General features: G+C 55.2%; 1 protein-coding gene across 2 annotated transcripts; it reads left to right on the top strand.

The window, feature by feature from the left end:
- Window positions 1-22,008: 22,008 nt before the first annotated feature.
- RXRA (retinoid X receptor alpha) lies at window positions 22,009-119,042 on the top strand. 2 transcript variants are annotated; one of them, XM_039561474.1, is made up of 10 exons: window positions 22,009-22,155; window positions 87,797-88,062; window positions 92,760-92,910; window positions 93,682-93,861; window positions 103,024-103,193; window positions 108,066-108,195; window positions 111,410-111,542; window positions 112,579-112,670; window positions 114,235-114,340; window positions 117,622-119,042. In XM_039561474.1, the coding sequence occupies exons 1-10, from the start codon at window positions 22,128-22,130 to the stop codon at window positions 117,767-117,769; spliced, it is 1,404 nt and encodes a 467-aa protein (XP_039417408.1). In that variant the 5' UTR covers window positions 22,009-22,127; the 3' UTR covers window positions 117,770-119,042. The 2 variants fall into 2 exon arrangements, with proteins under 2 accessions (XP_039417408.1, XP_039417407.1); XM_039561473.1 differs by lacking the exon at window positions 22,009-22,155 and adding an exon at window positions 84,413-84,435.
- Window positions 119,043-139,506: the final 20,464 nt, after the last annotated feature.

Here is a 139,506-nt window from a genome sequence, read left to right as displayed (position 1 = left end):
TGCATCCCTGCTGTGCTGTGCTGCGGAGGAAGGGGGGACACAGGGCAGGCACAGATCCCTGAGCAAGCTCTGACACAGCACAAGCCCCGATCCCTCTGTCAGATGAGGTCTCTGGTTGTTGCCCCAGCTCGCCAGGCTGTCATTCCTGATGCAGTTCCTGATTTGGGGACACAGGACAGAGAGCTGCTCAGGAGTCTGCTTGGTGGCCATCAGAGGTGATGACCTGACGTAGTTCTGAGCATCCATCTCAGCTCGCAGCAAGAATTGAACGGGGATGTGGGTCCTAAAAGCTTCGAGCCCTCTCAGCCAAGGCTGGCAGGAGTGGGGAAGCTGCCCCATTTTGGGGAGGCTGTCGGGAATGCCTCCCTTTGCCTGGCTAAGCGTGCCCAGGTCTGGGCGAGGCTCCTGGCTTGCTGAACACTGCGGGGTCTTTCCTTGAAGAAGAAGAAAATCCAGAGCTGGTGAGCTGTGCCATAGTTTAAAACATGCTTTGCATCACCTGGCACACCCATGGCACCCGGATGGCCTGTCCTGGAGGTGACATCCTGCTCGGAACTGAAACAAAGCCGAGGGGTCCCGGACTCCTCATCCCGCAGCCGAGACGGGGCGCAGGGGGATCTCCGCCTCCCTCCCCATGGAAGCGAACGCTCCCGGGGCTCCCGCTGCTCAAGCTGCGGCTTGCCTGCCATCAATACTGTTCAAACAAGCCCAATCGCAGACGTAGCTCGGGGCCAAGTCGCGGGGCAGGCGGGAAGGAGCAGCCGGGCCCGGCTGCAGCCGCTGCTGCGGGAGGTCCGGGCGGGCGCGTGGGTGCCGCCGGCACCGTGTGCCAGCCGCTCTCTGCCAGCCGGGGCCAGCCCGGGGCCTTTCCTCCGCACCTGCGGGCACTTTGAACTCCGGCCTCAGCCCGGAGATGCCAGAGATGCGGCGGAAAACGTGGGAGAGCCGGCCAGGCGCGCAGCCGCTCCCCAGCCCGTGCTCTTTTTGGAGATGCGCCTCCTGGCAATGGGGGCGTCCTGGGATCCTAACGCAGCTGCAGTTCCAGGCTGGGTGTTCTACTCTCTTCCCCCCTCCTGCTTTTTGTGGAATTCCCCACAAGAAATGTGGGGAGGATGCAGAAAGGGGTGGCCCTGGGTGCTCCCTGCAAGGCACCCATGCAGAGCACCCGATTTTCCTGCTGGGAAGCCACTGTGATTGCGAGGGAGAACGCAGGCGGCTCCGGGAGAGCGTGAAACACGCTCCTCCGGAAAAAAAAAAACTTTAAAAAAAAGGCAGACAGAAAAAAAAAAAAAGAAAAAAGGAAAAGGCTTCTGAAGCTTCGAGCTGGATATTTATACACTTGACATAAAGGATATTTCTGCATTGAAGTAATAAGCGTGACTCAGTAAACCAATGGGGAAAGGGTGTTCCCTTTGCAGCAAAACCTCAAAAGATCAAAGAACTTCTTGAACAGTTTAACATTTCGAATGTTAAAGGAATCGGGTTCCCCTCCCTCTCCCCTTCACCCCTCCTTCAAATTTTGAAAAATAAATGGTTTGATCTTAGCTGGGAAGGGAATGTTTCAGCAGCTCTGGGGATCCGTGGTGCTGGCTGGGCTGGAGCACCAAGGTCATGGCATGTGTGTCCAGGACCTGGCTCCTGCTCGGGAATGTCCAGCCCTGCTTGGGACAGGGACAGGCCTCTGGGCTTCCCATTCCCCAGCTGAGCTCATGCAGGTTTATGGAAACTGCCTTTTCCCAGATTTCACTGTGTTTTTCCCTTGCGGGAAGCAAGTCCTGATATTTTTGTGGGTATGCCCAGCAGTGGGGATATCTTAGGGGCTGGTTTCTGGCCTCTGCCAGCAGCCAGCAGCAGGAAGGGGTGCTCCAGTGGGAATTCCACGGCGGATATCCACCAGGGAGGGATCCAGCCTGGTCGGTAGCTCTCGGACACGTGTGCTTCCCTGGGATCGATAGGCTGGAGTAATATATTGTGCCGAGATAACAAATCACTTAGCTTATTGGGTCTTAATTAAGCCTCTTTTATCTCCCTGACAGCCACACACCTGGGCTATGGCCCCGGCAATCCGTGGCCGTGGGGACGCCGCGCCGGAGCCAGGGGATTGATGAGGCTCTGCTGGGTGGAATTATCTCATTGTGTTCGCAGCCCTCGGGGCCATCGATCTCCCAGCTCGCCCTTTCCCCATCCCACACCCGGAGCACCGGGCATTGCCCTCTTCCCGGAGCCTCACGGGTGGGACACGGGCAGGGGACATCCCCAGAGGTGGAAGAGCTGGGGAACGGCCCTGTTTGGCCTCGTGGCTAATGGATACAGTTGTTGTAGTCGCTGACAGCACGAAATGAAGACCTACATCACCATAATGCATTGTCAGGCTGCGAGCTCGGCGCGGCCCCCGAGATGAATGAATGCAATATCTCCGTGTGCGAGGGGGAAGGAGGAAGGGAAGGGAAGGGAAGGGAAGGGAAGGGAAGGGAAGGGAAGGGGGCTCTGCCGCTGCCTCCGGGCTCCAGGCAGAGCCGCTGCTTTGTGAGGCTGGAGAAGAAAAGGCGTTTTTTATTTGCGAGGCGGAGGTCGAGGGTGTGTGATCCCTGCAGAGCCTGTGACAGACATGCTCCGTGAAGGGGAGCGCCGAGCGAGCGGCTGGAATGCTCCTGTGATGAGTTCATCCGGCTCTGAAGTCATCTTGCCCCCACGTCGCTGCCAGCTGAGGCAGCAGGGCGATTTACTGCACCAGATCAACGCCAATTTCAGCTCACGTAACCCAAGGATGGAAGGGAACATCCAGATCTGAGAGGCCCATGCCACTGGCAGCGTGATCACGGCAACGGGAATCCGAGGCACGGGCTGCATTCAGCGATTGGAAAGTAGGACAGTTTTTACTCCAAAGTCTGACTGCTGCTGCACTGACTTGGAGTGAAATAATGAGGGCTGGGAGTTGCAGGAGACTCACAGCTGAGCAGCCAGGTCCTGCAGGACCCTCTCTTTCTGCAGCATCACCCTTAGGTGGATTCTTAAATCCTCTTCCACCTTGGATTCATCCTGCCTGGCAGGCACAGCGCAGCAGGAGGCATCTCTGCTTTGCACCCTGGCACCTGGGGCAGGCTGGCAGTGGCATTTCCAACACCAAAACCAGCTGGAAATGACACAGATATTCCCAACATTCAGGTCACGGCGTGACCATAGGTTGATTTTGTCACCATGGGAAAAATTGTTTAGGATTTCTCCCTTTCCCAGCATATGATGTGTCACTGGAACAGGGAAGTGGTCACAGCACCAAGCCTGTCAGAGTTCAATGAGCATCCAGATGATGCTCTTGGTCATATGGATCAGTCCTGGAGTTGGACTGGATGATTTTTATGGATCCCTTCCAACCTGAGATGCTCTGTGAAACAGCAGTGGCCATATCCAGCCTCTCCTAATAATTCCTGACACTTCCAGGAGCGGTTGCAAGGTGCTGAGTGAGGACTGCGTGCTGACAGGGCAGACATCACATGTTTGCAAACAGTCACTCAAAGCAAGAAAAGAAAGTTCTGTGCTGGAGGACGAGAAGCCAATAATCCATCTGAGTGCTAAACAAAGTCCAAAGTACTCACATTACACCAAATCCAACCGAAGGGCAACACCCTTCTCCTGTTCCTGAGTTTTCATGGCTATTTACAGGTTTTTGGATGAACATGAGAAAGTTGATCCAGGAATGGCCAAATCCCATAAGCTGTGGGTAAAACCTTCCCCTGCAGACTGGTTCAGTGATGTTATTAAATCCATTCACAATGGGGCTTCCCCATGATAGAAGGTTGCTCCTGATCTCTGGCCCCAGGAAGGACGGAATTCCCCTCCACGCTGTGGGATTTTGGGTTTTGGGCTCTGCTCAGCTTTTGGCTTCCCCTTCCCCATGGCTTTATCCCAGAGGCCAAAGAGCTGCTTTGGGGGGTGGTGGGGTGTGATGGGCAGGGCTCAGGAGGGGATCAGAGCAGCCCCACCAGCTCAAACAACAGGATTAGCCATTGATGCCCAAAGTGCTGCCATTGGGCCCAGGAAAAACCCCTCACACCATGGCCCAGGTGTCTCATCTCTGCACACAAACATTTTCCAGCCTCCTATCATTAGTGACTGAGCAACACCTTCAGTTCTCACATCGGCCACGTGGCCACTGTGTCATTTTTGCCCTCTCCCTCTCCTTCCCACCAAACCCCCCAGCTCTCTCCAAGCACAGGATGCTGCCAGAGAGCCCCAGCTCTGCTTTTTCTCTCGTCTGGGGTTGTTGCTCCGAGGTTTTTCCCCGGAAGGTTAGGCCAGCCCCGCTCAGAGCCCGTCTCCACGGCTGATATACGATGCCCTTGTAATCTCCGGTGACATAAATTTTGCTCCTGTTTGTCTGCCCGTGTCACATCCTTCTTGTGCCGTGTCTGTTATTGTGTCAGGCCTTGCGGTGGTGTTTCAGCATTTTCCCTTGTTTGTCTTCTTCACCTGAGGAACTCCATTATGGGATGTAACAGCTTTAATAGCTTGTAAATGGGAGACTGGAGATTTTATGCTTCAGGGAGTACCACTCGTGGCAGCCACTATCCAGGAGTGGCCTTTGCCAGTATTTTGTACCTAAACTGGCATTTTCATCCAACTTTCTTTTAAGATCAGATTGTGTAAGATTATCAGTCCTTACTAGAGGTCAGGTTTGTCCCTGCTGGGATTTGGGGGCGGAAGCTGGGACAGACTGGTGTGACTGGGAGAGAATGGTGGCTCCTCTCCACTTCCAGCACCAGTGTTGGGTTTGTCCCTGTCACCTGTGCTGATCAGCCTTGAACCAGAACTTGAGATGTCCAGCTTTGCCACTCTCTTCCCAAAATCCTGCCCTGTGCCTGGTGGAGCTGGAGCCAAGGTTTGGCCTCTGGAAGTGGCTGTTTGACTTTCCCTCATCAGCACAGAGCAGCGTGCACTGCAACCAGGATCTAATTAAGCTGGCTAATCTGAAGGAGGTACTACATCTCCATGGAAAACTGCTTCAGTTTGGCTTCTCTGAATAATAAACAAAGCACTTGGGCAGATGATAGGGTATTTAAGTGTTTACTCTTCAGAGCATTAAGTACTAAATTTGTTTTTAGCTCCCCTATGAAAAGCCCTTGCAGAGTAAAAAGCACACAAGGGTCTCAGTCATCCCTCGCAGTTTTCCTTCACTCCTGCTGTGTCCAGGGGAGAGCCTGGCTGGGCAGCAGCCCTGGGGGGACAGCCAGGAGCACCGACCTTTAGGATCACAGGTTTGATCTGCTGGCAAGGAGCAGGGGGTAAACCAGAGCCAAGCCCCAGACCCATCTGTGCGGATGCTGTGTGTAGAGCCGGCCCACGCAGGGGCTGTCTTCAGTTAGTCCAAACTGCGATGGCCATCCTCTTCTTTTTTTAATCCATTCCATCCATCACTTAGTGTAATAAATTCCCTAAATGGAAAAGATAGAGACAAAAACCTCTGAGTGAGCCAGAGCACAGAGCTCATTTCTCCTGCTTCCTCCTCCTTACTGTGACACGGCTCTTTTGGCAGCTGAGGCTTGGGATGCAGGACCTGGGGCAGGATTTGGCCGGGAGACTGTGGAAAGGGAAGGAAAAAGGGCACTGGAGTGGCTCTTTGGAGAGGTTGTCCCAGCCCACGTGGGGCTGTGATGGGCTGTGCTGGTCACATCTGGCCACTGCTGCCCAAAGACCACGGTAGGGAGGCCTTGGGGGCTGAACTCGCTATAGAAACGGAGCACAAAACCAACAAAACAACTTTCCATTTCTAAAGCTTGAAGGGGTTTGCACCCTGCCATGCCAGGACAAAGGGAGAATTAGCAGCCAGCAAAGAGAAAAACAACACAAAGCCACATCACAGTGTCAAGAAGCCAAAAAGCCTTTTTCCTCCTTAATGCCGGGGTCCGGCCTCACCAACTCCTGTTGCGGATGCGGAGCCGATGCGGCTCAGCTCTGCAGCACTTTGCATTCATCTGCCTGTGCTTGAGCTCAGCTCTCCCCACTGCTGCTTCAGCTGTGAATTTTTAAACCAATTTTGACACATCAAAACTGATGCAGGATGACTCAGAAGTTTTCAGACAGAACTTTCTCCCTGCAGCAGGGGAAGGAGGGGGCGCGTGCATATTTAGCAGCAGCCGCCTCCTTTAAATCGACCTTTTTTTTTTTTTCCCCAGAAGAATATTATGGTTCAGGCAAATTTGGGATGTGTCTGAACATGCTTCCCGTCCACATCATGGATTCAATTACAACGCAACACTTTGCAGATTTCTGTTAAATTTTAACTCGTTTCACATGGGTTGGGTGAACTTTGCCTGACATTTGGAAGCAGGCAACTTGTGTCATCAGGTTACACTCACACTTATCTCTGCAAACATATCCTTGTACCCAGCCCAGCACCGGCACAGCCGTGGATGGCATTAATTGGACCTGAAATGTGCTTTCCTGCGGCGTTTGGCTGCTGCCTGCTCAGGGAGGGCGAGTGTCACCCTGTCCCTGCTCCGCCGACCGTGTGCTTGGGCATGTGTGTGGGATGGACAGTGACTGAGCATGGACATAAATTGTGGGAGTGTGGTCTTGCTGGGAGGTTCTGGTGAAGGGCAGAGCTGGTGCCAGGAGAAGGGGAAGGCTTTGAGATGATCCTGTTCCCTGCCAGCCTCCAAATTGCAAGGATGCACCGGTGGCAAAGACAAGGGGGTGCAGCTGGTGACCCCAAAACATGGGCAATCCCATAGATCCATGGCAAAGCATGGAGAAAGGCCTCTCTCCTGTCCCCAAAGCCAGGCAGGGGCAGTGTGGCTGGGTCACCCTTACAGGACCAACCTGGCCATTCCCTGCTCTCCTCCACTGCACTGAGCCATGGAAACCCAGTGCTGAACATCTCCTTTGAGCAGGAGGTCTTTGAGCTGGCTAAAAACCACATCTGATCAAAGCCTGGCTGCTCTCCTGGTGCCAGGCAGGGGGAAGAGGGAAATATTAAAACCCCAAGATCAGTCAGTGGCTGGTTCTGACTTCAGCTGCACCAAGTGACCGGCGCTGCTGATCAAAGGCCTCGCCACTGTTGTTTTAAAGGTGACATTAACATTTAAGGAGCTTTTGAAAGCCCTGGCTTGCAATAAAAGGCCAGACACTCAGTCACAGAGCACCTCAAACGCAAGTTTAATGATAATGAAACAGCCTTTTGTTCCTAAGCTCAAAGAAGAACCACAAACCTATTTATGGTGTTTGTAATAAGGACTGTGGAGCCTTTTACACACAATCCAGCAAAGCGATACCTGCGAGTTACCCGAGGATCCTGAGAGCGTGCAGACAGATTCTGTGCTTCTCCTTGGCTTCCAGGCACAACTGCCACGCTTCCTGCCAGCGATGCCAGGCTTTGGCCAGCGCCAGGAGCGCTGTGAAGGTGCCTCTGCCTGGTTGTGAGCCTCTGCCAAGCCGTGATGCCAGCCTGGGATCCATGAGCATGGGATCCCCAGCCAGGGTGGCGTGGCATGGCACGGCACGGTGCAGTTGGCACAGCATGGCTTGGCATGGCTCCTCATGGCATGGCATGGCACAGCCCTTCTGCTCATCCCTTTCAGGACATGTTCCCACCTGGAGCCCCCTGCACAGCCATATTTTGGTGCCCTGACCAAACCCCTGTTTTACACCAGCTGAAATCACCGCTTCTTCCCTCTCTGCAGCCCCACCCTGCTGTCTGCAGCCACCCAAACTCCCTCTGGATGTTGCCTGCTGCAGAGCAGACCCAGGGCTGCTGATCCCCTTGGCTCTTGGAGCCAGATCTCCGGAGAGCCGGGCACATTTGGCAACGTGGCGCAGGAAAGTGCAGGGTGCTGGGGGCTCAGTGCTCACAGCCACCAGCCTTCTGCTGGCACCTGGGTTATAAATAGCCTGGAAATGGGATCCGAGCAGATAGGAGCCACGGCTGGGTAAGAAAATCCTCCTCTCCCTGCACTGGTTCTGGCTGTTTTGTCTCTCACTGTGAAGCTCTTTGCTTTATGGCTCCCAGCCCTGCGCCGGCTCCTGTGCTTCACCTCAGAGCTCCACCACGGGTGCCTTCCTTACCACATGCCATTGGAAATATCCATCCCATTCCCTCATCCTGCAAAGTCCTGCAGAGCCTCTGCTCTGCTGTACAGACATGTTTTTATGCCAGTGTGTTACATCAAAGATCTTTTTTTACGCCTCCTCACCCTCCTAGATGTGGTAAATAGCGCTGGGTCCTGATCACATGCATTCCCTGAGCAGGGAAGGAGCTGGAGAGCCGAGCAGGAGCAGGGAAAGGAGGTTTGTTCATTTGGTTCCTCAAGGGCTCAGGCCTGGCAGGTCAGAGGCTCCAGCAGAAGGAAGAGTGGAGGATCAATATCCTGCAGTGCTGCCCCAAACCCTTCCTGCCCACAGCACTGTCCGAGGCAGAATTCCCTCTCCTGCCTCCTGCAGGATTATTATTTCTGTTTTCCAGAGGGATGAGCAGGCATCCTGCTCCAAGACCCTGCTCTGTCCTCTGCCTCTTGTGTCTGGCTGAGAGCTTCTGGAGCTGGGATGCTCCCTGAGCCGGGATGCTCTTAGATCTGGGATGCTCTCAGGGCCGGGATGCTCTCAGCATGGTGGCGGTCATTGTCTCAGAGCCCAAGCTGGGAGCCAGGATCTCCCCTTTGATTTCTGAGGGCATGGATAGCCAAATAAATTAGCAATGGGAGGGGGTGGGGAAGGCAGGCAAGGGAGAGCTGGAGAGCTGGAAGTGACCCGGACCCAGGGAACAGATGCAACTCATAACGTTAACGAGGGGTTTTCCCCTCCCCAAAGGCACTGCACTCTTGAGAACGGTTTTTTTTCTATCCCATGGCAACACCAAGCAGGGAAAAAATGGGCCTGGCTTTTATTTCATTTTTTTGTCCTTTACAGGAATCGAAGGCAAACAAAAGCCCTGAACAGATTTATCATTTTTCTTTCTCCCCCACCCCCTCCTTTTCTTTCCTTTTATATTTTTTTAAAATAGGGTTAGAACAAGATGGATGGTTCCCCAGGCCCAGGGAATGAGCAGATCGAGGCAACCCTGTCATCTCTGGCATCCCATTAAGCTGGGCTCTGGGAGGAGGCCACTGTAGGACTTATTAAATTTGCCCCAGCCCAGACCCCAAACCCCATCCCCAGCGTGGGGCTGCCCCAGCTCAGCCACCTGAGTCCCACCTCACCTCCCACCTCCAGCACCTCTCCTGCATCCCCCCAGAGCATCCCCAGCCCCGCTCTCGCCCCCCATCAGCCCCGGGAACAGCTCCATCCGTTCTTGTCAGCCGAGGCCGATTCGTCACCGCTGGGGTGACAAGTGCTTGTATGGCTCTGTCAGCCCCTCGCCAGCGTGGCCTGGGCCCCCTGCAGCAAAGCCAAGGGTCCCCCCAGAGAGGGGGCTGGGGGCAGTGGAGGGGGGCATGGCCAGCCCCGACCTACCCCTGACCCAGGGGCTGCTGTGGCTGGAGAAATGCGGCGATGGAGGGGCAGCACAAAGGGAGAAACGGGGGGAAAAGGACAAATAAAGGGGTCGAGAGATAACCTGAGCCCTCCCAGGTCTGCATGGGGCAGGCTGAGCTGGTGGGCAGGCAGGGAGGATGCTCCTCATCCCCATCCCCATCCCCACCAGCACGGATATTTCCACTTTAATACTTAACAAGGCTTTAAAACCCTTCCGCAGCCGGAGTTTGTTCTCGGCGATAAATTTTGAATAGCTTATAAATTATGGACACCACGCGGTGTCTGTGTCTGGGAGCCAGGCCCCAGATTGCTGCTCCGTGGTGTAAAGCCGTGCTGGCATTCCTGGGAGCCGGATCTGGGATAGAACATTGCTGGGACCATAGGATCAGCTCACATCCCCAAAGCACGGTCACGTCTGCCTCACACCTCCCCACAATCATCCCCCAGCGTGCAGGAATCCCAGGGCAGAGTTACAGGGGAGCAGAGCAGTGCCCAGCACCTCTGTCCCCGTGTATATGGGTATGTATAGCCAGGGATAAATGGATATATGGATGTATATATAGCCAGGGATAAATGGATATATGGATGTATATATAGCCAGGGATACATGGGTATATGGATGTATATATAGCCAGGGATACATGGGTATATGGATATATATAGCCACCAGCACATGCACGGGGTGGAGGGGTCAGGTTGCCCAGCTCCTGTTGGCAGCCATCCCCCAAAAGCCCCAGCTCCCAACCAAACATGTCCTTGCCACGAGGCCCACAAGCTCCAGCTGAAATCCCTGTGAATCAGGAGCCCCAGATGCCACAGAAACCCCTCGGGGATCCACCCTGGAGAAGAAATCCTGGCCAGGGGAGGTGATTTCATTCACAGCCATCCTGAAAGCCAAAGGGGGCTGTGCAATGGGCCTTTCCCACTTTTTCCCTGGCACACTGTGTTGAGGCAGGAATTAGGTTACAGCGTGGCTCCAGCTGTATTCCAAAGCTCTGATGTCCAATGTCCATGTATGTGCCTGCAGCATATAAAGGCTGGAGGAAAAGGGCCCATTTTCACTGCATTAATTCATAAAGCAGGTCAGGCTGGTCTGGCCCTTTACCTCACTTGTTATTTCTATTTATTAGGAATATTGATGTTTCAACCAGGGATCAGGACCCTATCGAGCCAGCTTTAATATCAGAAAAGATTTAGCAGGGAGAGCGCTCTGGAACGAAGCAACAACCCCAAGGCTGAGCTCCTGCATCGTGCAGCTCACAAACACTGTTGTGTTTGTTTATTATTTGTATTAATGTTTTATTTTGCATTTTGCTTCCATGGCAAACCCAGAATCTCTGATTACCATGCCTTGGCTATGTCAAAGTCCGGCTGCCTCCTCATCAGGTTATTAAAAACCCCTGTCAGAACTGAAAACTAAAGAGGTTTAAATGTTGTGGAGCCACAGTGATAACAGGGAAGGTACCCACTGTTGTAATGAGGTGATCTGAGCTCTGTTAATTGTCCCAGGGAGGGTCTGGAAGGGCTGATGGTGTGGGCAGCAGGACAGGGACAGGGACAGGGACAGGGACAGGGACAGGGACATGACAACCCCTTGTCCACACAGGCCTGGACACCTTTCTCCACATTTTTCTCCACAGGCTTTGATGGTTTCTGCCACATCCCTGCTGATGCTGCAGCACTCGATGGAGAAACCTGGGCACCAACAAAATTCTGGATAAAACTGAGCTGCGGGTGCAGAACCAGGGATTATTTGGGAGCAGCAGGACTGTGCTTGCCTGGCATCAAAGACAGCACATCTGGCAGTGCTGGGGGATGGATCCCTGCCCAGAACAGGGCACGCAGCACTCTGGGACTGGCACCCATGGGACTGGTGCCCCTGGGACTGGCACCCTGCTGAGCCTTGCTTTCCACACAGGGAAGGGATTTAAGCTGAGTTAGGGAGTGATCACACACTCTGAAGGCCAAAACTAAGTTTTTAAGCTCAGCCCACTCAAGAGGGATACAAAGCCCAGAACCACATCTAACCCAGCTTCAAACTCAGCGCCTGCTGAGACGCCGAGCGTGAGCCAGTCCTCAGCCTTGAGTGAGCCTTTCAAAGCCAAGATACACTTAACCAGAGTTCATCTGGCAGAAACTCCTGGAATCATTGATCCTTGAGAAAAAGCAGTCACGGGAAATAAAACTGTCCTGCTCCTTGCTTTCGATTTTCTCCCTCGATGCTGAAAAATCTCCGTGGCAGAAGCCAGGACAGGCCAATCGTTCCTGCCTCGAGCCCCTCTCCTGTGGCTGATGCTGAATTGGGGTCTGGAAGTGGGATTCCTGTTCTGCCAGGTAGAAGAACCCTCCGTGCACCTCTGGGATTTATTTTTGGAATTCCTTTAGGATGACCATCCTCCCTAGAGCACGGTGGACCACAAACTGTGTTTTGATGAAGCACCCAACAGCAGGATCAGAAACTGCTTGGAGCAGCAGCAAACCCGGATGTTCCCAAAGAGCCACGGGAATTGTTACCTGCCTTGCTCATCCCCGGCCAGGGCATTTCAGATCCAGGCTGTGCCAAGCACTCTGAGGCTGAGCCTGAGCTTGGATTTATGGTGTTTGTGGAGCAGAGTTGTGCCAGGGGGGACAAACCTCTGGGAGCTGAGCTTGGTGCTGGGGGCTGGGGGAGGAAACCAAGAGATTTCAAGATATTTCAGGAAAAGACTCTCCAACCTTGCTCACTAAGCAAGACCTCAGGGGTCAGATCCAGCTCTCAGTGACACTGCCACAAAATCTGAGTAAAACTGGGGGAATCAGCCAAGGTCACTCCAGGCTGGGAAGTGACGTCCGGCTTCCCATCGTGTAAATGGCAGCAGAATCTGCCCCCTCCCCCCCTCCCCCCCCAAGCTGCTCTCCATCCCCCCTCCTGCCATCTCTTTCGAAATATTTACGTTGGATTGTCCCATGATTTACACTGGAAATCCCTGCGCTGTCTCTCTCTCCCCGAAACATGCGGTGTCAGCAGCTGGCAGTCTGGACTCTGGGATGCATCCTGGCAGGACCCCTAATTCCTGGTGCTGGGAGAGGGAGGCATGAGAGCTGTGGAGAGGAATGATCTAGGCATTGCTTTTCCAAAGCAAATTGTGGCGCTTTTGGAGGTGTTACAGGATTTTGGGCTGTCCAGGCAGGATGAGAGGAGAATGGAGCAGGGATTGTGCCCGCAGAGCCGCCCACAGCATCCTGGGCAAACACAGCCCCCCGTGCCTGCACCTCCTGGTGTGTGACACAGCCAAGAGGGAATTTTTCTGGTGGACTTTCATTTTTGCAGGGAAATTCCAAAGGGCTGAAATAACAGAGTGGAGAAACCCTCCTGGGCTCTGGAGGAGGAGGAAATGGGGGATTGTGCAGTGCAGAGGTCAGGGCTTGGGGCAGTGGGAGAGAGCCAAGTTCAAGACCTCCTACCTTAGGGACTATCCCAGTTTGAGGGTGATTCTGGGGTTTCCCATCTTTTCATGGTAAATCCTGGGGTTTTTTTATCGACTGAGAAGAGGGAAAAAGCCAGCATTGCCCCCAGCCTCTCCCTGCAGCTGAGGTGAGGGGTGGCTGTGCTGCGGGGCTGTCCCTGAGCTCAGACGAGCAGGGCTCCTCACCACCATCGAGGGGTGAGTTACTTACACCTTGTGGCAGTGCCGGTGATTTTCCTGGGATAATGCAGGGAAGATTTTGCAGAGGCAGCTCCTTTGCTTCCTTGTGGGAATACCCCAGTGCACCTTGACAGACTCAGCAGGAACGAAGCAGGGATGGACCAGAGCCACCTCCAGAATGTCCCTCATGTGGGACATACGGGGCGAGTGCCACACCAGCGTGTGGGACAGCACAGGGAGGAGCCCTGGGGTGTCCCCATGGCCATTCCCAGGTCCCCATGCCGAGCCTGGCAGGAGCATGGAGCCCTTTTCCCCCGGCCCTGTGCTATTTACTGCTTGCTCTGCATCCTCGCCGCAGGGCACGGAGACTGAGAGGCCATATGAGACCGTGGCGATGAACATCTCGCCTGACCTACTTACAGCCCGGGCCCTGGGACTTTCTGGAATCCATCCTCTCGGAAACACAACGTGTAATTTTAGGGCAGCAGAAATCCGTGCTGGATGGGAATGTTGTCCCAGCCTCCGCCGTGTCCGTGACGCCGGAATTGCCGCGGCTGCCTCGGAGCAGCTACCAATGCACGGGCTCCATTAACAACTCTGATTGCCACTGATATGCTTCTCATTAGATCTCAGGCCTCACACATCATGATTTCATTTACAAGATGGGTTTTTTTGCCCTTCTCTTAATTCGCATCCCCTGCACTCCCCAAAAAATGAATCTCATTAAAACATTGCAATTGAGAGCAAATCGTGCCTTAATCCAACCTGCCAGGGAAGCCAATCACCCTGGAAAAAATCTCCTTGAAGTCTCCATGCAGGGGCAGGCAGAGGGGGAGAATAATAAAAAGACATCGAATTAGGAGGTGCCGAGGCTTGTTTGAGCGGAGAGGAAGGGACTGTGGCTGCTGACAGGATAGTAATGCAAATCCCCTTTGGAGCACCCAGAGAATCAACCTAAATGGATTAATGTGAGGACAGAGAAGAAATTACTTTAGTTGTTTCCCTAATTCGATTCAATTTATTTTTATATGGCATTTCCATAGCGAGCATCTCGCAGCTGCGTCACCCAGAAGAGGAATAATACAGAAAGACTCTTCTGGCAGGAGTGCTCAGCAGAACAGGCATCGCAGTGGAGGAAGGAATATGAGTGCTGGCCTTGAGGATTTAATGTTCCAAATCATCAGGAAATCACATGCCTTTGTTTTTTTTTTTTCTCTCTTTGTTCGTTCCCAATTTTACTAATTTCCCCAGGCTTTCCTCAAACCATCTCCATAAATACCGAGGCTGATTCTAACCTCACACTGCTTTTATAGCACTGTAACTCTGAGCTCACACTGGTTTTACACTGGTGCAGCTCCACTTATTTCAACTGAGTAAACTCCTGATTTATGTTCGTGGAAACGACAGCAGAAATAGGCCCATGGTTTTCCCTGGAGCAATGCCTGGCTCCCACCGGGGTGGGGAAGAGGAAGATCAGGTCCCTTGCAACGCAAACGATGGAGAAAACTGTCATTAAATTCCACCTGGACTCACTTTCAAACAGACTTCTGTTTTCTTTTATGAAATGCGTTGCCAGAGTTATAAATGTATGGGAAGAGATCATCTGGAAGGGAGGGCTGGACATGTGGTTGATGGTGAGGGTGGGTTGCTGTTCCCCTCTACTTTTTTGGGGAAAATCAGCCCCAGCTTCACCCATTTGTGCACAAACTCTCCCTTGCTCCCAGCTCTGTCCGTGGAGAGATGAGTGCTTTGGATTAAATGGAAATGTGTGCATCCTGTTAGCTTTAAAATATTTAAATGTAATCCTGGGGAATGAAATCCCTTCGGAGAGGGGTGGGAGAGGGCAGCCTGCAGCTCTGTACCCCTCGTCAGTGCCGAGCATCCGCGGGGCCCTCTGCAAAGCCCTGCTAACGGAACTCTAATTAATTTATTTTTTAAGGCTACACACGAGGGAGCTGATCAATGCTTCGCCCTCAGGTCTGCTGTGTTTGGAGCACATATCACTGCCTTGATTTATTCCCTGTGATGTGGAAGGATGGAGCCAGCATCCCAATACCTGCCTCCCAGGCTGCTCCTGCCCCTTGACACGAGCAGGTGCAGCACCCTGAGTTCACTCCTTTGAGCAACACCTGATCCCTCCTAGAGGCTCCCTTTAAAAGCAGCTCCCTGGATGGACACCAGGCATCATTTCTGGATGTGATTTGGGTTCCTGAATCCCCCTCCAAAACCCCACTGGGTGAGACCAGGCTGTGGCATCCAAGGGACCCTGAGCTGAGCTGCCCACCCTGGCAAGTGTCACCCTCACTTGGTTCTGCTGATGGGGAAAATCCAGGGGCTGGTGTAATTTATGGCTGTGGCAGCCACTGGTTTATCATGGATTTAAGGGGTTTTCCCCTCTCATTTGCTCTTGGGACAGAGACTGGGGGGATAAAGGCAGCCTGGCAGCCAGCAGGGAAGGGACCTTTGCTGCTTTGGAAGCAATGGAAGGATGTTGGGGGTGGTTTTGTGGCCGGGGTCCCTCAGCTCACACCAGCCCCTGTGCTGTGCCCTGAGGAGCTTTTTGAGGAGGTGTGTGGTGGCTGAAGAGTGAATCCCTTGGGGTCAGTGGTGTCACCCCCAGTTGTCCCAGCTTTCCTGTGCTCCAGCCCAGTAAATGCTGGTACACATGGAAGGTTCAAGGTGCCTTTATCCACCCTCCTGCTGCTGTTCCAGTCCTCCAGCAGACCCCTGGCTGGGGCAGGCTTTGGGTGTGGAAAGCCAGGAAGGGGAAGGAAGCGGATTCAGATGCTCCACTCCCACTTCTGAGGGCCAGAACCCCCCTCGGGAAGCCCAGTGAGCATAAATCAGTGGGGCTGCATTGTTTTTGCAGGGCTGTGCTGATTTATTCTGGCTGAGGACCCTTTGCTATGGTCCAGACTTCACACCCAGAGTGGCACCACTCCCCTGAGCCCCTCTCCTGCTGCTCCTTGCCCTCCTCCTGCTCCGTGTTCTCAGAGGAAGCACCAGCACACGCAGCCTCGACAACAGCCCCGGGGCTCTGCAGGGACCCTTTGCCCTCCCCAGACAGCCCCAGGGGGATGAGATGCCACAACCTGACATCAGCAGAGTAAAATATGGCCCTGGCAGTAATCTGAGAGAATGTGATGGTAATTTGGGGTGGGGGGAGGAGAGGAGGAGGCATTGAAAAAAGGAGGCATTGAAAGTACACTTCCTTTCAGTGCGTTGCTGGGAAGACCATTAGGAAAACCACTAGATTATTTTTCACATTCTTCAGTGCAAAACTACTGCATTTTATGACCACTATCAATAACAGCTATCATATTACTAATGCTACAGTTGCCACATATATAATATTTAAATCACATTTGTGGCTGACAGAGACCTATGGACATTCTCGATCCCAACAGGCTATTACAGTTCATATCATGTCTGTCATATAAATATTATGAATCATTTCCCACTATCTTTATGGGGGCTACATTGACATCATCAAAAAGGCTCTGGGTACTGCCGGATACTGCATATTTATATACACCTTATGTATATGTATGTGAATGGAGGGAGATTTATACAACAATCATGGGTAATAAATGCCCATGATAAAGCATATTATCTTCACACTTCATTTGCAAAGTGGTTTGTATGCAGGGACCAGGGGAAGGCCAGCAGAGGGGCTCGGAGTGACTGAGTCACATCCTTGAGCCCTGGTGTAAATCAGGTGGGGTCTGAGCAGTGTGGGATGAGCTTCAGCTGCTGCCCAGGCACTGCCCGGCTTCCTGTGCTGCTGCTGGCTCCCATCAGGTGAGGGTTTGGCTCCTGTCCCACTGGCAGGATGGGCAATGCTCCACGTGCTTTCCTCCAAGAGCTGTAAATCTCACGGCTCATGTGCTGCGTTTCATCTTCCATCCCTTAATGCTTTCTTTGCTGGCTTCTTTGGCAGCCGGGCCCTGGTCTGGGTGATGAGCTGGAATAAAGAGATCTCCAGGTGTTAAAAAAGGCAGGAGTAGACTCTCCATTTGTAAAGTCATTTTGCAAAGCAGTTCATTAAACCACTGTCCCTGCAAGCCAGGTGAGACATGCCAAACCCAATCCACCAGGAGAGCACGAGGAGAGGATGAAACCTCCCTTAGGATTATTCAAGACCTTTTCCCCAAACCTGTTTTAAGAGCCTGAATGCTCTATTAACGCTTGTTCTACATGCAGAGACAGACAAGAACAAATGCAGCTTCATGGCTGGGAGTTTGGAGGTCTCTAATAAGCGTTTAATGTCCAGTTCTGAAGCAGCTGAGAGTGCAGCTCTTCCTGTGCAAGAGAGGATTTGATCCGAGCAGTCCCCAAAAGAGGGGAGAGTGCAGCATCCCTGCCTGTCCTCGGCGTGGGAATGAGGCTCTCCAGCAGATCAAATAAATCATGTGCATCTCACTTCATAAACAAACATCATCAGCCTGTTAAATGCTGCTGGGAAACAAAACAAGGCTGTCTGAATCTGCAGCACTGACAGAAATGCCTTGTCCTGGAGCTCGGCTGGTTTGTGTGTGCAGGGTCTCGCTGAGGAGCAGGAACCCTGCTCAGCAGCTGGATGGGTTTGGATGTGTCTGAGGGATGCTGAGAGCCCTGGCAAGGCTCTGTTCAGGGACTAACTCCACTTTCAGGCTCCAGAGTCTCTGACCTGTCCCCAAAAATCTTGTTGTGTCTCCCTCTCCTTCCTAGTGGGAAGAAAAGCAACCTGTGAGCTCCTCTTGCCCCTGAGAACATGAGGTAGGTGCTATCCTGAAGACCTACAGACCCAGGCAGGAAGCTGCACAATGGAGGGACTTTTCTCCTGTAATTATGCTGGGAGACACGGGGAATACAGATCCTGGTGCTGGAACCTGCAGTGACTTCGGGGACAGCAGGTTACTGGTGGTGAGGACAAGCCTGGGAAAGCCCCACAAATTCTGCATGAGTGGAAGGTGTCTTTCCTTGGCTGGATTTGGTTCTCGGATCCCTGGAGTCCCACATTGCCTGCTCAGGGGGGAGTCTGTGGCCACAAGCCCCAGGCCAGTGGCCACAGCCACCCTTGCTCCCACATCATGGCACTTCTGGGAGCATGTCACAGCCTCAATGTGCAGGTGGAGATGGAGCCCGGCCACAGCCCACGAGCTTCTTCTGTTCTTTCTCACTCAGATTTTGCATTTATTCTTTCTTTAATTTGTAACAAAATGCAGCCAGGCAGGAAAAATAGATTTAAGTTTTTTTTCTAACTGTGCAAGAGGGCATTAAACAGTAGGGGAAGCACAGCAGGTTTTGCTTTTGTGTCCCGTCAGATAATTCTGGGTTAGAGACAAGATAAACTGGAATTTCTAATTTTTTTTAGAAAAAAATCGTAGAGGCTTGTGATTTCCAAATCCACTCACTGGGCCCAAGTGCCCAGTTCTGAATGCAGTCTCAGCTCCCAAAACCTCTCCTTGCCTGTCTCCTGCTGAGGCCCACATGCACCTAGATCCCTTTGCCCCAAAGGGATGGCAACGGGGTGCGAGTGTGGAGATGGAAGGAGAAGCCTTTGCCTAATTGACTTTATCTGATGAACATAGCGTCTCTCTCTGCCAAATTCAGCCAGAATTGAGTGCTGGGACTGAGAGCTGCCCAGATGGGGCCAGGCACTCCCAAATTACCCTGTTTTATCAGCCTGCCTTCTTCAGGATCCCAGGCTAGAAGGTGTTTGCATCACCCAAGGGTGCCGAGGACAAGAGCAGCAGTTTCCCAAGGCAGCTCTCCTAGCCAGCACAGGACCTTCAAGCATCCCTGTGCCAACCAGATGTACCAGGCAATGAGCTGCCAAAATCATCTGACTGTGCCCCCCCACGATGATTGAAGTCCTTCCTGGGAAGTGCGAGGCTGAAGGTGAGCACAGCATTAGGCAGCTTATTAAATTAATAGTGCATTAAAGAACTCAGGGGAGGTGGAAGGGAGGGGAAAGAGAAGGTTTGTAACATCACAGAAATATCCTGGCTTACCTTCTGGCATCTTCAAGAGACTGGAAATGTGGGACTGCATCCAGCTGCCTTCTCTGGGGCAAAATTCCTTTGGCTTCTGTGGGAGGTTTTACCCAAATAAGGATTGCAGGATCAGACCTGTTATTGTCACTGCAATTAACATTTAGATCCACATCTAACATGAACTGTTACAGTCTGGTTAGGGAGAAATTTAATTTGCTCTAAACAGCTTGATGGGAGAGGAGCGTGAAATGTCTTGGTTATGGTAATTTCACGTGTTGGAGTCTGCAAAGGTGGATTTGCAGCCCTGGCTCACATAACCCCGGGATCTGCTGCAGCCATGGAGCTGAGTGCTCTTTGGGTTGGGGGTTTGGGGCCACATCCCCACCCTGTGTGTTGGTGATGGACACACTCAAAGCCCTGAAGGCCTTGGGATGTTCGGGAACCCACTGGGGGTGACGGGCAGGTGAGAGCCCAGCTCTGCCCCAAGCTGTGTTTGCCCTCATCAGACAGATGAGCTTTAGTTTGTGTTTCAGGAAACTGATTTCTACCTTTGAGCTGTCAGTCTGTACACAGGTATCCACAAAATCTGTGATTTTTGCACTCTTTGAACACTTTGAACCTGCTTTTTCTGACAACCCCCAACTTTCTTTTATATCCTTGCGTATTTCCTTTTCTCCTCTTCTCTCCCAGGAGCTGATGTAACTCACTCTTAAAAACGGACTTGGAGATGAAACTTGGCATTTAAGGTCCCAGCCCACAAGCAAATGAAGTTACCAGTTATAAACACACACCAAAATCTGTTTGGACATGCTGAAATTACAAGAGCAGAGGATTAAAAGGATCCAAGACGCTTTATTTTGTTTTACCTTCTGCAGCTCCACCTGAGTGTCAGTTTGCAGCCGCTTGCCTGACACAAGATGGGTCCTTTTGGTGTTTTTATTCTTTGGCTGGATTGCAATGGATTTGGATGTTTTATTCTAAAGCAGATGGACTGTGATGCATGTGGTGAAAAGGTCCCAAACTGGTCCACGCTGGGATTGTGGGGTGTTGCCAGTTGTGTACCCCTCATCCAACCATCCCCATGTGGGTCTGCCCCAGAGGAAGGGCAGGGTCCTCTGTTCTCCTACAACAGAAGAGATGTAGGAGAAATCCAGGGGTTGGGGCCTTTCCAGAGCCTCTCTTGTGTGGCTTGAGATCCTACAGTGACAGGCACAAGATGGAGCGATAAGGGCACGCAGGGATACGGCGATGGCAGACAAGAGGCCTCACTTTTATAGGAGGAGCCGCTCGCTCGCTAATATTTATGGCATGAGACACTTTGCCAATTAAAGAATAAATCAGGGCAGATAAGGCCGGGGAGCGTTCCACGGATCTGCCACACAGGGAGGTGATGGCAGAGTGTCTGGGACAACCCTGATCGTCCCAGCTACAATTTCCCCCAACCCCATTCACTGCAGGAGAGCTGGGCTCTGCGCTGGGAGCTACCTGTGCCAGCAGAACCCCCCCAGCAGCTGTCCCTGGTGTCACTCCAGCCTCGCTCAGTGCCCAGCGTTGCTCCCCAGCGTGTGTGAGCAGCTGCAGCGTGGCCCCAGCCTGTTTGTTATGCATGTTACGGCCGTGGAAAGCGAGGGTCGATACGATGTTTAATATGCTTCATGCATAGTGGAGTCGCTCTGGTCCATCAAGCCACTAATACACATTCTTACAGGGCTGAGTATCATTTATTAAACCTGGAGGCCTGCCTGGCAAGGGGGGCCGGGGCTCTGGGAGGCAGCCAGTGGTGCTGCCAGGGTGGTACCGGCGGTGCTGAGGAGGTGAGAGTTTGCAGAGCAGCCGCGCGCACACACACACAAAAATTCACAGAGAGTTGTTTGTTGTGCCTCACGGATGGGAAATGAAATAAATCGTGCTTTGAGCGCTGCCCACCGTGTGACACACCCCGGGGACAGGCAACAGGGCTCAGGGGCTCGCTGGCTGCTCCGGGGCTGGGCACAGCTGACATTGCTCAGCATCACTCGAGGAACCCCCTCTTCTCCCCCTCCCGAGGCTGCCACTGCAGCGCTACGCGCCTCCTTCTCCCCCCCCCCCCCTTCTTTCCTCACCTCTTTCCCCTTCCTGCTCTTACTCCCCTCTTTCCCCATCTTTTTGCCTCTCCTTTTCCGTCTCTTTCCCCTCTCCTCTTTTTCTTCTCTTTCCCCTCTTCTTTCCTTCTCTTTCCCCTCTCCTTTCCTTCTCTCTTTTCCCTCTCCTTTTCCCCTTTCCCTCTTCCCCCTCTCCTTTCCTCATCTTCTCCCCTTCCTCCCCATCTCCAATTTCCCCTCCTCGCCACCTCTTTTCCCCCCCCTCTTTTCTTTCTCCTCTTCTCCTCCTCCCTTTTGCTTTTCCTTTATTTTTTTTTTTTTTCTTTTTCCTCCTCTCTCCCCACTCTATTTTCCTCCCCTTTCCTCATCACTTTAAGAAAAAAAACCACCAAAAAAAAACACACAACAAACCATCAAACACCACCCCACCACCAACCACCAGCGCAGCGCTCTCCGCGGGCCGGCGGGGCGGGCGCGGGGCGGCGCTGCTCGGCTCGGCTCGGCTCGGGCGGGCTCGGTACGGCTCGGGCTGCGCTCGGGCTCCGCTCGGCTCGGCTCGGCTCACTCGGCACGGCTCGGGCGGGCGCTGCGGGGCGGGCGCGGCGCTCCCGCTCCCCCCTGCGCGGGCCCCGGCGCGGAGCCGGGCGCGCCCGGCGGAGCCGAGCGGCGGAGTTACATTGTTGGAGTTTGCCACAACTCCGCGGCCTCGGCTGCGCGGGGCCGCCGCTGCGGGGCCGCTGCGGGGCCGCAGCCTCCCCGCTGCCTCCTCCTCCTTCTCCCTTCCTCCCTCCTCCTCCTCCTCCTCCTCCTCCTCCTCCTCCTCCTCCTCCTCCCCGTGGGTGTTTTTTTTTTTTTTTTTTTTTTTTTTTTTCCCTCCTCCCCTCTCCCCCCGCGCTGATTTCCCTCCCCTCCGCCCGCCCTGCCTGTGTGTTTTCGCCGCCGCTCTCGCCGAGCCCCTTGGCATGAGTTAAGCACCAGCCATGGACACCAAACACTTCCTGCCGCTGGGTGAGTTCTGTTCCGAGAGATTCTCCGTTCCTACCGCGGGGGGTGGGGGGTGCTTCAGGACGATAAAATCAGCGCCTGTCCTGCCGCCCCCCCTCCGGCTCCGCTGCCCCTTCCAGCAGCGCGCACCGGGGGGCGGCGGGCGGGGGATGCGCTCGCTCCTTCCCCGGGGAGCGCCGCGGCGAGCGCGGGGCGGGCGGGCCGGCCCCGGCCCCTGCCCCCGGCCCCTGCCTTTGAGTTGGTATTTTTGTTTTGGTTTGCTGTTGTTTTTTTCGTGGCGCAGCCGGGGGAACGGCGGGCCCCGGGCGGGGAGCCGAGCCGAGCCGGGCTGGGCCGGACCGAGCTCCGCCGGGCCGGTCGGGCAGCGGCCCCAGCGGCGCTTTCGAACGGGGCAGCGGCAGCCGGGAGAGCCCCATCCCCGCCCGGGGCCGGCTCTGCTCGGGGCTCGGCAGCGCGCAGCCTGTGCTTCTCCCTCTTGCCTTTCCCCTCGGTTTATTTTGTTCTTTAATTTTTGACTTTTCTCCTTTTTTTCCTCTCTCCCCGCGGCATCCGGGGCGCGCAGCCGGGCACGGGGAGGCAGCGCCCGCGGGGACCCCGCGCCGGCCTCTCCGCTCGCATCGCCGGCTCCCAGACCCGCCGCGGTTGGGACCCTCCTGCCTTTTTGTTCTTATTTCCCCCCCCCCCCCTCCTTTTAGCTGCGTTTTAAAACCTATTTCCAGCCGGAGTTTGCCATCGTTTCGGTGACTGAGTCAAGTCGTGGCTTGTAAGGGCGAATGCCTCCTGCGTCTCGCTTCCAGGAGAAGTGATATTGCAGAGCTCAGTGCTCGGGGTGGGGGGAAGAAAAGTTTGAGCGAAGTCGCCTGGCGCCAAGTCCGGGCGAGGGGGAAGAGGGGCGAATGCTGCTATCCCTGTCCCCGCTCAGCCCCGTGGCTCCCAGCCTCCGGCCGAGCGAGCCATGGCCAGCGAGACCATCCCTTCTCAGGGCTTTAAATCTCTGCTCAGCCTCTCCAGCCTTCGGTGGTGTGTTTTGTTTCGTTCTTTCTCTCTCTTTTTTTTTAGTATGTTTTTTTGCTTGTTTTGTTTACGGATTGCAGTTTCAGTTGTTCCTTTCAACGAGCAGAATAAATACAACCATCCCAGGATCTCCAGCAAGCCCAGCCTGCTGAGAGGGTTTCCAGGGCTGTGGAGATCTGGGGACTTTGGCAGGGAGACCCTGGCCCTGTGGGCTGGCAGAGCAGTAGGTGGCATCTCTGTGCCCTCAAAAATCACAATTTCACAGTGCCCGCAGTGGCTGGGCTGGGAGGTGGGAGATGCTGCTGGGGCCAAAAGCATCTCACCTGCAGTGTGTCCCAGAGCAGGCCCTGATTCTGAATCAAACCAGCTCCTTTTGGTTGGATGCAGTGCAGCTGTTGGGGCTCATCCCAGTAGAAGGTGCCTCTCTGGCCACACTGGGATGGTTTAACCTTAGGGGCCGCTGTTTGGGGGATTCACATTTCCTTGGATGCTCCTGTGGAAGACAGTCCAAGCCTCTTGATCTGGGCAGGCTCAGGCCTCTGCATATGTTAACTGTATTTTCTGTCAGTCCTGAGCTCTCCTGTTGTGCTGTAAATGCGAAAAAATCCGTTGTGTTATTAGTCAGGTTGGTTTGAGGGGGTAGGAGGGGAAGAGTCTGTGTCACTGCTGGCTCGGGGAAGGGTTTTCATGCTGGTGCAAGTGGAAAACAACTGATCTATCTGCTCATCTAGAAATGTGTGCAGCACGCCAGGAGCATCCCCAGGGAAAACAGGGCAGCCCCCAGGACAGCCACGCTGGGGGAGGTTAAAACTTCTCATCCTCGTCTCAGGAGAAAATCCGTCTGCTTGTGGGAGCTGTTTGGGGTGTGTGGTCTGGGATTGTGCTGCTGCAGGAGAGACTCCTAAACTTTATCCGCTGGTCTTTGGTCATGGATTATTGGGAAAAATCCCTTTGGCTGCAAAGGGTGTTGCAGGTTTTGGAGGGATAGATTGTGGTCCTGCTCTGGGCAGTGCAGGCAGGTTGTGTCTAAAAGCTTGTGAGCAGTTTGTAGGATTGAGGAGAATGTGAACTGAGACCTTCCCAGTGAAACCAGAGCAGAGCTGGAATAGCCACTCTTTAGAGGTGGAATGGTCCAAAGCCCACCAGGTCCTGACTTTGCAGATTCCCAGGGTGTTTCACCAACCCTATTCCATGTCATTTTTGGGAGCTGGTGTTGGCAAACCAAGGGGACAAAAACAGCCCAGCTTGTGGGGTTTGTTTCCCTGCACACCAGTACAGGCCTGAGCTGGGAACAGCAGAAACACAGCCAAAATCCGACTCCATTCCTGCATCCCCATCAAAATCTCAGCTCAGTTTGGCCCAGCAAGGCCAACCTGGTGGTGGTTCCTGGCCAAGTCCTGCCCATGGTTAGACTCAGATAACCCCACTGATGTCATGGCTGGAAGCGTGGCCAGCACTGGGCACTTTTAATAGTAGTATCTCATTTTCCTGCTTCTCTGGAGAGCTGCTGGCAGATGCCAGCCAGAGGCTCCCCGTGAGGACAGCACGTCCCTGGGCATCTCCCAGGCTGGCTGCTGTCACCCGTCTGCCATCCCACTGCCAGGACAACCTGCAGCCTGGCACGGGAGCTGTGGGCACGGGTACCTTCACAGGCCTGCTGAGGCTTAAAACACCTCAGGGTCCAGCAGATGCTGCCTTAGAGCCATCTGGAGTTAGAGTCCTGCCTTTACTAGGCTTAGCTTGCTCAGGGCTGTCCTGCTTTTGCTCCTCTCTGTTATGTTGGGTCTCCAAGAGGAGGAAAAATGTAGAAAAATCTGTGCTGCAAGTGCTTTTGAGGCTGTGGGGATCACCTCTGGTGGGGTGCATGGGCCGAGGTCAGGCTTTCACGGGGCACTGATGTGCAAACCAAGGACTCGGTTCTTCAGGTGGCTGCTTGTTCTCTGACTTTAACAATCCTCTTAGTGCTTTGTTTTCCCTTTGCCCATTCCCTGGGTATCTCTGGGGAGGAAAAGAGGGGTGGTGGGCTCGGGGAGCTCTCCCTCGAGGCTCAGCTTTGTGGGGGAAGAAACAGTTAATGGGTGTCCGAGGCCGGCGCTTCCCTCCGGAGGTCACTCCAGCAGGTTGTAACCTCGGCGAGTCCCTCTTCCCACCCTGCAGCCGTGCCAGGGCCGGCTGCAGCTGCTCAGGATGTGGGGTGAGGACTGTCCGTGCCGTGCTCGGCCCTGCCGGGGCCGGAGTGGGAACGCCTCCGAGGAAAACAGCAAAACAACCCGCCGTGTCCAGCAGGGACAGCCCAGGGCCTTGGGGGCTGCTCCGTGTGGGACTGTGAGCATCCATCAGGCACGTCCATCCTGCATCCCCTGGGCGTGTGGCCGGGATGAGCCTGGATGCTGCACAGAACTCCTCGGTGGGAGCCTCTGTGTGGGTTGAGATGCTCAGTTCTGCTCTTTATCCCCTCAGAAATTCACAGCTGATGTGAAATTCCGCAGGGAGGAGAACTTCTGAGAGATGTAGGAAGCATCGGAGCATGCCAGTGAGGAAGGGGGAATCCTCTGCCCCACATCTGGTTGGCTCCGTGGCGCTGCTGGGCTGGAGCAGGGGCTGGTAGGAGCAGGAGGTAAAGTCTGGTTGTGTCCTGGTGTGTCCTGGTGTCTCTTGCTGGAGCCTCGTGGAGGGCTCGACCTCTCCTCGCTGACATATGCAAAACAAGCCAGGAAGGAATTTTTGCCTTTTCCAGAATTCGGGCTGTGACAGTGAAATAAATCCTCGGAGCGTCCCCGAGTTTATTCCACATCGTCCTGCTGTGTTGGAAGGAGTGTTTGTGTTTCTCAAATTTAGGGCATTTTATTTATTTAAAAGAGAGTGGGGGAGAAAGCCGCAGAATTTGAGTTATTCATTGCAAATATTATTATTGGCGTTTTGCTCCTGTTGAGGGGAAAAAAAAAAAACAACAAGGGGGGAATCAAAACATTTCACTGGAAAATACACCCTGGCTTCGTCCCACCCACATCTTTGAGGCGAAAAGAAATATTTATTAAGAAATGGGTTAAAAACCTTTTTGTTGAGTATTGTTTTCTGGGAGCAGGGGTCGGTTGCCATATGGCACCCGGCTGGATTTTGGATTTTTTAGGGTTTTTTGCAGGATGATTAAGGAAAGAAACAAACAGAGGAGCTGTGGGTGCTCCAGGGCTTTGGGGTGTGCTTTGGTCCTGCCTCATCCACAGGCTGCGTGTTCCTGTGAGCATCCTGGTGCCTTTTCCCGGGGGTTGTGTGTGCTCAGAGTATTCCCTAAGGCTCCCAAGCTGCCTGAAATCCCCGAATCATTCCTGCTATAAATATCCTGGGAGTGAGACAGCAAGAGGTGGTGGCCCTTGGCAAGGGGCTTAACGGGTGACGGTGTGGGGACACGGAGGGATCCCTGTGCCCGAGCTGGGCTCCTCCACTGAGCCAAAACCTGGGATCCCTCAAACCCCTGCTGGCCAAGTGATGCAGGGACCTTTCCTTCGAGCTGGGCAACCTGATTGGGCTCTAATTAATCCTTCTCTGGCTTTGATCCCCGTGCCAGAGCCGTTGTCACCTCTCGCGGTGGGGGAAGGAACTGGGGCTCTCCTCGCTCTGACCTGTGGTGTGGAGGGGTGCTGGGGGTGTGGAAGGATCTGGGCACTGTGGAGGGGTGCTCAGAAGTGTCAGGGATGCCCAGCACCGTGCAGGGATGCCCAGCACCGTGCAGGGATGCTCGGTGGAACACGCACGCAGCAGGCGCGGGATCCATCCCAGCACTTCCCTAATTGCTTCCTAAAAGGCCCAGGTGGGCTCTCCAAGTCAGTCGAGCTACAAAGCAATAGGGGAGGCAGCCTGGGTGGTTTTATTTCAATTGATTTTGTCAGGAGTTGCTGTATTTTATTACATTTAAAGACTAGACTCTGGAATAACTTTGAACGTTTGACACGCACACAAAAAGCAGCTTTCTGACATTTTCCTCTTTGCTTGTCTTTTATTTTATTTCTCCCCTCTCCTCCTCCTCAAAGGGAAGCGTGTGCCTGGAGGGAGGACAGAGGAGGAGGAGGAGGGAGGAGCGGTTGTGTCTCTCCAAAGGCTGCTCGAACATCAAGGCAGCGCAAAGCAGATGAGATAATATTGCAAATAAGGATTTTAAAAACCCTACAGAAGGATCCCCACACATGCCAGCCAGCTCAAACTGCCAGAAGATTTTCAGACAGAAGCAATTTAGCCTGGGAAAATGCTCTATTGTTGAGATGGAAACTGGCTGTGAGAACTTGCCTTTTCTGACAAGGTTTGGCTTCGAAAAAGCAAAGCAAAGTCAAGGAAACAACCTGAGTTTTTATTTAGAGGAGAGGGAGCTTTACAAAATGGAGGGTGTTTTCCGAGATAAACAGGGAACAATTCCCTTGCAAGAAAGGGAAGAAAGGGCTCAAATTAAGCCCAAATGCAGCTCCTCTCCTTTGAAATTTTGTTTAATGTGGAGTTAAAAAATAATCCTGTTCAAACAGACCATTTGTAAGCACAAAACGCTTGGGCTTCTTTTTCCTCCCCCCTCTTGTTTCCCTTTTCTCTTACTGCGATCCACAGTAAAAGTTCCAAGGTTGCACCTTGGGGCTGGAATTCTGGTTGCAGCCGTGCCCGTGCCAGCTCCTGCCTCTGCACATCAGGAGGGGATGGATCTTGCCTTCAAAACTCCTCGTCTGCCCAGATGAGACAGATACAGGGTGGGAAACTGAGGCACGCGGGAGCGTCTGAGCTGGGAACGGGGCCCGGAGCGAGGGCGTGGGGTGGTTGTGAAACCTCGGCTGGGCCGGCGGCTTCCAGCCCCGCAGAGCTGATCTGTCTGGGATCACAGCTCCACTGAGCTCTCCTGGGCTTTGCAGGGTCCAAAACCCCCCTCCCCACAAGCTGCTTTTTGGCCCCAAGAGCAAAGAAAAGCTCCCAGGTGGGGTTTGTGGGCGAGCCAGGTGCTCCCAAAGCACAGGGCAAGGAAGAAACATCCTAAAGATTCGGTTAATTAAGCAGCAGGATGAGGGCTGGCATCCCCTTCTGCTCTATCAGGAGATAATCCCTCGTGCTGTGGTCATTGCTCCTTCTTCCAAAGCCTGGGGGATTTGATTTTTTGGTCGAAGATTTGTTATCTTGGATGGGCCATGAGTGGAGGTTGGTGGTGTAGTTGGGTTTGGGTCTTGTCCGAGCCCTGAGCCTTTCCCTGGATCCCATCAGCTGCAGGATCGCTGCAGAGCCAAGAGATAAAAGGGGCAATAGCGGTATTGGGGACCAATAAAATGTTAATGGGATTCCCAGCTGGTTGTTACTTTTCATGGGCTCCTCTTTTGTGGAGTTTTGGCTTTCTTCAGCTTTACAGACCTGGGAAAGAAAGGAAAAAAATCCAGGGAGGGGGAGCTGAAGGAGCCCCCTGAGATGTACAGCCCCCTCAGCTCCCGGAGCAGATCCTTTGTGCTGCCAGGAGCGGATTAGGGAGGGATGCCCCATCTCATTTCAGCTGGGCGGGAAGGCAGAAACATTAGATTATTGTTTTTCCATTTCTGGCTGACAAGTGAGTGCTGGAGGAGAGTTGTTTTCTTTCTTTCTATTTTTTTTTTCTTTTTCTTTTCTTTTTTTTTTATTTGCTGTGAACTCTGTGGGCTGCTGCGAGACGATTTTGTTGTGGGCAGCGCGTCTCCTACGTGCCCATTCCGGAGTCGCAGTGAGGCAATGGCAGTGGTGAGGCAAGAGCGGAAGGAGAAGTGCAAGAGGGGGTGAGCTTCCAGCCAAAACCCAGCCTGAGGCATGGAGGTGGCAGGAGAGGGGGTGAGCTTCCAGCCAAAATTCACCTTGAGACGCAGAGGTGGCACGGGATGGGATGCAGGAGCTGGGCGGGTGAGTGGTGGCAGAGAAGAATTGGATCAGAGAGGTAGCAGCAGAGCCAGGGGCATCAGATCAAGCTGGAGGAGCTGTTTGGCTGCTCCTGGGGATGTGAGGGATGGATGAGGGTGGTTTGCCAGTGCTGCAGCTTCCCTGCCCTGCTCCCAAAGACCTGTGTGCAGGTGGGAGCTCTGGGAAAAGGGAGATCAAAGAATAAGAAACGCCCTTTCTGCACTGGTCATCCTTACCAGACTAAACTGGACTCCCCTTCTGCCCCCACCTCTTCTTTTTACTGCCCCATTTGTGTGAGATGAGTGATTTTATCAGGCCTGGGGAGCCGTGGCTCTGCCTGGTGTGGAGGAGCCGTGGTGTCTGACAGCATGGAGCAGGTACTGGCTCATGCTGGGGATGCTCGTGCGTGTTGTGGTGGGGAAATCCATGATCCCACGCTGCTTCCCAACACTGCTGGGGCTGCTTCTGGAGACCCCTCACACCCTACAGCAGCCCTGAGGGGGATGTTTAGTGGGGGATCAGGAAATAGGAGTACCAAGGAGGGTACCCAAGGCCTGTGAGGGACCAGGTGACTCGAGCGAGTTGAAAGCTGCTGTCTCGGAGCTCTGCACCTGCATGACCAACCCTCCCTGCTGACCTGCACTTGTTCAAGTGTGACTTTCAATTGATCATAAAAATCCAGTGTGATTCACAGCGTTCCTGCCCTGCAGCCTGCCGGGCTCCGTCTCTCTGCATTCACGTAGCGTGAGAGAGCAGATTGCCCTCCAGTTCGTCCTGCTCAGCCTTAATGGGGAGCCGCTGCTTACTGGGGCTGCTCCCCCCCCACACTCCCAGAATATATTAAAGATAGCAGCTTAGCATTTTAATTTAATTTTTTTCCCCCTCAAATTTATGAAGAAAACTCCTCTCCAGGCGAGCTCCCAAACCTCAGGGTGTGGGGAGAAGGGAGGGAGGTGCAGCTCCCCGCTCCATCCCGGCGCAGCCCCCGCGTGCATGCGTGTGGCTCACAGACAGTGAAATTGCACCCTAGAGTTATAAAGCAATTGTCTAGCTCAGCAGCAGAATGAGCATGAAATGGTGCAGAAAGCAACTAAATAAAATTGGGTAAGGCAGATGCATGAAAATAATGACATCTCTATCCTGTAGTCAGGCGCGCTCGCTCTTCCTCGCTGATAAACTTTTATAACAGACTTTGCATTTATTTTCCTGGGAAACTCTCCTGCCGTGGAGATGTGTGTTGGTGTGGGGTGAGCCCCTGCACCCGCCTCTCCCATTTTTCTGGGGCTGTGCATCGCTGCCCCTCTCCTCCCTTGCTGCTCTCCCTGTCCTCCTCTTCCTTGTTTTTGTTTTCAGAGCGGGATTTTTATGCTCAGTCAAACACCAAAGCGATAACCTTTGCGACTTCATTTCCTTTTTGGTGGCCGTGCCAGGCTGGGGGAGCCCTGCGAGCTGGTGGCTCTCAGGGTGGCCTCTGTCCCATGCAGATGGAGTGAAGAGATGCTTTCCTGGCTTGCTCCCGCTTTGGAGTTTTCCCATTTTTCCTGTAAGGATGCAATTGAGCAGGCTGTTTTGTGGGGTTTAGGACAGCACAGCAGGGATGGAAAACCAGGTTGGTGCACTGGCTCTGTCATCCCTCCTCCCTGGTGATGGCTGGTGACACCAGGGCCACCTGCTCCCACACTCCGTATTTATCCAGCTGAATGGATTAAAATGCCCCCAGTTTGGGCCTGGAGAATTGGCTTCAGCTGAGATTCCTCCCCAGGCTTTCCCCTGGGCTCTGTGCTGCTGTCCCTGCTCCGACAGTGCCTTGGAGTTGTTGGCCTCAGCTTCCCCCTCCACTCCCAGGAAGCCGATGCATTTCCCAACACAGTCCAATGTTTTGCTCATTTTGTGCCAGGATCCCTGTGGAGACTGGGAACAAGCAGCTCCTCTTCCCACCCAAGAGGCCCTTTAGGTGACATTAAGGCTGTGTCCCTGTTGTCCTCATGTCCTCCTGCCTCTGATGGCATCACTGGGCACTGCTCCACGTGCTTGTGGTGCTGCGGATGCCCTTTGTGGATGGGGTGCTGCCTGCTGCGTCCTGCCTGGATGCATTGGAGGGCTCAGGACTGAGCTGGTCATGGATTCTTTTCCTTGTCTGCCAGGAAAAATCAGCCCTGGGCTGTGCTGGAGCCTGGGGCTCACCACCCAACGCCTCTGCAGCAGAATCTTCATCTCTGCTTTGCTGGGATGTGTCCCTGGGGTCCCAGATTAGCTGCTCCAGTGCCTCCCCATCACACGCAGCCCAGCATGGATCCCATGGGCGGGCTGGAGCTGCGTGTTGGCTGCTCAGCCCCGGAGCACAACAACACAGGACACAGCATTTTCCCCTCCTCCTGCAAAAACCCCAGCTCCTCTGGAGTGAGGCAGAGCAGGAGGTTTCCCTGCAGGGGTTATTCTGGCTCTGGGCAGCCGGATGCCAAAGGCCTGCCAGCTTTTTTGCTGGTGTGGAGCCACAGCACCAGAGCGGCGAAGAGGAGGGAAATGCACGTGTGCAAAAATCAGTGTGAAAGCATAAATCAGGCCAAGAGTGAAAGGTTAAAGAAATCCAGAGGAAGCAGAGTGATGTGCGTGATAGAAAGGGGTTTCCTGTACCTACAGAGGCCACCCAGGCTCCCTTCCTGCCGGGGCAATGCAAAACTTTCTGCACCCCTAAGCAAATCGTGGTTGGCTGCTTGGGCACGCTGTGAGCCAGCCGTGCCAGCCTGGGTGCTAATGCCTCGTGCTTTACAGCCTGCTCTCCCCGGCCCCTGCCGTGGTATTTATTTATAGGATACTCTGGCAGATCCCGGGAAGCAGTTGGGAATAGGACTTGAAGGGCAGGATGCAGCGACCTGTGCTGCCCTAAATCCACATCCTCTACCGTTGCTATCCTTGCTGGTTTTCTACGCTGTGCTCCTCATCAGGGCCCAGAACATCAGAGGGGCTCCAGGAAGAGTTAAGGCTCCTGGGACAATTACCTGCAGGCCCCTATTTAAGCACTTAGGAAGGCTTAGCTGATCCCAGCTGGAGATAGCCTGGCCCCAGGCCAGCGGGTACCTGTAGTGTGCAAATGTGGGAGACTTCAAACAGCGGTTCCGAGCTGGGGCTTACTGGGAGCAGGCCCCCAGATGGCAATTTGGGGTGGCTGATGCTGGCACCCTGAATTACACCCTGCCAGCACGCTCCTCTGCTGTTTGTAGGGTTGGGAGACACAGATTTTGTTGGCTAAGAGGTTTTTGGCAGTGTTTGGAGCTGTGTTTTGGTAGCGGTGCTGCCGTGCCTTGGAGCCCCGGTGTAGCTCTACCTTGGGGTGTCACCCTCCTCTCCGAGGGGGAAAACCAGCAATTCCCTTCTGGCAGGTTGCTCCCTTTTTGGGCCTCACCCGTGGGGCAGGTTTGGTCTGTGGAAATCAGAGGCCATGGGGCTTTGCTGGGCTCGGGCGCTCGCTTTTCCCACCGCGTTTTCCCGCCTGGGATGGCTGAGGGGTACTGGGCGCCGCTCCCTGCGGGCACCCAGGCACTCCTCCGGTTGTCCCAGTGTTGAGCCATGGGAGGTGAGGCTGGGCAGGCGAGGAAAACCACGTCTGGCGAGGTTTCACGGCCTCTAGGTGTGTGCAGGAAATGTTGCAGGGCAGGGATTTCTTGCAGCAGGCCCTGGGTGGCAGGTAACAAACAGCAAGGTGCCCATCTGGAGCCCCCACCCACGCACACACGGGGAGGCTCCTCCTCTCCTGGCGCCTTCCCAGAACCTGGGGCAGCACAGGGGATGTGGGGCTGGTCCAGGAATCCTCCAGGTCTCTTTCCTGGAGCAGTTGCATTTGCCCCTGGATGCTGGAAGGTGCAGGAAGGTGCAGCCTGCCCTGGGGACAGCTTGCTGGAGCTCAGCAGCACCCCAGGAATGGTGTTGGGGGAGCCCCAAAGCTCTTCTCAGGGGTGTACAAGCAGGCAAACCTTAGGATACAGCCTGGGAAGCAGTACCATGGGGGGTGAAGCTTATGCTGGCTCATCCCTGAGAGCAGAGGGATGCTCTAGTCCTGCCCAAAATGTGGGGACCCCAAACCAGCCCTGTGGGAGGAGGACAGAACACATTGGGGCGGAAAAGTGCTGGGTAGGAAGGGGTGAGCCTGGAGCTGGGTGTAGGGATGTGCCTGCAGGGTGGGAGCAGCCGGTCCTGCCAGTTCTCCCAGGCTATGGGAAGTCCCCCGAGCTGCTGGATGAGGGTTGATCCCAGGTCCCTCTCTGCCACCGACTCCCAGGGCTCTTCCTTGGCTGCTCAGTTGTGAGTCTTTGGGAGCACAAACTCTGGGAAAACACCCAGAGAGCCTGGCCCTGGCTGGGAGTAAAAGCCAGCTTTGCGTGGGAAGGGAAGGCAGAGCCAGTGCGCTCCTGAATCAAAGCACCTTTACAAATTAGTAAGGTAGAAGTGACTCTGCCAGAGAGGAAAAAAGCCAACCAAAAAGCCAACCCCAGTGCATTGAGCTGCCCTGTAATTGTCAGTGTGGAAATCACGGGCACATGAGGACTTGCAGCGAGGGATTAAATCCGCAGCCTGATTTCCAAAGCGCAGGGAACGAGCTCCCAGCGCTGGTTTTGGGGCTCCCACGGACCCTTGGGCAGAGGAGCTTTTGTCAGGGTGGGTTTTGTGGACCCTGTGGCAGGATCTGGAGCTCGGCATTGATTGCATCGAGCGGGCTCAAGATTGCGTCAGCTTAACCAAGGACTGGGATTGACCTGCAGTGATTTGCTGACTTTATTATTAAGACAATAATGGGGCTGAGCTGGAGGAGAGGGATTTCGGTGTTCTCTGCCTGGTGGGATGGCGTGGAACAGCACTGGCAGCACTTCCCCAATTTTTCAGCCCTTTTTGCTTTGAGGAGGTAAAATCCTGAATGTACCTTGAGGGTTCATTGAGGAGAAGGACTTTCCATCGCAGCTCTTGGCCCAGTCAGTAGCTGCAGAAGAAGAACATTATAAGGAGCTATTCATCATTGCAATTATTTTATTAAGAGAACACTGTGTGCTTGGGAACTGGAAGAGATGGAGCTTTGGGATGTTTTCAGCATTATAAATACGGGTTGGTTACATCATCCAGCTTTTAAAAAATGGTATATGCTGTCCTGGTGAGAGAGGATTGCAGACCTTGGAGAGGAGAGCCAGGTGGCTGTTCCCAGCAGGGACAGCAGTGCCACTTGTCTCTGCCTCTCCCTCAGGAATGGGGGGAGACATCCCTGGGCTCTGCCAGGGGGGAATTTGAGCGTGTTCTGGGCTGGAGATGCTGGAATGGGCTCCTTGGGGGCAGGCACATCATTCCTGCAGGAGGTGTGTGAGCCCTTGTGTCAGGAACACAGAGCCCCGTAGCACAGCACTGCTCCTGGAATGCTCCTCACACTGCCAAACCCTAAAATGCTGCTCTGGTTTGCAGATTTCTGTCCTGTGCAGGGTCCTGAGGGTTTCTCAGGGGTCGCCAGCCTTGGTGCCACCCCGCCCTGCTGTGCCAGGGCTGGTGGCTGGTCCCTCTCAGGCTGGCACCTCCGGGTGCGTTATCGCGGCCGCGCGCCAGGGTAAAGTCCACCATGGGAAAATGCCCGGTGGACTTTTAACTGGAGTCCTCTGGAGAGCCCAGCTTAGAAACCTTTAACTGTTTCGTGGCAATGTCTGCTGGAAGGTAAAGAGAGAATGGGGGAGAGCGTGGGCTGCCCACCTGGGGTCAGCTCCCTGCAGCGAGGGCTCACTGGTGGCCGTGCCAGGGTGGTCATGAGGACCGTGCCAGCTGGTCCTGGGGTCATCACTGCACGTGCCCACCCCTCCACCGGCTTTGGCCCCCCAAAATGCTGCTCTTTGTCCAGCTGTGGCCCCCCAAAATGCTGCTTTGGGCATGTAGGGGCTGTGCTGGGGTCCCTGGACTGTCCTCCTCAGGACACAGCCAGTGTCCCTGCCCTGCTGTCTCTCATGCTGTGTGGCCTCAAAGGATGAACCCCGTGGGTGGGGAGGGATGGGCATCACTCTGCAACATCTTCACCTATGGGAAGCTGCATCTGGAGGTTGAAGGGGGCCTTGGCACTGCTGTTTTTGCTGTCCCACACTCTGATTTTGCTTTAGCCTCCTGAGTGCCTGGTGGGATTTATTTTAGCATCTTCATCCTTCTTCCATTTGCCCTTTCCCTTGCTTTTGTTTTGCAGATTTTTTCCCCCCTCCAAGGCGTGAGTCGTGTTTGCTCTGGGTGGGTCTGTGAGCCCTGAGCAGGTCCCCACTGCCAGCCCAGTGCTGGAGTGGTGTCTGTGCTGGTGACAGCAGCACAACCAAGCAGCCACCTCTCTGTGTCATGGGGTGATCGACCCGTCCTCAGCGGGGACGGGGCCAGGGCGTGCTCCCCTGGAGAGGGATTTACAGAGGGAAATTCATGCAGGGTGGGATTTGTGTCCGTGGAGAGCAGCTCAGCGTGGGATGGCATCGCTGGCTGCCCCTGCAGGCGCAGCTCAGTGGGAGAGTGGGGAAGCTCCCCATGTGCCACCAGCTGCGCCCTAGGTGGAAGTGATTCCCGGGTGAGAAATTCCCACTGTGGAAGCCTTTATTACCGGGCAGAACTAGGTTTGTTTTGTTTGTCATCCATTTACTTGGCTTTGGAGGCATGCCCAGAGTTCTCCAATTCTGTGTGTGTGGATGTGTGATTTATTAGGATTCAGGGCTGGGGTTTCTTTTTTTTTTTTCTGGTTTAATTTCACTTCCTCAAACTGACAGGCCGTTTGAACAAACTTCTTTTGGATAATTTCCTCTATAGTTTTAGAGGGCCTCCTAAAAATAAAAGAGAAAACATTGCAACATGGTCAATAATTAAAAAAACACCCCGTCTGCGACCGGCCCGGGCCCTGATTTTGGTAACGGAGAGAGCTCAGAGGGTGGAAAAAAACACGAGTTCACTTTTTGGGTTCTTGGAGCTTTTGACAGCACTTCAGGGATCGCTGGCTTTACTTGTTTCTGTGTCGAGCTGCTCATGCCGTGATCCCACGCACACTCGGGCATGTTCTCCCCGTCCGCATGCGAGCGCTCCATTAAAAGCGCCGTGCGTGTCTAAAGCCCTGCCAGCTCCCGGCTTTGGTTTCCTCTCCTTGGCTCGATCTGTTCTGCAGCAGTCAGGAAGAGGGAGGAGGGAGGGGGAAAAAAGAAAAAAAATCCATTTAAGAAACGCTGGAAAATGTAATGGGAGCCTCCAGAGAGCTGGGAGCAGGTAGGAGAGGGCAGAGCACCTGTAGCTGCCTTGAGCTGGGTTTGCTGCTGGGTTCTGCCTGGGGTTTTTATGAGGATTTCGCAAGTGTGGGTTTCGAAATGGCTCAGAGAGGGCTTTTGCTGGGCGTTCTCCGGGCCCGTGGTGCCGGGAGCTGCCGGGGATTTTTAACTGGGGGCACACGGAGTCCCGGGGGGCTGCGCTGTGCCCGTGCCTGTCAGCACGGAGATTGAGATGAAGGAAAACTTCCTTTCCCACTGTCCCAGCTATAAAAGCATGAGAGAGAGAAAGAGAGAGAGAGAGAAAGATTTCCCCGAGGGATCAGCAGTGATAAAAAGGCTCTCTTTTGAAAAGCAATGAGAGAAAAGAAGTGTGTCTAATCCTGCTGGAGAAGAAAGGGAGAACATCCCTCTGCTGCGAGCTGGGCGGGGGCTGGAGGGACCCTGGTGTGGAGGCAATGACTCGGGGCTCCAGCCTGGCAAGATCCTGCCTGCTGCAGAGGAATCCTCTGGGCAGGGGCAGGGAGGAGTTTTATTTCCTGGGATCCACTTGGGTGGGCTTGCAGGAGCTGCTGGGGGCTGAGTGCCGTGGTGCAGGGTGAGGGCAGTGAGTGGTGTGAGGGCTGGGGAGATGCTGCTGGCTCATCCCCACGTTGCTCAATCCCTGCAGAGGAGCTCTGCTGGCACCCTGCGTGGGAGAGACTTGCACAGATTTACTCTCCCCTTTTCCCCTCGGCTCTGGGACGGGAGGAGGCTGGAAAGGGGAGATGCAGCCCTGAGCGAGGAGGGATGTGTGTCCCCAGGGCAGGGATCGCAGGGACTGCCGCAATCCTGGATCCCTTTTCCCGGTGATGCGGGGCTGAGCAGTTGGCCTGACTGGCTGCAGCAGCTTCTGCCTTTCCTTTCCTGGTGCAGCCCTGTCACTGTTTCCTCGGTGACAACCTGCTTGGCACAGGAGCTGCTCTGTCACCCTGTCAGTGATGGGACAGTGGTGGCTTGGCTGCTGGTCCTGTGCTCGCCACGTCCGAGCTGAGGCTGCTGGGGTGCTTTTATTGCTGTTGTGGTTGATGATTTATTTCCAGCAGCATCCGCCCCATCTCGTGACTTGATTAAAAATTAAAGCAAACAGAATGGTGTGGTGTGGCTGCTGTGAGCCCAGGGTCCCTTCCCTGAGCCCCGTGGGGTTCCCAGCCCGTGGGCTGGGGACAGGGAAATCTAGGAATGGGAGGGTAAAGGTGGATGGCAGTGGGATGACCTGTCTGGCCAGGAGGGGATGGAGAGGTGTGTGCTGGGGTGGGAGCCATGAGTAGGATCAGGATCCTTTCACAGACTGCAGAGCTTGTGAATGTTTATTTGTATCTCTTTGAGCTGAATAATGATAATCCCCAGCCAATAAAGTCCTCATTAGGCTGAAATTAATGAGTTTATGTTTCAAAATACAACAACAGCAACACTCAAACCCACAACCCTGCAAAGGGAACTCCATCGGGAAGGGATGGGTGGATGGGGCAGTGGTGTGATGGAGCAGCTGGGGAGGAAAACCAAGCTGGCATTGGGGTGTACCTGCTCCCTGCAGAGCCTGGCGGGATGCTGCAGCATTGGGATGTGCTGTTGGAGGAGGATTTTGGAGACATCATCAGCATTTTGCTGTTGGAGGAGCTTGTGCTGGCTGGTGGGCGAGCATGGAGCATCCTTGTGTGCAGGGAGCTCGAGCCACATGGCTTTAGAGATAACACCTGTCATATCTCAGTGTCACTGCTGCCTGTAGACTCTTCTGGGTGGCAGCGGGGAACCAGGGCTGAAATTCTGAAGATCATCCTGGGATGTCCCAGTGGACAGTTTCAGTGCTGGGAGTTTCTGCCTCGGCCCTTGGGGAGGGCTTTGGCAGAGCCCACTGCCCTCTGCTTGTGTGGGGAGGGATCCAGTGTCTCACAAACCCCTCGCAGAGAAAGGGGAGCAGGAAATTAGCTCAAGGCTCTTGTGAAAGACAGAAGCCAAATTGATACCTATAATTAAAACGGGTGTCAAGGAATGAGGTGCAAATTCCTCAGGGGGCATCTCACCGGGAGGGAGAGCAGCGCCTGCTGCTGACCCGAAAGCGGCGGCTCCTCCTGGGTCAGGGGCTGGGGAGAGGCTGGTGCTGAGCCCCTGAGGATGAGGTGTAAGCCCCCAGCTCCTCTCCTTCCCAGCAGTAAGGAACTGATACGGAGGGCAAGGCCTTGTGTGTCCTGTCCCCATCCTGCTGCTGCAGTCAGCACAAAGGAACCCCCCGTGTGGAGCTGCAGGAATGTGCCTTCAGTGGGGTGGTGGATCTGCCCTGGGCAAAAATCCTCCTGGGAAACATGTGGGACCTTATCAGGGGAAGAGCTGGGAAGAGGCAAGGGTAGAGAGTGAGGTGAGGGCGGGTTTGGGGTGCAGTTTGGGAATTGCGAGGGAGCGGGGGCAGAGCAGGTTGTGGAGGCAGTGGTGGGGTAGGATGGTCTCAGGGGGAGACCTGAGTCCTCACTGGGGTTGGAGGAGGTGCCTGGGCACCCGTCCTACTGGGTGCTGGCAGTGTCACCTCGATGGCCTCGTTCCCCTGAAGTGCCTGTGTTGCCCCCCAGCACATCTGTGAGGGCAGGGAAACTGAGGCACGGGGATAACGTTGTGTGTTTGTTCAGTGTGAGTGCCGAGCGCGTGCGCCGTGCTCCCGACTCTTGCACTGGTCCCTTCTTTTCCAGCCAGTCCTACCTGCAGTCCCTGGGCTGGTGCCAGGAGCACGCAGCGTTCCAGAGGGTCCCTCCATCCCCCTCGACACGACACCCCAGCTCCTTCCCTGTGGCTGTGGCGCCTTCCCAGCAAATGCCAAATCTGCTGAGCAGATGGAAAAAACGAAAAAGAGGAAAAAAAAAAAACCACCCAACCCAATAATATGAGGAAGAAATGCTGGTGTGTCCTGGGTGGATTAGTCGAGACTCCTCGCTGGATTCCTCCGAAGGGAGGTGCTCGTGCTGGAAGCCGGCCACCAGCCGGGCCTGCCGCATTTTTCCTGGATTCTCTTACCATTTGGGGACTGAACTTTAGTCTGAAAAATATGTATTTTTAACTTGGTTGTGTCTGAAGCTTGTCTCGGCTTCGGGTTGCTTGGCTTTCTCCTGGCCCGGCCATGCACTGAGATGGATGTGACGGGAGGTGAGGGCTGGACCCTCCATCCCAGACTGGACCAGGAGGAGGAAGCAAGAGAAGGAAAGGTTTGTTGTGACGCAAAGAAAACCATTTCAGAAGCTGCCTCCTGCTTGGCCCAGTCGCCCAGCAGGAGTGTGGGGCAATGGCAACTGTGTGTCAGGACAATGGCAGCAGCGGTGGAAACACGGGCGAGACAATCTGCTGTTGAGATAGTTGTGGAAAATAAGGAAGGGATGAATATCTTGGGAAGGCCTGTAGCCCCAACATGCAGGACTGACCCAGACACCATTGCCTTGGAAACAGCCATTGAACTGTGCAATATTCCTTTCTCTGGGGGCTCGTTTCCCTCCCTCCCAGCTGTGGAGCTGTCGCAGCACTCTGGCACCGCTGGCCTCTGCGTGCCACCTGGGCTGGCCCCTGGCCACAGGCTGGGCTCAGCCTGGCAGGGTGATAAGGTTCTGCTGAGGCTGTGCTCGGCTCAGAGCTCTGCAGGGCAGGGCCGAGGCGCGGTGGGCCCGTTGTTATTGTAGGGTTGCCGGCCACAGCGGCTCTGCGGGGTGTCACTCGCTTCCCCTGCTCGAGGACGGAGCCTGCCCAAGCCAGCAGGACAATCCGGGCTGTGTTTTCATAATTAAAACAAATAAAACAAACCCATGCGTGGCGTTATTTACAGTACGGGCTCGGGAAGAGTCGAGCTGAATATTGTTTCCTCGCCGAGTTTTTCCCTTTGTGGCTCACAAACGAGTTTGTTGTTGTTGGCTGCTCCCGAGGCCGCGGTCTCGCGTGCCGGGGCTGCTGCCGGCCCGCAGCGGGCGGCCTGGAGAGCTGGCGTGGGGTGGCCAGAGCTGGGCTCTGTCCATCATGAGTGTCTTGGGGAGTTGGCGTGGGGTGGCCAGAGCTGGGCTCTGCCCACTGTAGGCGTCTTGGGGAGTTGTTGTGGGGTGGTCAGGCCTGGGCTCTGCACACCTTGCTGCTGTGGGTTTTGCTCCATGGCCAATCTGGGATCGTCCCTGGAAAGCCACTTGGGAAGGGTGGCTGTGCGTGACAGTGAGCGGCGTGTTTTTGTGAAGGGAAGGGTTTTTGCTGCTTGTGGGACTTGCTGCTGGCACAGCAGGGATCTCTTTGGCGTAAAATCAAATGCTGGGGTTTCCTGCAGAGGGTTGGCAGGTGATTTTCCGGCAGGGACCAGCATCACATGCTGGCTGTTGCCTGCAGCATCCCTGAAAGACCTTTGGGGTCTGAGCCCTGGAAGTGCCACAGGATTTGGCAGAATGGACAGGGGCTGTGGGCTCTGGGGGAGCAGCTGTGGCTCCCAACTCCCACGCAGTGCTTTGATCCAATGTCGTCCTGAGGATGGAGAAGGGGACGTGGAAGGGACGCAGCTGCAGCCCTCGGGTGTTGCATCCACCCAGCAGCGTTCGTGCAGCCTCAGGTGATGCTGGGAGGGACATCACTTACTGGGGAGGGGGACATGCCCAGGGGTCTGCACACACAGGGAGGGGACATGGATGTCACCGTGTTGTTTTTTACCCTGCTGCTTTCGGGCAGGTACCAGCACAGCGGGGATGGGCAGGGAGGGCTGGGGTGCAAGGGAAGGTGAGCTCCCCCCTCGTGCCGAGCTGCAGGCAGGCACGTTCCCATGGGAAGCATATGGCAGGTAATCCAGTGCCAGATGGGAATTTGCTTCTGTTGCTCCAGCCCTCGGTGGGCCGGTGCAGCTCCGGCACGCACAGCGCTCAGCGTGGTGGCTGCATCCCTGCAGGGACAGCCCCAAAGCCACCCCTGGGAGGGTGAGCAGGATGGCACAGCTGGATGGCCTCGTGCAGCCGTGCAGGAGCACCCCGAGGGGCACAGGTAGCGCTGCCTGGGCACCGGGGCAGCCACTTGGGCACACACAGAGCTGGCTGAGCGCACCAGCCCCTGCCTAGTGGGGCAGGGCTTAAAGCTGGGCTTAGGAGGTCAAAATCTGGCTAATGAGTTAATGGCAATTAATTAACTCCAGGGCACTTTACAGATATTAACTAATTGTTTTGCTGTGAGCGCGGTCTGTGCGATTACCTCACAGCCTGAGGTGTGGAGGAGCCTCACACCCGCATTTGAGGTGCATCAGTACCAGGGCTGTGACTCGAGCCAGGGCTAATTCTGCTCCTGATGATGTGGTGAACACTCACCAGGGGCTTCAGGCACAGCAGGGTCAGATCCCACTGTACATCCCTCTCTGGTTTTTTTGTGTAAGCTCTCTGCACCCCACAGACTTTGAGCCCTGAGCATCTCTCTGCCTGCTCCATCCCCATGAGCGTTTTAGGGGGAGGCAGCCGTAGCCACGATGTTCCTGGTAACCACCACCCACGCAGGCAGTCTTGTGTCTGCTGGCTCTTCACTGTGCTCCCCAGAAGCTGCAGCAGTGTTTGAGCAGCGTCTGTGGCACCCACAGCACAGTGGAGGGTTTGCAGAGGGAGAGGAGCTCTCTGAGTGCTCCAGCTCCTGGCTGGGTGCAGGAGATGGTTTGGTGCAGGTGCAGCTGCTTTTAAATCCCTCTGGACACAGTGGTTTGGCCCCCATGCACTTTCTGTTTGTTTGTTTTTTTACTTCTTTTGGCAGCTGAGGAGTTTGTAGGAATGACTCAAACCAACTTATTTTGTCAGCTTTTGGGGAAGGGATTAAATCTCAGAGCCCCATTGTGCGAGCAGAGCTAATTTTAGGCCTGTGATCTTAAAATAGAAGAAAGGAAAGGCAAAAAAAAGCAATAATTAGGCGTTTTTCCCTGGGCCAAGGAAAAACAGGCTCTGAGGTGGCCCCAAGGAAGAGATGTGGCTGCCCACAGCCAAGGTCAACACTTTGGGAGGTGGCTGGAGCTGCTCCTGGCTGGCACCTGGAAAGGGCACAGCAGAGTGGCGTGGGGACAAGGTGAGGATTAACCCCCTGGTGTGATGGCACCTGGATATGGTGGTGCTTGGGCAGGCTGGGACCCACAGCGTGGTTGCTCATCCCACCCTGATGGCTCAGGGCTGGTCCAGCTCCTGATGGAGTTCCTGGCCAGGCAAGGTGGGTCTTGTGTCCCCAGCCCCCATGGCCACGTCACCCTGTGCAGGAGGTGGCCTGGCTGCTCTCAGAATCCTTCCCCCTCGACATGGCAAAGGCAGAAGGGAAGTGTTCCTGGGAAGGGGCGACACAGAGGCTGGATCCCATTTCGTGGCGGGACTCGTCATCCTGTGAGCAAATATTCTGGTGATATTAAAATGCTTGGGGTTTTCTAGCGAATCGAAGCTGTCCCAAGCAGTGCCAAGAACAATTCAGCAGCCTCCAAAAACCAGCTTTCCCCGAGGATTACTTGTTCCTCGTGGCAGAATGACTGATGAGAACGGGTAGGTTCAGGTGACTCAGTCCAGCGTGACCTGATGGTCTCATCCCCGCAGCCCAGCAGGGACTGTGCCATGGGATCCCTGCTCTCCGTGCAGCCTCTGGAGGAGGCTCATCAGAGCCTGACAGCTTGCAGGGCATCTCAGAAACATCCCATGAGCTTGTCAGCACTCTGTAATCTCCTTTCTCCCTCCTCTCCAGGAAATTTCTTGCAAAGGTGTTGACAAAGTCAGAGGATGCAGGGGCAGCTTGTGGTCAGCTCAGGCTCCCCGAGCACCCACCAAGCCCCCCTGCCTCTGTCAGAGCCTCTCCTCGCCTCTGGGAGCCTGGCTGGCTCAGAGGGGATGGAAAGCTGCTCCTAATGACAGAGCAGGAATAATTCTGGCTGTTACCTTGATAACAAAACCATCAAACGCCGTGAGCTGCCTTTAAACTGCCAGAAGGAGCAAAAATGCAAGGCATGTGTTTAGGGAAAGCTTCAGTCTCTGGGTGTTTTGGGGAGGAAAAAAACATACACAAGACTGTTTGCTTTTGGTTGAAAGCTCTTTTGTGATCCCCCTCTCTTGGATGGCTCTGTGACTTTCGACAGCTCACGCCGTAGGTGGATGTTTGTGCTTGGAGATGTTTTTCCATATGCTCCTCATAGCGATTTTGCACATGGGCTGCAGGAGAGAGGTAGGCTGCTCTAATATCATATGATAATGTGAAATTAGCTCCACTTTACATAAATTGAGACACCCAGGCGCTTTTAGGCCTGGGTAGGGCGTGCTGGAGGTTCCTGCCCTCCTTCCCCTCTGCTGGGAAAGGAGGCAGAGCCCCGGGGCTGGCTGGCAGCAGGGTCCTGGATCTCTCCGTGCACACAGGGCTCTGTTCTCCCATAATCCACTGCCAGCTGAGGGTGAATTCCAACCCGCGGTGGAAATTTAGGTCAAAGGTGCTTTTAGTTCAGAGGAATATGATCAAATTAGGGCCTTTTGTGTTCGCCTGTGTTGTTTTTTGGGGTTTTTTTTTTCTGAAGGGACTTGCGTAGGCAGGGCTGCAGGAAGAGCTTGGCACATAAGATGGGCAGATCCCGACCATCCGTAAATCAGGACAGTGCTGCCTGTGCCTGTGGCAGGGCTGGAATTTCAGCTGGAAAGGTCAAAATTGGTCCAGAGTTGGTCTTCAGCCAGGGAGAGGTGTGGGTGCGGCTGGCAGAGCCTCTGAGTGTTTCCCCCAAGCCCACCCCGGGGTTGGCTCAGGGACTTCCCTGAGGCCTGGGAGGTGGAGGGATTAAAATTTTATGCCTTGGAAAAAGCAACTTCATCCTGCTGGTTGTGAGCTGGGAGGCTTCCACCTAAGTCCCTGAGGTCCTGGGGAATGGGGGAGCTTTGTTCCTGCCACCCCATTGCCCAGCTCTGCTGGGAAGAGCTGGTGGGGTGCTCCCTCACACAGTGTCACCCAAGCTCCAGGTGGGATCCCATGGAAGCTTCCTTTGGTCCTGCTTGTGCTGTGGCTGCCCTGCTCTGTGCTCCTCTCTGCCTCTTCCAGCAGGTCCTGTTTCGTGTCATCCCCTCGGTTTTCCAGCCTTTGGTGTCATTTCCAGCTCCTGGTCCCCATGGCAGCTGCTCACTGGAGGCAGCACCGCTCTGGCTGCGCTCTGGGCCGGCAGGAACAGCCAGGAGCAGAGAGGAGGCACAGGGAAATCCAGCCTTTCGCTGGCAGCAGGCATGAGGAGCAGGGAGGAGGGTAGGAATTAGGTTTGTGCTTAAGCACCTCATCCACTGGCACCTCTTTGCTGAGAGGAGATCGCTGTGTTTGTGCCAAAAATCGGCTGTTGTGGCTGTTGTGGTATTGGGGTGTTAATCAGCTCTGTGTCTGCAGGACAGGAGCATCCCCACAGCTGTGGGGGATGCTCCATTTCGTGACACCCTTTGGGAAGCACCAGAGCTGAGCTGAGAGTGGAGAGGGAGAGGTCTCTGTGCTGCTCAGCCCTGCCTAGGAAGGATAAAACCTTCCCCAGCCTCTGGAGCACAGCGTTTGTTCTGGGTGTTTGCAGAGTGCTCAGGCTGGGGAGGCAGGTGTGGTGCGGGGGCATTCCCTGCCTGGCATTCCCTGCCCTGGGAGCGTGGCCCATAGGAATGGCACCTGTGGGAGCTGGGCCTAGTGGGGCTGCGGCTGTGGGGCTGAGCTTGCCCTGTTGGGCAGTGTGCTAAATCCCACTGCTTTCCTGCATCCCACTGCCCTCCTTGTCCCACTGCCCTCCTTGTCCCACTGCCATCCTGCATCCCATTGCCATCCTTCATCCCACTGCCATCCTTCATCCCACTGCCCTCCTGCATCCCACTGCCCTCCTGCATCCCATTCCCCTTCAGCATGGCATTGCCATCTATCATCCTCTTGCCCTCCTGCATCCCGTTGTCATTGTTCGTCCCATTGCCATCCTGTGTCCCACTGCCATCCTTCATCCCATTGCCCTCCTGCATCCCTTTTACCTCCTGCATCTCATTGCCATCCTGGCCCCCATTCCTGTCCTGCATCCCATTTCCTTCCTGCATCCCACTGCCATCCTTCATCCCATTGCCAATTGTTCATCTCATTGGCATCGTGCATCTCTTTCCTCTCCTGCATCCCACTGCCCTCCTGGTTCCCATTTCCCTCCTGCATCCACTGCCCTCATGCTCAAACCGTGCAGTTCTCACTTGTGGACAGGAGCAGGGGAAGAAGGGGCAGCTACGTGGCCAGTTCTCACTATAAATACCCTAAACCCCCAACTTTTGTGGTTGGTTTTTTATGGCTGGTTCTTTTCTGAAGAAATCCATGAGTTGGCATTGCTGTCTGAGGCACCGCAGCCTCCTAAAACCTGTTTGTTTTCATTCTGACATTAACACAAGGTCTAAAATAAGCGCTGCAATTTCCAGGCCCGTTTGCGATTAGGCAGGAGTGAACCATTCATCCTTACATTAATTGTGCTGGGGTGGGTTGGTTTTTGTGGGGTTTTTGTTGGTTTTCTTTTTTTATTATTGATGCATAATGTATGATGAGAAAAAGTGAAAAAATAATTAAAGTCTGAAGAGCGCTGCATGGATTCATTCATTATGAAATCTGGGTCAGCAGCCGGAGAAGGAAAACAAGGAAGGGGGGGCTGCTGGAGTGGAAAAACAGGACTTCAGAAGCGCTGCAGGCACGGCAGGAATGCGTGAAAGGCCCTTTGCAGGCAGCCTGGGAAATCCGAAGTTGCATCGTGGCTGCCCCCGAGGAGGAGTGCGCCTGCCGGGAATGGGAGGGGGATGCGGCGGGCTCAGCACGGCGCTGGAGAGGGGATTCCCTCTCCTGTCTCTCTCTGCTCGTGGCTGCTCCCTCAGCCGTGGGGTGGGGGCAGGCACTGCCGTGCTGAGCCAGCAGATCCTGCGGAGGTGACGGAATGGGCATTTGGGGCTCGGCAGCAGCGTGCTCCCAGAGGGCTCTGCTGGCTCGGAGCATCCCTGTGCCACAAGCATCCCTCTGTCGTGAGCATCCCTGTGCCATGAGATCCCTGTGCCGTGAGATCCCTGTGCCGTGACATCCCTGTGGTGTGACATCCCTGTGCCACGAGCATCCCTCTGTCGTGAGCATCTCTGTGCCATGAGATCCCTGTGCCGTGACATCCCTGTGCCGTGACATCCCTGTGCCATGAGATCCATGTGGTGTGACATCCCTGTGGCATGAGATCCATGTGGTGTGACATCCCTGTGGCATGACATCCCTGTGCCATCACATCCCTATGGTGTAACATCCCTGTCCTGCAACATCCCTGTGCCATCACATCCCTGTGTCATGACGTCCCTGTGCCATGAGTATCCCTGAGCACATTTCTCGGATTTTGGGATTTCAGCCCTTGACTGGGATGCAGCTAATTGAATTGCAAAGAGTGTGGTTGAAACTTGGAGTCTTCCCTGCTGGCAGGAAGCGCAGAGATTTCAAGCCGTGCTTTTGTGCTGGTTTGGGAGAAAAAGACAGGATTTTTTGGAATTTAATCACAAGATGGAAATTCACCTCCTTCCTCTTGCTCCTTCTGCAGGAAATATGGCCCAAATTGATCAGACTTTGCAAACAATCAGCATTCATCCTTGGGAAATACTTCCATCGTGGGAGCATTCATCCTTGGGAAATAATTTTCTGATGCAGTCCCCTTAAGTGCTCTTCTGAGCAACCACTCTCCATCCCAGTCCCCAGCAGGACGGAATCGTGATCCCAGTGGGAGCTTTTGGGCTTTCTCTTCAAGCAAATATTAATTCAGGCAGTGTCAGGAGACCCTTCCTCTTGTTTTAGCCCGCTGAGCAGCCACAGCATTCACGTGCTGCTCCGGGGGAAGCCCTTTGGTCTGGCTTGAGCGCACGCTGGGTTTTATCCCTTCTCCGAAGAGCCGTTCCCTGCTCTCCCTCAGATCCGCTTGCATCATGTGGGAACCATAAATAAGTGGCAGTTGAATTTAGCTGCCTGTGTTGCAGGATGATATAATCCTGTGCGCAGCAGACACGGCAGCATGGGGTGGGTTTAAGGAGGGATGGAAATGCGCATTGATCCCCCGGCTGCTGCGGTGCACATGGAGCTGCCTTTCCCTCCCAGGGAACTTCCTGGGGTGGATCCAGCTCCGTGCTGGGGCTGTGGCGGTGGCACGAGTGACACAAACAGAGCTGGTCGAATCCAGGAGGTCTCTCAAGGGTCTGGATCACTGCCTGTGGCACGCATGGGGTGTCCAGCAATGCACCCAGTCCTCCCTCCCTGGGCAGCAGCATTTCCAGCTGTCAGTTTCCCTCGAGGGATCTGGTTTCCCTCCCGCAAAGACCAGCCTGATTTAGTTCCAGGCTATGCAAAAAGGGCTGCTTTGGGATGGGGAGCGCCGGGAAGAAACGGTTGAACCGGAGATGCTGGGATGTTTTCCCACACGGTGAGTGGTGGGGGAACACAGAACCCGTGTTGGATCGAAGTAGTAACGCTCCTAATTTCCCTGTGTGATTTAATAAAAATGTAAATTGACTTGGGGTGGGTGACTCACTCCGGAGGGTGGTGTCGATCAAGATTAATTGGTGGCTGCACAGAACCAGTTGGGGTTTGTTCCCTCCTCAAAGGCAACTGGAGTGGCTCTGTGGTGATGGTGTAGCAGTGGTCTGGCCCCAGGGCTGCTAGATTCCCCTCCCAGATAGCTGCTGAGCGCCTCATCCCATTTGGCCCCAGCGTTTCGGGGCAGGGAATGGTGGGCAAAGCCATGCTGGCTTTATCCAGTGTTGGTGGATGTATCCCATTGGGAACCCAAGCTCTGAAAACTGTCCTGGTGCCAACAGGGAGGCAGATCTCTGCCCAGGACTCATTGTGGGGCAGGATTTGGCCCCATAGCAAGAGGGTCTTCCATCCTTCTGCTCCTGCCAGGACGAGCGAAAGCGTGCCAGGACACTGCACTCTGACCCCAGTCCAGCTCTGGACACTAATGGATTACAAATAACAATAATAAATGACAGGAGATGGGATAATCTACCTACTGTAATGTTGTATTACCGTGGCTGTTAGTTATAGATTAATGTATAATTGCATTACGTTGGCTACATATGCATAAAGCTCGTGCTGCGGGGCCTTGGCCAGCCTTTAACTCTCTGTGGTTCGCAAAGAAACTTCAGGGGTTTGATCCCACACATCCCAGGAGCCCTCTGCCAAAGCATCTCCTGTGTTTTTGCAAGCCAGGAGCATCTCTGCTGCCTCACGGGTGCTGCCCAGCCCTCCTGGAGCGCCATCCCCATCTCCCCGGGGTGCGGGTGGAGAGATGCGCTGCTGGGAGCAGGGATGCAGGGAATGCTGGGCACAAGGGGTTTGTGCAGTTTGCAACAGCAGCTCGGGGAGAAGTGGGAAATAAAGCCCCCTGCATCCCCCTGCTCCCACCACTTTGGCTTCACACCTGAGCAGTGCCAGGCAGGGCTGTGAGGGCTCTCCAGCAGATCCTTGGTGTGACCAAGACCCAGTTCTGTCGCGAGTAATGAAGTGCGAGCCCTTCCCTTCAGTTATTTTTAATGCGGTTCTGCTCAGGCTCGGCTAAATCCGAAGGAGCTGCCTCTTGTTTGCAGAGCCTCCCCCTGTGCCGCCGGATTGCTCGGCTCAGGGTAAATTACTCACTGGTGTGAGGCTGGATGGACTCAGATCTGTTTGGTTTTGGGCTTGCATTGCTCTGGTGAGCGTGGATGTGGATGATTTTCCTGATGTTGTCACTGGAGTCAAGGGTTTGGGGATCCTCATCGCTGCCTGTGCTGGGGCTGAAGCATGGGGCAGGCAGGGAGAAGGGGGTTTCACCCTTCCAGGAGGGTTTTCCAGCTGAGGAGGATGGTCTGAGGGCTCTGTCCTTGCCCTGGCTTTTAGCAGCTCCAGCCCCACTTGCCCTGCTCTTTCTGGGGACATTGATGTGCTCCTCACTTGTCCCATCCTTTGCTGAGCAGGACCTGTGGGATGGGCAGTGTGGCTTTGGGAGGGATGGGAGTTGGGAATTCCTGCCCTGCTCCCCTTCCCACCCCTGTACAGCCCTCCCTGCCATCCTGTCTTTCATTCTTGATCCCTCTCTCCCCTCTCCTCCGGAGAGCGCGAGAAGCAGAGGCAGGAAGCGCGGGCTGCTGCCAGATGGCTCGAAATGTAGCATCTGTAATACTTTATCAGAAGAAATTGCGGCCGAATCGCTCTCCCTGATTAAACAGCCTGGCCAGATCCTCCACGAGCCAGCTGGACAGCCTCACCCTCTCGCGACAGGAGGGGAAGCCACGGGAGCTGGGCACATGGGAAGGACAGTGGCAGTGGGATGCTTGGGTGGGAAAAGGGTTGGGCTGGCCTCCAGCAGCGGGGTGGGTGTGTTGCCACCTTTCTGGGCAACTCCTGTGTGGTGCCAGCTCCTGCTTTTTGCTTCCCCATGGGCATGCCTGGGGTATGGAGGTGAGCAGCCCTCCGAGAATGAAGCACCAAGAAGTTGATGTTTCCCCTCTTGTTGATTTTCCAAATCTTTTCCCCTTTGAAAAACAGCACAGCCATGCCCAAGGCACCCTGTGGGCTGCTGATGTTTTGCTTTTGGAAGTTGTTGTGAACAGGCAGAGTGTGAGGGATGCTCCAAACCCCCGGGGCTGGGTGGAGCATCCCCCCAGTCCCTGCGCCCCTCAGGCCTGGGATGCCGTAAAAGCGCCTGGAAAATGGGAGCGGGCAAGAAGGGAAACTGAGGCAGGGTGGAGGGTGGCTCTAGGGTCTGGAAGGTCATCTGGAATGCTAGTGAGAGTTAGATCCAAAGTTTAAGCCTCTGAGCAACCTGTCCTCTGGCTCACCCTGCCCTCGTGCTTGTTCTGAGCGCGGTGGCCAAAGCGCAGTGCTACCGGTTTCAATGGACTTGGCGTGCGGGCGGCTTTGCGATGAGTTCACTCTGGCTGGCTGGCGAAACGCAGGCGTGGACTAATGCCACTAATTTCCACTAATGCTGGTGGAAAAATCTCCCGCTGGCGTGAGCAGGGGCTGCTTTCCCAGACTGCTGCGTGCGGGGTGGGGAGAGGGGGGCGCACCGCCTCACGAAGGAATTCGTGTCCAGGCGTACGGAGCTGCTTTCTTCCCTGATTTGCTTGAAGTGGTGACCAGATTTTTTCCTAAATGGAAAACAGGAGGAATCTGTGCTCCTAAATGCGTGGAATTAGCTGTTGGCCATAGGAAGTTTGTGTATGAAACACATTAAAAAGGGGGGGAAGGTGTTGAGTGTCTGCGTGGGAGAGGGGGAGATCCGGTGTCTGGACGTGGCCTGACACGGGATGCTTTTGGCCTGAGCTGTCCTGCATCCCCATCCCACACCCCTGTGCCTCCCCACCAAGCCTACAGGGACCCAGCCAGTTCTGGAACCTGCCTCAGGCACAGATGTGCTTGTCCCTGTCATCCCTCTGCCCTTGGTGGGGAAGAAATGCTCGGCCCAAGAAAAGCAGCAAAAAAAGCACATTTTCCACTCGTATCCAGTGGGATTTAGCTGCAAGGATGCAGGTGGAACAGTGACTTGAGCGGGGCTTGGGGTCTCCCAATCTCCTGGGGCTTAGGAAGGGATGCAGCCATGGGATCCTGCATGAGGAGGATGGAGCAGCAGCTTCCCTGGACGCTGGAGCCTTCCTCCCTTGCCTGCCTCGCGGGGGCCTGGGCCGGAGGAGGGGAACTGTACACCTGGAGAAACATTATCCCTTCCCTTGCCCGTAAATATTTTATGAGCAGATTAAAAATTGAAGCCAAAATGAGCTCTGCCATCAGAAGAAACCGGCTCGGGTTCAAGTTCTGTTTAAGTATTTTTCTTTATAATGTAGCTGTGTCAATTAGAAAATGACATTGCTATTTAAAATGCTGTTCCGTAGCCCTCTTTAATTAAGGCAGCGATATAATACCAATCTGCTCTCATTAATGAATTTTTAACAATCAAAATGAGAGCTGAATGACGCACAGTTGGATTTGCAGCGCGGGTGTTTTCTCTGACAGCGCAGTTAAAGGAGCAGCGGCTGGAGAGGGGGAGAGGCTGCTCCTCCTCGGGCTGAGCAGCTGGAGAAACATCTTTGCTGCTGCTTGGTGGGTTTGGAAGGGCTTCATCCTTCTGTTGGCCTTGGAGAATTGTCCTGGAGGGAGAAAATCCTTCTAAGGCTGGTGGGTGGCTTTGTGTGAGCGCTGGGAAAAAGCAAAGACAGTAAAGTCCTGAGCAGAGACACAACTGAAAATAGAGATGGGAACGGGGTTGTGAGCCCAGCGGCCTCCTCAGGGTCACATCCTGCCTGCTGCAGGGTGTCCTCATTGCTCAGACTCACTGGGCATCCTTGGATCCCATCCCTGGCCCAGTTTTCCCCGGGAATTCCACAATGTCTTTTGCTGTGGCAGCTAAGTGCATGATGCAGTGCCGGGGTGTGCAGCCTTCCCACCCCATATAAATCCCTCATTTCAGCCCTCTTCCCCACAAAGTGTTTCTGGTCTTGTTTTGACAAAGCAGGGTAGGTTAAAGATGCTCCTGCACCTTGGCTCGTGCTAATTGTCTCCCACTGTTTGATCAGGAAGCCTTTTTTTCCCAGTGGTTATTATCTGGGATTGCTGAAGGAGCTCTCTCCCCTCTGCTTCTTCCTTCAAGGAGGCAAAACAAAAACAGGAATTTGTTTGAATAATAAAAAAATTAACCAGGCGTGAAAAGCTTAAGCGTAATCATTTCCGTGGCCTGCTTTGATTTGAGCTGATACGATTTGTTTGCTCGCTCATCCTTCCTCCCTGTTTCCTCTTCAACACCCACTCCTTGCTCTGGCCTTTCCCTGAAGAACAAATTGGGTATTTTAGGAGCATTGTGTGCATGGAGCAGCATCCCTGGGATGCTGCTGGAGCAGGGGAGCTGCAGGTTGGATCAGTCCAGTGCTCCAGCCCAGTATCCAAGAGGATCCAGCCCCAGCTGGGCTGGGGTGGAGATGCAACAGGGATTTCTTCAAATCCCATCCTTCTGGTGTCCCCCTGCTCACCTGGGGTCTGGTGACACTCCTGGGCACCTTGCACCCAGATGAGCCACGCCTGTAGCGAGCTTGCTTTGTAATTGTCACCAAAGTTTTGCTTTCCAATGGTTTTGTGTGGAGCTGGAGTGACCAGCCTGGAGGGGCTGGAGCTTCCCCCACCTCCCTCCCCTGCCAGAGAGTTGGGCGAGTGGGTTGAGGTTTCCTGGCTGGGTTTTTGTTGCCATAGGGAAGAGAATTGAAGCCTGGAAACCATCCTGTGGGTGCAGGGAGGAAGTGTCAATGTCTAGGAAAACAAGGAGAAAATAGCAGCGGCAGCACCGCACCGCCGCCCGAGCCCGGCAGGAGTCGGGACAAACGCTCCTGGCAGATGGGAAAGGCCAATGGGGTCGTGTTTGTCCTTCCTGACACTGCTGGCACACCAGGATGCCAGCCAGCAAAGCCATGGCCCAGTAGCCGGGCAGCCACCCCAGGAGCTCCAGCTCCATTCCCTTCCTGCAGGGCTGGGAGAGACAAGAGTGTGTTCACAGCAAAAAATAAGGGACTGTGGAATATATTCTCTGCTGATTTCAGGAGGAGGAGAGAGAAGCAAGGGCGGCTTTGAGCTTTTGCCCAGGAATAGCCAGGGATCTGCTTGCAGGCTTGCATCCCACTGCCGATAATTTTGGAGCTGAATCATCTGCATTTGTGCTGCTCCCGAGACAGCGTCAGGAATACGCATCCCCAGGGTGTCAGAGGCACATTTTTGTGGGTTGACAATGGATCTGATTAAGAAAAAACAACCCAAATGACATCTAAAGCCGACAGCCTTGAAGTCTGGACTCCTGTTGCTCGTTTCCCATTCAGACACTCGTAGGGACGAGCGTGGCCGTGGGTCGTACAGCAGAGCTGGAGGCAGCTCCGGGCTGGGGGATGGTTAAAGCCCATCTGCAAACGCTGAGGGAGAGGAGGTGGAGGGGTGGGAGGTGCACTTTGGAGTGGTTTTGCTTCAGCCTGTGCGTGGGGGTGGCCCCAATAACGCTGGGGTCGGGGAGGGCCCGTGTGGATGCAGGGCAGGGAGCAGGTGGAGCTGCACTGGTGGCGCCCCTGGCCACCAGCTCAGGTGTGGGGTCACTCTGACCCCGAGCCAGCGCAGGGGGGTCAGCTGGCGGTCACAGGGCCTGTCCCCATGTGGACCCCGCTGTCACAGCGAGGGCAGGTGTGCCCAGGCAGGGCATTCCCTGCTGTGGCTGTCCTGAGCGTCCATCAGAGCTGTCCTGAGCGTCCATCAGAGCTGGTTGAGCCGCGAACCAGCCGGCCCAGGCCTCGAGGCACCAGGGGCTGACCGTGGCTGCCCCGATGAGCCCCTGCCTGGGGCCGGGGCAACGCAGGGGCAGCTTAACCCATCCTTCCCCGGCAGCAGGAGGAGAGAGAGGAGAGGGTGGATGGAGCTGATGAAGCGCGGCTGGCTGGCCCTGCAAACAGCAGAGCTCTGGCTGCTCCCCAACAGGCGCGGGGGGACAGATTTCTCCGAGCAGAGAAATGCCTTTTGTCACCCAGCCTGGTGTCAGGCGTTGGCCACGGGGCGTCCTCTGTCACATCGGCTGCTGCCGGAGTGGCTCCGCTGTCTGACATCGCTCCTGACCTGCAGGGCTGGCAGCTTCTGAGCCTTCTGCTCCTGGAGGGGGGAAAGGGAGGGAAGATAAAACCAGAGGACCCGTGAGGGTGCAAATTGCTGCTTGAGGGGACCCTGGGGGGAAGCTCCCGGGGCTCCCCTGCGGGGCCACGGCTCTGCGGCACAGCCCGCTGGCTGGTGTCCCCAAAGTGCCACTGCCAGCCCTCCTGGGTGGGCAGAGAGCTCGTTGTTTGTCACCTGTTTGTGAGCCAGGCTGCCAGGTAATTTCTTGTGCCCAGGACATGCCAGCTCATCGCTGGGATTGTCACCGAGTTTCACCGGGGCGTGGGAACTTCCTAGTGCCAGGCTTTTGGGCGGCTGTAGGGATTGAGCTGGCACATTCATGTGCCCCACACCAATTTGTTTTCTCCTTCTCCCTCCTTATGTGACTTTTCCACGTGGGAAGTCCCTTTATTCCTTCTCCCACTGATTTGCTGTCCCTGCAGCTCTTGTGGCAGAGGCACCTGGGGAGCTGGGACAGAGCTGGCTCAGCCAGAGGATGCTGCAGCTCCCCCTCCATCCTCTCACACCTGCTCTCTCCCAGCCAACGAGTTTCATTAACGTACTAATTAGGGTTAAAGTACTAATTAGAGTGTCTGTGCCGTGTCCTTGGGAAGGCTGCTTGGCTCCTGGGTGCTAATGGAGCTGCTGTCACAACAAACACCAGGCACAAGTGCTGCTCCTCACCCAGCCCAGCCAGGATCCCGGGATTCTGCTGCCCACACCGTGGGACAGGAGCTGGTCCTGGCAGCATTCTCTGTCCCTGTGTGCCTCGTGGGGGACAGAGCAGGGCCAGCACTGCCTCTCTGCACGGCCCCAACTGCACCTCCCCACCAGGACAGACACCAGACTCCTGCCTTCACCCCTTGTCCATGGCTAAGGCTGAGTTTAAGGGGTGGTTTTGAATATATTTTCTATTATTTCATATATTTTAGTAGTAAATTTTCTGCTAAGTGGTGCTTTGGAAGGTCAGACATGGTTTGTGAAGTCTGGCTGAATTCAGTGAAGTTTGATCTCCCCACAGAGGGCTGCAGTATTTTTAATACCTCTTCCTCTTCTGCTCAACCTTCCCCTTCAAAATACCATTTTCCCCTGTAAAAATAGACCAGCGTGGCCAAACAGCCCCCAGATGACACTCAGAGCTCGCTTTGAGCTCGGAAGAAGCGCTGCAGCTGGACAACAAAAGCATTTTTCCCTGCTTCTTTGGACTCTTGAAAAACCTGGAGGTTTGGGGCTTTATTTTAACTCCATCATTGCTTGCCTTTGCTGGTCGTTCTTTTCCAGCGGGAAGCCAGGAGCCGTCTCCGGGAAGCTCCAGGCAGGATTGCTGTTTGCCTGCATGGCACTTTCCGTGTCTGAGCAGCATGTTCCTGTGTTGTCATGAAACAGAAGAACAGGATAATTAAATTGCCCTTTTCCCAGCAAAACGTTCCCGTCTCGGCTCCGCGGCGGGCCGGGGCTGTGGCTCGCTGCCAGCTGCACATGCCTGGCTGCTGATGGGAGGTGTGAAAAGTGCCGGGGAGGAGATGGGGCGGTGATCAGTGGCGGGGTTTGTGGGGATTTGTCATCCCTGGAAGCAGAGGCCCAGCCGGCCCTGGTGGGGGATGCCACCGAGGGGTCCTTGGTGGCCCCGCCGGTAATTCCCAGCCTTTAAGCTGGAGCTGCTCGAGGGCTGTGGGCGCGGATAATCGAGATATTCTTGTCCTTAAGCCTCTCAAGGGCTGCAGGTCTTAAAAAGGGTTCCGGCTGTCGAGTCGGCTCGGCTCGGGCTGGGCTGGCGGGGCATTACGGGCTGGGAGCAGTGGGGCAGCCGGGACAGGCTCAGCAGGTGATGCCTGTGGCTGGGGCTGGATCAGTGCAGCTTTGGTGGCTGCTGCCAGGGAGATGCTCCCAGCGTTGTAAGCAATCTTTCAGGAGCTCTCCTGCCATCCTGGATCCTGGTTCCTCTCTGGGATGCTGATGCTTCATCCCTAAACTGTAACAAGCTCATGTAAAGGCAGAATTTTGCATTTCTGCTGTTAGCCACCCTTCCTCGCCTCCTTTCTTCTCTCCTCTCCTCCTCCTCCACCTTCTGCCACCCCGGATCCTGGGATCCATCAGTGTTACTGCTTTGCCTTCAGCTATGACCCTCCGAGAGCTGACTCTCCCCTGCCGTTGTCACCCCTTCGTGTCCCTCCCCTGGAATATTAACACCACAAATCACAAGCGACAGCCTGGGCTGGAGCCCCCATCGCTCACACACTGGCTGGAGGAGGTGTCAGAGCAGGGATGGGACATGTGGTGGCTTTGTGCTTCTCCTCAGGGCTATGTTTTGTTTCCAGAGACAGGGGAGTGGCTGAACCCACCTTTAAAAGTGGGGAGATGGAAGGCTAGAGCAGCAAGGTGGGGATTTTCATCCCACTTGGATGCAGGCTCCTTCCCAGCTCTGTGTCCGTGGATATGTGGCTTTCCTCTCCTCCATCCAGCCAAGTCCAGCTGTGCCGTTGTGTCTCCTTCTTTGGGTGCTGGGAATCCTGGAGCTGAGCTGGGAAGGAGTTCATGCCATCCCAACCTTTGCTGTGTGAGGAACTGAGGGATTTCCGTGTTCGGTGGATGCCGGGATGGCTCCTGTGTGGGGAAGAGCAGATGTGAGGAGGATTACAGGCGGCTTTTTTGCACGCGTGCGTGCCCACGTGCAGCCAGGCAGGCAGGGATGGGGACTGTGTGGCACTCCTGAGCCTGGCACCCTCTCTGCACTGACAGGAACACAGGGGAGAGCACAGGAGACACTTGGGCACAGCTCTGGGGGTCTGCAGTGGTCGGGGACAGCGCTGGGGACACGACTCGTCTCGCTGGGCTCATGCTGCTGAGGGGGGTGCAGCCGCTCAGGGGTGGGATTGCTGTGGGGGTTTTGGGCAGTGTGGTAACGTGGGTTGTTGTCCAGTTGGTTTTTAGCCCTGGTAGGGTCATTCCGTGCCTCGGTTTCCCTCAGCAGTGAATGGGGGAAGTACGGAATGGGACAGCTGTAGCTGGCTGGGAGGTCACCGCCTGTGCTGGATGCACCAAATCATTGTGAATCACGCCCTGCGGCGGCAAACAGGATCCTGGGTCATCCCATTGCTCCCAGAGCTTGCCAGAGACTCAGACAATCTCTGGAGAGTGGTGGGAGAGCAGCTGCCAACCAACCCGTTTGGCTTTCGCAGTGGCAGTGACAGCAGGGGAGGGAGCGAGGCACCAGCAGTGCTGCTCTGGGTGAGCGCAGCCGGGGCTGCGCTTTCCTATCCCGTTCCCCCACCATGCGTTTCCAAGGGTTTTATTTGAGCTGTGCCCTGCCAGGCCCCCGGGATGGGTCTGGGAAGGGCCACGGCGGTGCGGGCAGGGCAGGGAGCGGGCGCTGCTGCCCGCAGGGCGCTGCTGGAGCTGACCTTCCCTGTCTGCTGACCTTCATGCCCATCAGCATCAGCTCTGCTGCCTGTCCACGTCCAGGGATGCTGGCAGGGCTGGGCTGGGGGCTGTGCAGCCGTTCCCGTGGGGGCTCTGGGGGCTTGGCAGAGCTGCAGGGGGGTGGGGGTGCTCTGGGGTGGATAATTCAAGGACTTTGGCTTGCTAGCAGAGGTTAAAAGGGGAGCCATGGGATCTGTCGGGAAAATCGTTAATGGGAACCTCTGCCATGGTGCTGCTCGTTGGCCTCCCCTCGCCCCTGCCCACTCACATGGCCAAGGGGAGGGTGGGAGGCACAGCTGAGGAGCAGCCGTTCCCCATGGCCTGTCCCTGGAGGAAATAAGGATGTAAGTGGTGGGAAAATCTATATGGAATAGGCATTCCCGGAGAAGCTGGGGAGGTCTGGGCACTGGGTGCTGCTCAGCCTTGGGGTGATGGGGACAGGATCCATGTAGGTGTCGGTGTAAAGATCCCTGGATGCACAGGTGGGGAGGGCAAGGGATGGTCCCTGTTCCCAGACTGCTTCTCAGGGTCTCCCTGTTCGGCTCCAGCTCTCCAGAGGGCTCCTGGGGGTGTTTGGGTGTTACTGACTGAAGCCCCTTCATGGTCATCAAGGGACTGTTTGGGGGAAATTGCCTTCTTTAGCCTATTCTGTCATGACTTCCTGCCACACTGGGAGACAGGCTGGGGGAAGCACTCAGAAATGTTTTCTCAGAGTGCACAGGAGATCCCTGAGCTGTCACCCAAGGTCACAAGAGGAGTTTCGGACCAAGACATCACCAGCTGCCTGTGTGGAGGACCCCGGCGCATCCCTTGAGCTGACCTTGCCCCATCCTCTACATGGTCCTTGAGCCATCCTGTTCCCACTGATGCCCAGGGAATGCCATAAGGAAACGGGTGGCAAAACCACAGTGCCAAGATCTCCCCAGTGCTGCCCCCAAAGTTACCTCAAGCAACATCCCCCCTTTTTTTGGAAACATTTAACAAACCAAGCTGCCAGAACGATGGGCTGAGCTCCCCATCCACTGGATTACAAATGAGAAGAGCCATCACTCCACTTGAGTACCCCAATTTCCACGGGCTGCCAACGTGGAGATGTGTAGGGCTCCTGGTTGAATTCATCAGTGCTTTGCTGCATGGTCCCTGTCCCTGCCCCGTGTCACCCGTGCCTGTGCCAGCCCCGTTTTGGCCCTTCATGCCAGCTAAGCTGAACCTGAGTAATGCTCCAAGAGACTTTCCTGGTTCCCTGTGGTTGTTCTCCTCTGGGGCCTGCTCCAAAGCCCATCCATGTCCCTGGAAGCCTTTTGAGATTGCTCTCTCTGAGAAAAGATTGGTGTGAAAAAAGTGTTGAAATACCACAGGAAATGCTGTTTGTCCAAGATATCTGCCTGGGCCAGAAATGGGAAAAAACCCCTGATTTTGGATGAAAGTTTATTCATCCTGGGCTTCAGCTGTCTGAAGTTTCTTTCAGCCAGGAACTGGGCAGAGTTTGGGCACAAAATGGGTGCTCCTGAAGGAAGTGCTTGCTGGGGCTGTGGGTGCCACTGTGCCAGCATCTCAGTCCCCCAGGAGAAGTCCCCACGTGGTGTGGGCATGTGGAGATGCCCAGCTGCATGACGTTCAGGTCTTTTCCAACCTCAGTGTCTCTAGCACCCTAGAGAGGGAACTACAGTGGGAAAGGAGTGGCTGGGTGCCCATCTGTGCCCGGTGTGTGACAGGGACTGGTCCCTGTAGGTGTCTGGTGGCGGGGTTTGCTCACAGGATTGTGCCACCTCCATCCCTGCTCAGGGAGGAAGAGGTCACAGAGTGAGCCAGGCAGGGCCCAGCTGCACCCACTGCTGTCCTGCCTGCTGCTGGGCCGGCTACCTGGCGAGGGGGCCGAGGCCTCCCTTTTGGAGAAGAGGGAAAAATAATAATCTGCAAGCCAAGAAGCTGGGAGCCTATTTATCACGGGGAAGAAAAAGGCTCTGTTCCCTCTGTGCGCAGCGGCTGTTTATCACACTCACAAGGGGATGGAGAAAATGTTCCATTTGTTGGGTACAGCCGGCAGCCCACACGGCGTATAAATTAAGGGCTTTTACATGCACAGTTCCCGAAATAAAACACACACATACACACACACACAAAGGAGAGAGGAGTTCTGTGCCGGCCCCGGCGCGCTGCCTCTCCCTGGCTGTCCCTGCGCCCCAGCCCCGGCCCGGCGCTGGCTCCCGTTCAGGAATTCCACATTATCTCCGAGCGTTTCCAGCTTCCTCAGCAGGGAACAGCTCTGCTTCTGTCTTCCTGCAGCCACATCTGGAAAGTGTTAGGCCGGGGTGTCAGCCGGCAGGGCCGGCAGGGCTGGCATGCGCTCCCTGCGGCACGGCACGCTGGCCCCAACACCCTGCCCGCCTCCCTGCCCGCTCCGTGCCTTGCCTGCCTGGATATCCCATGCCCTGACACTGCACTCAGCCTTCAAACTGCCTGCCCCAGGGGGCTGAGGGGCTGAGCTTTCTCTGCCTCCCCTTTTTGGAGAGTTTTGAGGGAGTTTTTGTAGCTGCTGTGGGGAGAGAGGGCTCCAGGGACCCTCAGGGATTGACCTCTGCAGGGATGCTGTGTTGTGGTCAGGGATGCTTTCCTGTCATCAGGGATGCTTTCCTGTGGTCAGGGATGTTTTCCTGTGGCCAGGGATGCTCTGCTGTGGCCAGGGATGCTCGTTGCAATCAGGGATGCTCTGCTGTGGTCAGGGATGCTTTCCTGTGGTCCTCAGCTCTGCTGTGGTACTCCTGTGCTCCCTGTGCAAATCATCCTCTTGGCACCCTTTTGGAAAACTCACCACCTGCTCAGGGGAGTTTTGGTGTTCTGGATCTGTTTCTGGACTGGCATCCCTGAGCTGTAGCTCAGCAGGGATGTGCTGCTGCATCTGCCCAATGCTGGAGGCTCGAGGATGGAGTTTGTGGGAGGTGAAACCTCTGTGATTCCCCAGTGCTCTGGGAGGTGTCTGGGGAGGTTCTCGCTGCACTCTGCTTGCTGGTAATGCCTGTGGGCTCATCCCACTGGGATTTCTTCGTTTGTAAGGGAGTACCTGGGGCATAAAGACATTTGCCTGCCAGCATCTCAGCCCCCCAGGAGAAATCCCCACGTGGTGTGGGCACGTGGAGATGCCCAGCTGGATGATCTTCAGGTCTTTTCCAACCTCAGTGTCTCTGACTGCAGCAGGGCAGTTGAAAATGAAAGAGCTCCCTGCAACATCCTGGTGTTTTGGGGTTCCCTCTGTGCTCCTTGGGGCACCCTGGTTCCTTGCTGCAGGTGTGGGTAACACTGGATTGGGAAGGGCAGTGCGGGTGTGATGGGTGACACTGGATTGGGAAGGGCAGTGCAGGTGGGATGGGTGACGCTGGATTGGGAAGGGCAGTGCAGGTGGGATGGGTGACGCTGGATTGGGAAGGGCAGTGCAGGTGGGATGGGTGACACTGGATTGGGAAGGGCAGTGCGGGTGTGATGGGTGACACTGGATTGGGAAGGGCAGTGCGGGTGTGATGGGTGACACTGGATTGGGAAGGGCAGTGCGGGTGTGATGGGTGACACTGGATTGGGAAGGGCAGTGCAGGTGGGATGGGTGACACTGGATTGGGAAGGGCAGTGCGGGTGTGATGGGTGACACTGGAGAGCTTTGGAGCTTTGCAGGTGTGATGGGGGACACTGCACAGAGGGAAGGGCTTTGCAGAACGCAGGTGGTTCAGGGACTGATGTGCCCTCCAGAGCAAAGGACACGGAGAGCTGATGGCTTGTTTTCCAAGTGGGATAATGACAGTGACCTGGAAGCAGTGCTTTAATGACCTAATGACCGGCACGTGCAATCCACAGGAGGGTCTTTGGCAGGGAGGGAGGTGGAAGTGCTTAGATGTGCCCTAACCAGACCGGGCTCCCCTGCTCCCTGGCTTTTTTCCCTTTTTTTTTTCCCTCTCTTGCTTTTAACCTGGCAGCCCTACCATGATGGGATTTTAAATTTAAAGCTAAAAAACAAACCCCAACCAAAACCAGAAAAAGAAAACAGGCCTTGGTTTTATGGACCCTACAGATGCATCCGGCACCAAACTGATCCCAGATGCAGCTCCACTGTCAATAGTGTTACACGAGGGATCAATCCCCTTCATTGTTTTATGTGGCCTCTACAGCATCATCAGCTAATTAAAGCTAATGGGTCCCAGAGCAGCACTGACAGCATCTGATCCTATCAGCCTGCACAGCCTTGCTCTTGCCGGGCCACTCCAGAGCCAGATCCTGCCCTCCAGACCCTGGCAAAAGCCTGTATTGACTCGGAGGATCAGGCTACAGATCAATGGGAACTGTTGTTAAACAAACATCGCCGGATTAATGTCAGCTCCAAAGGGAGAGGAGGTCGATGGCTGCTAATTCGAAAGGGGTGGGAGGGAGCAAGGGGACGCGGTGACAGCGGTGACAGCGGTGACAGGGGATGGAGGGGGAGAGGCCAGACTGTGAAAATGCTCCCCGTGTCTGTGGCAGCGTCTGAGCCTTTCCCAATCTCGGATTTATCATCCCCCTGGGCGGGAGGCTGTGCTGGACAGGAGCCCAGCGGTGTCCCCAAGGGCATTGGAGGTGCCCAAATCCCTTTGCTTTGTGCGTCAAGGGCGGCGTGGTGGCCTTGGGCTGTCCCCAGAGGGGACAGGGACCCCTGTGTCCCTTCTACACGCCGTCCTTGGCATAAGCATCTTCCCCGTTGTGGTGGACCGCTAAATCTCAGGTTCCTGCTTTCCCTTTCTGTCATGGCTCCCGCTGTCCCTTGGCTGGGGATCTGGGGTGCCCAGGGATGTGGTTTGGGAAGGTTTCCATTCCCACAGCAGAACCACCCTGTGCTGCAGGCAGTCTGCTTGGGACTCTCTCCTCTTTTTCCCTCTTTTTCCTCCCATTCCTCTGTTGCTCTGGAAGTCTTTATCCCACATTTGCAGTAGCAGAGCTGGGGAGGGTCAGTCCTGCAGGAGTGACCCTTGCCGTTGGACTTTGTGTCCCTTTGCTCTATCCGTGGCTTTACCAAGAGCAAAAGCCCGAGGAAGCTCCCTCTCGCCACCACCACCTTTTCATCCATCATCCCCTGGATCCACTGGTGCTGCCAGGTATCCAGAGTGTTTTCTGCTGGGCTTAGTGGGAAGATTGGAGCAGCTCTTTGGATCCTGGGCTCGAGCAGGCGGCGGGAACACTCCCAGAGCTGCTCGCAGCTGACATCTGGGAGCTCGGCACAGCTCCGGTGTCAGCGCAGCTGAGAGCAAAGGAGGTGGGAAGCCCCAGACACCTGCAGCTTGGTTAATAAATATTTATTTGGAGGTGACAAGCACTCTCCTGGATGAAGCCAAGTGAGCAGAAGGAGGAATGTGGGGGAGTGACAGGGTGTGCTTTTTTTGGGGGTTTACCGTAGGGATGTCGAAAGGAGCAGCTGATGAACCAAAGGATGTTGAAATCCACATTCATTTCCCTGACGCGGCTGCCTGACGTCGGGGCAGGCAGGAAACATCCCCCTTGGCAAGAGAGAGCTTGGCACAAGGAACCCTCACCCCGTGGGGATGGTGGGAGCATGGCTGGGGGCTGGTGAGGTGTGACGGGAAGGATCAGAAGCCAGGAGAATGCTAGGTCAGAGTCGGGTATAAATAATAAAAGGGCTGAAGTTTAATTGTTCTCTTAAAAAGGAGAAATGGAGGGAAGGGAGCAGCCAGGGCGATGGATGCTGTCACCTCACTGTGTCTCGGGGCTCTGGTGCGTGATTTCATGGTGCTGGGAGCAGCAACTGGGGGGATGCCTGAAGCACTAGCCCTAGGGAAATGGGAAAAGCTGCTTCTGGTTCTCCCCTGGTCCACCTGTGGGTGGTCAGGGGAAGGGAAACTTTCTGTATTGGGACTTTGGATGATTCTCTCTATATAAGACCAATATTTAGCAGTCTGGTGTGATCTCTCTGGGCATGGGGGCTGCCGTGTGCTGTCAGCAGCAGGGACAAGCCCATCTCCCGTGGCTGTGCTACCCACACCTGCCCTGGAGCTGCTGCTGGGCTCTGTGTTGCAGCTGTGCCCCTGCAGCTGCAGAGAGGGCCAGGACGAGTTGTGCAGCTCCGTGCCAGTGACTCACGGTCCTCTGGCGTCGCAGGAAGTGGCTGCTGCCACTCTGATGTGTGTGGGCAGCGGGGCACTGCCCTGTCACATCCTGCAGCTGCTCAGCTCCGTGCCAGGCTGGAGCAGGAGCCCGGGATGCGGCAGGATGTGGGCGTCAAACCCGCTCGGTGCCTTGCAAGGCATGTGCTCCCAGCTCGTGATCTGGTCTGTGGCTCACCGGGGTGCTGCTCTTGGGGTGAACACAACCACCAAGGGGTTTTGGTCTCGGTTTTGCTTGTGCCAGGAGGTTTTTTTGCAGGGATCTTCCCTGCCCTCGCTTAGCAGCCACCAGCCTTGTCGAGGTGAAGGTTTGAGGAGAACTCTCCTGGATGCTCTTGTGGGTCCTTGCACCCTATGCTGCCGTGGAGTGGGGAACCTCCACTGTCCCCACTGCGCCTTGCTCATCTTTGGCACATGGAAACGGGTTCAGCAAAGCCAAACCTCAGAAAACTCCCAGCCCTGGCACTGGAGGAGGCTTTACCTCTCCCAGGAGCTGGGGTGTGAAGCTGCTGGGCCACGTGTGAACAGAGAGGCTGTCGAGCTGCTCCACTGTCCCCTGTCCTGTGGGGAGCTGGGGTGGCCGTGGCAGAGCTGGCAGCGGTGGAGCAGCAGGGACCTGGGAGATTAATAATGGAAGCGCTGGCATCCGTTTTAGATTAGCGAGAGAAAGCTCAGTGCCCATCTCGCCCAGCATGTAACTTTAATGCCGAGATAATGAGCAAAGATATTTATTTGTAAGAGATCTGGAGATATCGCTGCCCAGGGAGCAGTCAGGAGCTGTCAGAGCCCTCTCCAGCCCCACCGTGGCTGCTCCCGGCTGTAACCCAAGCGCTCCCCTCCACCCAGCTCGCTTTTCACGCTCCAGCTCCGCTCACCGAGCGGGACACGTGGGCTCATGGGGAGCCCTGGCTAAGATTTGCTGAAGCTGCTTGTGATTTGGGCTCTTGTGGTGAGGAGATGTTGCTCTTGCAGGGGGGGTTGGGAACAGCACCTGCAGGTCAAGCTGGCAGCTTGACAGGGTTTAAACCCATCTCAGAGCCTGCTCCCACACTGTCCTTTGAAGCATCGGGATGTGCCCCGGAGGGCTGGCAAGGAGAATGTGGGATGATCTCTCATCAGCTGAGCTGGAGAGGGGAGAGTGGGGTGGAGAGCCTGCAAGCAGGTCCTTCCCTCCACCAAGCTACTGAGATTTTGGGGCTGTTTTGGGGAGTTTGGGAGCAGACAGCTTTTCCTTGCCTCCTCCCCTCTAGGTCCACAAGGATGTTTGGGGCAGTGACATGTTGTGCTCTGGGGAAGTGGCGGTGTCATTTGGGAATTTGAGCTCCCTCAGACATCCCCCAGGCTGGGAACAGGGCTGTTCCTGCTTCCCTGTCCCTGCATGGGTTGGTCCAGGAGGGCTGAAGGATGCCCAGCATGCTGTTGTGTAACTGGCCAGCAGGCAAGCTCAGGCTGCCTCTGGCAGGTGGGTGTCCCTTCCTTATTAAGCCATCCCCAGGGTAATTAGTGGGTTAAAGCCTGATGAGATAATTCTCTGTTATTTTTGTGCTATTGGGGGATTAGGAGCAGCGGGATTTCTCAGCGGCTTTATCTCCGCTCGGCTCCTGGGCTGCACCGCACGTTTGCAGGCGGGGTAAGAGCACCCGGGCATTCCCGGCACTAAGGCATTCCCATTCCCAGGGCTGCAGGCATGGGGAGCCCGGCACGGGGGGGCTTCTGGTGCAGGGGCTGTGCCGGGAGGGATCTCCTGCGAGTGCCAGGGCAGCCCCATCCATCACGGCGCTCCCGGCTGCGCGCCAGCGGAGCGAGGAGGTGACGCTTCCAAATAAACAGGGAGGTGGGTGGTGCGCTCTGGGGCAGGAGCAGAGGGCATCCCGGGGGGCTTCTCCCGTGATTTATGGCCTCTGGGAGCTGTTTGCTGACAGTGCTGCCCGCTGGCTGTCACACCGGCGTGGGGGCTGCAAGGACAAACATCACCCGAGCGTCGCTGTGGTGACACGAGCGGCTCCCAGGCTGCCCACACCCTTCCCGGGAGCCCGGCCAGGGACACCCTCAGGATGCTGCTGGGGCTGGCGTTCGGCCCTCCCTGAGTCCCAGGGATGCTCTGGTGAAGGAGTTGGGTGGCTGAAAGCAGGAACGGAGTCAAATGTGCTTAATGAAACAGGGCCTGGCTCGGCGGGGCTCCCCTCCTTCTGCCACCCCGGCGCAGCCAGCCCTGGAGCCGGAGGGATGGAGCTGGCATTGGAGCAGGGAAGCAGGCAGGCTGGATGCGGGCCAGGCCGCGCACTTGATCCAAACACAGCTGGAGCTGATCTGATGAAGTGAGAGGTTAAGAAGAGAGCATCTGTTATCTAAAGGGGACACACAGTGGGAAACTGTAAGCTCTTTATTCCCCCCACCCCACCCCCTCTGTTCAGCGCATCATCTCTGACTTTATTTCTTTGATTTATTAAGGAAGCCTGTGCTTCCGGGGCTGTAATTAAGTGCCACTGTGTGAGCTTTTGATAGCGCGTGAATGATATAATGGCTCGCACGGTTGCCGTCTGCTCAAGTGCTTTAGGACCGAGATAACACGAGCAGGGATTCCTTCTGCCCATCAGGGAGCGGGGCTGAGTCGCTGGGGGGGATCAGCCGAGCACGGCGGTGCCCGACAGAGGAAGCAGGGAAGGATGCGGGAGGCACTTAGCAGCGTGGTGGGAACACAGTTCAGGAGGGCATCCCTGACCCAGGCTGGGCAGGGAGCTCACACCCCGTGCAAAAATCCATCAGAGCATCCTTACGGCCGCTGGAGGCTAAACCGGGTGTTGCCCCTCCTGCATGTCCCTGTTCCCTCGGAGTTGTGCCTTGTGCTGGAGGTGGAGAGGGCACCACAGATCCTCAGCCAGCTCCTGGCTGCACCACGGTGCCATGCCAGGGCTGTTTTTAGGGTAGGACATCCGTAGGCTCGAGGAACAGTTGGTGGCAGCATCCTCAGCGTCCTGCAGGTTTCCCTCTGCTGCTGGAGGAGTTTGCTGGCAGAGCCTTGGTGTGGAGCCAGGGGCTGGGGAGTCCTGGCCGAGAGCAGCTCCTGCTGCCTCCACCAGCCTCTGGAAAAGGGCCAGTGCTCGCAGGCACACGCAGCTGGAGGTGCCACGAAGGATTCGCTGGAGCTGTGTCACCCTGTCACCCTCCCCTCCCTGCAAGGTGTCCCCCTGCACAAGGGAAGGCTCCCAGACAGGGTGGCATTTCCAGGCAGACACGCAGTGTTACTGTAATGCCAAGGGAAGGGGCTGCTCGCTCTCCTGCCTGGCACAATGGGCTCTGATCACAGTGTCCCTGTCCCTGCCGGTGTCCCAGGCCACGCTGGGACCTGGCAGTCGCTGCTGATGTCTCTGGCTTTCCCCCAGGGCTCAGTTCTATTCCCGGGATGGCTGCTGAGCCTCCCTCTGTGCCCGGCAGCACTGCCCCGGCACCCCGCTCACCCACGCCTGGGGTTTAGGCAGATATAAATTTCTTTTTCCTGTAAGGAACATTTTTGATACATAAGCAGGATTATTTCCGTGGCTTGGCCAGCGGCCACAGGAGGAGCAAGCTCAGGGTCTGGAGAAGATTTCGGCTCCTGGCTGAGGGGAAGAGAAGGAGGAGGAGGAGGAAGGGATAAAAAAGCCCAACCCTCCATGTAAATAAACTTAAAAATAAAAGTGACAGAGATTATTTGCTGCTTAATGAACTAAAATGTCCAACCTCCCACCGAGCAGTGACATTGTTTATAAACTACAGAAAGGGCTTTATTTTAATGGGCAGTAAATCCCATTCATCCCCAGCCCTGGCAGCGCGGAGCGTGCGGGATGAATAGGCTGGCGCTGGACACAGCCTCCTCGCTCCTGTGGCTTCTCCAAGGGGTGTTTTTTCCCCCTTTTTGCCCAGATTTGCTGTTTTCCTCCCTTCCTCCTCTCTCCTAATCCCCTCCACCATGCTGCTAGCGGGGTTATCTGGCCAGGAAGAGAGGAGGAATCCGTCCCTGTGCCTCGGCATGTCACATCCGCTCGCGTTTGTTTATTCATTTGAAAAACGCTCCCCCCCCTCCCCGTTCTGTCTCTGGGTGGCAGCTGGAGAGTGGCCTGAGATAATCACAGCCTTATTTTTTATTTATTCCTCTTAAATAAAGCCTCCTGTAGCCTGCAGGCAGATTTTGTCCGGTTTCCCCCCCATCCTGTGCTCTTCACTCTGCAAACAGGGAGTGATGGTCCTCGCAGCAGAACCCCGGTCCTACAGGAGATCCCACTGAGGATCCCTCTCAGGGAAAACGGTGGTTTCAATGTGGGGACAGCCCTACTGAATGTGGCAGTGGGGCAGGAAGGACCTCAGGCAGCAGTTGTAGGCAGGAAATGCAGATCAATATTGTCCTGGGCAGAGGATTGTGGAAAATAAATATATGGCTGAAGCATCCATGGAGATGAGAGCATCTGAGATGAGGGGAGAGGTTTGGGTTAAAAAATGATGGCAGTTGTTTCTCCAGGTTTGGAGCTGGTCAGGCCTTGCAGGACACGTGGCTGTTAGAGGGAAGCAGGCTGATAAATGTGGGCTGGGGGATCTTGAGGCACTGGGTACCCACCATAGGAGAGGGACCACGGTCAGGTCAGGTGGGAATTTCAGACATGCCTGACTTCCCCAGCACCTCAAAAAACTCCTGGCCATAACTCCTAGGGTGATGTACTCCTAAGGCAAGAAGGAAAACAGTAAGTTATCTATTCCTGCTTGAGTTTAATATCCATAATCTGCCATTAATCAAACCAGGGCTGTGAGATCCTTACTTAGGCCTAATCAGTGCATAATGGATTATCTACAGGAACTAATAAAAGGTAATTATCTATGCTTTGCAAGTTCCAATTACTGTACTTATATGATCAATTAATTCTTGTAACAGTTTCCCAGGTGCAATTTGTGTGACAACATTAGGCTGGCTGCAGGCAGAGGCTCAGTGCCTGCCTGGCTGCAGGGATGCCAGCAGGGATGCAGGGAGCAGCGGGTGCTGCCAGCAGGGATGCTGGCAGGGATGGCTCGAAGCTGGAGGAGAGGAGATTTAGAGGAGATATTGGGAAGGAATTCTTTACTCAGAGGATTGGCACAGGGTGCCCAGAGAAGCTGTGGCTGCCCCATCCCTGGTAATGTCCAAGGCCAGGTTGGATGAGGCTTGGAGCAACCTGGGGTAGTAGAAGGTGTTCCTTACCCATGGAGGAGGTGGAACTGGATAAACTTAAGGTTCCCTCCCAACCCAAACCAGATTCTGTGATGTGGAAGGCAGCAGATGCTGGTGGCAGCGATGTCACCCTGCCGGCACAGCCACCCCACACATCCCAGTTCCTGCCCTGGGAAAAGCCAGCTCCGTGTAGGGAGCTCAGGGACAGCGAGGGGCTGCCCTTGGTGGGCTTTCAGCCGTGCAGGGTGGTCCTGCCCCAGCCAAAGCCCCTCTGGCTTGGGCTGTTCCCTCGCCGGAGCAGGAGCCAAGCACGAGTTCAGCGGCCGCTCGGCCCCGTCTGTCCCTGCCCGGCCCAGGGGACATTGCCCCGGGCTCAGCATCACCTCGGGGACCCCCAGTGCTCCCTTCCCATGCCCCCAGCACGGCCAGCTGGCTCCACTCATCTCCTGCTGCCTGTCCTCGGGTCCCTCTCGCTGCTTGCGGAGTCGTTGGAGGGTCTTAAAGGAGGAGGAAATATTCCAGCAATGTCTGGGCAGTTTTAGGGAGAGCTTAAAATTACAATAAATTTGAGACACTTTACGTGTCCACTCGGGGCCCAGCATTGTTGTGAGTAATTTGAAGCAGATTGAGGCAAATGGCAGAGCTGAGGGTTCCTGCAGGACCCGGGATGGAGGAGGAGAGGTGCTGGGGAATGAAGGAAAACACCATTCCTGCGATGCTGGGTGGAGCCCCGGAGCCCAGTCCTTCCAGGCTGACCCTGGGCACCTCCTCACGGTGCTGCAGCCCTGACTCATGGCTCAGCCTCTGCTTCTTCCTTCTCTTTTGGGGGGTGTTTTTAATGTTCTGGAGCTCAGAAATCCAGTGTTACCTTTTGGTGCTTCGGGCTCACTTGGATTTGGGGTCCTAGAGCCGGGTCCTGCCCTGGGGTGGCCTTGCTGGGACACGGGGAAGTGTCACCTCATCCCTGTCCAATTCCTGTCCTATTGAACAAACCCTTCTTGGGAACCCAGGCCTGAGAGTGTTTGGGAAGATGTTGTGTGGGTTTAGTGAAGTTCTCTCAGGATTCGTTCCCAATCTTTCTGTTTGGTTTGATTTCAGCCTTTGCAGAATTTCACATCTCTGCAAAGGAGCAGAAACAAGAAATTGTTTCAATACAAAACTTGGGTTTTTTTTTTTAAAAAAACCAGCTGTCGACATGGGATCTTTTGAGCATCTCCATTGTTACTTCCCCAAACATGAAATTAATTTGTCTGTGTAAGTCCTTTTTCTGGGAACAGTCCTGATTTCATTGACATTTTTGGTTAACATGGAAAAAAAACCAAACCCACAACAAGAAAAAAAAAAAAAAAAAAAAGGAAAAAACAACCCTCCCCAAGCCTTTCTACTTAAAAAAAGAAACTCCCCTCCCAGCTCTCCCAGTGCCCAGGACACAAGCACTGCTTTGTTCCCAGCACGGGTGATGTTCTCAGCTTGCTCCAAGCTGTTCTGCTGGATGGGGCTGGAGGGGAAGGGATGTTTCCTCCTCCCTGCTCTCACAGGGGCTCTGGAACACGATGGTTTTGGGGGAGGATGTCTCCATGGTGGCCAAAATTTCCTGGCTTGCTGTGAGTTGGGGGTTTAGGGCATTCCTGGAGCTTTGCCGAGTCACGGGATGGGGAGGTGGATGCAGGGAGGTGAGGCTTCATGTCTCCATCACCTCGGGAAGCCCACTGGGCACTGAAATACCAGACCTGAGGGCACCAGATGATGCCAAGGACAGAGCCCAGCTCCCAGCGCAGCCCCCTCCTCTCCCTTGGCCGCAGGGCTGTCCCCAGCTCTGTGCTGTCGTTCTGCACTGATCCTTCCCTGCTGCTGGCTCCTGGCACCGTCCGCTGCTTCCTTTGGTTTGGTTTTCCAGCCCTGCCCAGCGGGGAGGGAACGCTCTCCGTGCTGCTGGAGATGCTGCCACACGCAGCCCTCACAGAGCCTGGCCCCAGCCCCTTCCACAGCTGCTTTTCTCTCCTTTTCTTTCTTTTGTTTCATTCCTCTTTTATTTTTTTTCCCTTTCCCCAAGCAAGCTACCACAGGCTCCTTCAGACATTCCCTTGCAAACTGTTCTCCCACTCCCATTGCCCCATCCCAACCTTCTGCTCCTGCTTTCGTGTCTCTGGGTTGTAGGGACCAAGTCTGGGCACGCCAAATCCCGTTCAGTCCCATTTCATACCTTTAATTCCAGCTTTCCAACCTTTCCTGTGCAGACGTGACTCGCTGCCCGTGGATGTGCCCACGTGGTGCTGTGAGGTTTGTGAGTTGGGGTGGGTTTGGAGCTCGACACCCACCCTCTGGCTGATTTACACCTTTCTGGCACAGCTCATCTTGCACTGAATTCCAAAGTGAGCTTGACAGCGAGGCAGCAGAGTCGGGCAGGTGATGCTGGCCAGGGGGCTCGGGCTCATCTGTGGGTTCCTGCCAGCAGGAGGGCAGGAATGCCATGCCCCAGCCTGGAGCTGCAGACTCCCCAAATTCCCTGCTGGGTAGCTGGTCACAGTGAGGGCAGTTGGGTGCATTAATTACATGCTTCAGATTACACTGATCACAGGTCGTGTTTGATAAAATCCCAAGCAACCCCCTTGGACAGAATTTGTGAAGGGTGGTTTCACGGGGTCTGGGGAGAGCTGCTGGCTCTGGGAGGTGTGGAGTGTGCCCAGTGTGGATCACGTTGGGAAATGCCACCCTGTGTGACAGGGAATGGCCGCTGGAGAGCTGCTTGGCAGTGGGAAAGGCCAACAACTGTTCGTCAGGATTAGGAAGCGTGTGGCTTGGCAAAGCCTGGCTTAGCAAGGGCCGATGCAGATGGACACGTGCTCCAGACCAGATTTGTGTTTGTTTGCTCGCTTTGTTTTAATTTGAAACTGAACCCTCTTCCCTGTGGTTAGATCCTCCCAGCTGAGCGAGTTTTAGCACAGGGAAGTTGCTCAAGGAAGGGAAAGGATGCTGGATGAGGCGTGAAGTGAGAGCAACCACTGTTACCACAAACACTTCCCAACCCCTGGGAACAAAACCATCCGGGGATTTTTGCTCCATCCTCTCCATTCATCCCCTTTTCTAGTGCATTATTTCCTAAGCCAACATTGCTGCTTTTATTATTCCTTCTCATTGTTTGAATAGCACCCGAGGTGTACACAGCGTTTTTCACACACCGGGGAAGAAAAGGACCTTTCTCGGGGGTGGGGTTTTGTGCTAATTTAGGTGATTAGGGTAGAAATAATTAAGGCTGAGAGGGGCAGGGAGCACCACAGAGCAGAGGGATGGCCTGGAACAAGGTCCTTGTGCATCTTTCACCTGGGAATAGGAATTCTGAGCTGTAGGAATGTGGGTGATGGGAGAGGCGTCGTCTCCCTCAGACACAGCTCCTGTGCCAAGGGCTTCCAAAAGGAGAGGGAAAAACAATCCCGGACTTGTGGCACCCGCTAATGCACTGACCCAATTGTGCACTGCTGTGTAAGGGGAGAGAAATTCCTTCCTGACCCTTGGACTCATCAGCCCATGCCCTGAAGCATGAGATTTGATTTTCTTTATCTGGCTTTCCATAATTGCAGATGTCGTGGTCGGTGCTCCCCGTATCCCACCCCTTGGAAGCGGCATCTGCTGCGTTTAACTCGATGGACCTTCTCCTCTGGGAGTTCCATCCCGAGGCTTTGCTGGGAAGTGCCTGGAAGGAGGGAAGGCTTGCTGATTCCATCAACCTTCCCAGCGCTGGGGGTTTTCCCAGGCTGGTGGCTCAGCTGGGGAGGGCAGGTGTCCCCACTGCCATGGATGAAGTACTGAACATTTGGGATTTCTGTGGGTGCCCTGCCAGAGCCCATCCCGAAAGAGTTAAAGGCTCTCGCCCCTTGCAGCCTGGGGAAGTGGAATTAGTCACAGCCCTCAGGAGAAGTGCTGGCCAGGTTATAAAAATGACAAACGAGCAGAAATCAATAATGAAGTTAGTGTTTTCTGGGAATGCCGGGCACGAACGGAAAAATACATCAGCATGGGTGGCAGGCGCTTTCCCGTCCCTTGCACTGCCCCTTTCTCCACCCCATCGTGTTTGAGTCTCCCTGGCACCATCCACAGTGGGCAGCCAGGATGGCTCTGCACACCAGCACCTCCCTGGGGTTTTTGGTTCCTCTTGGAGCAGAGCTTGTGGGATTCCCGCTCCCTCTGGGTGCTCCTCCAGCGCGAGGCAGCTCCGGGATATCGGAAATCGGGAATTCCAAAGGGTGCTCCTCGGGGAAGTTGAGTTTCTGGTTAATCTTCAGGATCCAGAGTGGCATTCCCACAGCAGAGAGGGAGAGCATTGGAGGCCACATTTCCTTTTCCAAAGGGACTTGGGCATGTCTGGACAGGAAACGGCCGCCTAATTCGATGGCTTGAAAATCTTTACCGCCGCTCGTTACAAATCCATTCATCATCCCCTATTGAAAGAACCACACTGCAAAAATGACATTATTATGATTATTATTATTTATAGTGGAGACATGAATGAGCTTAATCCCTTCCTAGCCTGGGCTGGGTTCGGAAAGTGACCCAACATCCCAGCGCTGCTTCTTGGCCCTGGTGTCACCTGCGTTCTGTGCAGCCATAGACCTAATTTGGGATGTCTTGGGAATTTGCTTTAAGGTGGGCAGCTTTAAAATGTGTGAGAGAGGGGGAGAAGTGGCCCAGGGGTGTAAATAAGAGGCAGGAGTGAGGGGGGGTGATACTGAGCTGTTCCAGGGGAGCAGGAGGTGTCTGCACAGCGTTTCAGGCTTGGTGGCTTTCCCAGGGTGTTAACACATTTCTCTAATTAATATAAACTTCCTTAATCAGCCCTGGATTCCGGTTGACCTGGCTGGGTGTCCTGTTCTCTCCTTTGGGATGTGGTTTCTCTCGGAGGCAGTGCCCGGTGCCTGGAGCTCTGTCACAGCCTGGCTCTGTGCCTGCCCTGTCCCAGCTCCCTGCTGGCCACAGGGCCATGAAGAGCCTCAGGGATGGGTGGGAAAATGCAGATCCTGATCCAATGTGGTTCTTCCCTGCCTGTGGTGGCCTGGGTGACACCCAGACCTTGAGGAGCTGTTGGAGAGCAAGGGGTTAATGGAGGCTGAGAGTGATGGATACTTGGGAAGAACTCCTGTTCCTCCAAGGAAATCAGTGATCTGGGATACTCACACTGCTCATTTTCAAGGCGTTGTCTCCATCACCGCTTTCCAGCTGGAATTAGTGGGGCCAGCGTGGACAAAGTGGGCTCAAAGCAGAAGATCCAACTCCAAACACCCCAAGAGCTCCTCAAACTTAAAAAACCCCGGAGCAAACCAATCCCACCCCCATCCCCCTCACTGCCTGGATGGAGTGAAGCAACACTGGGGAATGAAGGATTCCCACCCCCTCTTTGCCATCAGCTGGGCTTGCCCTGGGCAAGGAGAAGGTGTGCAGTGCCCTGCTGGGATGAGAGGCCCTCAGGAGCACCGTGGTTGGAATCTCTTGCTCCCACAGGGAGCTGCCAGCACCTGCCTGGGGCACAATTCCACATGCTATGGCACGTCCAGGCTCTTCCATGACCACGGATCCATCAGAGCTTGGGTCCCTGCCAGTGCCAAGAGCTCTGCCCCGTGCTGGTGGTGCTGATCCAGCCCCCAGGCTGATGAGGTGGCTCCCAATCCCGGTTAATCATTTGCCAGGGAACGCTGCTGCCGGGGTGTATCCGAATTCCTCGCTCCTGTGGACACGCTGCCGTGCGCTCGGCTGTCACGCTCTTGCCCGGAGCTGCTGCACCGAATGTTTTGCAACAAAAAACCCCAAACCACATGAAAGCAGCCGAGTTTCATGTTTCATTGTAACCCCAAATTCAGGTTTGCCAGGAGTTTCAGTAGTTTCACGAACCTTTCCCACGAACCTGCAGCGAAGGCTGTCGCTGAGCCTGGTTTAATGCAAACCCAGGCGCGGCTTGGGTCGCTTTTGAGGTTTGTGCAAATGTGAAATCTGAAGGGTTTCGAGAGGAAGGAAGGAAGGAGGGAACCCAAACACACGTCAGGGCGGCGTTTGCAGGGAGCCCTGCACACATCTGGGGCCAAGCCATCGTTCCTTGGGCACGCAGGACCGTGGCACCCACATTCTCTGCTCCGAGGGATGTTCTTGGGAATGCTCTGAACCAACTGGGCAGCATCACCCCAAACCAGCTGCTAGAATTTGGTAAGTGCTGGTGCTCTGAGCTCTGGGGAGTGACCCAAGGACTTTGTGGCAGCTTATCCTGGTGTCTGCCACCTCCGGGGCTGCTTTGGAGTGGCTGTGGGTTTGCTTTAGGAAAAACTCGGTGGAAGCCAGCAGTGTGCAAAGATGCTCCAAAAAATAAACAGCGGGCTGGGGATGGGGCTCCCTCTGAGCCACGCCTGGCGCACAGCCGGCCCTGCCTCTGGATGCTGTGTGTTATTGGATCCACCCGCGGATCGCTTTTTCGGCAGCGCCGGCTTTCCTTTCTCCAGCAATTTCCTGAAATAACGTTAGGGAAATGTGAAAATCTTGAACTTTTGAACCTCCCCGGAGGACGGCGGCGTGCAGGGGGGTGGCGGCAGGAGGAGGGGACGCCCGCCTCCTCCCTGACGTTTATTTTGGCTACAGGGCCTGGGGATGGGGAGGAGGGGGCTCTGCAGGCCGCAGAGGAGCCAGAGCAGTGCTGCCCCTTATTAATTAATGACTTTCTCGTTGGTGGGTCACTGAGGCGAGGAAGGCAGAGGAAGTTTTCTTTTGCTGGCAGATGCCGGGGAGAAGGAGAGTGCCTGGGCTGGGTGGCGAGGGCAGGGGGTGACACTCGGGGTGATGGATGGGGCAGCGGGATTTTCGCCGGGCTCTGGACACGGGCAGCTTGCACCGGAGAGAGGAGCAGAGAGAGGGGAAGGGGGATAGGCTGAGCCTGGGAAGTACTTTTCCCTCTGATGAACTTCAGAAGAGGATAAATCACTGCCAGGCTGCAGCTGCGGAGCATGTGACGCTGGCAAATTAATGGGCCTTCGGAAAAGCGGCCATCACGTTCCCCTCCGGCCTCTTAAAGGCACCGCCGGCCTTTCCAGGGCTGGGAATGGGGAATTGGGGGAGTCAGGGCTGGGCTGGGGGAGCCTCGTGGTGCTGCTGGGGCTGAGAGTGGGTGGCCCATGGAGATGATCCAGCATGAAGCCCCTGTGATGCTCTCCATGGTGCACAGCTCCCCATGGTGCACTCAATCCGTGGTGGAACTCAATCCGTGGTGGGCTCCTGCTCTGCTGCCTGTGGACAAACAGGGCCAGGAGTGTTATTTTTGGGTGCCTGGTGGGGCTCGGTACAGTGGTGCCTCTGCTCTGCTCTCACCCACCCAAGTTTTGTGTACAAGAGTGGAGGAGGATGGAGACACAACCAGGGCACCCAAAACCTTGTGGCTGGAGTGTTGAATTTTCAGCAGAGATGGGCATCGCACACAGGGCTGAGCCCTGTGAGGGGACCTTGGAGCATCTTTCTCATGGTGGCATCAAGAGGCCACCACGTGCCAGGGCTGGGCATTCCCGGCCATCCCATGCAAACCTTGCAGGCAAACTGCTGGGGACTCTCCAGCTCATCCACCACCCGAGCCCATCACACCACCTTGCTCCTCTTCCTCACTCTTTATCTTCAAAGCAGCGGTGGCAGAGGGGGAGAATCCAGTGCTGCAACTCCTGCCCGGCGCTGCTGGAATGTGGGAGGGGGAGGGAGCCAAGCCACCAGCCCAACAGTTAAAAATTACTAAATACTTCCCTAATATAATTAGGTTTCCATGCAAGCAATTGCCTTAATTGCCAGAGGGATGTGGGGCAGTGCGGGGGGAGCCAGGCTGGGCTGGCCCTGCGCTGCTGCTTTGGTTGGTGTCTCACGTTCTGCTCCAGCTGGAACGAGGGATTTGTGGGGGGAAGATATTCCTAGGGATGCCCCAGTAAGGATATGGCTGAGTAAAAAATAAATAAAAGTGCTTTGTGAACACGGTGGGGCTGGAAGCAAGTGGTGGCGAGCAGGACCAGTGTCACCCTCCTTGCTGGAAGATGAGCTCAGAGTCTACCAGGACATGCTGCAGTTTAAATTCCTGTTTATTTTCTAAGTGCTGCTGGAGCAGGGAAAGTTTTGCAAAGGAAAAAAAAACAACAAAAAAAAAAAAAAAAAAAAAAAAGCCCCAAACCAGAGCCCACTCCGTGATTTACGTGGTAAAGGAGATAAGTGGGGATTTAAGGAGAAGGGAATATATAATTGAGACGAACGTGTAACATGAGAACAGATCCAAACAGAGATTGTAATCAGAAGTGTGAGGAGAAGCTGGGGTTTATTAATGAAACGTCTCATCCATTTGTCAGCTGAAGAGGAGCAGCCTTTCCCAGCAGCCGGGGGTGGAGGGAGCGGATGTGGGGATTCTCTCGGTGTTCCCGGCGCAGGGATCGAGGCTGCCATCTCTCTGCCCGGCTGGATGGTGCTCAGCCTGGAAGTACGGGCAGGATTAGAGGCAAAAAGGAAGTTTGTGGTTTCTGGGAAGCTGGATGTTTTCGTTTTCCTGGCTGGAATCTAGAAGTCAGGAGCTGGGGGAGCTGCTCAGCAGGGCTGAGAACCACCCGCGGAAGGGCTTCCTCAGAGCCTTCCTCAGAGCCCCTCATCTTCCTTATGCTCTCCCTGGTCCCAGTGCTTGGCTGCAATGCCCAGGGACATCTGGGAAGTGCTGCTGACCCTGTCCCACAGCCCTGCTGGCTCCCAGAGCTCGGACAAACCCCTCTCTCCTAGCCTGGAGGCTGCAGTCTGCTGCAGACACATCTACCCCAGCTTTGGAGGAGCTGTGTGGAGAGCATGGAGCAGCCAGCTCCAGGGTCCTTAGTGTCACATTTCCAGGAGTCGTGTGGCTGGAGTTGACGTGGTTTGCCCTTGCTGGGTGCTGTGGGGGTTCTGCTCTGTGGTGTGTGGTCTGTGCCATGGCTCACCAAGCCTGTTCTTGGGGTGACACCAGGAGAGGTGACACCAGAGCATGGTGAAGTCACCCAATTTCATGCCTCACTCGCTCCTTTTTATCCCTGCCCAACGTTGCCTTTGGGGCCTCCTCATCCATTGGGGTTGGGAGACAACGCTGGCGGTGTCTGAGGGGTTAACCCAGGCTGTGCTCAGCTCTGGCAGAGAACACTGCCTGTACATGAAGGGAACATTTTTGTGAGGGGTCCTTCCCCTTCCCAGGCCCGGGCAGTTATCTGTGGGCTGCCAGAACTCCTGGAACGCCGAGCCCCGCTGGACATTGACCCGTCCGTGCCGAGCTCAATTAGCCGAGGCTATCTGATTGGACTTGGCGCAGCCTAATTAGCTTTGGACTCGAACCAGAAACTTAAACCCAAAGGCAGCTTTCAGGCAGCCCATCCCTTGCTGCTGCCTGCCTGAGGGAGGGAAAAGCTTTGCCAAGCCTCCTCTCTGGCCTGGGAAGGGAGAACAACCCACCCAGCCTGCCTGCCCATCCCTCCAGCCACACAGCCAGAGTTGAGGGGCCTTAAACCTCCCCTCCTGCCCTGAGTGGGACACTGAACCCCAACACGTCATGTAAGACTTGAGGAGAGTTTCTTTCTCTTGGATAAAAGTGCATGGCATCTGCTTTCTAGAGGGAACTTGCTTTTATGGAAGGGAACCTGGCTCTGCCTTCCCTGTCTCGTCACACACCTTGCTGTGTAGGCACCCAGTCCTCAGGCTCCTTCTTCCTCCTGGACCTGCAGCTGAGGGGCACAAAGTGGGGGGGTTTGTCCCTGAGGGAACTGGCTCGCTCCGGAGTGTTCTCCAGGCATCGGTGGAGATGTGGAAGAGGAGCTGAGGTGGGAAGGGGTGGCTGTTTTGGGACTCTGAGTTCCTTTGCCCTTCTGTGTTTCCAGCTCTGTGACCATTAAAGCACAAAAACACTGCTGGGAAGGGGCCTTCAGAGATCTGTTGACCAACTTCCCACCAGGCATGGTTCTGAGAGGTGGGCATTTCTCCAAGGAGACTTGGAAACCAGCATTCCCATGGGCTGCCCTTGCCCAGTTCCCAGCAGCGAAGCCGTCTGGAGGGGTGGCTCATCCCACTTGGATGCTCACGAGATGTCTCCTGACCAGGTGACACCTCGGTGCCCATGCCAGCCTTGCTGGGTCTCAACTGAGAGAAGGAAAAGTCCATGTGGCCTTGCCTCATGGATCCTCCAGCATCCCCTAAGGCGAGCCACCACAACTGATTTTCTGGGAAACTGGTTTTCTGGGAAACCAGGAAGCAGCGTTGGTTTTGCTGGTCAGTGGTGGCGCAGCTTTGGCGTCTTGGGCTGCCAGCTGCACACTGGCGGCGAGCACCAGCCCCGGCCCCGTTGGATCAATTAAAGCCCATTATGCCAAGTGAATGACTGTAATTATCTCAAATCTGGATTAATGTGCACGCACAGCACCGTAATATAATCCGTCTGCCCGGTGCTTTGTGGGCCGTTGTTTCTGGGAGCCAGACGGAGGAAATTCACGGCTGTGTCTTCCTCCTCCTCCTCCTCTCACCTCCTGCTGCTGTCTCAGCCCCCGAGCATGGAGCTTGGCCCATCCTGTAGGATCTCTACAAGTCATGTGGGCCGATGGTTGCTCTCCGTGCTGACCACAGATGGGAGCAGGAGGCAATGGGGAGGTGCTGTCCCTCCTGCCCATCCCCAGATCAGCAGAACAAGGGTGGATGCAGCACATCCTGCACCTCCAGGACTCATCAATGAATGAGGAACATGTTTTAGCTCATGGATCTCAAAGCCGGTGGCTGGGAGAGCTGCTGGGCTGCTCCTGCTCGTGGTCTTTAGGATTTGGCTCATCCCGGATCTGCTGGAGGGAGAATATGGGAAGCTGGGGCTTTGGAGCTCCTGTTTCCCAGAGCACTCAGCATCCTTTTGGCTGCTTCTTGCCCTGCCTGCTTTGCAGAGGGGCATTTTGGGGCTCAAGGGAGCAGGATCCCCAGGAGCAGAGAGCTTGGCTGCAGGTCTGAGCCCCGTCTCCTCTCCACATCCCTCCTCCCTGGAGCCCAGCGTGGGGATGTCCCCAGGTGTTGGGGACAGTGGTTGGGATGAGCTGGGGCAGTGGGGCAGCGCCTGATCCGGGTTCTCCAGTGGGCCTGGCACGTGCCACGTGTGTGGCTCCTTACTGGGATGTCCTGGGGGATCTCCAGTGTGAGTGGAAGCTTCTCTTTCTGCTGGAATGAGCCTAAGGCTTCTGAGCTCCCCCTGCATCTCGCTGGATCCTGCTTGAATTTTCATAGCTCAGAGCCCAGCACCCCCTCAAGGGCAATTAGATCACTTCCAATTTGCCCGTAAGCCCATAAAACTGCAGTTGAATGTAATTAAAAGGCCATAATGAGCTCCAGCAACCTGCGGGACCACTGTGCTTCAGCTCTCACCGTGCTCTTTTCGGGGAACGGGATGGAGCCAGAGGCTGCGAAGGTCAGCAGCTGCAGGGAGGATGAGCAGCTCCGAGCAGAGCTCCCTGGGCAGCATGGACAGACTTTGGGAAGTGCCTGGATGCCACCTTCACCACATCCCCACGCTGGTGACGCCCATCAGGGAAGGACCCCCGTGAGCAGCCCTCTGTTTTTGCGGAGCAGAGGGAGCATCTTCCCCTCTGCTGGCATCTTTTCCTGCTGCTTTTGGCTTCATTGGTGCTGTTCAGAAGCTGGAAAGGGGCCAGCAGGTCCAGTCCCCTCTCAGCACGGCCGGCTCCAGGCTGTGCTTGGGGAAGGTCGGTGGCAGGGGTGGTGGCTGAGCCCTTGTTCCTTGGCACTGGGGTTCCCCAAACCTCCCTTTTAGGGTGCATGAGCACACCCAAGAAGTTGGAGAGATACAACCCCAAGCAAGGTTTGCCTGGGAAATCCCAGCTCTGCCAGATTTGGGGCTGGGGCCATCAATCCCCTCTCCCACACCCTGTAAGTGCCGGGAGGGGACAGCCCTGCTCTGAGCCGCTTCTGCTGCTGCTGACAGAGCTGCCACGTCGAGCCCTTTATCAGCCACCCCCTGGCAGCCCAGGAGCCCTGGCAGCAGCACTACACTGCCCCTATTATGGGCTGGCCCTGCAGCGGGTTCCCAGCCAGTAAATTAGGGGCACTCGCTGCGCCACTGACAGCAGAACAGAGAGCATTGTGAGAGCGGGGCCAGCGCCGGCCCTCGAGGGATGAAATAGGAGCCTGTAATTTCTCAGCACTGTTGTGACATCTTTGCACAAGCGTGTGATTGAGTCACATTTGCTTTATCAGCAGAATCCTTGTTTGCCTGGGTGCACCCTCCCCCTCCGCCCAGCGCTGCCAGGGTGGGGGAGAGCTGCCCTCTCCTCTCCCCCTGGGCTTCCCTGCTCTCCTCACACTTCCCATATGTCCTGCTCCTCACCCTTCCTGCTTTGCCCTTCTCTGCCTGCCCCTCCAGGTCCTGCTGGAGCGGTTTGGAGGCTGTTCTGTCTGCTTGGGACATGGGTGGGGGTCCTCCATGGGATGGGGAGGTGGTTTGGGATGGGGAGGTGGTTTGGGATGGGGTCCATGCGGGGCAGGAAGCCGGGAGTGCAGGAGGAAGAGGCGTTTCCTCCAGTGACTGGGCAGCTTGCAGGGACAGCAGCTTCTGGAAAATTCCCCTTTTCAGTCCTTCCCCCTTGGGGATGGGGTAGGCCCTGCAGGCTTCCAGTTCTGCCACTGCTCCAGGAGCTGGGTGTGATTTTAGCGGCCTCCTGAGAGGGTGGAATGGGGTTTTTAAGGGAAAGAAGTCCAGAATAAGCCCCTGTGCTGGTGCTGAGCACACTTGGTCAGCCCTGGGGTAGGGTCTGTGTGCCCCCTGCTCCATGGCAGCTCTGAAGCATCAGGAGCAGGTATCCCAGTTTTGGTGTGGATCCTGTGCTGGGGGGTCTCCAGACCGCTGGGCACACTGGGTCCAGCAGGTGATGGGGTGAGTTAGGGGTGTCTCCCAAAAGTGTCCCTGTGGTGCTTTGAGCCAGATTGCCAAAAAGTGGGGTTTTCTCCAGAAAAATCCAGAGGAGAAAATAGGATAGGGAGGGAGAACAGCTGTTGGAGCTGCAGGGACAGAGGTGAGCCAGCTGTGGGACAGGGATGCTGCCACCTCCTCAGAGTGCTGCTGCAAGGTTTGGGGTGGGTCCCACTTTGGGGAGCCCCCATGGCTCAGCAATGGGATGCTTTTGCACTTCACCTTGTGGGAAGAGAGCAGAGGTTTCCTGAGTGGTGCAGCGGGAATTCTGGTTGGGGAGGGAGAGGCTGGCGTGTGGAGTGCGGGCGGAAAGCTGCTCGAGGGTGCCTTAATCTCACGCCAGGGCCCATCAACCTGTCAGGTGAAATGCTGGCAGGAGGCAGCACCAACGCCTGGCAGCACGCAGAGGGATGCTGTGGAATTCCTCCAGCCAAGGAAAACCCCTGCTGCTGCAATGAAAACCCAAAAAGCACCTCTGCTGCTGGCTGGGTTTGCTGGAGGTGCCGAGTGGTGCTGCGGGAAGGTTTCGGGGGGAGCGCGGAGCCAGAGGTGAGAAGCTCTGTGGCTTTGAGGTTTTAGTTTGGTCAAAGTGAAAGCTGCTGGGAGGAGGAACCCACCCTGTGCAGATTGCAGCTGAAACTGAGTTTCTCACTGTCCTCGAGCAGCTTGAACCACCACGGTGTCACCTGGGGAAGGTTCTGAGTGCGGCTGGAGAAACTCTCCCAAATCTCGGAGCAGGTTCCTGAAGAGAAACTGCCTGTGGTGGTTTTGGAATGCCTGCAAAAAGACAGATTTCTGTGTGCTACCCCTTGTGCAGGGTTTGGGGGGGTCTCAGAGGGGTGTTCTTGGGTTTGTCTTTGTACTTGAGTCCAGAAATGTGAAAAGAAAAAACAACTCCAAAAACAACTGAAATCAGAAACACTCAGCACACTTGTCCATGCTGCATTCCCATGGTCCTACATCCCTTTGCCTATGGCTGTGGAAAAGATACTCAGAAGGGAATTATGGATAATGGACAGCTTCTTCTGACAGCTTGGGGTGCCCATTCCCAGGGATTCCCTGACTGTGTGCTTGGAACCCAGGTGGTTTGAGAGGATCAGTTGCCTGTCCTCGCTGGGCAAAGTGCTTTAAATGCAGCTTAATATGCTTGGATTTGCCACAGGATGCTGTTTATTCCTTGGATCCATGGATGAGTTTTTGGGATAACAACCACACTGCACACTCAGGTCACCCCCCTGAGTGTGCCCAGGTCGGGCACTGCTGGGTCCATGGCAGCAGCCACCGCTGGAACGGGAAGAGGCAGCTCTTGCTCCATCCTCCCTTCGGTTCTCAGCTGTGCTGCTGTAAATTGAGAGCAAACTTACTCAAGATTCTAGGCCAGGGGCTATTTAAATCCATCCCCGAGTTTGTGATCAGGACAAAAGCGAGGACCTGACCTCTTGTGGTCACAGCATTACCGTGGCGATTCTCACATGAAAACCATGGGCAAACCTCGGATCCTGGCGTTCTCCTGCTGTTCGCCACTCATGCCCTGGTTTGCTGTGAGGAAGGTGAGAGGAAGAAAAAGGGAAACCTGCATCATTTGGGGTTCCTTGTCTGGAAAGCACATGAGATTCCTGAAGTGCTTTTGAGGAGTGAAAGCAAAAGGACGCTGGTTCTCACTGCCGAGTTCATTTTGGTGTAGAGTCACCGACGCAGGAACGTGGGGTGCTGCCTTTACCTGATCCACGTGCATTCGGGGGTGAGGGTTTGGAACCTGGGCACCACCAAAGGGATGCTGGAGAGCAGAGGAGGAGGAGGAGGATGTTTGCAGAATCCTGGTGTGTGCTGCTGGTCCTGATCCCCTCCTGGCGTGGCCCCACAGCACTGCAAAGCCCCAACGCCAAGGGCTGACTTAAGGAAGGGAGTGGCAACCCAAATTTAGAATTTCCTGCTGTTTAATACCCAGAATTGATTTGCTTTCTGATTAAGGAGGAAGAGGTGCTGAGGGGAGAAAAAGGAAAGCGGAAGCAGGGGGTTGTGAGTGACTTTCCAAATCTCAGCCGGTGCCAGGGGCAGGCTCTTGGGGTGGTCCTACAGTGACAGCTCCTCGAGCCCTGGCGTGCTGCAAACCCCTCTGATCCCAATGAATTGTATCTTGTGGATCCTGAAATGAGCTGTGTGTGCAGCTCTCCTCAGCTGCAGAAAAACACAGCTCAGAGAGTCTGTTTGTGCCTTGAAATAACTTGTTTTTTTTTTTTAACTTCCCCTCTCTCAGAAGCCGAGTGCGGAGCCACCGAGCTGCTGAGTAAACTCCCAGGATACGCCAGAAAAGGTTTTCCAGCAGAGCTGGGTCAATGTAGTTTTACTGGCAAAGCCTCTTAGGCATAAATGAAGATTATTCTGGCGAAAGCTTTTGCTGGTACACTTTATTCCGGTACAAATGAGCTATCCTGGGAAAAAAAAGCGCCTCTGCACTGTTGGAATTGTTTCTGCTCTGGGACATTTTGTGGTCTAGAAATGTTAAAATCACAGCCCTCTGTGATAGTGCCGGATCAGCAAAAGCTGCTGCAGCTGCTGCAGACGTGCCCTGGCCAGGCAGCAGCACTTGGAGTGGCACTGGGTGACAAAATGCCACAGGCAAGGGTGGCCAGGGCTGGTGGCATTCTGGGTGTTCCTGGAGGGTCTGACCTGCCCGTCTGGGAGGCATCCAGCCGTGGATGTTGGCTGGTCCGAGCTGGAGGTTTGTGCTGAATGCCAAGGGGATGGAAGATAGCAGTGGAGCTGCCCAGGGATGTTGGGTACAAATGTTTCCTGAAGGTGGGTTTTTTTTCCCCATTATAGAAGGTTTTTGATAATATTCTTGTTCGAATTGTTATTATAATGATGATAATGCCAGGAGAGTTCTGTCTGAGGGAAGGGTGATCCAGCAGTTGAGATGCTACCCTGCATTGTGGAATTGCCAGGATCTGTTCCCAGCCTTGCTTTCAATGTCTTGTGTGACTTCGGTGGAGGTGACATCAGTCTGTGCCCTCCCTGTGCCATCAGTGTCTGGTTTTGAGGCTGCTGCTGCTCTGTGAGGTGGGAATCCCTCCCAAAGAGATCTTGGAAAGGCAGGGATGAACACCAGAAAAACAAAAGTCAGGCTGCTCTGCTGGCTCTGGCGTCCATGGGATGATTCTGTGCCGTGGAGCAGAGCTGGGAGCGCTCACAGGGCACATCCCTTGCACATGGATCATGTGGCCCTGCCCTAAATGTCATATTCCTTGGGAGAAATCCCTGTCCAAACTCTGTGGCTGGCGGGCTCGTAGTTTGGAGGAAGAAAAAGAGCTTCACTGCAAATTCTTCAGCTGCTGACGAGCTCTGGTTTCTGATCTCCCAACTGCCATGGGGCATCTTCGGGGATAGACAGAGGTCGTTGTGCTTAAACAAAGGACACACAGAGAAAATAGCTGCACTTGATGGGTGTGACAGAGGGGAAATGCTTTCAGAACTTCTATTTTTTCAAATTTTTTTTAATTTAGAAACAGGCACGGAGTTTATTTTGGTCAAGAGATAGTCACACACACAGCAGCTTTAAATGGCAAAACTCCTCGAGGAGAAGGAACACTCTCACACTGCTTGAGCTGAAAATGCCGTTGGGAAAATGCCTCCTCTGTTTGCTGCAGTCCAAGTGGTGCTCATCAGTTTGGGAATTTATTTGTTTCTGTTAAGGATATTTCCTCAATCTAGGCCTTTTTCTTTTTTAAATTTTTTCTTTTTTTGGTGGCATTCTTTTCGCAGTCAAGGTCCTTTAGGATACTTGCAGTGGGGGAAGAGGGCAGACTCCTCACATCCCACTCTTGATGCCCATCTCTCCACTTCGAGTTATATTTTCCCCAAACTCCCCTTCCCTCGAGCCAGGGACTGGCAGCATCCAGGCTGAGTTGCCTCAAGTGGACTCTGGATTTTGCTAAGTTTAAAAACCCACATTTGCTTGCTGGGTGTAAATGTTTCCCATTGCTGCCGCTCTCCCAGCGGGGTTTTGGAGCAGGGAGTGTTTGGATGAGGAGTGGAAACCTCCCGGTGTCCAAGAAGTTGCTTTGAACCAGGCTTTGAGTTGTGATGCCCTGAAAAATCTGGATCTGGTTCAGATTTCTGAGTGTGTGGCTGAGGGGTTTGGGTGCAAACCCACCCAAATGTGGCCGTGCCTGCCCATATTTCCCTATTCTGTGATTATCCCTCTCCTCTCTTTTCCTTTTTGTCATTGCCTGAATTATTCCCTCCCAGCTCCTTGCTGGGTGCTGGGGAACACATCAGTGTGGGAATAGGCTGAGGGGAGCTGATGTGGTGACGTGGGATGTGCAGGGAGCTCCTGAGGTGCCCAGGGATTGGGATTATTTCGGGAGAGGTGCCGGCCCCACACGTGCGGGCCGGTCGCCAGTGACCCGCCTGTGACCTCTCCTGCCTTAAATATTCTGGGTCTTTTCAAAGGAAGGACTGTGCTCTGCTGCCTTCCCTTTGCACAGCTCATGGGCCTGTTTCCCCTGGCCAGGGACCCTCTGCATCCTTTGCAGGTGTCCCTCCATCACCTCCTGGGTGTTTGTGGGGTCCTGCTCCAGAACGAGCTCCTGGACAGCACGGGGGGCTCTCCAGAGCCCTGCTGCTCTATAAAGACCCCAAAACCAGCCTTGGGAAGCGCTGTGCCAAACGCCAGGAGCAGCCCTGGAATCCTCAAGGAATTTCCTGGCGTTCCTGTTGTGCCTCCCTCATGTCACTCAGCCGTGGGTGACAACGGGGTGGCCGGTGCTCGGTTTGTGTCAACATCCTGTGAGAGCCCGGCCAGGCCTGGCCCCAGGGACAGGGGGGCTCCTCTCTGCCACGGCCCAGGGGTGCCTGAGGGATGCTGGGGGCAGAGGTGGGATTCTGGGGATGCTGGGGGCAGTGGTGGGATTCTGGAGGCAGCAGTAGGACTCTGGATGCAGCAATGGGATTCTGCATGCAGCAGTGGGATTCTGGAGGCAGCAGTGGGATTCTGGAGGCAGGGATGGGATGCTGGGAGCAGTGATGGGACTCTGGAAGCAGCAGTGGGGTGCTGGTTCCACATCTTTGCGAGAGCGGCATCGCTGCCTTGCTGAACCTTCTCTTCCTCCTGCTGGGGTTTCCCCACCAGGGTCGGGGATCTCCAGGGAAGGCTGCTGTGGGGCTGGGCTGCTGTGGGTTCAGCGTTTCCCTCCGTGTGACATTCGTGTGTTAATTGCTCCAAAATCCTGGGGAGACAGCTGATCCTGACGGATGCAGGCAACCGAAGATGGAATTTTCCAGACTTTACTTCACTTTGGGGTCTGCAGCCAAAGGCAGACCCACCATGAGCACCCAGGTGGCCGTGCTGGTGCTTCCCCCTCTCTGGATCCCTGGTGTGAGCTGGGGGGTCCGGGTGGGTTTTTGGGGGGGCCCCCCCCGTCCCTGCTGCCTTCCGCCCGCCCCTCCCCAGGGCCAGAGCCAGCCCCTTCCTCGCTGGGGATTGTTTTGCAAGCAGCGTGACAGGATGAGGAGGAAATGTGCCAGGAATGGCTCCATGTCTCCTCTTGGGAGAATCGGAGGCTATTTATAAGCCCCCTTCCCACCCCCCCCCTCTGCTCCCCCGGGACAGGCACACACAGCCTGTCCTGCTGCCTGCAGAGCTGCTCCCGCTCTAGAGCAGAGTGTTCCAGAATCACGGAGTCATTCAGGTTGGAAAAGACCTCCAAAATCCTCAAATCCAACCTCTGAACCTCCATTCCCTTTGGAGGGACACGCACCCCCGCCAAGTGTGTGATGCACAGACTGAGCCACCTCCACAGCCTGTGGGTGCTGCTCTCTGTTCCCCACGCACGGCCTGGCCTGGTGATAAATCCAAATTATCCTGTGGCATGGAGGGAATCAGCTGGAGCAGCCACGCTGAGCCCCTGGCAGAGCTTAGAGCTGTGTCAGGGAGGTGGTGGAGGAGGGCACTGATGCCTGGCTTGAGGTGGAAATGCTCTTAACGAGGTGGAAATGCTCTCAGCATGTGTCTTAATGCCTGCCTGGATACTCCAGGAGAAGGTGGTTTGGAAAGATGGAGCTGCACTGGGAATTTTGGGGGAGTAGCAGGGGCGCTGCAGCTCAGGGCTCTGTCCCACGTGGGTGACTCAATGCCGTTCCTCTCCTCCTTCTCTTCCAGATTTCTCCAACCAAGTGAATTCCACATCCCTGAACTCCCCCACGAGCCGGGGGCCCATGGCCACCCCCTCCCTGCACCCGTCCATCGGGCCGGGCATCGGCTCCTCGCTGGGCTCGCCGGGCCAGCTGCACTCGCCCATCAGCACCCTGAGCTCGCCCATCAATGGCATGGGCCCCCCTTTCTCCGTCATCAGCTCCCCCATGGGCCCACACTCGATGTCCGTCCCCTCCACGCCCAGCCTGGGATTCGGCACCAGCAGCCCGCAGGTAAGGGCACGGCAGTGAGGGCTCACTGCTGCCTGTTTGGGCAGGGAGGAGCCACCTCGGGGGGTTCCTCATCCAGACAAGCGCCAAGGGGAGGCACAAAGCAGGAACTCGAGGGGGAAACGAAGCTGGAGGCGTCCTGCTCCTTTGGGGGCTGAAGGATGGGCTAGGAGGGACCAGCGCAGCTGGAACGTGGCCATCCATTGCCTGTTGTCCCCAGGATGGGGTGGAAGGGGAGTAGTGACCATCTCGGGGTCACCTGGGGGCTACTGTAGCTGTGGCAGGAGCCAGAGCCACCCTAGGACTGTCTGGGATTCTGCTCCTTCCTGGGAAGCAGCACAGCTCCTGCAGGGCCAGCACGTGATCCCCATAGGATCATGGAGTTGTTCTGGTTGGAAAAGCCCTCTAGGATCATCCAAGCCCGCCACAAACCCATGTCCCCAAGTGCCACATCCACGCACCTTTGACACTTCCAGTGGTGATTCCACCACCTCCCTGAAGCCTGTTCCAAAGCCTGACAACCCTTTCCATGAAGAAATTACCCCTAACAGCCAGTCTCAACTCGAGGCCCTTTCCCCTTGTCCCGTCACTCGTACAACCCCAGGGGTCCTCTGCCCGCTGCCCCTTTCTCCTCACAGGGCAAGGCCTGGCCTTCAGTGGCTGAAGATTATGTAAAAACCCCTCCAAGCAGGGCGAGATAAGCTCTTTTTAAAAATAGCCAGATCGGAGTGCTGGCCAGCCCCTGCCACCTGTTGCTGGCTCCTCGCACGGGATATGTTTAGTAAAAGGGCAGATTAAGGAATTGGCCACCACCTGCCACTCGCTGTGGGTTTATTTATTCCAGGCCCTCTCTGGGAGTCAAGCACCTGCCAGCACCTTTATTTTTAAATATTGGCCTGATTTATTCCCAGAGATAACAGGTCCTTTTACTACATGGGACTGTGCTGACTGCCAGCCCTGGGGACCCCCAGGATCCAGCATCCCTGTGCTGGGCAGAGAGGAAGAAGATTTGCCTTTGGATGAGCTTGAATCCCGTGCAGGATTCAACCTGTAACCCCCTCAGATGTGCAGGGACCTGCACACCCCGCTCCCCGCTGCGGGACACCAGCAGGGGGGACACGTCCCCTCCCCTCCCAGGGCCAAGGGAAGAGGAACTGAAACTGCGCCTGGGAACGGGCAGCCGGAGCAAAATTAGCAGCCCCGGCGCCAAAATGGTGGGGAAGGAGTGGGAAGGGGGATATGAGGCAACCTTGAGGGGAGCCACAAGCCAGGGAGGTGGCGGGGAAAGGGCGATTGTAAGGTGCAGTTCGGGAGCGGCCAGCGGGGGAACCGAAACGAGGCAGAGCTCCAGGGCAGAAGGGGAAGTGAGAGTGTGGTGGCATGGTGGTGGGAGCGAGCTGGCTTCAGCCCTGGTGGCTCCTGCCCTCGGTGGCTCCATCCCTGGTGGCTCCATCCGTGGCGGCTCCTGCCCTGGTGGCTCCATCCTTGGTGGCTCCATTCTGGTGGCTCCATCCTGGTGGTTCCAGCCCTCAATGGCTCCATCCTGGTGGCTCCAGCCCTGGTGGCTCCATCCTGGTGGCTCCATCCTGGTGGTTCCAGCCCTCAATGGCTCCATCCTGGTGGCTTCAGCCCTCAGAGTGCCCGTCCTTTGTTCAGGGACTTGTCCTAAGTGGTTTTCCTCAAGGTGACACTTGGGAGGGCTTCAGCCTAATGGCTCCTGCCATCTGTTCCCTGTCTGGCCACATTAGGTCCCTGTCCCCGTCCCTGCAGCGGGCAGAGGCGCCTACCTGGGCCAGCAGAGCGTGGGGGGAGGACAAGGAGGACGATGAGGATGAGGAGGAGGAGGAGGGGCGCAGCAAGGCCAATGCTTGGTGGGGAGCACAGCCCCCCTGCCCCGGCTGGCAGAGCGCCGGGGTAATGAGGCGTGTGGCCCCCGTCGCCGGGCAGGGATGGCACTGATGGAAGGTGGTTTGCATCAGATGGCAGATGCCACTTGCCATCAGGCCACGCCTCGTCGCCTCCGGAGAGGCAGCAGAGCAGAAGAGCACGCGGTGTGCGAGGTCCCCAGGGTGGGTCCCCTCCGCCAGGGGGGGAAGGAGCTGCCAGGATCCCAAAAAACGGGGGGCTCGCCCTACCCTGTGTGGTTCTGCAGAGGGGAGGACCCCAACAGCCCTCAGTGGTAGTCCTGGAGGATGCTCGAGGTGCTCCCAGCGCTCTCCCTGCAGCTCTGGGAGCTTCCCAGGATCTTGTGTGGTTTGCAAACACAGCCCCAAAATCAGGGAATGTGGCAGGGATCCTGCCATGGCATCCCAGCATCCATGGGAAGGGGATGCTGGTGCTGGGCTGCCCCAGGGATGAGGGGGGCGAGGCAGTGGTGGGCAGGGTCTCAGCCAGCCTGGGGGGGCTACACCCAGCAGCCCCGGGATTTAACAGATTACTTAAACCCTCTTACCTAAAAATGATGGGAAAAGAGGAAAAAAAGTGCAGGATTTTCAGCGAGAGCTGCGAGGGAAGGACTTTCCATGCAGTTTGCAGGGCTGTGTGGAGCCCCAGGCATCGCTGGCAGCAGCTCGGGGCTCCCGGGGGCGAGTGGGGAGAGATCAGACGTGGGATTAGGCTTTTGCAGAGCCGCCGCCTGCCTTGGCACAGTGCTCTTTGTAAGGGCGCCTGGGGGACTGGGGAAGGGCTGGGATGTTTTTTGGGGTGGGAGGAGGAGGAATAAAGTTCTGCTTGCCAGAAGGGCCAGGATTCGGTCCGGGGTGCGATGAGCTGGAGAGGGAAGGGAAGGAGACGAGAGGTGCCGGCGTCACTGGGGGAGCAGAGCCCTGGTTCCCCGCCCCGTGCCTGGGCTCACTGCTGAGCTGGAGCCGTGCTGTCCCACAGCAGAAGTGCTGTGTCACGGCCAGGGGCTGCTGTCCCCTCCTCTGTCCCCTCCCTGCACGTGCTCCCAGAGGGGAAGGGCTGGGGCAGGCGCCAGGGCTGTGTGGGAACCCCGGGGTGCCTGTGCTGAGGTTTGGGGCCGGCGCTGGGAGAGGAACCGAAGACTTTCCCCTTCCCAGCCTGGGCTGACCCAGCTCTGAGCAGCTGATGCTCTGGGCTGCTGAGGTTGGCGGGACCCCCACCCTCCTGGGTGGGTCTTGCTCTGCCTGTCACCCCCCTGATGCTCTCAGGGTGGGCTCTGTGGGCCGCTGGGGCTGGGGGAAGTGATGGTGGAAGGCTTTATCTTCATCAGGCAGCCGAGGCCTCTGGCCTCAGTCCCACAGCCAGGGATGCAGTGTGACATGAGCCGTCGCCACCAGCTGCACCTGGAACTGGCTCTGCTTCCCAGAAAGTGCTCGGGGAGGAATTCCTGGGGCAGGTCACCCTGACTGGCAGCCCCTGCTCGCAGAGACCATGTGGGACTCAAAAAGAGATGCTCCTGCGTGGGGACCTGCTCGTCCCCCCCTCCTCTGGTCTATCCAACAGCAGCTAAAGCCAGGAGTGTATCACCAGGTGCCAGCTGATTCATCAGCTGGCACAGTCAGGGCAGCAGAGGGAGGCAGATCCATCCCTTTTCTCCAGGGTGGGTTTATCCAGCTCTGTTGTGGGGCTGTCAGTCATCTGCCTGCCAAATATTCCCCACCAGCCTGGGGACTTGAAAGCCAGAGGAGCGGCTGCGCTGCTCTAATTGACAGATCACAAGCCCTGGGACTTCCCTGGGTTAATCTGTGGCAAGTGCAATCGCTGAGGATCTCTGTTAGGGCAGAGGAAGGCAACAAACTGAGGCACAGTCCTGTGTGTCCAGCCTGGCTTTGGAGGTTGGCAGGGATGGTGGCTCTGTGACAGTCCCTGGCAGGCTGATTCCCTTGGGGACACCCACAGTGATCCCAGCTGGCTCTGCATCCAGAGCTGACCAAATCCAGGTCCCCCAGACCCTCCTGGATGGGGTGAGCTTGTCCCCAGATCCTACAGCTCTGGGCCTCAGTTTCTCCTTGCACACAAGAGTGTAACAGCCCAGTGGAGGCTTCAGCCCAGGAATGCTTCACTCCACACCAGTGCCACGGTGCCAGCACCAGCTTCCACCCAATCCTCTGCTTGTTGGGGGCCAAGGGAAGGAAGGAGAGGCATTTGGAAGTGGCAGAGACGTGTCCCACCCACACCAGCTCTGGAAAGCCAGGCCCTGCTGCATCTGGAATCTGTTTATTTGCCATGGAGCTTTCCTTTGGACAGATAATACTAAAAGGATCTCTGTGAATTGCAGAGCTAAACAAGAGTGTCCTGGCCTTCATCATCCATGCAGGGGCTCGCTCCCAGCCAGCAGCTCTCCCACGAGCCACCACTGCAGATCTTTGTCCCTGTGTCCTGTGGTGGGGTGGAGCTGGGGTGGCTGCTGATCCCTGGCTGTGGGGGCTGTGCTGGGGCAACTTGCCTTCCACTTAAATCATGGAAAAACATCCTCCTTGGATGGGCAGGGTCAGCCCTGCGTGGCTGCTGGTGGTGCTTGGGGGACCGGCCACGTCCTTCTGTCACCCTGCTGCCAGCTCAGAGCCACCCCGGCTGCTGTGGCAGGGCAGATGAGTGCTTGTGCTCCTTGTGCTCAAATCCTCTTGGTTCAGCTTTGTGGTGGGTGTTTGGAGCAGTTGCTGGTCCCCACTGGGAGCTTGTCCCCCGTGTCCCCATGTCACTGGTCCCAGCTGAGCCCTGTGCTTGTGCCTCCACAGCTCAACTCGCCCATGAACTCCGTCACCAGCACAGAAGACATTAAGCCACCCCTGGGGCTCAATGGAGTCCTCAAAGTGCCAGCACACCCCTCAGGAACGATGGCCTCCTTCACCAAGCACATATGTGCCATCTGTGGGGACAGATCTTCAGGTGAGGCTGGCACCCGCCCCAGGAGGGGCTCAGGGCAGCGGGCTCGGGGTGTGGGTGCCCTGGCAGAGGGTTGGCATTGGCTCCCTGCTCCTGGCAGCACGGGGAGTGCTGGTGGGAGCTCTCCTTTGGGACGGGATGTGGCAGGGGATGGAGTCCTGGTCTGGCTGAGCCAGGAGATGCCAGGTCCCTGTTCAGCAGTGGGGTTGCATCCTGACCCTGTTGGCGAACAAGGCATCGGGGGTGTCCTCCGTCTCCCCATCCTTTGATGCACACTGGTGCTGTCACACAGCACCGCATAAAAAGATGCTCCTGACACGGAGTGTCTTCACTCCTGGGAGATAAAGATGTGCTAATTCCCTTTATTCTCCTGCTTTTCTAAAAGCTTCCTGCTCCAGCAGAGCTCTGGTTGCCTGGTTTGTGAGTCCTTCGGGACCCCTTCTGTGCTCCAGGCTGGAAGTGGAGGGTGGGAACAGGGTACAGAGCAGGCTGGGGTCGTGTGTCTGGTGTGGGGGGTTCAGAGAGCTCAGAGGGGTACAGGGGGTCACCCTGTTCCACTGCTGCACTAACCCAGCCCTGCTGTATGACCAAGAAATGGCCTTTCCCTGGATGTAAGGCAGGATATGGCCCACGGAGGGCATCCTGATTCTATGGAGCTCCAGCTCCAGGAAACCTCTGCTCCTCTCAAACACAGATGGGAGAGGCCCTGGGAGAGCTGGTGGCAGAGAGGGGAGCTGGGGCCAGCTTTAAACCCGAGTTTTATCCCCCCCCCAGGTAAACATTACGGGGTTTACAGCTGCGAGGGCTGCAAAGGCTTCTTCAAGCGCACGGTGCGGAAGGACCTGACCTACACGTGCCGGGACAACAAGGACTGCCTGATCGACAAGCGCCAGCGCAACCGCTGCCAGTACTGCCGCTACCAGAAGTGTCTGGCCATGGGCATGAAGAGAGAAGGTAAGGCCCGGCCTGGCCAGAGCACCCATGGGTGCTGCAGGGGTCTTTTCTTCCCTAGGAGGAAGCGTGGTGGGCACCAGAGGCGGTGTCTGCGTGGCGGTGACAAAAATCTCGTTTGTATTTTGCTTCTGCGCCACAGCCAGAGCCTCTCGTGGGCTCTGGAGCAGCGCTGAGTCCCAGAGCAGTGCTCAAGTGATGGATGGGCCGTGGGTAGGGACACTTTCCACTCCAACCTGGCCTTGGACACTTCCAGGGATGAGGCAGCCACAGCTTCTCTGGGCATCCTGTGCCACGGCTTCAGCACCTCATCCAATCCTGCATTTTTTTTCTCGTTGGGCAGAAGAAAGAAATTCAGGCTCTTAAGATAGCTCTTCCCTTAGTGGAATTTAAATTTAGGATCTAAACTTCCCCGGCTGTGCCTCTTTTAAATGATCTTTCTAAACGCTGACTGCGTCTGCTCTGATCTGCCGGCAGAGCAGGCTTTTAGCAGACATGACGTGAGAGTGACCCCGGCTCCGTGCTGCTTTCTCCCCTTACATCTTCAGAGCCACACTTGCCTCCCTGACAGGCTGATAAAGCCACCCCAGCTCTGGCCGTGGCCCGCAGCTCCAGCCTGGGACCCTTTGAAGAGCACTCAGCCCTGTCTGGAGCGTTGATTAAACGGGGCAGCGCTGGAGCTGCTCTGAGTGTTGGGCAAACGCTGCCACGCTCGGTTTAGGGGGTTACCCAAGGACCAAAGTCACCAAGTGTCACAGCTGTCTGTGCTGGAGGTGTGGGGAGACTGCCGGGGCACCCAGGGAACCTCCTTAGCCCTGCTGAGCTTAACCCTTCGGTGCTCAAAACAAATCTTCCTGCCCCAGCAGAGCTGTAGCGTTAATTGGAGACATTGAGGCATTCAGGGCAGTGCAGGAGTGGGGGCTGGCGTTGCCTTGGATGCAGAGCAGTGGGGAATACTGGATCCCATGGGCGATGTGCAGCGGGATGAGGAAAATCTGAGCCAAAACTTGAGCCATGGGTGACTAAAAAGAAGCCAAGAACTCTCCTATGTGTCCAGCAGGAGAAGTACAGAGCATCCCCTTCCCCTGGCACTGCCTCCAGAGCCTTCCCCACGCAGCTGGAGCCCCCTTTACCTTTCAGCCCCCCAGAACAAGGTGTGTAGGGCTGGGAGGAGCAGCAGGAATGCTGGAACTCTGCCCTGCCACCCTGTGAGCAGGTACCTGCTCCGTGCCTGCCATTAGTGGTGATTGCATGGGCAGCGCCGCTAAAAATTACAGGTCCATTAATTAATTTCTAAATGGTGGTGGAAGTCCCCAGGGAGCACGTACAGTGTGAGGACTCTATTAATTCGTCTTGATTAACATTATCACAATGAATAGCAAATGAATTCATAATGATCAGACAATTATTTAAAAGTGTGACAGATGGGATCTTGGTAACTTCAGGAGTGCGCTCAGGCAGTGCTGATGGATCTGGTGAGGGCAGTGCTGGGGAAGGGCAGGAACTGGTGATTTGACACTCATCATGAGATGATTTGGGCCTAATCCCCATGCACAGAAAGCTGGAATAACTCCCCTGTCTCTCATTATAAATCTAAAAATGCAGGGTCTCACAGAAATGTCTCATTTGTCCTAAAGCTGAAAGTCAGAAGTTGGATCTTGCCGAGCTCTGGTTTTGAGCAGCTCTGGAGTTTCACGTGGGATATCCACCTGATATGTCAGAAAAAAAGGTCTCTTCCTGCTGCACCCGTCCCAGCTGACTGCTGCTGCTGCCAGGAATTGTCCTTACACCACTCCTGCTCCCACCTCTATTTTGGGGAAGAGTTTTGGGCTAAATCCTGCATTGCTAATTCCTTTTGCCTAAATACTCACAACCTAGCTGCCTTTTTATCCTCTAGCATAAACTCTTGTATCTTTTAAGTAACAGAGCCAGGGTAATGAGCCTCATTTCCCTAAAAAACATCTTGCTCTGGAGACCTAATTTATAGCTGCGTGAAGGCACAGCAGATTCCTGCTGGGAAGCATCTCTCCTGTAGCCCAGAGGTACTGGGATGTGGTGGAAGTACAGCAAAAAGCTCTAAAGTGAGCACTGGAGCTGTGGTGAGAGGCAGGGCTGGGGTGGGGAGTGCTGCTGGGAGGAGGAGGAGTGAGAGCCACCATCGTATCCAAAGACCTGGGCCAGAGGGTAAGAGGGAAGGGGTTCTTACTTAGCTGAGAAGTTGGATTAGAGAAGGAAAATCAGCAGGGCAGCTGATGGAGGTCTGGAAGGGTTTGATCCTGACAGCTGAGGGGTCTCCAGGTGGAGATGGAGATGCCAAGGGCAGACCCGGAGGGATGGACCTTGTGCTCAGCCAGGGCAGAAGCAGCAGCGTACCCAGGCTGGCCCTGCTGGGGGCCAGGGATCCTTCAGGGCCACAAACCTTGGCTTAAAGTGGGGAAAGCCTGCAGGAGCAGAGGGTTCCTCCTGCTGTGTGCATCTCTTCTGGCTGTTCTCGTTAAAAACACGTCTGAGAGATGCCGATGTTCACGGTGAATGAGCCTCACGCTCTCTGGGATAATAAACAAGCAACTGGGAATGTTTTTCCCCCTGTGAATTTCTGCCAGCTGTGTAAGGCTTTGGTTTTTTGTACTCTGTCTCCCACTAAATACCGGATAGTCAACAAAATTAAGATTACCATCAGGGATCTTGACTAATGCAAGGATTATTGTTGTGGGGGTGGCTCTTTGCATGCAGGAGCTGAGCTCTCCCTGCTCGGTCTGTTCCTCGTTAGGGTCTGAGGTGTCTGTGCATCAGCAGCCTCGTGTTTGGAAGGGAAAAAGTGGAAACTGCCTCGAGGGAGGCAGAGGTCTTGTGAAGAGGTGGGAGTAAACACCAGGGGACTTGGGATGGGGGGCTCTTGTGTGCCAGAGGGGTGACAGCAGAGGTGACAGGGCGGGCGGGGGCGCGGTGCAGCGCCGGCTGTCCTGTGTGACGAGGTGCCGGCTCCAGCAGTGCTGGCAGCGCCTCGGGATCGCACAGGGAGCAGGAAATACCAGCGAGGAGCCCTTTCTCATGCTCCCTTGGCCGCCTCACAGAGAGCAGCCGTTGGGAACCGGCTCCTGGAGCCTTCCCCCGGATGTGAGGGGCTCCTGGGGAGAGCCAGGCTGGCTCCGCAGGACCTGCTGGGCTGCCCAGGTTGGGAGCAGCGCTTCACGTTTCGGGCTGCAGGCTGGGGTTTGGTGCCAGCTGGGTGAGGTGGGTGTTGGTGCATCTCAGAGCCCATCTGGAGAGCAGAGAGCTGCTCTCCTGCAGCACCTGCAGCTCAGGCTGCGGAGCTGATCCCAAAGTCGTTCCTAAATCCAGGTGCAGGTACGGCGTGGCTGCAGCTGCTGTGCCGAGATCCAGAGCCCTGCTCGGAGCATCCAGGACACCTGTCCAGCTGCATGCCTGGTCTCTGATTTCAGAACTTTGTTAAACTTCACAGCCCGAGTTAATTCTTCCTCCTCCCGTATTTGTGGGTTGGTTTTCCCCCTCTCACTTGCCGAGCTGAGGGGTTTAACCTAGGAAGGGTTGGACTTGCAGCATCTGCACAGCCCAGAGACCTTCCTATGTCTCCAGGGAGCTGCTCCGGGGAGCTGCTCCATCACTTAGTCCAGAGGGACTGAAGATTCCCACATGGAGTGACTTGTGCCTGATCCCCTGCCATGGCTGTGCATGCCCCTGGAGCTGGAGCCATCCCTCAGGAGCATGAGGAGTTTGGGGAGAAAGAGCAGGAATTCAGGTTTCCAACCCAGCGTCCAAGTGAATGTGAAAGCAGGCAAGTGGCCACAGCCTAGTGAAGGGGCAGAGGTCAAGAGCACAGTTATTTTTAGGAGTGATTTTGGAATGGAAAATGTCTCCCAGCTTAATGAGCTTGTTTCTTATATCCTTTTAAAGTGCTGCTCTTTAAACCAGCTGGTTAAATGATGCTGGGTTTGGAGTTTTTTTTTTGTTTTTAAGGATGCTCTTAGGTTGAGAAAATAGGTTTGGCTTCTGGTTTTCTCTCCTTTAGCTGCTGTTTGCTTATACTTCAGTGTCCAGAGAGTGAAGTGAGCCAGGGGTTTTTTGCTGTTGTTTTCTGGAGCTGTTCCAAGGTTTCAATCCACTTTTTAACACTCTGAAGTTACACTTTTTAATTACCACGGTGGTATTTTGCATTCCTTAAACAAATTACGGCGTTCGGTTGAAAATGTTGGAGGAAAAAAAAAATAACACCCCACCATTTATTTCATGTGTCACAGCTTTTGAGGTTGTTTACAGTAGCAGAAAGCTGCACCTCTGAAAGAGGAAATAAAAAGGTGACACACGAAAGCAAAGCAGAAGAAACACTGTCTGAATTCATTTCCTCAGCTGTCTTGGCATTTTGGATATAAACAGGTACCTGGGGCATAAACGCTTCAAGATGCTGGTGATACACAGCAAAGACTTGGCTTCATGAAAGGCAGCAGAGCCCAGTAAATTCCAGCGTGAGAGAAACGGAAATCCCCAATAACCCCCACCCAGCACCTCATAAATAACGAGCCACCCACCTGCAAGTTGGGGGAAAACCAAAACTGAGAGGGTTTGGGGCTCTCTTGGTGCCTTCCCCCTGTGCTTGCAGGGCACGTGGTCTGTCCCTCTGAGAAAACCCCATTTTTGGGGGCAGTGAATTATCCTTTCCCTGTGAAAAGTCACAATCCCACCCTGTTGCTCCTAGAGGGATGGATTTTCATCCCAAAAAGCTCTGTATTGACACCAGGTGAGTGTCACTGGAGCTCCTGGAGCCTCCACGTCTCTCCCAGTGAATAAACAAACCTGTGCTGCTCCTGCCCTCTCAGAAGCACCATTTCCCTGTGGAAAATCTTTTCCTTTGGGCCTCTCCCTCCCTTCCCTGGCATTCCTTTGGCACAGAAGTGCAGTGCCCATGAGCATGGCCTCCCACAGGGGTTGGTTTGGGCACCTGAACTGGCTTGGGTGGCACTTTGCAATGGACTCAAAGCTGCTTTTTTAGCCATCAGATGCTGCCCCACGAGCACAGCCAAGGTGTCCAGTGTGACATGGACACCTGCAGAGGACGGATCCGGCATTTTGGCTCATCAGCCCTCGGACTTGGGTAGCTGAGGCTCATCTGCAGCCCACAGGATGAGACGTTTTGGATTTTAAAGATGCGAGAGGTCACCAAGGAGTGGTTTGGACACATAGGGCTTCATGTCTTGCTGTACCATGGCCTGGGGAAGTGCAGATGGGCTGGAGAAGCTCAAGATGAAACATGACAGCAACTGGCCTGAGGCAAGCACAGACCAAATCAGGCAGAATAACAGGAGAGGCTCTTCATCAGGTGCCATGGAAAACACAGGCTTCTGTCCTTGGCTCGGCTCAGACATAGCTGGAGGAGGTGGGGCTGCCTCTCCAAGCTCCCTGACTGCATCTTTTTTTCTCCTCAAGTGGACTGCAAGGTTCAAATGCTTCCCTTATGTTTAGAAAAATCAGCCTGGAAGAGCTCTCAGCCGTCCAAGGCTCCTTGATGAAAAATAAAAGCATTGGCACAGCTGTCAGCACGGAGGAGAGGGCTGGGAAGCTCAGCTCTGGAAACACGGGGTGGCCACGGCTTGGGAGTGCTCTGCCTGGCAGGAGCGGCTTTTCTGGGATGCAGCAAGCTGAATTCCTGGCTCAGCTGCTGCGTTTGAGGTGGATGGACCCACGTGGTTGATCAAAAGCTGTGCCACCCTCAGGACCAGAAATACTGGCGTCACTGGGAAGCTGAGAAGGACAAGGTTATTCCCATTTTGGTGTCACCAGACGAGCTGCTGTGCAGCTGCCACCTTTGTGTTCCTCTTCTTAAAAACATAAATAAAAACCAAACCCGTAAAGGAAACCCAGTTCCCGGACCAGATCCACTTGAAAAATGTATTTTTGTCATCTCCACCATGGTTTATTTGACTAATCCCCAGTGGGAGTGGGGAGTGGACTCCAGAGGTGAGGTCCTGGGTCTGTGTGGTGAGGGGTCTGCTCACTGCTGGAGACTTGGCCAGATTTCATGGGTAAAAACCCACTTGTCCTTCTTTCCTTCCCTCTATCCCACGTGCTGTTTTTTCCTACATCTCAAGGAACACAGTGCCCATTCTTTTCCTGGGATGGTGGTGTGTCCCTCAGCATCTCTGCTAAGAAGGAGCAGCAGCTTGGCCAGTCCTCAGCAGCTCCAAGGTTGTGCTGGTGGCAGGAAATCCAGACATTTTCCACTGGGCTTGTGCCTGTGGAGATTGGGGACATGGAGGACTCTCCTAAAAACGTGTGACTGTGGGTGACAGCTCTGAGACGCTTTCGGCTGCTCCTTGGATGTCCTCTCAGCTCTGCTGAGCTTCTGAAGCCAGGATGGCAGCACCTGCAGGGAAGTCCAAATCTTGGAGCCCACAGGATCCATGAGTCTGGAGTGCTGGCTGCAAATCCCTGCAGCTTTCAGGACGTGTGGGGCTCTCCAGCCCTGGGGCTCTCAGGGTGAACCTGGAATTAGGAAAGTGGAGAGACAAGGTTGGAACTCAATCTCTGGATCCTGAAGAGGGGCTTAGGGAGTGCCACACCTGGAAGAAGGAGGTGACAGCGAGATGATTTTGGGAGGGGATTTCTTGTGTGCCCCAGGCCAGGCCCAGAGCTGCTGCAGGAGCAGTTCTGTTGCGCACATGAGGAGTGAAGCTGTTCCCACCTCATTCCTGGAGCTGCCTGGAGGGAGAGAAAATAGGATCAGCAACTGAGTCAACAGCCTGGCAGGCATCCCCAAAAGCTGCATCCATCCACCAGGGCTGGGCAGGTGTCCTGCATCATCCCAAGGGAGGGATGGGTTGTGTTCACAAACTCCTGGTGGTGTGGAGAGAGCAAGGAGCAGCTGAGCTTCACCTGCTCCTGCAGGTGCACTCCTTGGGGAAGACCTGTGCATGAGGCATCATCCCAGAGGGAAGGGAGGAAAATGGGGTCTCCAGCTCAGCACTGGGAAACTGCTTTCCTGCAGGGAATGGGATGGAGGGATGGATGGAGGGATGGATGGATGGGGGTGATGGCAAAGGGATTCCATGCTTGTCCTGCCATTGGAGGAGGCTGCCTGGGCTTGGGAGCACGGGTGTAGCAGAGCAGATAACACTCCCCAGAGAGGGCTGGTTTATCTTTGGCTGCTGGGTGGGACTGTGCCATCTGCTCTGCCCGGGGTGTCACTGCTGCCGGCAGCAGCTGGGCCGGGGCGAGGGCCAGGCGTGCGTGGGGCTGAGCTGGGATGAGTCAGCTGTCCCCTGACCAGCTCTGCAGGGAGCTGCAGCACCGATTTTCTGGTGCTGCAGCTCCGAGCTCGGATCAATAGAAATAACTCCTTACGTGTGTAATCTCTGCCCAGCTGTCTCTTTTTGTATGGTTTGTGTCAGCTGAGTTCAGCCTGATCACAGGCAGGGGCTGTCGAGGTGCCCTGTAGGATCCTCTCTCCTACAACCCCTGGAGTGTGTCAGATTCTTCAGGCCAGGAGTGTGGCACTGATGAGGTTGAGATGTGCAGATTGAAGGCTTTAAGTAGCCCCTGCCTGCCCAGACCTCTGCAGTGCTTTTCCACGAATCCCAGTGTCCAGCATGGGGATGTGTTTTTGGGGCTGACACCCTGGTGGAGTGACCCCAGTGATCCCAACTTTGCGCCTTCATCCTCGAGAGCTGCTGCAGCTCTGCATCAGCACTTTGGCATTTAAGTCTTTTTATAAGATCCTATTTGTTGAGGGTTTGCCTTTCTCTCAGGCTTTCGTGTTATTTAGTAGGTGTTTCATCTCTCCTAGTGTGCCCAGAGGAATCCTGGTGCATCTGTGCTGCTGAAGAAGGGTTGGCATTAAGCAAAAACTTCTCCTTTTCTGATGATTGGAAAAGCAGCAGTGGGGTTAGGGGGTGAAATTAAAGCAGGGGTTTTTAGGATGGCTTGAAAAAGAGGAAGAATCCGCACCAGATGGACAAAAGCCACGACACAAATCTGAGTTTACCTGGAGTTTCATATTGTAGGGTTTGGTTTTGCACTTGGCATAGAGCTGGTCCCACTGATGGTCTGAAAAGCCTCCTTGTGCCACAGGCAGCTCCCAAACCTGTGCCCCTGCTGCTCTGCCTGAATATCCCGTAACCAGCTTCAAATGCAGCAGGGAGGGAGTGCTGGGGTAATTGGCAATAAGTAGCAGGGTTTTTACAGTACTGGAGTGCCTCATTCAGTCCTCAGCAAAGAGCTGGGTGAGTTCAGAGCGTTGTCTCTCATGGCCAGAGATGCTTGGGGCTGTTCTCAAGCAGAGTGGGCTAAAATGTGCTGTGGGGAAACAGTGGTGTGCAGAAAAGTGTGGGATTTAGGGTCTGTGACAAGGTGATGGAGAGAGTTCCTACTGCAGCTGCACAAAGCTGCTTTCCAGGTGTAGGAAAAGCATGTGCAGGTTTCCAAGGGAGGTTAATAATAATAATAATAATAATAATAATAGTAATGTTATTAGCATCTAATAAGTGTTTTTCATCTCTGAGCTGCTCACACATAACTCAGCAGCATGTGACAGGCTGCTGGCGAGATCATCCCCACCCCACAGGATTTGGGACAGGTCTCTCCTGTCTGTTTGGGGCTTGCCCCGAGCCCGAGGCAGGATGGAGGTTTGCATGGAGCTGCTGTCCCACGGGAGCTGGGCCAGGGAGCTGGAGAGGGGCACGACATGGCCTCCAGGGAAATTCAGCCCTGCCAGCCTCAAAGGTGGCTGAACTCTGGATTTCTGCTTTAAACTGAGCTGTTTCTCTTTCTTTGCGATTCCCTGATTCTTTCACTTCACCCGTCGCTTTCCCTCGCCCGCAGTGACCCAAAGTGTTGCTTCCTTTCATCATTTGTCTGTAACCTTTTTGTTTCCAGGATCTGTGCCTCTGCAGAGAAGGGCCCTTCCCAGCAGAGGCCCTGTCCAGGCAGGATCATCCCTCTCCCTGCTCCTGAGGGAGCACACACAGAGCCCATCTCCCAGGCTGGGGCTGCTCGGTGCCTTCCCCAGACCTCCCATTCCCTGGGATATCCCAGTCTGACCACAGCAGACACCTGAGCAGGCTGATCCTGCAGGATGCCTTGGGGTTTTGTGGCCACCTGTGGAGCCTGGGGGTGGCACTGACACTGACACTGTCCCTTCTGTGTCACTCGCAGCCGTGCAGGAGGAGAGGCAGCGGGGGAAGGACCGCAACGAGAACGAGGTGGAGTCCACAAGCAGCGCCAACGAGGACATGCCTGTGGAAAAGATCCTGGAAGCTGAACTCGCTGTGGAGCCAAAGACAGAGACGTACATCGAGGCAAACATGGGCCTGACACCCAGCTCGGTGAGGCAGCTCTGTCCCATCCCCAGCCCTGCGTTTGGGACAGAAGGGGTGGCTGTGGGACATCAGGAGAGACCATGAGGACAGCTGGGGCAGAGAGGGGTTGTTCTGTGTGATTGAAACCAGCTCAGAAATGCAATTCCTGGCTCTGCTGTTGGCTCCGTGTGTCAGCTCAGCACCAGGAAAGTAGAGCCAGCAGCCCACCAGTGCTTGGTGTCTTCTGTCCCACAGCCACAGGAAAGGAGGGGATGCTGTAAGGAATAATGAAAAGGGCTCACAGAGAAGATTTTATTGTAATTAACAGCCCTGGGTGCTGAAGGGAAGGAAGACACTCCATGCTCTTAAGAGCTCGGAGTCCAGCTGAGGCAATAGACAGACCTGTGTGGCTGAAGTGCAGAGGGATAAGAGCTGTGCAGTGAGGGTGTGACTTCTCAGATGGAGAATTATGCAGCTGCTTGCCTCTGAGGAGAGAAGACCTGGAGAAATTTGCCAAGAAGTTGGCTTTCAAGTTCTTTTCCCACTTAGAAACTTGTGTTACAACTGGGCCTGCTTGGAGCATCTGGGCTGTGCCAGGATGGTGTGTGCACAAGAGAGGCATGACAGGGAAATGGGACGGGGCTTGGAGCAACCTGGGCTGGTGGAAGGTGTCCCTGCCCGTGGCAGGGCGTTGGACTGAGGTGGTCTTGAGGTCCCTTCCAACCCAAACCAGTCTGGGATTCTATGGAGAGTGAGGGAAAGTGTTTCAGGCCCTTCGCTATGAGATTCCCTTACCAACAGGGAACAATCTCCCTGCAAAGCAGTTAATGTGACAGCCAAACCATCCTCTGCAATTCCATTTCTAGGACAGGCCCTCTGCAGCCTAGGCAGTATTTAGGGTGCAGTTCAGGCAGTATTTAGGGTGCAGTCCCCACTCCTCAATAGCCCCTTTTCCCGTGAAATCAGTGGGAATAGAGGAATTCCTCAGAAAAACAGCAGCTGAGGCTGGAGTGGGGAGCATCTCCTGGTGGCCACACAGTCCTTTGAGGGGCACTGAGGTTGAGCTCTGGCAGGTTTGGGCTGGCTGTGCCAGGAGAGCAGGCTCATCCACTGAAATATCCCTGTGCAATTCCTGCTGGGCAGCTGTGAGGCTGAGCTGATGAAATGCAGCTGCTCCGAGCAAGTGAGAGGGCTCTGCAGTATTTATTTCCTGTTACAACAATGCTTTATCTCTCTCTTTATATGAGCCTTGGAGGGTTTGAGTCAGAAGTGCCTTCCCATGTCAGGGGGTTGGAAATAGATCATCTTTAGGGTCACTTCCAACAACGTTTTGTGAGTGATCTGGGGGTCAGGACGAGTCTAAGTGGTGGTTTCGGATGCTCTTTTTGGCCTTTACCAGCTTTTCCTAGGATTCCTTAGGTGGGTCTGGGACATTCAAGGCTTCCTGGTATGGGCAGAGCCAATCCCTCAGTGAAACTCTCCAGAATCAGGTACAGAAACAGGTACAGATGCTCACCTGCATTTGAGAGGAGGATCCCATCACCCTGAGGCTGGAAAGGGCTTTTCTGGAGGAGTTAGTGAGGGGCTCAGAGAGGCTCTGCCTGCTCTCAGGATTAAAAATCCTTCAGGGGAGCTGGAGCCAGCGTTGTGCTGACTTGAAAACAAACCCCAGAGAGCGAGCTGAAATAAATGGCTTCGTCTGGCACCGTGTCTCCTCAGCCTCTTGTAGCAAATTGAAAGCCGGTTCCTGCATAATTCAACACGCATTACTGTGAACAAGGATGTGTGTTGCATCTAAATAGAAGCAGGAGGCTTGTTGGAATGCCCTGTTATTGTCAAGCGGTTTCTGCCGACAATGAGGTGACATTTGTAGCAGGTTTAGCAGATGGATGAGATCAGCAGCTCCCAGTGACGAGGCCACCGGATGAGGAGAGGGGAGATGGAGGAGCTGCGGCCCTCCCGGCCCTCCCTCAGAGCCCAGGTGATGGAAAGGCAGCAAATTGAGGCCCTGATAAACACGGAGGGATAACAGGAGCTGTTTGCTGTTGGCCTCGTGTGCTGTGTGCTTTGATTTGTGCCTCTGCACCTCAGTCCAGCTGCACTGAGCACTGCTGGTGACCTGCAGGGACATTTCCAGCTGGCCTTGGCAGGCTGGGGTGGAGGTGACAGGGTGATTCAGGAATAAACACCCTTGTCTCCCACATAGAATGGGTTGGGTTGGGAGGGACCTTAAAACCATCTACTTCCACAGGCAGGGGCACCTTCCACTAGCCCAGGTTGCTCAGAAGATCCAAGGGGTGGCATTCCAGGCCCAGCCTGGGTGGAGAAATAGAGTCATACATTCAGAGACTCACAGAATGGTTTGGCTTGGAAGGGATCTCCAAAGATTATTGAATTCCAACTCTCTTCCATGGGCACTTTCCACTGTCCCAGGTTGCTCCAAGCCCCATCCAACCTGGCCTTGGACACTTCCAGGGATCCAGGAGCAGCCACAGCTTCTCTGGGCACCCTGTGCCAGGGCCTCCCCACCCTCACAGGAAAAATTTCTCCCTAGTACCTGATCTAACCCCACTGTCTTTTAGCTCAAATCCATTCCCCCTTGTCCTGTCACTCCACTCTCTCGTGTCTGTGGCTGTCACCTTGTGCCATGTCCCTGTCCCTGGGCAGTGGGGTGGCTTTGCCTCTGCCCCATACCTTGGGAATTCAGGCTCCTGCCCTGTAAGCACCACCTGGGATGGGCTCCTGGCCCCTGAAAGGCAGCGCCTGTAACTGAGAGCTGTCCTCCCCAGTAGCTCTTAATTGGCCTTTGAACGTCTGGTTTCAAGTCACCATTTTCTGAAAGATACTTTCAAGCTCCCCTTTTCCAGGGGGATCGGGTGCCCTTTGGCTCTGTCACACCCCGGCACCGTGCCCTTGCTATTTACTGCAGGAGGGGATTTGCTTTCCTTGCACAGGGAGGGTTTCCAGCCCTGCCACCCCCCTCCCGCAGCCAGGCAGGGCCCTCTGGACACTTCCAGCTGCTTCTCACGCTCTGGTGATCAAGTTCTGCCAGGAAGAGCCGTGGTGGTTCCAGGAATTGCCATCTGAGGTGGAACTGAAGCTGAGGCTTTGGAGAACCAGAGGTTGGGTACAGCTTGTGCTGCCCACGCAGGGACAGCCAGGGCTGGGGCACCTGGAGCCCAGCACGTGGTGACAACCTTCCCAGGAGCCAGCCCTGAGGAAAGCATTGCCAAAAACATCTAATTTACCTAAATTATGCCTTTTGTGAGGCTCTGCAGGCTCTTGTTGCTGCAAGGATTAGCTTCTGCTGGGCCCCTCACTGAGGCTTTGGAGCACCAGAGGTTGGGTACAGCTTGTGCTGCCCACGCAGGGACAGCCAGGGCTGGGGCGCCTGGAGCCCAGCACGTGCTGACAACCTTCCCAGGAGCCACCCCTGATGAAAGCTTTGCCAAAAACATCTAATTTACCTAAATTATGCCTTTTTTGGGGCTCTGCAGGCTCTTGTTGCTGCAAGGGTTGGGTTCTGCTGGAGCAGGGGGTCTCCCATAAGTCGTGGTGGGGCCTGGAGGGCTCCATCCCTATCCCACCTCGCTGGGATGGCAGGATTCTCCACCTGGCCGAGCAGACTGGGATAACTCGAGGATGGGGATGTTCAGGGCCTCTGGTGTCCCTTCTCCCCCTTCCTGCCTCTGAGGGCCAGCATTCCCTGTGCTTCCAGTGAAACGCTGAACCCTGCAAAGCTCCTCCTCACACACGGTTTGGGGCTTTCCTGTTGTCCGGGGGAAATCCCATCTGTTCTTCTTCTCCCAGGAGAAAAGCCCAGTCCCTGCTCACATCTCCTTCCTCAGGGAAGAGCCCCAGCTCCCTGGGAGTGAGACTGCCCTGCCCTTGCACCCCTGGGGGAGCTGCTGGAGAGGGGCTGGGCAAGGGGGGCACATCCCTGTGGCGGTGCCCGGTGCCAGCCCATGCCCATCCATCTCTGCACGCGACAGGTGGAAATACTTCTGAGGCAGGTGCCCTGAGCTTGCACCCGGTTATTTTAAGCCTGGAGAATGGGAGATGTTGGCCACTGAGGCACAGAGCCTTGGGTTTGCTGCCAGGGGACTGGGCGGGGGTGTGGGGCACAGCTCTGAGGGGCACGAGGGTGACTTGGCAGCGTGGTCCTGGTGTGCCCAGCCTGGGAGGGGGCTTTGCCACTGGTTACACTGACATTCGTGTCTGCTCTTCCTCTGAATTCAACCCCCTTCCTCCTGCCAGCCAGGGGTGAAGTAAACACTCCTGCTCCAGTTTGGAAACTGCTCTTTTAAGGACATGGAAAGAAGCTGATTGTACAATCCAAGCTGCTGGATATCAGCAGGGATTACAGCAGGAGATGGGAAGGGCCCCTACATCCCTGTTCAGGGAGGTAAACCCTACAAACACACTTGGACCAGGCTTAGACTGGCTCTTCCAGTTCCTAATCACAAATCCACTTGAGCTGTGAGCAGGTCCTTTAAACAGGGATTTGGTGTGTTTAGGCTGACTGTCCTCCTTGAGAGCAGATGGTTTTTGTTACTGGATAATATTTCAAAGGAAAGGGGTTTTCTCTTTTTTTTTTTTTCCCTGTAATGCCCCCTCTGGTGCTGGTTTATCGAGCTGGGAGATGCTGGAGTCTGCCCTTCCCCGGGCCGGAGCTGCTTGGATTCATCAGTCAGGGTGATGGATTTGGAGTCTCAGAACTCCCAGTTCCCATTTTGGGGCTTGCTAAAAACTATTACAACCCTCGTGGTGGAGCAGCCAAATCACTTCCTCTGCCTGTGACTGGTAACATCCACCTCGGGGGTGGCAGGCAGGCTGCTCCTCCAGCCTCTCTTTCCCTTGCTTTGCCTTTTCCAAGCTTTTCCATCTTTTTTTTGGCAGCCCAATGACCCGGTGACGAACATCTGCCAGGCAGCAGACAAACAGCTCTTCACCCTGGTGGAGTGGGCCAAGAGGATCCCCCACTTCTCCGAGCTGCCCCTGGATGACCAGGTCATCTTGCTCAGAGCAGGTGAGTGGCATCTGTCCCCATCTGCAAGTCCCTGGGATGGGTTGTACCCTCAGATTTAGGTCCTGGCAGCTTGAAAATGTTTGATTCTGAGTAGCAGACTCTGATCATTCCGTTTTTAAATAGGATTTTAAAAGCCCCATGGGATGTGTTGCTGAATGGGATCCAGAATGTGGCAAATCAGCTGAAAAATGGCCCGGCTTCGTTTCTGATCCATGAGGAACTCAGAGATGGGTGCTGGGTGACTTAAACCCAAGGAATTAAACTCTGCCTTCCTCCCAAACTGAGGTGTGAAAGACCAAGTGGGCTCAGGCCCCTGTGAAATTTCATCAAACTGAAATGTTTGATCATAATTGAAAGCAGAAAGGGGAGAAAAACACATCTCACTTCTTCTCCCACCCACCAAGATGAAAATAGAACTCTCAGGGCTTATTTTAAATTTCCTTGTGCTGCAGGGGGGCTGCAGGAGCAGGGTTTGGGAGGTGAAAGCCCTTGGCTGCGGGAAGGGTCTTCCCCTGTTGAGTGAATTCAAGCTCCTGCTGCTGTACAAAGATCGTGGAGGGCAAGAAATCAGAGCAGAGCTCGGGGAGGATGTGTTTGAGGCATGAAGCTCTTTGTAAGCCAGGCACTTTGAAGTGCTTGGTAAAGTTCCTTTTGTTTCCCCAAAATTCGCTTTTGTCCAGGTCCTGCGCCCTTCCTGCAGCGCTTTGGTGAAGAGGCTCCTCTGCCTTTTCCGTGGATTTTGCCAGAGCTGGCTCTGGGCCCTTTGGAGCATGCAAAGTGTGGATTTGAAGAGGATTTCTAGAGCCTCTTATGAGAGTGGATGAGCAGGGGAAGCCTCTCTGTAGGGATCTTTGAGGGCTTCCTGCAAAGAGCTGGATTCAGACAAAGCCTTTTCCTTTCGGGAAGTGGAACCCAAACCCACCACGGCAGTTCCAGGTTTTCCTCTCTCTATTTAGCAGGCAGCTGATTAAAACTGGACCTGGAGATTTCCTGACCTGTGTTCCCTGCTTGTGACTCACTCCATGGACAGCAGGAGAGGGGCTGCAGACCCCAAATTTCGCGGTGGCTCCAACCCTGAGACTGCTGAGCCACCTGGAGCAGCTCCCTGGAGCTCCCTGCTCCAAGCATCTCTGCCAGAGCCTCAGATAACCTTCCCCAAGTCCTCTAACCAGTGGCTCTATGTATTATTGAGTGGCCTGCTGAGAACAGCTGCCCATGAAATATTGAAGTACTAAAATCCAGCTAAGAGCCTCAGTCGGGCATCCTGGGAGGCAAAACAAGTGGAGCACACAGCTCTGGAGGAGCAGTGCTGGCTGGGCTGGCCGCAGCTTTCCTCAAATCCTGAATCATTTAAAAATATTCCCTCTCTGAGCTGTTCGGAAGGGAAGGAAACCTGACTTTTTAAGCCTGTTTCCACGGGTTTTCTTGTTTCCAAGCTGAGACAGGAATAACCTGGTGTTTTCTCAGCTTGGCAGAGGATGCTGAGCGTTACATCCCTGCAGCTGCTTTTGTAGGGCTGCTGGGGAAAGTTGGCAGGGAGGTGGATTGACACGAGGGCCACTGTGCTGCCAGAGTGCCTTCCCTATCCCAGAGGAGCCAGAGCCACCCTGTGTGGTGAGAAAGGAGTCACAGGAGTCACAGAATTCTGCTCTGCCACCCCAGAGCTTGGGCTGAAATGCAGAACTCTCGGGGCAGGCTTGTTTGGTCTCTTAATTCCCATTTGCTGCCTGTGGTTATACTGAATTTTCCCTGCTTGCCTCTGTCTTGGAGGCTCTTTGGGGAAGTTCTGGTGAAAGCCAAGGTAGGAAAATCTTCCCCATTTCAGCTGAAGCATCCCAGCTCTGCATGGGAATAATCCAGGTGAAGGATGCTGATGGATCCAGCGCTCCTTCGCTGGAATGAGCCCAGCTTGGAGTGGGTGTTGAGAGCCAGCTCGGGCTTCTGTTGGTGGAGCTGCTGTGTGTGACAGCTTCCCATGGATCTGGCTCTGGGAATTCCTCTTCCTGCTGGGAGCAGGGTTTCTGCAGGCTCCTGCTGCAGTCCCACGTCTTCTCCTCCATCCTCCTTGGGTTTCATGGTGTTGCAATCCCTGTGAAAGTGCCAGGCCTCACCCAGTAAATAGCCAAAGAAATGTTCCCGTGGCTGGGGTGGAAACATCCTGTGGCCACTTAGGAAAGAGTGAACTTTATTCCTTGTCAACATTTCTAATGGCACAGCCCACGGCTGCAGCGGGAGGTAAATACAGCACACATGGGCCTTGTGTTTGCTGCAGGCAGCGGGACAAGACGTGTTCCTGTGGCAGGAGAGGTGAAGGATATTGTTGTGTTGCTTTTCCAGCCTGGGAAAAAGCCCCCAAAGCCAAATATCCTGAGGTTTCTGGAGCAGAACTCCAGAACATGTTCAGGACAGGGGTGTTGCAGAAGACCCTTCTTATCTGACTGAAGATGCTGCTCCTGGTTGAAAGTGACCCGAATTTCCACCCTTCAAACTTGGCAGCGTTTCCTCTCGTTGGGGCTTTGTTTCAGGAATCCTTGATGGATTTAGGAATTGAAAAGGTGCTGGATTGGGAAGGGGAGCTGGAGGACGTGGAGGTCGCCTCTCCCTTCCCTTCCCTGTAGGTCTGGGCTCAGAGGATGTCTCTCCTACATCCCAAAGCAGTCCAGCTAACAAGACTAAAATCTGTTTTCCAAGCAGCTGTGGAAGCAGTCACGGACGTGGGACTGTGCAGAGAGCAGACCCAACCTCTCCCAGTATTTTCATGGCAGAAGCAACAAACCCACAAAGCCAGAGATTCCACGGGCCCTTTCTCAGGGCTCAGGGATGGTGAAGGAACTTCCGTGGCCTGAGGAGGGGCCTGGTGAACTGATAGCCCGTGCTGATAGGGCTGGAAGTGCTGGGAGGCAGCGGCTGAGGGCAGAGGGGAGCTCGGGGCTCCACACCCCCGGGGTGTTCAGGCAGAGCTGTTTGCTCGGTGTCTGCGCGGTTTACAGAGGAAACTGCTCCCCTTATTAGCTTTATTTTTAGTGCATCGGGTTCTAGATGGTTTTTCCCTTCCCTGACAGCCAAGGAAAAGCTGGCTCCCCCCTCCTTCCCCATATCCAGCCACGTTCCCTCAGCAGAGGCGGATTCCTCCTCCGGTGACGTCGCCGATTCCCAAACTTCCTGAGGATCCCATGGCTCTAACCTGCAGCCTCGGTCGTTTTCTCCTCCCCAGGCTGGAACGAGCTCCTAATTGCCTCCTTCTCCCACCGCTCCATAGCCGTGAAGGACGGGATCCTCCTGGCCACGGGGCTGCACGTGCACCGGAACAGCGCCCACAGCGCCGGCGTCGGGGCCATCTTCGACAGGTGGGCTGGGCTGGAGGGATGGAGGGATGGGATTGCATCCTAAACCGCCTTGCCTGGACATCCCCATCCCTGTCTGCACCTCAAGCTGCCTCCATTCCTGCTGGAGGAGCCCGGGATGAGGGTGTCCCACCCCGTGATGTCCCTGAAAACACAGCGTCAAATCCCTCCTCTCAAACCTGCAAAACCCAACAGCCCCAAACGGGGAGGAGGCTGCCCGGTGCAAATCAAAGCCCCTTTCATGGGGTCCAGATGCCTTCTAATGTTACGAGGAGGCCACTCCTTCGCTCCTTTTCATCTTTAATTGGACCAAGACGCGATTTTATTTGCACAATGGAAAGGCCCCAGCAGTACTCAGCGGGTTCCACAGGCGTGTCCCGGGGGCTCTTTAATCTCAGGCTTTGGGAAAGTGTTTTAAAGCCAGGCTTGCCGGGTGTTTGACCCACAGCGTGACTCCAGACGCTGCTGAAATGCTGATTTCTCTCCCCGAGACTCATCTTGAGTCGAAACCAAATCACCTTTGCTGCTCTGCTCTGTGAGGAAATTGTTCTTCGGACCTGGGTGACATCATTTGTTCCTGTGAGGTCATAAGTGCAAGATCATGACTTTGCTGCAGGATCTAACATGAAAAACTGGGCAATCAGTGGAAAATATTTCAAGACCGACACCTGCAGTAAGAGCAAAGGGAGCAATAAAAATTACCGGCGGAGGAAATTACTTTTAGATACCTGTTGGGGTGGGTTTTTATTGTTATTTTTTATTTTTAGGCAGCTTTCTCAGATGCCAGAGCCTCTCAGTGAATGGATGGAGGCGGTTTTTATGGTCCCTGTTGTATCTCACAGGAACTATTGATGTTCCTAATGAGCTATTTTCGATGGAGGAGGAAAATGAGGCCACATCCTCAGCTGGTACAAGCCAGCGCCATCCCCGACTTCGTTAAACGTGACCGGAGCTTCTCACTCCAGCTCTGACACCTGGGGCTTTTCATTCCTGGGGTTTTTTTTCGTGCTGACTCTGTGCTTTCTGTGTCCTTCTGCAGAGTACTGACAGAACTGGTGTCCAAAATGAGGGACATGCTGATGGACAAGACAGAGCTGGGCTGCCTGCGAGCCATTGTCCTCTTCAACCCCGGTACGTGCCTGGCTCTGCCCTCCTGGCCCCTCTTGGCTGCTGTTCTGTCCTTTGGGCTCCTTTTCTTCCCTAAAGAGCCCCATTGGAAGTAGCAGAGGGCACCCAGATGCCGAGGGCAGGGCAGGAAAGAAGAGAGTCAGGGGTGGAAGATGGTTTGGTTTGGAAAGGATCTTAAAGTTCATCTTGTTCCAAACCTCCTGCCATGGGCAGGGACACCTTCCCCTATTCCAGGTTGCTCCAAGCCCCATCCAGCCTGGCCTTGGACACTGCCAGGCATCCACAGCTTCTCTGGGCAACCTGTGCAGGACCTCCCTACCCTCACAGGGAAGAATTTCTTCCCAAAATTCCATCTAACCCTGCGCTCTGCTCTTTCAGTTTACAGCCATTCCCCCTTGTCCTGTCAGCTCTCCCCCTTTCAGAGTGACTGTGAAGAGAAAGTTCTGGTGCTTGAGGGAGTTGTCCCTGAATTGGAACGAAATGGAATCTAGATCTTTTTTAAAGAGAAAAATACAGATTAGAGCAGCACCAGAGCATGGATATGATTGTCTCTGCTTCCCAACCTCATCATCTGAGGGCTTTTATTACCTGCATTTCTGGAATAGCCCTTTGCAGACCTGGAGAGGCTGAAAGACATGAAATGTGCTCATAAAATCCACAAAAACTTCAGGTTTTGACTGTGGTTTCACAGACTCCGGGAGGCTTCGCGCTGCTCCCCTTTCCCCCTCGGCCCCAGCTGCTCGAGGGAAGAAGAAGGGTCAGTGCCAGGGCTTTTCTCCAGCATTCCAGGGAGCAAATCCCTGTGCAGCAGGAGGCAGCCTGCTCATACCTGCACAGCTCTCTGGAGGGGATCTCTATTTTAAAGTGGATCAGCCCAGAGCAAAACCAGATGGCAGCCAAGAACAAACCTCCACATCCACCACCAACCCCTTCCCTCCCTGCCCTCAGAGAGCACTGTTTGTGCCCAAGCACAGCTCCTTCCCTGGGTTTTCCCACCAAAGCCAGGCCAGGCTGTTCCAGCAGGGTTTATTACATTTTCTTGGGTTTGTTTTTCTTCTTTTTTAGTCCCCCCCTCCTTGTAATCAGCAGTAATTTATTGTCTGTAATTTGGGATTAGCCGTATATGGTCAAAGAAGGGGAATCTGGAGAGGTTCCCATGGCACATGTGCTTGGGGATATCGATTTCTGCACTGTCCCTTTCACCCTACTAAAAACAGATCCTCGCTGTGTCCCGGGGGCTGTGCCAGAGCAGGGGCTTCTCACTCAGCCCCACCACAGTGCTGGAGGGAGAAATCCCACAAGCCCAGGGCTGGAGGAGGAATTAAACCCTTTAAATGAGGGTCTGGCACCACTGGAATGAGCCAAAACATTTGGGGTTGGGATGTGAGGTAGGGAAAAATCTGTAGTCACAGGGCAAACCTTTGAGTGCTCCCCAAATCCCCAGAGCTCAGAGCCTGCATCCCCACTTTGGTGGGGCTGGGAGGGATGCAGGGAGCACACAGAGGGGTTCTGGCCAGCCTGGAAAGCCTGGAGGTGTTTGGCTGATGGCTTTTGTGTGACCTTTCAGACTCGAAGGGCCTCTCGAACCCGGCGGAGGTGGAGGCGCTGCGGGAGAAGGTGTACGCGTCCCTAGAGGCTTACTGCAAACACAAATACCCCGACCAGCCCGGCAGGTGAGCTCCCTGTGCCCCTCCTCCTGTACCCTCACCCCCTGCAAACCCCCTGCAATGGGTGCTGCAGCTCCCAGGGTGTCCTTGGATCCCTCTGTTCTGGGCTCTCCGTCCCCACAGACATTCCCTGCAGATAAACCCCTCGTTTCCACCCACCTCAGCTGTGAGCATCCCTAAAAACACCCCCCTGTGCAGCACACAGAGCTCGATATTCCCTTGCCAGTAAATGCAGCCAGGTGGGCAGACCTGAGGAGGCCCAGCTCCCACAGCCCCAGCAGTGGGATGAGCCCATGTGGGAAGGGGGTATCATTTCCCTTTTGGAAACCGCGGCGAGCGAAACCGCAGCAAAAACAGGACTCACATGGAGTTAATTTTCGGTGGCAGAGGAGCATCACTGCTGGGAAGTGAAAGCCTCAATTGATACTCTTTTTCTCCCCTCCCTGCCTCCCCCAATCCAGCTGGGAATGGGAGGGGGAATTAGGAATGCGTTCCTGGACTGCTGCGGAGCTGAGTGGGCGCATTTCCCCAGTTACAGCCTGGAGCTGGCAACTGCCACTTCAGTTCCTGACAGCTTCTTGAGAAACCAGGCAAAGCACTGGAAGCTGCTACTGGTGCATGAATGTTGGGCAAAAACAGCCCAGGCAACTGGGATTTGCATCTCACCTGCGTTCCCAGCCTCGTGTGTGCGGATGGTAAATGACAAGGATGCTTTCACAGCAGTGAGCGCAGAGCGTGCCCTCAGAAGTGAAGTTGGATTTGTTTTTTCCCCCGCTTTGGGTCCCAGAGTGCTGGCAGATGAAGAAGGATGTGTTGTTAAGGGGTTCCCGGGATGTTCCTGGTTGGCTTGAGGCAGGGAGAGCGAGGGTGGAGGTGCCGTGGGGTGTGCTTGGTTTGTGGGGAGCAGGGGAATTGAGGGATGAGCACGGGGCAAGGAGCAGGCCTGTCACCTCTCCTCTCCCAGGGGGTCTGTGTGCACCCCAGGCCAGCTCTCAAGCTGCCTCCTCTTCCTGAAAGCTTTAAGAAATTGCATTTCTGGAGCAAATCCAGAGCCAGAGCCTGGATTTGGGCTGCCGTGGTGTTGCAGCAGAGCTGTTCCTGGCACAAGGAGAGCTGCCTTGGGAATCGTGACCAGCAGCTCTCCTGGGTTATTCCCTTGGTGGGATGAGCACATTGTGCAGGATCTGCAGCCCTGGCACACACTGGGAGTGGGCAAGAGGTGGCACAGGGACAGTCCCTCCCTCTCTTCATGCCCCAAGCCCCCTCCAAACCACCATGCCTGAGCACAGTCTGAGCCACCAGTCCACACCAGTTCCCCAGGGCTCTGCCTCAGTGCTCAGTGGTGTTTGAGGGAGTGTTTTAGGTCCAAAAGCTCTGCCAGTGGCTCTGGAGTTTAATCTCCCACTGGTTTTGAGTGACTGTGGGCTGGGGACCTTGTTGTGTGATGCTCACACCCATCCCTGGTGACCTGAGTGACTCGGTGACATCTCAGGGATGTCCTGAGAGCCGTGGCTGGGCCCTGCTGCCCTCCCTCCGTCCCTCAGTGGTGCAGGGCAGTGGTGGCACCACCCCAGGTGGCTCGGGAGGGTGAACTCGTGGGCTGGGAGTTGCACAAGAGCTCCCCGAACTTCTCCCAAACTCTCTGCATCCCCCTGGCCTCGTGGCACGATGTGGTCACCAGCTGGGGCTGCAAACAAGTTCTCCCTGTGGTTGAGCAAAGCCCTGCTGGAGCCTGGTGCCTTTTCCTGCTCCGTGCTGTGGGATTTCTGGAATTCCCACCTTTTCAGGTGCCCTTGGGTGCGGGGCTTCCTCCGAGTCCCCATCCAGCAGGAGCTTGGGAGCACCTTGCAAACACCAGAAGGGAATTTCTCCACACCGAGAGGCATTCCCAGGAAAAACCCAGCCCTGCTCCCCCCGTGCAGCCCCTGCTGCTCCGCAGGGAGGGCTGGGTGCCTACGTGACACCCAGCAGCCACAGGGAATCAGGGATCAGGGCTCTTTTCCCCCCCTCCCAGCCCTGGCACAGCGTGCTCCAGGCTGGTTATCTCACAGTTAAACATATCCAAGGGCTGGAGCCATCATCTGGTTCGGTTTAAAGTGAAACTTCCTGAATGGGATGGTAGGACTGATTTGTTTTTCCTGGCTCTGCTCCCGCCGTTCTCGCCAGCTCAGCAGAAAAAAAAAAAAAAAAATTAAAAAAAAAATCGGGAGAGAGAATTGTGTGTGCATGTAGAGAGTATCTGTGTGCTTGTGCCTGCCTGTGTGTGTGTTTTCTGCAGGGTCCCCTTCTGCCTGGCCCTTTTCATGATGTTCAAGCCCTGATTTTGCAGCAGGAAAAGCAAATAACCCTGCTGTGGCTGTTACAGGGCTCTTTCCCTGTGCTGGCAGCACTCACACAAGGAGGTGACATCCACTGGCACCTGGGGTGCTCCAAAGCAGCCTTGCAGGAGCTGGTGGCTTTCTCCTGGCTCCACAGCCTCTTTGCCAGCCTCGGAGCCCAACACCCAGCTGTGGATGGCTTGTCTCCATCCTGGCTGGCTCCTGCAGAGCTGCCAGCTCTCCCCAGCCCTCCTGCCTGTCCTCCTGCCTGTAGGACCTGAAACCATCTACTCCAGGCAGGGCAGGGTGTGGAGAAAGGGTTTTGTTTGCCCTCCTCAGAGCCCTGGGCCCGGGGAAAGGGAGCACCCGCTGTCCCAGGTGGTTTGGAGTGCTCCTTCCAACTCTTGTGTCACAGTCCTCGGCTTCACCCCTGGCTGGCAGCTGGGTTCCTGCCTCACCAGCAGCCCCAGGGCTCAGCTGGTGATGGTCAGAACCCCAAGTGAGGGCTGCTGGAGCTGCTCAGGAGGTGCACAGAGCCTGCAGGAAAGGGGCATTGCCCAGCCAAGTGCCAGCTCACCCCACTGAGCATCTCTTCCAGCCCCTTCCCGGCTGTTTGCTCTTTTCCCTGACCAAAACTTGAGCTGCTGGAGCTGCTTGCAGCACTGCCAGTGCCAAGGCTGATCCCGTGGTGCCTCCTCTCGATGGCTGCAGCGTGGGGACCCCTCCAGCATCTCGGGGTGTCCCCCAGTCCGGGGCTGACCTTTCGTTTCTCGTTTCACTCTTGCAGCTCGGTTCCCAGCTCGTTCTTGCTGGGCCATCATCAATGATTTCCCTGCACAGCTGCGGCTGCAGCCCCACGGTTCGCTGGTAGCAGAGGCTGTGTCTGCCTCCCACCCCTCCCCAGCCCTGGGGACAGAGGCAGGGCTGCAGCCGGGGCTGTCTGACCTTGTCGCCTCTCTTATCCCCCAGGTTTGCCAAGCTCCTGCTCCGCCTCCCAGCCCTTCGGTCCATCGGCCTGAAATGCCTGGAGCACCTCTTCTTCTTCAAGCTAATAGGCGACACGCCCATCGACACCTTCTTGATGGAAATGCTGGAAGCGCCGCACCAAATGACTTAGAGAGAACTCTGCTGGGTCAGTCCCTCGCCCGGCCGGGCTCCCTCGGGGCCCTTCCTCCGCTTTCCTCCGCCCCAGCCCGTCCCTCCCTGCTGCCCCCAGCGCCGGAGGCACCGTCTGATCCGGGGGACACCCCGCCGTCCTGGCCTCCTCGTCGCCTGACCCCCTGTCCGTTCGCTGTCACTGCTGCATCTCCAGACCTGCTCGCTGGTTCCCTGTGCTACTTGTAGAGAAGTGGGAGCGGAGAGAGCTTTGCCAACCCCTGCCCCCGCCGTGCCATGAGGTTTGGGATGAGCCACGGCGTCACCCCCTCCGTCCCCGCTGCTTCCCTGGGGATAAGGACGGTGCCGGCCCTCGGGGCAGTGGGGTTTGGCCGAGCCGAGGGGAGTGGTTGGACTCGGATTGCAGCTGGGCTATTTTCAGAGGATGGAGTTTTTGAAAAAGAGAAGAAGAAGAAAAAAAAAAAAAAAAAAAAACCAAAAAAAAGAAAAAAAAAAGAAAAAAATTCTATTTTTGGTTTCTAACTATTCTTAGTAGTGTCGGTAGTTACTCTGCAGAGGGAGAGGCGGCCCGGCCGTGCCCCGTGAGTGAGTCACCCCGTGGCTGCACAGAGCCTTCTCCTTCCCCTTCAGAGCTGAGGATTTGGGATTGAGCTGAATCCCCCCCGAACAACGCGCTGGCCGTGGCACAGGAAATGCCCTTGTGGCCATCCCGGAGGGCGGCCGGGCATCGCTGCCCACCCCAGAGGTGCCCGTGTGGACATGAGCCAGCTGCAGCGCTTGCTTTAAGGCTGCCAGGGACTCCCCATTGCCCTTGCCCAGCTCCTGGGGGCTTGCTGGGACCCCTGCTCTCAGCACAGCATCCCAGTATATCCCAGCACTGCCCCAGTATATCCCAGTGTATCCCAGCATGACCCCACTCCGGGGTTTCGGCTCACCCACAAGGCCGCTCCTGTTGTTTCAGCCCTGCACAACACTGCAAGGCAACAATTAGTGGGAGTGCTCAGCCAGGCTGGTTAATTGCAGCTGTTAATTAGTGGTGAAGCAAGAACAGGGCTCCCCCTCCCCTGGATGCAGGCCTGGGAGGGCCCAGCTGGGTGGGGGATGTGGCAGCACCATCCCTGTCCTGCCCGGGATCCTGGGAGCACCAAAAGCACCTTGGCTGTTGCACAACCCTTTCCTTGAGTCTCGGTGTGACAGTGGGGAGCTGGGCAGGTTTTTGGGGATTAGGGTCCCAGGAATGTGTCCACACCCTGTGGGGTGGGATGGGATGGGATGGGATGGGATGGGATGGGATGGGATGGGATGGGATGGGATGGGATGGGATGGGATTCCCCAGGGAGCGTGTGGCCAGAGGCCAGCCAGGGAGCGATTCCCCTTCCCCTCCCTGTTTCACCCTCATCAGGTGTCTCCAATGCCCCACCAAAAACACGAATTGGAGGAAGAACAGAGCAGAGGGAGTGGAGAGGGATGCTGGGGAGGGTTTTCCCCCCTTGGCAGGACGGATGGTCCTAAATACACCGTGCTGGGAGCCCAGAATAAGGTGCCTGTGGCTGAGGGCTTCCCCACCGCTTCTGCATCCCGTGCTTTAAAGAGCAAAGGTTGAGATCCTCCCAGGATCCTCTTCTTGCTCCCCATTTTTTGCAACTGATTGAAAACTCCTCCTTTGTTCCTGGAGAGGGATGGAGCAGCGCCCACCACCTCCTTCACACCCCTGTTCTGGAGGGGACACCGTTGCCACCCGCCTGGTGTCAATCCCAGCTGGCAGCTGGAGTGCCCAGCTCCATCCCCTGCAGCTCCAAAATTAAGAATCCCTCAGGATTTCAGGGGATACCTTCCCCTGGGGCTGCCCGACGTGGCGCATCGGCAGAGGCGGGCACAGCGCCTTGGCTCTGTTTCCCCAGCAGCCTGCAAGCCGCTGAAAATATTATTAAACAGCTTCACCCTGCAAGAATTTGCCAAGAAAACGAGGCAGGAGGAATGAGATCTGGCAGGGGTGCCAGGAAACACGAGCAGGCTGTTCCCTGCCAGCGGGAGGCTGGCGCAGCCCCAGGGGAGGTGTCAGTTCCCAGAGCCCCGAGCCCACCCAGCCCCCAGGCAGCCCCCGGCCCCCAGCCCGGCTGTCCCAGCAGAAAGGAGCCTGGCATTTGCTTGCCAGAGAGGGAAAACTTCGGGAAAGTAGGTGGATATTGCCCTGGGATCAACCTGCTGGTCGCTGGTGGGTGACAACTTTGTCCCTGGCGGATGGCTCAGAAAGGGCTCTTGGGTGCTGTGGCTGGAAGGTGGCACAGTGGGAGATCCCATCCCATCCCATCTCATCCTGTCACGTTCCATCCCATTTCTTCCCATCTGTCCCCATCCCATCCCATTTCATTCCATCCTGTCCAATTTCATCCCATCCCATCCCCGTTAACGTTTGACCTTACAACACCAAGGGAGAGGCTTCACAGGCCCCAAGCTCCCAATCAGGACGTGTATCCCCGTGCCTCAGTTTCCCTGCTGGAGCAGCACAGCCCCAATCCATGCCCGTGGTGGAGGGGATTTTGGGAAAGGCTGCGCCTTGCCCTGGGATTTCAGTTTGCAGCTGGTGAAAGGGAGTTGGGATTCCCTGAGCCCCAAAGCCCGGCCCAGCCCCTCCATCCTCACCCCAACCCTTCCCTTGGGAAGGAGAAGCTTTTGTGCGCCGGGAACATCCGCCAGAGCAGCCTTAAAGCAACGAGCTTTGCATGAGTTTGAGTCTTTATTTTATTCTTTTCACTTCGGGCTTCTTTTGTCGTCGTCGTTCTCATCGTGATAACGCTGAGTGTGGAGAGGTGAGCCGTAGCTGAAGGAAAACAGAAGGCACATTATTCCCTAGGGAGCTTGGACTTGGATTGAACCAGCTCCCAGTACTCCTGCAAAAATCTGCTTTGATTCGGGGTGATCTGTTTGTAATTATTATTTGAATTCCTTTTTGTTGGTGGGACAATCTTTAATTTTCTAAAGATAGCACAAACATCAGCTTTTCAGCCGCCGCGGCGTCCCTCGCTGCCTGTGCGTGTTCCATCCCACCCTGAGCCAATCCAGCACATCCCAAACCCTTCCATGGGAATGCCAAGCTTCCCTTGGCACTGGAATGCTGACCAGGAGCGGCGTTAGGGGCGGGTGGATGTGGGAAACGCTGACCACTGGCCTTGCTGACCCCTCCACTGCAGCGGGGAGAGCCCTGGGCTGGGGCTGATCCCAAAAAAAACAGGCTTGGGCTCCTGATCCCAAAAAAAAAAAGGCTGGAGCGTGGCTCAGGAGCTGGTGCTGCCCCATCAGTGCCGATGAGTGTGTGTATCCATGTATGTACTGTAGATATCTACACTGTATAATACCCACTCACCTATACACATAGAGAACTGTAGCAATTACAGACTTTTCCTGGCTTTTTGTGGTTTAAGTCAATTCTTTTTCCTGGTTGGTTTGGTTGGTTTTGGTTGGTTTTTTTTTTTTCCCCCTCGTTTTTTGTTTTGGTTTATTTTTCCCTTGTTTTGCTTCCATTGTATCCAAATCCCTTTCCAAATTGGCAGATGCCAAATCTGGATTTTTATTCCTCGAGACAAAGGAACTGCATCTATTTTAAGATGCCTTTTTGTTTTGTTTTTCTTCTCTTTTGTTTGGTTTTTCTTCTTTTTTGTTTGTTTGTTTTCTTGTTTTGTTTTGTTTTTTTTCTTTGAAGCAGGCGGTTTGGAGTAAAGAATAGCTTTAGCAATTCCCAATACTTAGTGATGGATGCCTTGGCTATGGGATACACAGATTAAAAAAAAAAAAAAAAAAAGGACGTTAACATTTAGAATGACAAAAAAAAAAAAAAAGAGAAAAGATAAGGAAAAAAATATCTAAAGCATCAATAAAGTTAAAATCTATTTTTGTACAAATGTAATTTTATCCCTTACCGTATCCTTGGATATTTTCTTTCCTGGATTGTTTTGTTGCTTCTACAGAGATTGTTATAAACTCTCTCTATTTTTTCTCTCTTTCTCTCTGTAAGTGTTCAGCCACAGGGATCTGGAGAAGAGGGAGAAACTTCTGACCGTGTTTTAAAGGCTTTATATGAAATCTCTTTTGAAATAATTTTTTTGAATGAACTTTTTATTTTTTTTTCTTTCCCCCCACTTCCAAAATCTTTTTTGGGGATGGGAGGGGGAGGGGAGGGAGGGGGAGGGCTGGTCTGGGGGTGTCTTTTGTCACGTATCTCTGGCGTTCCCGCAGGTCTGTTTTACTGTGAAATCACTACCGTATATTATTATTCACTTCGAAAACAACAAAAAAGGTTAAAAAAAAAAAAGAAAAGAAAAGAAAAAAAAAAAAAAGAAAGAACTGCTGCTGGAAACGCCAGTATTTTGAGAACAATTGTATTAGAATTGTGGGAAAAAAATGAGAAGAAAAAAAAAAAGAGAAAAAGAAAAAAAGGAGAAAAAAAAAAAAAAGAAAATATATGAGCATTTTAAAATATAACCCAGTCCAAGTCCTCGTTTGTTCTTATTGGTGTGTCTTGAGTTACTCACTGGGGGGCTGTCCCCATCAGGGTCCCCATTCCAAGGCACTGCAAATCCAAGGAAATCCAGCCTGGCTGGGAGGAAGGAGCAGCGGGCGAACCCCAACTCTCCCCAAAACTTTCCCCCTTTTCCTCAGGTGCTTTCCATGAGAGATTTCCCGATCCCTTCGCACCTGCTGGGGTCCCCCTTGCAGCAGACAAGGTCCCGCTGTGGCGCAGGGATGCCCAGCGATGCCACTCCAGTGCCCGCCTGTCCCTGCCTGGGTGGCACCGGGCTGCGGGTGGGGACTCTCCCCGTACCAGGGCAGCATGGTGGCTCAGTTTTGGGGGGACAGAGGGGTTTGGGGGCTGGGCAGCCATCCCAGCTTGGGATGAGGGCGATGTTTTCCAGCCCCAAGCCCTCCTGGAGCAGGAGCGGCGCTGGGAGCAGGGGTGGGAGAACGGGAGCCTTTAGCTCTGGCCTGCGCTTAACCTGGGTTTGGTGCCAGGTACAAACGAGACTGAACTCGCTGCTGGGTTTACAGCCGGGATAAATCCTCCCCCGGCGGCTGCGGGGCCGGGCGGGTGGAGATGGAAGATCAGAGGCTCCATTCGGGTAGCGCCGATCCGTGCGCGCTTCCAGGTTTGCTCATTTGGGAAAAATGAAATCTTCTTTTCATTCGGGAAGTGCCGACAGGAGGCTTGTGGAGGGCAGGGGAAGGGGTTATCTACCTGCTGCTTCCCAAATCTGCCCATTCCCACTTCCTGCCCCACTTCGGGAGCCCGCAGGGAGCCGGGAGCACCGGCCCGGCCACGCTCCCATCTCCAGCTGCGCAGGGCGCTTGTGTGTCTCGTTAACCTCCAGGCGGCACTTGGTGTTTGCAGAGTAAATATTTACCTCCTTCCCGAGCGTTTTTGTCCCCCTTCTCCCGGGCGGAGCGGGCTGGGAGCTGTGGGGCAGCGCCGGGATGCTCCGTGGGCTGCCCGGGTCACTGCTGCCCGCTGGCTGCAAAACCGCATTTCGCTTTGAAAATCGGGTTTGCTTCTATTTTTACCGATGCCAATAACAGAAAGGAAAACAAAGCCGGGCTGGCCGCTGATTTTTGGTGGGTTTTTTTTATCTTGTGTTTGGTTCCTGCTGTGTTTTCTACTTGGGGGTCACCCCCAGACCCCCAAACCTGGGGAAGGGCTCTGCTCTCCCTCCTCTGCTGCCGGCGAGGGAGGAGGAGGAATTTTGCACCTTGGCCAAGCCGTTGCTGTTTTTCCAGCTTCTGCAGGGATCAAAGTGCCTGTTTTGACTCTCCTCCTGATTCCTTGATACCAGCCGATGATTGTAATGCAATTAAACCTCTCACCCATGCCATGGCTCCGGGCTTTTGTTGTGTCTCCGGGCTGGGCGTGCGCGGGATTCACCCTTGCCCTGGGAGCAGCGTGGAGACATCGGCACACAAAGGGCTCCGGGGCTCTCTGCTTTATCAGGAACACCACAATTCCTTAAATCCTGAGCTCTTGGAGACGTGGGATCAGGAGGGGGACTCCAGCTTCCCCTGCAAAACGCCATTCCTGGGGCTCCGGCCGCTGGAGGGGATGGAGAGTAGGAGATGCTGAGTTGGGGGTGCAGGGTTTGCTTTTGGAAGGGCACCGCTTAATTCCTGAGCATTCCCGGCGCTGACAGAGATGGAGTGGGGTGTCAGCAGAGTGTTTGGAAATCCTTAAGAGAAGGGCTGTGATCCCGGCCCTCTCCGTGCCTCAGGTCCGCGGCGAGCAGGGGACTCTCCAAACAAATACAGACAGATGAGCTCTTTCGCTGGTAATTTGTCACTTCATAATTGCCAAAGAAAAGCAGGTCGGTTTTCTCCTCCTGACCTCTCTCAAGCAGCCTTTTCACCCCAGCTGGCCCCGGGGCCGGGCTCAGGGTCCCGCCGTGCCCCCTCGGGGCCGCCTCCCCCCGCCCCGGGGCCACGGAGGGCACCTTGGCCTCCTGCAGCATTTTCCGAGTGACGTTTCCATGGATGTCCCCACGGCACCACCGAGCCCGAGAGACACCCAGCCCCAGGCACGTCCCGGGCTCGCCCTGTGTGGGTGGAAATGGGAGCGGACGGGAGCCCCGGGAGAGCTCAGAGGACCTGGATTTCAGGTTCAGACTCTGTTCCAAATAAAATTTGGGAGTTCAGCTGATCCTCTCCCGCGCCCCAGCGCTTCCCCCTCCATCCCCAGCTCCCCAGGGCGGGGTGGGAATTGCGCTCCAGGCGTTTCCAGGTGGGATTTTGGGCTGGGAAGTGCTGGGCGGTTCTTGTTCTGGAAGCCAGCGTGGGTGAGCGCGGCCGAGCAGCTCCAGGGCTCCCGGAGCGGGGCTGATCCCACCGGGACTGGGGGCAGCGCCTCGGGAGCCCCCGGGGCCGGCCTGGCCCGTCCGAGCGAAGAGCAAAGTGCTGCTGCCATCTCCCGACCGCAGCGAGCCCTGCCCGGGATGCCCTTCCCCGGCCCGGGATGCCCTTCCCCGGCCCGGGATGCCCTTCCCCGGCCCGGGATGCCCTTCCCCGGCCCGGGATCCCACTCCTTTTCCCGGGATCCCCCTCCCCTTCCTGGGATTCCCGTCCCCTTCCCGGGATGCCCACTCCCCTGCCCAATTCCTTCTCCCTCTACCCAGGTCCCGTTCCCCTGTCCAGAACAGGGGTTGGAATGAAAAAAATCTGTAGAAAAAAAAAAAAATTGTGGGGTTTGTTTTTGATTTTTGAGGGGTTTTGTTTTTTGTTTATTCTCTTTTGCCTTCACCCTGCAAGGCTGAGAAGACGAGGAAGCGAAACTCTGCCTCTTTCACTCCACAGTGCCCAAAATCTGAGCGGTTTTCTGGCCCTGAAAGATGCTTTGCTCTCAGTCGCTTCCATCTCCTTCTTTCCTCCTTGCCTCGGCTCTGGAATTTCTGTCCTGACCCTAAAATTCCTGTCCTGACTCTGAAATTTCCTGCTGAGGTGAGTTGTGCAGACCAACAGCCCAAACCTTGTACCTTACTAATTTTAACTCATTTTAACTCACTCATTTCCCCCTCACTGGATACCCGTGCCTGCTCTTCCCTCACAGCCTGACCAAGGGTTAACAAATCCTCATTTAAAGGATTGCCTCAGCCGAGGGTTTTTCATTTCCAAAGAGCCCCAGATCCCAAGGTGCGGGTGAGAAATATCGGCCACAAAAATTTTGCATCTCTCTGCCTTACAACACTGGCAGTGAAACCTTGTTTGGCTTTGGAGGGAAGATTTTCCACACCGGGCTCCAGCGCAGCTCAACTGCTCGAAGCCCACATCTTGTTTTTCCTCCGACAGAGTGAGGTATGATTCTTGGCTCGGCGAGTCTCTGCGAAATGAAAAGATGCTTTTAAAGCTCATTCACTCAACACTCACCCCAAAACCCAAGGGGAGGGTCAGATGGAAATTCGCTGGAGCTGTCAGCCAGGCTTTCTGCTGGGTTTCTTTTGTGGGGGTTATCAGGCTGGAGAGCACTGAATGAAGACACAAGTGTTTGCTGGGGTGATGGTAAAGGTAGGAGAGCCTGATGATTAAAGCAGCCAGGGCATTGGATTTGTTTCCTTGTGAAAAGCTGGAGTTTGAGTCATTGTGGTTCCTGAGGACTCAGCTCTCAGGGTTCATTTTGTCTGGGCCTTTTAATTTATAACATAAAAGCCTCCTGCCTTGTAAGAAGAGCAGCCCTGTTTTTGTGGGAGTTCACTGGAGAGCTGGAGAGAGCCGAAGGATGGACGGGGAATTTTCTGGCTCAAGTCTGGCCAGCAAGTCAGGATTGGAGCAAGGAAAGGTTGGACCTTTCCTCTTTGGATCTCAAAGTTCTTTCTCAGCCTGGAGGGTTCTTCTGTGACTCTCTGAGAGTGCTCCTGGGTGAACTTTGCAGGCTGGAGTCTCTTCCTGGGGCTCCCAGCTCCTTCCTGCCCACTCAGGGGGCTGCTTCCCACTCGTCCTGGTTGTGGACGGAGAGTGATTGGCATTCCTGCCCCATTCCAACCCACTTTCCCCATCCTTATTCCTCTATCAGGGCATGTTCTGACAGCCAGAGGTTTCCTGAGGTGGAAGAGGATGAGGATTGCTGGGATGAGAGGGGAGTCAGCACTGGGCAGGCCCAGGGCTCTCCTTCCTAATATACTGGGCCATAATTTCTTTATTAAAAACGGGATTTCCACCTCTGTGAAATGTCCTTCTCGACTATCCAAAACATTTTCCTGCTTGCCAGGGAGAGGGGAAGGGATAGAGCACATCCCTGGACAGTGGCATGGCCCTCAGGACTCTGTGTCACCAGGAGGGGCTGCAGGAGCTGCAGCTTCATCTCTGTAGCACGGAAGGGGTTCCAGTGTCCTGGGAGAGCCTGGGAAGGGGTGATACCACAGTGCACACTGAGGAAACCTTGTCCCTGCAATGCACCACCAGCCCAGAGCGAGGGAAAAGCCTTTCCTCAGCCCCGGGCTGCCAGGGAAATGAATTCTGATCCCAAAACCCCACAGGATGAGAGGAGGAGAACGGCACTGTCCTGCTGCCCCAGGTGCAGCCACCAGCCAGAGTCCATCATCCCTATTCCAGCCCTGTCCCGTCCTCGTTCCATCCCTGCCCCAGCCCTGCTTCATCCGTGTCCCAGTCCTGCTCCAGCACTGCCTGATCCCTGCTCCATCCCTGTCCCATCCTTTTGTCACACCCCTGCGCGATCCTTGCCCCAACGTTGCCCCAGCCCTGTCCCATCCCTGTCCCAACCCTGCCCCATTCCTGCCCCAGCCCTGTCCCAACCCTGCTTTGTCCTTGTCCCGACTCTGCTCCATCCCTGCCCCATCCCCGTCCCATCCCCGTCCCACGCTCTCCAGGTGAGAGGGAGGTGACAGGGCCAGGGTGCCAGGGCTGCTCCCGTGTGTCCATCACCCTCCGTGACCCCTCCCAGCTCCTGCCCGAGCAGCCACCTCGGCCCGTGGGCTCCTGGGCGCTCCCGGGACGTTTCCTAATCCTGAAACCGGATCCTCCCGTCGGGCTCCGGTCGGATGAGAAAAGCTTGCTCCGGCCTGTCTGTTCCTGCTCCGGGATTGTTTCCCTCCTTATGGCTCGATTTCCTGCTGGCTGCAGGGTGGGGGTGGGTCCCCAAAGCCCCCCGGGATTAACCCCTGCCTGGAAGGCTCTGGTCTTTATGTGCTGATCGATTTTCTTGTTTCTTTCCAGGGCACCACCTGCCTGTGCCACCTTCCTCTGCTGGAAATTCCCACCTCTCCTCTGCCTTCCCAAGCTCTCTGCCTGGCCCCCTTGGAACAGGATCGTTGACAGGAGGTTCCTCCCAGCCCTATGGAAGTGCTCACCACGAGTTTCAAAGCCACAACAGCTCAGGGCAGCCAGTTTTTGACTCTGACCTGGCGCAGCCCCACGTGTCCAGGCACAGATCAGACTGTCCTGGTGGCAGCAGAGACACTTGGGGGACAATTTGTGGTAGTGAAAGGATCCCCAGGAAACATTCCCCAATTCCAGAGCCATCTGTACATCCAGCCAGCTGTGGATTCACTGGGATCTGATATGGGAGGCTCCCAGCGAAGAACAATTTGTAGTGGGGTGAGAGGGTGAATTAGGGCCAGCTGCCCAGGGCATCCTCACACTGGGATTTAGGAATTCCCCCTGGACTGCCTGGACTGTGGACAGCCCGTCCCAGCATCCCTGCAGGATTCTGGAGGCTCTCGGAGCCCCTCAGCCTGCAGACGAGCAGCAAGGCTGGCAGCAGACACAATTTGTGGCCGGCTATTTGCTGTTGTCACTCCAACCATTCCACCTGACGAGGCAATAAAGATGAAAGCCCATAATAAGCAGCCAGCCATCATTTGCGGGGGGGAAAGGCTGTAATTTACCGTGCCAGGGCTGCAGGGAGCCCATCTGAGGCTGGTTATTGACAGCGAGTCTCTGTGGGTTTGTTTCTTACGGTCCTTACGTGCGCTCGGAGCACTTGAGGGTGACATTTTTAAAATCTAAAAATATATGGCCGGTAGCGAACTTCCAGCAGCATGGAAGGGAGGGGAAGGATTTATGCCCAGAAGAGTGGGAATTTTAAGGAAAGTGTGTTTGTGGAAAAGGTTTTGAAGGGGTTGAAGGAGTGGGAGCAAGCTCCAGACTGGTGCTGGCTGGGGGTGGTGCTGGGGGTGTTGGGTTTTGCTGAGGGGCTTTATCCAGGGAAAACTCTTCTATCTTCCCAGGGATGCAAATCAGGAGCAATTCTGGAGTCAGGGAAGTTACAGAGAGATCAGACAAAGGAACCAGGTGCTTTTGAGCTGCCCCAGGTTGTCACCCCTAAACCAGGTTGTATGGAGAGCCCTGGGTGGGGTCTGTGCTCCCAGAGGATCATCCCCAGGAAGATGGGAGCTGATCCTGGGCTGATCCTGCTCCATGGCTTTTATTCTGGAGTGTTTCTCACTGAGGCTGAGGGCGATCCTGGCTGTGGTGGGAGCTGTGTCCCCTCTGATCTGCTCCAGAGCTCAGCTCCATGTCAATAAGAGGTTTAACCTCAAAGGAAGAGGATTTGGATTCTTGTTTTTTTCTGCCCAAAACAAGCTGAAAGCACCATTTTCCTGGGGTTACAAGGGCTTGATTCTGCAAATCTGGGGACCCCCATGATTAAAAAATCTCCTTCCCAAGGAGATTCAATCCATCCTTCGAGCCCTCGTCCCATGGGGGAGGGAGGAGGTGGTTTCGGGAAACACAGGGAATGACTAATCTCTCTCCTGCTGCTGCCAAGGGACCAGAACCAGCCCCATGGGCATCCCTGCTGCCTCTGAGAGCTCTGGGGTGTCAGCGGGGTTATGATTTATGACCATCAATCCATCAACCTTATTTATAGCAGCGGCTCCATGTGGGATTTCACACATGAAGATTGGTTTGTTCTGTGGCCTCCCTCCTGCCAAAATTGTCCCTGGGCCTCCCAACCTTCCTGGAGGCCTTTGTCTTGTCTCTGCCATGCCCATGTGGGGAGCTGCCATTCCTGCCCCATTCCAACCCACTTTCCCCATCCTTATTCCTCTATCAGGGCATGTTCTGACAGCCAGAGGTTTCCTGAGGTGGAAGAGGATGAGGATTGCTGGGATGAGAGGGGAGTCAGCACTGGGCAGGCCCAGGGCTCTCCTTCCTAGTGAGAGTGTGGGCCATGTTTTCCTCATTAAAAACGGGATTTCCACCTCTGTGAAATGTCCTTTTTGACTATTCACAGCATTTTCCTGCTTGCCAACTGTCATTGTCAGGGCCTTTCCCACCCTGCTGGGATTTGCCTGCTTGGCCTACTGCCCCTGGGTGTCTCAGTGTCCTCTGGTCCATCCAGGCTGTCCCTGCTTTCCAGGACCTTGGGATCTCCCAGGCATCTGGGGAACTCTGTTTCCCTCTGGAAGGTAACGGGGGCTCTGAAAACTCCACCTCAGACACAGCCCTGAAATTTCAGAAAACAGACAGCAAATAAAAGGAGCGAGCAGACAGGAATGAACCCCTGATCCCGTGACAGCAGAAACGAGTGGGGGTCTCGGGGGCTGTAATTATGTTTTCCCTCTGATTAACAGGGAACGGGCACCTTGGAAACCCTTCTCCCTGTCATAATAAATGGTGGCAATGAGGGAAAGTGTTGCAGGCTGTGTTTAAAGCTGAACCTGCTGCCGGTGCTTGGGTCAGCCCCGTTGCTGCGCCGTGATGGATGGAGCCCTGGGACCCGCTGCCTGTACGAGCCAAATCACTTACCTTGGAAATGCAAACCTTATGGAAAGGGAATCAATAACTCCTGGAGCCCTGCTCGTGCTGACACGCGGCCCGAGTCCCCGGGAAAGGAACCCTTTGTTAATCTTCCTCGAGAGGCACACGCAGCTCCTATAAAAAGCTTCTGCAGGCAGTAACTAATTACAGCCTGCACGAGGCTCCAGTCTGTCACCCCCGACAGCTCAGGGGGAGCAGGAGCTGCTGTGCTGCTGCCACTGCCCAGGATGATGGACGAGCCTGCACGAGCTGCTGGCTTGGCTCTGAAACAGGAAGAATTAATGGGCAAATAAATTACAAATCAATTATTAAACCTTAGTGGCGTGCGGGGCCCCGGTATCAAATATACATTTCTAATTAACTCAACAACTCTCGGCTAATGGGCACTGGGTGCTGCCTGCTGCTAGGAACAGGGATTTTTGGCACGCGCTCTAAATTGAGTATTTTATGTCTCCCTTCTTGCTCAGTGACACAAGCCTGTAAGGACCCTTTCTATGCACAGACAGCACCCAAAGCTTCATGCTGGGACTCAGAACAGCCCTGGGCAAGCTGCAACGTGGTGGGGAACAAATCCAACGTGTCCTGAGCACTCCATGTGCTGAGGGATCCTCTTGCCTCTCGCTGAGCCCCAAATCCCCAGTGAAGAGGGAATCCAGGGTGTTTTCCTCCCCTCCTTGCATGCCTGGGACTGTCTGTCAGCGCTGGGAGCTCTTGCCATGAGAATCCCCACGGCCTGCGACCTGCCTGCAGTGTCCAGACAGATCCCAGGCCAGGAGTTCCTCCTGGAGCACCGGGAAAATCCAAGGACTTGGCAGATGGACGGCTGCACTCACACCCACCCCTGCTATCCTCGGGTGCATCCTCGAGCTCTCAGGATGCTCCCAGAGTCACTGAAAGGTGTGACAGGGCTGAGAAACCCCTCAGGGAGTTTTGCTGCCACCAGGGTGAAGATGGAGGGTGTTTTTCATGTTGGAATGGGTGCCAGGCCCCTCGGAGGAGCCGAGCCTCAGAGGGATTCGGTGTCTGCACCACGGCAGTATTTCTGCAGCTCACTAATCAATTATGATTCTTAGACAAGCTCCCATATGGTGCCTTTATAAATCACTCTCTCCACTTATCAAGCCTGTCTTGTTTGCCTGACATGAGCTATAAGGAGGGTGCTTTTCAGGCTAATGTTAACTCAAGCACGCAGAATGGGATTTATTTATAGAGTTTTAGAAAAGTGGCTTTTGAGGAGCCAAAATCTGGGTCCTAAGGAGAGAACCGAGAGGCTGGGGACTCCTTCTGCCTGAGCATCAGCACAGCAAGCCCTGGCTCAGAGGGCTGGGAATCCCTGAGCCTGGGCAGGGCAGGCCCTGCTGGGTCTGTCCCACTGGAGCAGTTCTCCATCCCTGCTCGGCCCGGGGACCCTGGGGCCAGCCAGGACACCTGGGCAGCCACCCGAAGGCGAGGACTGGTGGAGGGGCTGAGCAGAGAGCTGGGACAAAGGGTCTGAGGGGGAACGGGGCAGAGAGAGGAGTTTTCAGATCCCTGCGTGATCAGAAAACAGCACAAGGGCTTTGGAGCCCGGAGCTGGGCACAGGGGAGAGTCCCAGCGGTGTGACACGGCTGTGTCCCTTGTCACGGGCTGGAGGGAGCAAAGACCAGCCCGGAGCGGGCCTGGTGCTGGATTTGTCACCCACCTGGGCTGCTCCCGGCTCTCTTGCTCCCCCCAGTGCGCTCACCCGGCTCCCGGAGCATCCCCTGCTCTTCCACGCATCTCCAGGACCTTTCCGATCCCAGGATTTTTGCTCCAGCCACAAGGGAGTTCCTCTTTTTCCACAACCCCCTCCTACTCTCCAAACTCAAATATTTAGTTCGGGAATTCTTTTTTTTTTTTTTTTTGTGGTCTCGTCCTCATTTTTCCTGCTCTGAACATTCCACTTGCAGGAGCACTCCTAATCCGTGGCTCTGCCTCTTGGCTCTTTTTGAGTTGCATCTTTTGAGATTTTCCACTTCATTTTATCAAAACGTACAACTCCCCTACTCTGTTTGCAGCTCGGCTTCTGCTTGAGAGCTCCAAAATCCGCCATTCCCCTCCCCTTAATGCACACCCAGTTCTCTCCCACCTGTGAGATTTCACAATTCCAGCTGTGGATCTTTGCCTACAACAGCTCTGAACGTCCCGAATTCTCTCTGCTCTGCTGAGAGATTCCATTTTGGTGCCTGGTGCTGCACAGAGCCCCTCTCCCACACTTTTGGTTCCAGCACCCTTGATGCCAGGTGTGTGTGTGTGTGTGTGTGTGTGTGTCTGTGTAGAGGTTCTATGCTGAATAAAGATCATTTTCCTTTTTCCCATGGGAAAAATCCAACCCGAAAGGAAAATCCAGCACATCAACCTGGGAACCTCCCTGGGCCTGCTGCGTGCACAGGATTTGCATGATCTGAAAGGGATAAGCTTATGGAAACCAGCGCTGGGAAGCAGGATCAGAAGGCAGTGGGATGGACGGGTTTCTCGGGAAGTTCCCAGTGACCACCTTCATTTCCCAGTGCTAACGAGTCCCAGCTTGCCCCTATTAAAGCAGTTTTGGGGTGGGTGGGAGGAAGGCTGTGGCTTGTTAACAGGACATCGGGATCACGCGAGGAAGGAAGGCTTTTAAACCGGCTCCGCACATTCCCGCTGGCTTCAGCAAGGCCGGGAAAGACGAAAAAATTCCCTTAACTCTGGTGCTCCGCCCTTGCACTGGGTGGGGAAGCAGCTGCCGTGAAACCCCAGCTTGCAAACGGCGGGTCCGGGATTCTGTGGGAATCCCTTGGGATTTTGTGGGGCTATCTCGGCCCGGGATACCGCGGAGCCATTCCCGGGGGTTTGGGGTCGTCGGGGGGACCCCGGAGGTGCCTCTGCGATGCCCCCCGCGGCCCCACCGGGTGGCGCCCGAGCCCCGCGCATCCCCCGCGCACCGCGGCTGCGTCCGCACGTCCCCATGGCAACGGCCGGCCGTGGGTACCGCCCCCGCATCCGCATCCCGCACCCTGCATCCCGTATTCCCCATCCTGCATCCCCCATCCCATATCCCCCATCCTGGGCCCCGCATCCCGCATCCCCCACCTCACATCCCGCCCTCGCATCCCACACCCTGCATCCGCATCCCACATTCCCCATCCTGCATCCCACATCCCGTATCCTGCATCCCACATTCCCCATCCCGCATCCCATATCCCCCATTCCATATCCTGCATCCCACCCCCTGCATCCCACATCCCGTATCCTGCACCCCACATTCCCCATCCCGCATCCCATATCCCCCATTCCATATCCTGCATCCCGCCCCCTGCATCCCACATCCCGTATCCTGCACCCCACATTCCCCATCCCGCATCCCATATTCCCCATCCCGCATCCCATATCCCCCATTCCATATCCTGCATCCCACCCCCTGCATCCCACATCCCGTATCCTGCACCCCACATTCCCCATTCCCCATCCCATATCCCCCATTCCCCATCCTGCATCCCATATCCCCCATTCCCCATCCTGCATCCCACATCCCGTATCCCACATTCCCCATTCCCCATCCCATATCCCCCATTCCCCATCCTGCATCCCACATCCCGTATCCCACATTCCCCATTCCCCATCCCATATCCCCCATTCCCCATCCTGCATCCCATATCCCCCATTCCGTATCCTGCATCCCACATCCCGTATCCCACATTCCCCATCCTGCATCCCCTATCTCCCATCCCGCATCCCCCATCACTCGAGGCTCCCACCAACGCTCTGCTCCCCCCTTTCCCCTTCCCCACTCTCCCCAGAGGCCAAATTTCCCCTCCTGACTCCGGCTCCTCTGGCCCGGTCTGGTTCCTGCCCTGGGTGGAGCTGGAATTCTGTCCCTCTGGGAATGCTGCACAGTGTGCTGAGGGTGGGGAAACCCTTCAGACCCTGCCCGAGGATGAAGCAGGAGCCCCCCCGGGCCACAGATGGGATGCGTTCCCATGGGATTCCATTAACCCCTTCTGTGCCTGCACTGGGAAGCACAAACCCAACGATTTTGCACAGCTCACCCCCCTCCAGCTTTGTTCTGGGCAGGGAGATGGGACATCCCCCTCGCTGCTGGTTCTAAACCAACCCTGAACTACACCCAGGCGCTTGCAGTCATGGTTCCTCCTCTCCAGCAAGGGCAGAACATCTGGAACAGGTTTGGCTGAGCTGTTTGTGCTCCCAACAGGAGCCTGGAAACCGCCCCCTCACTGTCAGGAGCCTGAGGCTCTGAAGACAGTGGACATGACTTCATTTTGAGGTCTTCAAGTTGATTCAGAGATGCTTTTGACCCAGACTCTCCACAATCCTTGGCTGGCTGCGTCCCTTCCCACCCCCTCGTGCTACTGGTTCAGCAGGCTCTCGAATTCCTGGGAATCGCTGGATTCCTTTCTGGTGAACTGGACCTGCCTGGTTCCCTGGCAACTGTTCTGGACCCACTGGCCCAGTGCTGTCATCGTGGTGGCTTCCTGGGGCTGCAGCACCCCGTGTAGGAGCATCCTTTGCCCTCCAGCTCAGGAAGGTCATTCCTGTCCCATGGGGTTCTGACAGCCACCTCAAAGCTCCAGGGGAGCACTGAAATGGGATTTCTCTGCTGGGTGGGGAGGGAAGGCTGGTCCTGCCCTCCTCAGGGTCTGAACCCACCCCTCGCCACCTCCTTGGTGGCTTCTCCTCCCATGGCAGGGCAGGAGGTGGGGATTGCTCAGCCTGCCCCAGGTTTATCCCTGAGGGATATCCCCAGCCTCAGGTTTATTCCTGACCTCTGGGAATGCGGCTTTTCCGCTCCCAGCTCAGCAGAGCTCGTGCAGGAAGAGGCGTTTCCAGCAGGGTGTGGCTCCTCCTTGCCTTTCTCCAAGGAAAGGGAGCTCGGTGCAGGGCAGGCAGAGTTCCAGGCATCTCCTTTGGCGTTTGTGTCACCCTGCTCCACGCCAGCTCTGTAAATTATAGCCCTAAGTGAAACCAGGCCTAGGCTGGGCTTGCCTAAACTGTGGTGTGAGCTTTTCTCTGTGAGGGTTGTGGGGTTTTGGATGCCTGCAGCTCTTCGGGGGCTTTAAGACTGATGCAAATGCCCCATGTGAGGGACAAACTCATCCCTTAACCCCAAGGGCTGTGAGCAGCTGGAATTGCCTCCCCAAAACCATTGGAAATCCAGAGAAATGGGGATTTATCGAAGTGCTGAGAGTGCTCAGAGCTCAGGAAGGAGCTGGAGAAGCTGTGTCGGAGTCACCGCTTTGATACGGGGTCAGCTCTGAATTTTAGGGTTGCAAAAAGTCCTGCCTGGCTCTGGAATTCCCCCAAATGTGGAGGCTGCCTGTGCCCGGGGCTGTGTTGGTGCTCAGCACACCTCGCTCAGCTCCTTTCTGGACCTTGGAGAGGCTGGGGCAACTCCCAGTGGGATTGGGATGGGATGAGGGAGTGTCCAGCCAGATCTCCCTGTCCCAGCAGCCTGGGCTGCCCCAAAGCCAGGCTGCACCTCCCAGCACTCCCCTGCTTTGGCTGGGAAGCTCCCACTGCCACGTGGCCTTTCCCACTCCAGCATCCTGCTCTGGGCCTCGCTTTGCCTCTTGTTCTCCTTCTTTTTTTCCTCAGGAAACATCTGGAAGCTGAGTGAGAAACATTAGAAGGGGGGGGGGGAGGTAGAGAAAGAAAAGGAAAAAAAGCAGAGGGGGAGGGGATCTTGGGAGCACCAGATGATTTCACTTTCCTAAGACAACTGCAATTATGCCTTTGAGGCTTTACCAGTCACTGCAGATTCAAACCATGCTGGGTGATGTCAGTGGGAAAATATGAAGGCCCTACTGGCTGCTCAAAAAAAAAAAAAAAAGGAAAAAAAACCCAGAGAAAAAGCTCCTTTTCTGGAGTTTTATTTCCCATTCTGAATCAGAAGAAGGGTGTTGGCCAGATGGACTTTTTCTTTATTGCTCTCCTGGGCTTGGTTGGGCCTTGGTGATCCCTGGAGAGAAGGGAAATGCCTCCTGGATGCCTCCAAATGACTTCTCCTCTGTCCTGCTGCTGTCTGTTGCTGCCACAAGTCCCAAAATCCTCACAGACAGCATTGGGAATGGATTTGTCCCAGCTCAGCCACATCCCAGGCTGGACTCTTCTTGCTCATACTGAGCAGGGACTGTTTATTTTTGGAAGCTGATGAATGGGATGAGCAGGAGATGTCAGTCCCAGCTTAGCATCCATGAGAATTCCAATTTTCAGGCAACTTCCAGCTAACCTGTCTGCCTGCCACTGATTCCTGGGAGGTTTGGGGAGGTTTGGGTGTGAATCCATGGGGAGCCTGGCACTGGAGAGGCGGAGCCAGCCCAGCTCCAGCACAGGAAGGGTTTGCCAACAGCTGATTTCCACACCCAACCACTGGAAAACACCAAAACTGGTGGAAACACCAAAACACAAATGTTCCTGGAAAGCAAAAGCATCAGGGCTGCGAATGTGGACGCAGTGACAGTTGTGGGTTTGAGCAAAGGCAAACACAAAACCCTCTGAGAGGGAGGGATGTGAGGAGCGTCCTTGGGATGGGGACCCAAGGAACAAGAACAGGAACAGCGGAGAAGGATGAGCCCAGCAGCTGGGTCTGCTCGTGTTGGAACCTCAGACTCACCTTGCAGAGCCCTCAGAAGCAGCAGGAAAGCTCAGCTCAGCAGGTGCCAGGAGCTGACCTGTCCCTGCAGCACGACAACCCCACCCTGTGCCTCAGAGCTCCTTGAATCCTGGCAGTCTCTGTGCTGTGACCATTCCCTGGGGACCACGATCCATGGAATTCAAAGAGGCTGTCTCCATTCTCCATCTGGGCCAAGGCAGGAGAGGAAAGGTTTGAATTTGTCCAACATTTGCCACAAAAGACATGGTTCCAAGTGTCCCTGGGATCAAACTGCACAAATCTTGTGGCTCTTGTCCCTGCCTTGTCCTGCTGAGGTGACAGTGCTCCGTGAGCTCCCTGTTTCTGCATTCCATCCACGCAGCCCAGCTGTCCTGGCAATGTGTGTTTTCCCTGCCCTGACCTTTCCAAGCTGTTTACACAGCCCAGGAGTGACGTCCTGAACCCGCTACAAGATTTTTCAGCGGTGACAGCAAAGAGCATCCTCTGACATGTCTGTGGAGATGCAGGGCAGGCCTTTGGACAAGGCACCCCGAGCACCCTGCCCATGCTGCTCTCAGCATCCCAAAAAGCTTTGCTAGCTCTCAGCCCCCCGAAAGGCTTTTCTGGCTCTCAGCCCCCCGAAAGGCTTTTCTGGCTCTCAGCCTCCTGAAAGGCTTTGCTGGCTCTTTGCAGACCCCCAGGGGGAGGCAGGAGGGCAAATGAGAATTCAAATGTTCTCCAGCTCCTCCTTGCAAGGGATTGCCCTGTCCAAGCAGCCTTTGTGTCACGGAGACAGCACCAAAAAGATCTTTAAGGAGCTGAGTCGCACCAGTGTCCATCAGTTGGGTGTTGAACAGGAGGCACCCGACCCCTCAAACCCTCTCTCAAACCCAACCTGTGCTTTCTGCATCGCCACATGAAGAAAATGTTATTCCTTCAGTGCTGTTCTTGACACAGGCTCTTGCCCTGTGCTATTGCAGCTCGGGTTACAGCTCCAGACTCCCTGGCTGGAGCCAAAACTAATCCTAAATCATGAATGGATATGAGGCAGGTGAGGTGAGGGTGAGGGCACTGCACCCCAGGCCAGGCTGAGCTCCCTGAGCACAGCCCTGGCAGGGCTGGGAGTTGGAGGTGCCCCTCAGCCACATCCCAGCTGCTGCTCCTGTGCTTCCTCCACCTGCTCTTCATCCTCCTCCTCACCCACTCCCTCCTGAATCTCCTCCCTCGGGGCTCAGTCCCAGCAGAGCACCCATGGGTGCCCGGTACCTCAAGGTTTTTGGCTCCAAAAGGGCTTTAAAGCATTGAATTCGCCTTTGCAACCCAATTAAAATGTTCTCCAGGACTCAGATTACAGCAATTAACTCATTTCCATGTCCCCAGGCTCATCTTGCTTACTTGCTCAGGCAAATTTGGGAAAAGCCTTTGGGTTTCTGTCTAACCCCCGACTCCAGCTTTGCCTTTGGTGGCTGGGAACCGAGCCTAGACATGAAATAATGAACTCAAACCCTTCCACGCATTGACCAAAGAAAACAAGCTGTCAGCTAGAAATATTCCCTCTCTTCTTTTGCAGGCACACCAAATCTCCTTCCCATCTGCAGGTACGGCTCTGGCGGGGAGGCAGCGGGAGTAACTCAGCATGAAATTGTCAGCGACAGCGTGTGATGCTGTTTGGAGAGCATAAATCAGTCTGGGCAATGAAAAGAGCTATCTTCTCTCTTCCCCCCAGGTTTGCTCAGCGTTTTATCCCTCTGCAGGGATGTTAGGAAGGAGATTTTTTTTGGCAGCTTAAAGCCAAGTCCAACATTTGTCATTAGGGCCTTAATTATGTTCAGTCTTCTCAGTGCTGTTTGCATTAGGCCATAATATCTCCCTCTCCTGAGCTCCAGTGGCTCCACTTGAGCATGAAAATGCTGCTGGAGAGGCTGAACTTCTCCAGGTTTTTCAGCTCTCAGCTCCTGGCTCAGCCTGGAAAGTGACAGGAGCCGGGGTGATTTCACTGCCTCTTTCACATGGGTTTTCCACCTTGGAAAGCTGAAGCTGGGATGGGGGATAATAGGGCAGATTGGGCAGAGATTTCTGCATTTTGAGAACTGAGTGAAGCTTTGGGAAGGGCAGGGTTGGGCAGAGGCTCCCTGCAAATGCCAGGGGTTGGTGCAGGACGAGCAGGGCCAGGCACGGCTCTGCTGCAGCATTTACAGCCTGGTGGGGTTGATACTCACTGTGGGACAGAGAGAAACTTTGGAAATGCCTTTTAATCCTGTTTAAAGATGATCTGGGACATGAAACCCTGTGCTGAGGGCTCCTCTAGGCTAAATCAGAGAGTCAGAGCATCCTGGAATATCCTGAGTTGGAAGGGACATCCCAACAACCCCACCCTGTGCCTCAGAGCTCCTTGAATCCTGGCAGTCTCTGTGCTGTGACCATTCCCTGGGGACCACGATCCATGGAATTCAAAGAGGCTGTCTCCATTCTCCATCTGGGCCAAGGCAGGAGAGGAAAGGTTTGAATTTGTCCAGTATTTGCCTGAGAAAATGCAGTTCCAAGTGTCACCGGGATCAAATCAGTCAAATTTACCACCGAGAGGCACCTGGGTGGTGATGGCACCATGGCCTGGGTCACTACAGGTCCTCCTTGTGCCTTGGCATTGCCACTTTTAGGGTTCAGCCCATCACCCCCAGCCTCTTTTCCTTCCCAAAACCCCAACCAGAGCTGATCCCCTCATTCCTGGGAGCTCTCCCTGCTCCGGGAGCTGCTCAGAGCTGAGGCTGTGAATTCTCCAGCAAAGCAACAATTAGTACCAATTTTCCCAGCCAGCTGCTCCCATCTGCTCTGGGGGTTGTTTGTGTTTGTGTTGTGCAGGGAGCAGATTTTTTTTTGCTGAACTCAC

This window comes from Corvus cornix, chromosome 17 (assembly GCF_000738735.6).
Source record: "Corvus cornix cornix isolate S_Up_H32 chromosome 17, ASM73873v5, whole genome shotgun sequence".
Taxonomy (NCBI): domain Eukaryota; kingdom Metazoa; phylum Chordata; class Aves; order Passeriformes; family Corvidae; genus Corvus; species Corvus cornix.
This window is presented reverse-complemented; position numbering and strand designations above follow the sequence as displayed.

Coding starts and splice junctions, on each gene's coding strand:
- RXRA (XM_039561474.1), top strand. CDS start 22,128: ATGGACACCAAACACTTCCTGCCGCTGG. Junction 92,911..93,681: donor CTGTGGGGACAGATCTTCAG/GTGAGGCTGGCA, acceptor TCCCCCCCCCAG/GTAAACATTACGGGGTTTAC. Junction 108,196..111,409: donor GGTCATCTTGCTCAGAGCAG/GTGAGTGGCATC, acceptor TCTCCTCCCCAG/GCTGGAACGAGCTCCTAATT.